This window comes from Suncus etruscus, chromosome 1 (genome assembly GCF_024139225.1).
Source record: "Suncus etruscus isolate mSunEtr1 chromosome 1, mSunEtr1.pri.cur, whole genome shotgun sequence".
Classification (NCBI taxonomy): Eukaryota; Metazoa; Chordata; class Mammalia; order Eulipotyphla; family Soricidae; genus Suncus; species Suncus etruscus.
The window spans coordinates 101969746-102113924 of NC_064848.1; the positions used below are offsets into that span (position 1 = coordinate 101969746).

Consider the following 144179-nt stretch of genomic DNA (forward strand, 5'->3'; position numbering starts at 1 on the left):
CCCAGAGACTATAATAGAGATGAGGCTGGAAGGACCAGCTCATGATGTGAAGCTCACCTCAAAGAGTGGTGAGTGCAGTTAGAGAGATGACTACACTGACAACTATCATGACAATGAGTGAGAGTAGAATGACTATCTCTAATACAGGAAGTTGGTGGGGAAAGGGGGAGATGGGGAGGCATTGGTGGTGGAATATTGCACTGGTGAAGTGGGGGTCTTCTTTTTATGACTGAAACCCAATTACAATCATGCTTGTAGTCATGGTACTTAAAGAAGATATTATTTTTAAAAATATAGAACCCAATATAAAAAGTAACTGGAAAATATGGTTTTCTTTGGGCTAGAGCGATAGCTCAGTGGTAGGGCATTTTCCTTCCATTCAGCCTATCTAGGATGAATTTTGGTTTGATCGCCTGGCTTCCCATATAGCCCCCGAGCCAGGAGCAATTTCTGAGCACAGAGCCAGGAGTAACTCCTGAGCATCACAGGGTGTGGCCCAAAATGCAATAAATAAATAAATAAAGGTTTGTTTTCTTTTTCAGAATTAAATGTTGGGCTGGAGATATAGCACAGTGGTAGGGCATTTGCCTTGCATGCAGCCGACCTGAGAAGGACCAGTTTGATTCCAGGCATCCCATATGTTCTTCCAGCCTTCGAGGGGAAATTTCTTAGTGCAGAGCCAGGAGTAACCATCTGAGTACTGCTTGATGTGGCCCAAAAGCCAATAAATAAATAAATAAATAAATAAAGTTTCAAAATGAAATGTTAAGAGGTATTATATAGGCCATACATATTAGCACAATAACATTTTAAACAGTGAGTGATGAGTAGGGGAGATTGCCGAAGTAGAAGAGCACACACTTAGCATATATGTCCTAAGTGTAATACCTAGTACCATATGACTTTCCCAGAAGACTGCAATATCATGGGCTTGGTGCTCCTCGAAAACACTGCAGATGTCCTGCTGGCCCCAATCACTGCATACTAGCAGTGGTGTCTCTTAAAACAAACAAACACATGAGGCAGGAGAGATAGCATGGAGGTAAGGTGTTTGCCTTTCATGCAAAAGGTCATCGGTTCTAATACCGGTGTCCCATATAATCCCCCGTAACTGCTAGGAGCAATTTCTGAGCATGAGACCAGGAGTAATCTCTGAGCACTGCCGGGTGTGACCCAAAAACCACAAAAATTAACAAACAAACAAACAAACAAACACAAGTGAAAACATAAGCTCAGAAAAACTAAAACTTTAGTGTAGGGTACCTATCTAAGACCCACCCATTTCTGGGTGGGGTCTTGGGAACTGGATACTTTACCTGCAAGACCCGGCCCATTCCTGGGAGGGGTCTTGGAATAGGTAGATAAACCCGGAAGCCAGGGGATTAAGGGTCTTTGGCTTTTGGCCCTGCTGGGCGCTCTGAGGAAGATGGCTGAAAGAGTTTAGACGCAGGGTAGCCTGGAATGGCTGAATGCTTAAAAGGTTATGAGATAGGCCACACACACGTGGTGGCTAGGGCCTAAATAAAGATGATTCTTCCTGAAGCCTGCCTGTGAGTGAGTGATTTCGCGTTTCACCTGGGCCTGGAACTCGCTGGTTCATGGGGCTGCTGAGCCACGTGGCCTGGAATGGCATCCATCACCATCCAGCTCCATCCATAATTATGTAATACAACACTTTAGGAAGGCAACATGTCAGTAGTTGAAGAGATGAAGGTGTGCTTTCATGATGAAAGTGTTAACAATATGTATATTTGAAAAAATGTGTAAAGGACAGAGAAAAGGATAGATGGTGTTAGTGCTGAGGTTGATCATGTGCAAAGCATGAACCCTATGTGCTGTATTTCTCTCCAAACTAGAGGCAAAAATTCTAAGGTTTAATTATCTCTCCACCCCACAAGTAAGGTATAGAATATTTATTCTTTGTGGGGAGAGGATTGAGCTATACCCTCTTGTGCTCAGGGCTTACCCCTGGCTCTGTGTTCAGGAATTACTTCTTGTGGTACTTAATGGACTATTTGTAGTGCCAGGGATCAAACCAAGGCCAGTGGGCACAAGGTAAGAGCCTTAATATTTGTACCGTATCTCCAGCACTAGAATATTTATTTCTTTACTCCCAACTCTCTGTTATACTACACTGTATCTTATGAGTTTTCTTGGCAATAGAAAGCCCTGTGGGTATAGGCTTGTAATTATTTCAGAAGGTGTAGTAGAGTGAGGGATATGTAGTGAAAAGATAGAACAAATGAAGTATTTTTTATTTTCAAGAATGAATTCTTTGGTGAGGTGAGAAAAATCATTTTTAGTCTGGGAAGCACTTGCAGTGCTCTGCTACATTACTGCCACAGTCCCTGTAATGCACAGACAAAATGAGAATACACAATTCCCTCTAATCAGGATGGACATCTAGAAATGTTCTATGTGTTCTGTTTACATTATATGGGTCCCTTTGAACTGCCTCACCTGACTTGGTAGACAACTCATTTCTAGACTTAGATTGCTTAATTTTCAGAAGTTAGGCAAATTAGGTATAAATGATTAAAATGAATTTACACAAAGGTCAACTAAGAGTTATCTGAGGAGTATTTTCATCGATATATTTAGTAGAGAATTCTCTTATGCAGCTATCTTTGTTGTGTATGAAATATGCGATTCCATATCATACTTTTCAAGAAAATACAAGTGTCTGAAAAGATGCTTTTCACCACATGGTGGATGATGAATTTTATGAATGAATTTATGAACTATAAATTTGATGCTTCTATTTATTGACACAAAAGCTTTTTTTTTAGTTTTTCGGCCACACCCCCTAGCCAGGAATGCCGGAGGATCAAATTGAGGTCTGTCCTAGGTTATCGTGTGCAAGACAGACACCTTATTGCTTGCACCACCACTCCAGCCCTGATACAAAATATTTTTAAGAAAAAAATTAATCAAGCACTAAAAGATGAAAGTAGAGACTCTTAATAACAGCTTTTGTCTTGAGAAATAAAAAGCTGACAACTTTAAATTCATTGGTAAAACTCAAATGGCTTGTAGGTAAATGAAAGAAAAGTCTGTGGTGATTTGTGAGCGCAGAGCCATGAATAACTCCTGAGTGCTTCAGGGTTTGCTTCCCCAAAATAAATAAAAGTCTGGAACCACTAAAATAAAGAAACCTTAGAATTTAAGGATAGTCTGTGATATTAGTATCTACATTGCACTGTATAAACCTCTAGTCAACATCTTATTCTTGCTTTATTAAGGTAAATTTGTATATAAAATACTGAGAATGCCTTAAATGTTTCTTGTATCTCTTTTGGGTTCTGACACTTGAGTACACAAAGCCATTTAAATTCCAGGGCTATCATTTTCCTGAAATGAGAATGAGACTATAACATTTCTGAAAAAAAAAATTAATGTTATGTGTATGTGTGTGGGGTGGGGTGGGGCTCCAAGTGATGCTCAGGGGGTCCCTGAACTCCACCAGAAATTCTCTACCAATTAGGCCAGTGTTCAGTGCTAGGGTCCAAGGATGTCCTGTGGTTCTGGATACCTAGACTACTAGTTCTGAGGATACCAGTGTATCCTCAGTGTATCTAGTATCTGATGATACTCAGTGAACCATATGATGACAGAAACTAAATGTACCCTAACTGTTCCAGGGTCCATAATGAATCTTTTCCATCACATGCTTTTAGGACAGTCCAAGATTCCAGAGCAGATAATTATAACTCAACTAGCCTGGGATGAGGTTAATACAATAAAAGCGTGCCTGGGGACTGGAAACTGGTTCTGTCATTACAGTCATGTTTTTTCAACCTTTAATAAGCCTCAGTATTCTCTGACACCTAAGATTGCTGCTCTCTAAGCTCCATCATCACTACCTACTTTCAAGAGCTTTACATGTCACCCCAAAATAGGGCACATTGTGGCAATGCTGCTTGCTTATAGGAAAAAAACAGGGGAAATGAAGCTATTTGGGGACAGAGAGATAGCAAAGGGGTTAAGGAATTTGCCTCACATACAGTCAAACCTAGCATGCTTCCCTGAGCACAACAGGTGTGACCCAATCCTCCCACACACACACACACACACACAAAAGAGATTGGGGAATTAAGTTGATTATGTGTATACATGTGTATTAGCTACTCTTTTTTGGCACATCAACTCCTATAATAAACTTCCTTTTGTATTTCTCTTCTTCTCACTTTTCTACCAGCTGCTCAGGTTGATTACCTAATTTTTTCCTCATTCTTTTCACTTTTTATAGTAATTAAAATGATTCCTGATACCCAATCTATAACAAGTTATACACAAAGGGAACCTAGCAGTCCACAGAGCAAAGTGGGGAGGTATGGAATGCAGGCTGGGAGCAGGGGTGGAGGGAGAATAACACTGGTGGTGGGAATGGCCCTGATTCATTGTCACTATGTACCTTCAATATTACTGTGAAAGATTTGTAATTCACTTTGATCACAATAAACATTATTTTATAAAAATAAAATAGGAGTTTTGCTATATATGTAAAATTTATGATATTTAGGGAATAGATTTATCAGATAAGAAAAAAAATGATTCATAGCTGCAGTTTCACCTTAAGTTCCAGTGTTATCTTAGTTGGTAAACTGAAACAGTTACTCTGGTGAGGAAATTTGATATTCTGATTAACATTGGGTGCTTAATATTGAGGTTAATTTCTAGCATCCAAAGTACTTTGAGTCTTACTTTGTGTTCATAAAATTAATTCTTTCTATGTTTTTTTATAGAAGACTATCAGTAATTAACTAAAAGGGTGGAAAGGTACACTAACAACTATAGAGTATTTGTTTCGTGTCTAGCGCTATACTAAATGAAGATTCAAATCAAAAGTCAATTCTGCAATTTTATATGCAGCTGACCTCACTTGGATCCCTGACACCACAGACTTTCCCAAGCACTGAATTATGGGGATAGACTAAAAAAAAAGTTTATCTACTTGCACCAATTTCCAACCACATATTCACATAGATATCTGAAGTCATCACAGTTTTTTAAAAATATAAACCCCAAAGTTCAGAGTAAAGTTTCTAAAACAAGGGAAACTGGTCACTTTCTAAATATTTTGCCAAAAAAGAAAAAGCAAATTATCACAGAAAATCATTAGCACTAAAAGGACTAAGTGTGCATTTTGGTGTTACCAATATTATAAGCAAAAATATGGGGCTGGAGTGGTAGCACAGCAGTAGAGTGTTTGCCTTGCAAGAGGCTGACCCAGGATGGATACAGGTTCGATCCACGGCACCCCATATGGTCCTCTGAGCCAGGAGTGATTTCTGAGCACAGAGCCAGGAGTAACCCCTGAGCACTGCCAGGTGTGCCCCCCCCAAAAAAAAAGTAAATTGAACTACAAAGTCCACTGTGTTTGTATTAATTTGCAAAGCATGTGATGACAATATAAAAGTCTGGGTAGTTTAAACTTAATAAAAAACTAAATTTTTCATGCTTATGGAGGATGCATGTCTAAATAGTAGGATTAACTTGAGACCTTGCTCTTTGGCTTCGAAATAGCTATGTCTTGCTCTATCCTCGAATGGTTATTTCTCTGTTTACAACAACCTTTTATCTCTCTGTGTCCTGATCTCATCTCGATCTCATTCTCAACCCTCTCAATAGTCACATTCTGAGGTACTAGAAATTAGGGATTCAACATGTGAATGTACAAAAATAAATTCTATATGTATTGTAAGGAGAACTATATTTTACTGAAGTACTTCGAGAACAGGTATTAGTATATATAAGAGGACATGAATCTACAATAACTCAAAACATAGACTTAGTTAAAAACTCAACTGGGGGATGTAGTGGTGGCACAAGTGGTAAGGTGTCTGCCTTGCCCATACTAGCCTAGGACAGATCACGGTTTGATCCCTTGGTGCCCCATATGAGCTCCCAAGCCAGGAGCGATTTCTGAGCACATAGCTGGGAGTAACCCCTGAATGTCACCGGGTGTGGTCCAAAAACCAAAACAAATTTTTTTTCTGGGAAATGTTAAGTCTGAGTTCATCATTTCAGTCTGATATATTATGGTACTCATTAAAGTTATGAAATATGCTCTATGTAACATTTTTTATTCCTGAAGCAAACTGTTACTTGGAATCTCTATCAGTGAGCAGGAGTTATTCAATACTTTTACATTAGTGAGTCATTATGTGATTTTTCTTGACTAATAGAACTATGCAAAAGTACCACAAAAGAATCCTAAATTTCATGTTGTAACTGGCCTTTCACCTACTAACTTTATGCTTAGATGGCCCACTTTCAGTTCAGAGAAGTCCTGAAACGACTGACAACAATTGGTTGAGCAACTGTTTGCAGGTCTGAAAGCATTTAGGACATTTAGTCTATGCTAGTTTGGCAAAAAGGTGATGGGAATCTTAAGAAAATCAGAGCCCTCTTAGAAATGATTTAGTATTCATTAATCTCAGAACTGCTTAAGTTTTTAAAAATGTTTTTATTATATTATGTCATTATTAAAATCATTTAATCATAAAAACTCACTAAAATATACTAAGACTCCATATTTCCTTAACATTCATTTTTTTTAGTTAGAGAACTGGGAGCCATTCCAGAGGTTGCTCATAGTTCAGGAATCACTCTTGTGGTGCTCAGGGAAGCATATCAGGGATTAACCCAGGTCAGTTGTGTACACAGCAAATGCCCTATCCACTATACAATCTCTTTGGACCTCCTCCCAGTATTTCCATTCTGAAGAATTATGGTAATATGTTCACACTTCCTTAGACATAACCATAAATAAATTCCTTTAATCTCATTAATTATATTTTAAATTGAAAAATTTAATCTGATTATTTTAAGACCTATTTTTAAAAAAATCTTTTAAATTTAACCTTTCTGCCAGACTACTAAAAGAAAGGGTAGCTTTCAGTACACACATTTTTGTCACCCTATCAATTTTTATTTAAAGCTCTCATAAAATTACATAACTGAGAACTGTATTCATAAAATACAAATGCCACAGTTATTGGCATATATGCTTTAAAAACAATCGATATACGGGTAATGAGAAGAGTCTGGTTTTTCAAAAAAATTTAGGTGAAAGGTTACATAGATAACTAACTCAGCAGGCATTGCATAAGAGAGTCAAGGTTCAATTTCCATCATGGCACTGGTTCCCTGAGCATGGCCAGGAGAGATCCCTAAACTCCAAGTTGAAAGTAGCCCTTAGGGACTGTCAAATATTTCTCCAAAAAAGAGAGACTTAAAGATAAAAAGAGAAAAAGACACATGGTCCTTGGAGGAGTTTCTGGTCTTTATGAAGCTCTGGTTTAGTTAGCCAAAGAGAGAAACAGCATTTAACAGCAAGGCAAAGATAAAGAAGAATGAGATAAAGAAGATAAAGAAGATATGATATAAAGAAGAATGAGAAGATAATGTGTGGGAAGGTGTGTGAGAAGAAAGCATGAACAATGTAAACAAGAGTGAAAGGAATCTGCTGGCTGAGAAACTTCATGTTCTTAAAAATTTCTCCTTGAGGTCCACTATACCACTTTCCTGTGTTCTTCCTTTGAATACTTGCAGCAACACCCCCTGTTCGGTTTTTCTTTTTGGTGAATACTTGTCCCTCTCTCTCCTTACTGACAGTGAGTAAGGAGACATTGAACTGCCACTTAAATCATATACTCACCTCAGAGACTTACTCCAAGCCCTTCCCCAAAGTCTCTTGTTCCACACCAAAGCCAGAGCTGAATCTGATCAAGTAACTCCCATGGAAAGTAAAACTGCTTCTCCAGTGATGCCAAGATCACGCTCAGAATTTGGCTTGGAGCTTTTTCTGGTAGGGTTGCTCAAGAGGTGTGGGACAAGCAGTGTCTCTAAATAAACCTGAGTTTATCATGGCAGAGGTGTGTGTGTGTGTGTGTGTGTGTGTGTGTGTGTGTGTGTGTGTGTGTGTGTAACTTCTGCTCTATTACTTTATTGAGGTCTCTAACTATCTTCACTCTTTTGGCCTCAGCTGTATCAGCTGTATCTGTAGCTCTCTTCTACTTACTAAGCCTGTTCTACTTGTGTTTTATAGTCAAATTAAATATTGCTCCTTGAACTAAAGCAATAGTATAGCAGGTATGGCATTTTCCCTACATGTGGCTGATCCTGGTTCTATCCCTGACACCATATATGGTCCCCAGGGCCCACCAGGAGTGATTACTGAACAGAGAGCTATGAGTAAGCCCTGAAAATCACCAGGCATGGTCCCAAAACAAATAAAATATTCTGCCTCTAAAGTGACTATTCTAGTTTGTCTCCATTCCCTCTTTTTCGTCTTTTACTGCCTTCAAAGACTAAAATAAATAAATACCACTTCTTTGGGAGTCCAAAGACAGTCACTTCAGTACTTTCCTATTACTAAATTTCCACATACTTAATTACCATCAATGAGGTTGCTAGCTTTAATTCAGAACTCAAGGTTATATTTAAATTTTGGATTAAAAAATTCAGTATAGGGGCTGGGCGGTGGCGCTGGAGGTAAGGTGCCTGCCTTACCTGCGCTAGCCTAGGACGGACCGCGGTTAGATCCCCCGGCGTCCCATATGGTCCCCCAAGAAGCCAGGAGCAACTTCTGAGCGCATAGCCAGGAGTAACCCCTGAGCGTCACAGGGTGTGGCCCAAAAACCAAAAAAAAAAAAAAAAAAAAAATTCAGTATAAGAGTTGCAACATGAGGGCCCGGAGAGATAGCACAGCTGTGTTTGCCTTGCAAGCAGCCGATCCAGGACCAAAGGTGGTTGGTTCGAATCCCGGTGTCCCATATGGTCCCCCGTGCCTGCCAGGAGCTATTTCTGAGCAGACAGCCAGGAGTCACACCTGAGCACTGCCAGGTGTGGCCCAAAAACCATAAAAAAAAAAAAAAAAGTTGCAACATGAGCCACATCTGCAACCCCTTAATTTGCTTTTGTTTGTTTGTTTGTTTGTTTGTTTTTGGGCCACATCCGGTGGCACTCAGGGGTGCCTGGCTCTGAGCTCAGAAATTGCTCCTGGCTCGGGGGACTATATGGGATGCCGGAGATCAAACTCACATCCGTCCTGGGTCAACTGTGTGCAAGGCAAACGCCCTACCACTGCTACCGCTCTGTCTCATAACCTGCCTTCTTAAACCAAGAATCTTTTCAGAATAAAAGCGCTTACTAAAATATTTCAACCCCAACTGTGAAGTATTTTCTAAAACCAGACAAAAGTACAGAATTGACAAACTTTGACGCGAGCACTAGTACGGAATGTAACAAACATGAACTAGGGAAAATGACAATTCATGGTTGGGAAAATGGGGTGGAGGCTGTAGTACTTAGTATGTTTTTAAAAGGTCAGAGTTATGATTAGAATTAGTACTACATCCACAGCATCTTACACCCAGAACAAGCCTCTGAACTAAGTACAAACTAAACTAAGGATTCTCCAGGTGCTTTTCTCTGGTAGAGTACTGAAATTCTGAGGTTGGCCAAAAAAAAAAAAAAAAAAAAAAAAAGAGAGGCGGGGTGGGGACAGAGGGAGGGGGCATGGGTGGTGGAAAGGTTGCACTGGTGAAGGGGGGTTCTATTTATGACTGAAACCCAACTACAATCACACTTGTAATCATGGTGCTTAAATAAAGATTTTATTTAAAAATAAAAGAAATGGCGAGAGAGAGAGAGAGAGAGAGAGAGAGAGAGAGAGAGAGAGAGAGAAAGAGAGAGAGAGAGAGAAGTAAATGCCTGACTCAGAGGCCTGGGAACACTGTGGCAGGAAATGTGCAGTGGTGGAGGGTGGTGTACATTCTAGGACTCAAATTCAACCATGAACAATTTTGTAAACACAGTGCTTAAATAAAGTCATTAATTTTTTTAAAGTGCCCTGTATGCTGTTTTATCTCTCTGGACCATTGGATTTGTTTGTTTGCTTGTTTAGACAATTAAGCCTTTCCTGGACACAACTTGTTTTCCTGTCTTAGTGGCCACACACTTCTTCAGAAGTTCATGATACAAATCACACTCCATTCTTCAGGAACATCTTTAAAGCTTAATTGTATCCTCCACGTGCTCCCTAGGGGTATTTGGAAGACCACCCTTGGCGGTAGAACAGTGAGAACCACACTGACATCCAGTGGACTTGGCCCTCTGAGAGCTTCTGATTTCCTTGAAGATTCTCGAAGGTAGGAATGGTGATAAATACTCGGCCAGCATATGGGGTGTCTTGATTCTGACCATCATCAATTCATTCGCAGTGCAGAAGCTTCTTTGATATAGTTTCATTTGTTAATCTTTGGTTTTCCTTGGAGTTGAATCCTTGAAGATGTTTCTAGTTTCAGTGTGATGGAGTGTTCTACCTCTATGCATTTTCCTTGATATAAATTAAAGGTCTGTTGTGAAGGCTTTTACCCCATTTTGATCTGACATTTGTTAATTTATTAGAAAATAGTCTCATTAAACAAAGGTTTAATATCCAAGGGTTATAAAACAGTGGTAGAACTTTAAAACAAAAGAAATCCAACAAATTTTATCAAAGATGGGAGATAAATAAACAAAAATGTCTTCAAAGAAGACATACAGATTGCCACAGGTATATGAGAAAAATGTTCTATATCATTATCAAGGAAACAAAATCACAATGAGATATCATCTTACACCAGTAAGATTGGTACACATCAAAGAACAAAAACAGCTTGTATAGATGTTGCAAAAAGAACCTTGATTTACTCATGAAATGTCAACTGGTTCAGCCTTTTAGGAAGACAATATGAATACTTCATAAAAAGACAAATTGAGTTTTCATATGACCCAGCAATTTCAATTCTTGTCTTATACCTTCTGGTCCAAAAAAATCTATTCAGAAAAAGCTTTTGCACCCCAATGATCATTGTAGCACTGTTCACATTAGCAAGTATTTTGGGGGAAAACAAGAAGAAATGACTGGGTAAAGAAATGATGGTCCATATACAAAATGGAACATTACACTGCTGTAAAAACAGATGAAATCATGCAATGTGATGCTACAAAAATAAATCTGAAGAGTACCAACTATTTAGTCAGAAGGAGAGGGTGAGACAAAGAATCATCTCTCTCATGTGTGGATATAAAAAAAGAAAACAAAAACAAAAAGAAACAAAGTAAGTGCTAACAAATGTCCAAAAGCTGAGAACTAATCTTCAGCAGGAAGCTTACTATATGTGGGAGGGAATGAGGAAGATTAAGATAGAAGGACACTGGGGCAAAGGTAGATAGAAGTGAACACTCAGGAAGTCAGTTGTGCTGGATTGTATTATACATGAAGACCTAGGATTGTATTATAAGTCACACTGTATATATTTTATTTAAAAATTTTTTTAAAATTTAAAATTTAAAAGAATGGGATAAGCCTCTTAGTCCCAAATATATCTCTGCCAGCACTAACTGGAGCTTTTAAGGATAAGCAATCACAAGCTGTGTGACATAAAACTGTGAAAGGTAGAAACCTGTGCTTTACGTTCATCCTCATCAGCAAATTCCTTCTCCTTCGATGGAGAGAACACTTTTCTATGCAAATCAACTGTGTCCTTTTTCCTCTGTTCACTTTCCAGCTGAGGGAGGGACCTGATGATTGTTTGCTTTTATCTTGGACCAAGTCAATTTTGGGTACTTGGTTTCTAGAAGCAGAAGATTAGTGTTTGATTGAGAACATAGCAGAAGGAGTGGATGGAGAGAAGTGCTCTTCTCTGAATACAGTCTTTGTATAGCTTATGAAGGCTGTACATTGGGCATTCTTCTCCTAGAGAAAAAAATATTGGGAGATACATATGCCACATAACTGGATGAATCATTTGTGTCTTTAGTCAGCTGTCTGGCCATCTGCCTACAATAGGACTTTTCCTCCATTGAACCACCTGACAAGGGGTTCATACTGTAAAGATCCATCTCTCAGCAGTCCTTTCATTGTAAGTTCTTTTGCGGCTTTCTTAGCACTTTTACATATTTGTTTACTTTTACTACAGTACTCTAGATATTTATTATACAGTTTATTTATTTATTAATATAGTTTTTCTATTGTTTGATTATATAGTCCTGAAGGGAAGATAAATTTCCCTAGTCTCACTTTTGAAGAAAGTTCCTACCAATAACCAGGCCAGCTCCACAGAGAAGTAAACCAACCTGAGAAAACCTGAGAAAAATTATGGCTACACCAGCAACATAGCAATATAGGTGATTGAAAACTGGCCATCTTGGGAGAAGAGGAAAAGCCAAGCCTTTGCCCCGCTAAAGCAATGCTGCTGTATCCATCACCCATAATCATTAATTTGCCTATGGACCTGCTTCAACACTCTACTCTATTACTCTCTGCAGAGGCACCAATCTGACCAAACTCCAAGTATTTGAGCTGATATCACCAGGTTCTTTTTAGAAGTGAGTGCAAGCACCCTCCCCCCTCCATAACCATATTTATAAAAGACTCGATGTCTTCAATAATGGTTTGAATTCTTGAACCTTGTTGCCACATTCATGGCCACACAATAATTTCATTTGTTTAATACTGTCATCCCCGTAGGGACACACCAGTTTAGATGCCAATGTGCAGCTGAAGTCACCTAATGTACAGAAACAAGTGAAGTAATATAATGGTCAATTAGTAAGAAGAGCTTACTAAAACTTCTGACAATGATTTAATAACCACATCAAAAACACAATAATTTTCACAAATTTTCTTGCCATTGTATTTCTTTTCTTTTTTTCTTTTGTTTTTTGTTTTGGGCCACACCTGTTTGATGCTCAGGGGTTACTCCTGGCTAGGCACTCAGGAATTGCCCCTGGCTTGGGGGGACCATATAGGATGCCGGGGGGGATCGAACCATGGTCTTTCATTGGCTAGCGCTTGCAAGACAGACACCTTACCTCTAGCGCCACCTCGCCGGCCCCTTGTTATTGCATTTCTTTATTTTTCCCTCACCTCCTCTTTCTTCTTTTTTTTTTTTCAACAAATTTGCTCTCACTTATCTGAAAACAAATACATTATTATCAACAATGTTAACAATGCGATACATGCTCTTTTAATAAAATAAATTAAATAAAAAAGAAAGTTCTTAGCATCCCTGTCAGTCCTAGTTTTCTCATTATGTACTAAAAATATTAAAAAATATAAAACAGGGGCCAGAGCAGTGGCGCAAGTGGTAGGACATTTGCCTTGCACGTGCTATTCTAGGACGGACCACAGTTGGATCCCCTGGAGTAGGACAGACCACGGTTGGATCCCTCAGTGTCCCATATGATCTCTCAAGCCAGGAGCAGTTTCTGAGCGCATAGATAGGAGCAACCCCTGAGCGTCACTGGGTGTGTCCCCAAAAACATAAGTAAATAAATAAATAAATAAATAAACAAGTTTTTTAATATAATTTTTATTTTGATCATAGTGGCTTACATATTGTTGACAATAATATTTTAGGTAAATATTTACATAAAATCAGGGGGGATTCCCATCACCAAATTGTCCTCCCTACACCTCCGTTTTTGTCCTATTTCCCATATCCTCTTCCCTCACCCCCAGGGCTGCTAGAATATGTGCTCCCCTATGTACCTAACCTACTACATAGTAGTCATGCACCTGTTTGGTCTTGGTGCCTCCTTTATTTTCCCCCTCTAATTGGAAGGCAGGACTAGCTAGTTCAAGTTGTGTGGTTTTGTTTGAAGAAGAGAAAAGTAATAAACTGGGGTAAAAGTCTAATACTCTGAAAGTGGGCGGAATCCTTCTAGAGGCTCTCATCATCGATTTGAGAGATGAAGGAGAAAAAGAAGATGAAACACTCCACCAGTACAAAAAGAAGTGTCAAATATCCAGGGAGGACTCCAACAATAACGATAAGCACCACAAAAACAAAACAAAACAAAAACAAAAACAAAAAACAAAAACAAAAAACCGCCATGGTCTTGAGATAAGAAACATGGCATAGCACATAAAGAAAGAAAAGAAAAGAAGAGAAAAAAATAGGTATAACTGGGGACAACAGCTTCAATAACCACACCCAAATAGAGAAATTGACCAAAAATAGATAGGTAAATACAAATAATAATAATAATAAATGAAGATAAAAAATAATATATTAAAATAAACAATGTTTTGTGCTGTTTGCTTTTTTGTTTTTTCCCTCCTGCCCTGGCACAGTAAATATTGGGGTCATTCAAAAAGGAATTCACTTGGCCTAAGAGATATGGGGTTTCACCACCCTTGAAGTATATTGTCATGGGATTATCTATAGACTCTGTTCAGGATCATTTACTCTCCCGGTGGTGCTTTCGTGTTGTTTGGAAGACTTCTACTCCGTCCTGGGAGATAAAAATCAGACCTCTGTATCTAGAGATCTCAGTATCTGCACAGGTCCAGGAGTGGGACTTTTGATGAAGTCAGTCTTTGTGGTTCTAGAGGTTCTGTTCCCTCAGTGTCATTTTAATCCATCTTCTGTGGTTGGTGGTCTTGGTCTTTGCACTGTACCTAGGATGGCACCTTATATAAAACAAGTAAGCTTGAATACTTCATAAAATTGTAATTCCTGAGCCTAAGCATGCACACATGAATTGCCAATGAAGACAGTACGTGATGTTACACAATGAATAAGCCCAATTTCCTCTGGGTTATTATGTTATAAAAATATGCCACTGTGCACAGCCATTGTTTCACATTTAGTCACAGTAATTAGTATTCCGTTGTAGATTTAAAGACATAGATTCCCTGAAGAGGGAGGTCAGAGCACTCCAGCAACCGCTGGCTGTGGGCAACGGCACCTAGTGGCATACAGGAGTACTACATGTGCGCTGGGTCCATTTGAAGCCACAGACTTTAAATGGATGTGAGAGCCTTGGAGCAAAAGACAAAACTGTCCAAGTTCAGATCATCTAATTGTGCTAAAGGTATGTAAGAATTTGTTATTAATGGGAGATAAAGCGGCGGTACAAGCAGTAGGGCGTTTGCCTTGCACGCGCGGACTTATGGCTGACCGCGGTTGGATCCCCCGGCGTCCCATATGGTCCTCCAAGCCAGGAGCGATTTCTAAGCACATAGCCAGGAGTAACCCCTGAGTGTTACTGGGTGTGACCCCAAAACAAAAACAAACAACAAAAAAAGAATTTTTATTAAGAAGTTAGTCATATACACTCTATTATGAATTATTCATAGCCATTGGCCATTAACAGACTGGCAAATAGACACACAGACACACTCCACACACAATACACACTTCATTTAAAGTACACATCATTAGGGTTGAAGCAATAGTATAGTGCATGTGGTTAACCCCGGTTCGATACTCAGCATCCTATAAAGTCCCCTGAGCACCGCAAGAAGTGATTCCTGCGTGTAGAGGCAGGTGTAAACCATGAGCATTACAAGGTGTGGCCTAAAAATCAAATCAATAAATAAATGAAGGACACATCACCAAGAATAGTGTGAAGTATTAGCTTGACCTTCCACTCTCTAACCCAATTCAGAAAAACCCTTGGGGACTACACACTCAATAGGGCTTTGCAACACTGGCCATTCCAGAGTTCCTGGGCAAACCAGAAGTTAACAATAAATAGTTGATGTACACTGAGGCAACAAAATAGGCAATAGGCCCAAAACAATAGGGCTTATAATTCCTGTGGAGAAACACAGTACATGGAAAATTTTGCCTATTGGTTTATTAGTACCACTATTAACAATAACCCCCAAGAAAGCTGAAAGATAAAAATAATAAAAGTGAGACTCTGGAACTCTATGAAATCTGAGTCTACAAGGCTTCAAGGATAATGCTGGAGAATCAATTCCACAGCTTCCTGCTAACTTCTGTCAAGTTGCTAAAAAAGACTGGTGTTTCTTTGCTTGATCACCTCAAATTTCCCCTTCATGTTCATATGACATACTTCAGTACATATGTCTCCCCTATGCTGTCTAAACATTTCTCGGTGTGTATATGTGGAGAGTAGAAAATTCCCAAGAAATGCTTGGGGAACTTAACAATACTCTGATATCTGTGCTGGATGCTTCAACACAACAGCCCAAAGATGCCACAGTGCCTGAGTTGCACAATCCTGGGGGCAGGGACATACTGCTGGTAATCAGGGACTTCTACATTATATCTAATAACACTTAAAGAAGTATAAGGACTGAAAGCAGTGCCTAGTAAATGAAAAGCCTGTGAGCTCTCTTACTGGTCCCGACTTGATGATGTTTTATTTGTTTGCTTTTTAGGATTTCCCAGAGGTCCACTCATCTCCAGATAACCTGACTTTAATCATGATATCTGCCATGAGCTTATATTTAAATCATATCATATTATGTTTCTCATTCTTTTATAGAGTTAATTTATTAAATTATGTGCCATGCACTGTGTTGAGGCTGGGAATTCATGGTTTCTTATATATGCAAGTAAAAACTATTTTCATAATCACAGATTACCATATATGACTTCCATCTTTTCACATATGTATACATATATATATAAATTATATATATAAATTAACTCTATGAAAGAATGACAAACATAATAAAGATTATAAATTCTGAAAAAAATAAATCATATCATATTGAAGTAGTGGACAGTGCTCGCTTCGGCAGCACATATACTAAAATTAGAACAATACAGAGAATATTAGCATGGCCCCTGCGCAAGGATGACACGCAAATTCGTGAAGCGTTCCATATTTTTTAAAAAATAAAAAAAAAGAAGTAGTGGACAGTCTGGACATCAAAATATAAATGTGAGGGAGACAGAATTTAATCTCCAGCAGCTCACATCCCTTGATTCATCATCTTCTCACATACAAAACACAATTACTTTCCCCTGTATCCCCCAAAGTTAACCCAATCCCAAGTCCAAAAGTCTCATGTAAAAGAATTATTGATAAGGTGAAGGGTATGGTGAACAGCCTACCTAGTCCACCCTAAAACCAAACAAGTATCCTTAATAAATAGGATGAAGAGCAAGTGTAGAGTATTCCCATTCGAAGCATCAGAAGTTGAAACATTGCATTTACCAATCTCTGTTTCTAGTATTCAATTTGTATCTGGAAAATTTCAAGTAAAGACTCTATTCTTCCAGCAATCTGCTTCAGTCAAAAACATCCTTTTTAGCTCTGCTATGAAGATAAAAATGGGCATCACTCTATAAAAACAAAAGCTATTTTTTTTTGGTTAAGCATGAAATACTTTGAAATTCAGTATTATTGTGCCTCTCCCTCTCCCACTATGTGCACATCAGCACACTCATAAATATATGTACACATCAAACATTACTACCCACGTACTTCTTATAATACAGCATTGACTTATGAACTAGATATACCCTACAAACTAGGAAAAAGTATTAGCTAACCACTCATTAACAAAGGGTGAATATTCAAGTTAGGTATAGAACTATAAAACTTAACAGGAAAAATAAACAACTGTAACAAAAATGAAAAAAGATGAATAAACATTTCCTTAAGGAAGACAGATGGCCTATAGTTATATCAAAAATCGTTAAAATATATAATTTACTTTATTTAAAGAGTATGTATCATATAGTTAATAATATTTTTTCTAGTAAGTGGGAATAAAATTATTAAAGAAGAAAAAATATTCTTTTTTTGTTTTGTTTTGGTTTTTTGGGCCACACCCATTTGATATTCAGGGGTTACTCCTGGCTATGCACTCAGAAATCGCTCCTGGCTTGGGGGTCCATATGGACCATGGTCCTACGCTAGTGCTTGCAAGGCAGACACCTTACCTCTAGCGCCACCTTCCCGGCCCCAAAAAAATATTCTTTATCACCTGCCAGGGACAGGCATTTCATTTATTTGGTTGGTTGGTTTGGGGCAACACCAGAGGTACTCTGGTCATAGTTCTGGTTCTGCAACATCTGGTGATGTTGGGAGGGGAACCAAATGATGGCAGAGATTATACCCACCTAGGCCGCATGCAAAACAAGCTGCAATATCTCTTGGGTCCCAGAAAATGATATTTAAAACAATGAGGCATTGCTTCACTCCAGAGAGACAGGCAAACACACAAAAAGGATAGAAACCACTAGTGTAGGTTGTGTGTGGGGAGAAAAGGAACTCCAATTCACTGCACCTAAGTCAACCTTTTTGGAAATTAATATGGATGTTTACCAATAGAATAAAAATTGAGCATCCATATAGCCCCCAAATTCTACTCTTGGCATCTACCCCAACAGTCCAAGAACTATTTCCAAAAGACATCAGTACACCCATATTCACTACAATGCTATTCAAAATATCCAAGATTTGAAAATAAGCCTACAGCTTAAGAAGAGATGACCAAAGAAACTATATATAACAAGATATATATAGATATATATACATATATCTATATATACCAAGTATATAAAAAAATGTAACACAGAAGGCTCAACTAGCACCAAATACAACTCATTAAATCTTTTGACATGATTTTAGTAATACCATGGAAAGATATAACAATTATTTCAAACTAATCCTTGTTGAACAAAGATTTGATAATTCCATTTACCTCTGTGTTCTAATAAACAATATGAAGTAAATTTGATTGTCCCTGCATGGAGGTAGACCATGGTGCTGGGTGGAAAATGGGGAACACTGGTGAAGGTAGGCCACATTGGTGATGGGACTGATGATTGAATATTTAATGCCTAAAATTACTATATAATGAACAGCGTGGTAAGTCATAGTGTTATAAAAATATTAGGAAAAAGAAATTAAAAAATAAATGTATTGCCACTTTATAAGATTTGATCAATTTTTTCCTCAGTTTCCAATAACAGTATGTTTGTTTTTGCTTAAAATTCATTCGAATTACTTTTAATTTGCCTTGTTTGGGAGACATACAGAATGCTGAGGGCTCATCCAAATACTGCTGGGGAATGAATTAGTCTGTAAATTATAAATAGCGGCAGAAAACTAAAGGCCAAGGAAGAAGCTCATGGTACAGGAAAAACCTTTCATGTGTGAGGTTCTGAGTTCAACCCTTGTTACTGGGGTCAAAAGGAATAGACTAGAACTAATTTTTGTGCTTTATTATTAAAATGAAACAAAATATTGCATCTTTGAAACATACATTTTCAACAGGTTTTTTTGCATTTTGTGTAATTCTAAAGATGATCCTAGGAAGTAGATTTGAAAGTGAATCCCCAGCATGTTTGTTCAGAATAAGGATTATGTGAGTGGCACAATGAGTCTTTTGAGCACTGCTAAATCAGGAAAACAAGGTATCATTGATCCTTCAAATCAGTTGTTGAGGTATAATTCCAGGGTGTTTTGCTAGGTCTCTCATTGCCCAATTGCTACAGTTAAGTAGTTGACTATTTAACTGAGAATAAAGGAAGTTAAATAGAGAGAAGGAAGTTAGTCAAAATAATGAAGGCCATCAGGTAGGCCTATAATAGAAAGGAAATGAGAATTAGAATCTTAACCTCACTTCCTTGGTTACAGACTCCAACAAACTTAGAACTGTGGTAAACAGAAACAAGCATTCTATCTGCTCACTTGGACAAAGACAATCAAGAGACAAAGATGTTTTCATCTTGCTCTCCAGTTGTTAAAGGCTCTGAGCATAACAGTGAAAGACCTGAAAGACCAGTGAAAGACCTGATGATTCAAATATGCAACTCATGAGTGAACAAGATTGATGCCATGAGATGTTTGGTAGGAGAGACCCAGATTTAATGGCAAGAGTCCAAGGACAGATCAGAGCTGGCTAGCTGTGATACCACCTAAAGTGCCCTACTGAAATAACCTAGAATGTGTGTGAGTATAATTTTGTGTGCAAACATGAGAAATTGGGGACAGGGAAAGGGTGTGTGGAAGAGAGTTGATGAGATGATGAGGGTAGATATTGTAGGGTCAGCCCAACTGGTTAATAGGAGGTATTGAATATTCGAAGCCAGGTGTGTCTGTCATGGTCACATCCCAGGTCTCAGGTGGCAGAAAGAGGAAGAGTTAAGGGCTAGGTTTAAACTCATGGACCCAGATGTCATATGAGCCATGAGCTTTAATTTCTGAAGTGGTATCCCTAGGTGGCACATGCTGGCCCTCCTTGTTGGGTGACTGGCAAGTTTTGAAGAGCTCCACTCAGCAGATCTTTGAGGAGCTTCTGAAGGGTTTTCCACTTCTCTGACAAGTTGTGGGTGATCTAGACCAATAATTAAGTCCAGTGTGGGCCTAAGGTTAGTGAGAGAGCACATGGTCTCTATCCCTGGAGCAGACCGTGGCAGGAGAGGCCAAGAACACAAACTCAGATCCTCTCTGGGAGTCCAAACATGGCTTTTAACCAGAAAAGTCTGATCAACCAAGCAAGAAACCAGGATTTCAACTTCTGCGATAGCTATATGAGGAGAAAATGTTTCTATAGTCATAGAAATGGCAGAAGAATCTGCTACCCTTTTCCTTTTCACTTTATCAGAATTCTTGGTGTTTGCTTCTTTAGTTGTTCCAATTGCCAATCCTCAATCCTTAGAGTCATCGATAGTTTCCTTGAATTGTTACAAATTTTCAAATTAAATAGGATGGTTGATTGTTGGAGTAACCAGTTTTCATTCTATTCAGGATAATTCTTCTTTGTTTATGTTTGTCACTTATAGAGTAGAAATATCTCTGGATTTGCCCCTTACCACTACCTGTTCTCCACCCAAGGGATGGTAGTGGTCTTTCTCTTCCTACAAAACACCTAGGGGCTCAGGGAGAAGCTGTTTGCATTTTCGGTTTCCATTGTCTATCTGAACTGCTGGAATCTTTTGCTAGGGAGTGGAAAGATTGTGGTATTTTCCTGAACCTGTCTTTTTCTCTTCAGTCTTGCGTGGATTATTTCCTGTGTTGGCATTTGCTTCCAGACCTGATGCTCCCCAATCCCCCAGGACTGGGGCACGAACCTTCTGCTTCAGTTTATAGAGAAAGGGATGAAATTGAGCTACACTATAAATACAATTAGTTATCACCTGGAGCATTACAGTCTAGGGCAAGAAGTCAGCATATATGGGAAGGTGGCTTTACTTATACAAATGATTTTCAGTTAGGTTGTCTTTGGTTACATTGATCTCACAAAGTGCTTTAATCTATACTGATGATACAGGCAATATCATAGCATAGACTATTTGGTGACCTTTACACACGGAAATACAGACTGGCTGATGCCTCCCGGCCAGCTACCAGATCTTCTTTTTGTAGAGCTGTGGGGACACCACTAACACCACTGTTAGGAAACAGTTCACTCTACAACACATCTCCACTGATGAAACAGTTCATTCTCCATCACCTAGAGAACTGAACCCTAAGTCATGATTTTTGGCCCATAAATAGTTTCAAGCTATAATTCTAAAATGAGAATAATTCCTAGCTTTAATTCCTAGGTAGGGTGAGGCCTCCACAGCAAGAATGCTAGACAACCAAAGAGAACAGAAATGGTCTGGAAAATGGATGAAGATGGGGAGACAAGAGTGGCAGCTCAGATCTGAGCTCTTGGTTCCTGAGTAGAGGCACAGCAGTCTGTCTGAGCTGGACATCTGCACACATAAGGGAGAGATGGTACTGATGTCCCATAAAGTGTCATGTTTTCAGGGCTGGAGAGATAGCATGGAGGTAAGGCGTTTGCCTTTCAAGCAGGACAGTGGTTCAAATCCCGGCATCCCATATGTTCCCCTGTGCCTGCTAGGTGCGATTTCTGAGCATAGAGCCAGGAGTAACCCCTGAGCGCTGCCGGGTGTGACCCAAAAACAAAAAACAAACAAAAAAAGTGACAGTTGGGGCTGTAGACCTGCCACTGTGGCAGCAGTTTATGTGGCACTGACTTGGTGCTTCCTCACCAAATCCACATGAGGAGGGGGGAACAGGAAAGCAAGCACTTGTATGGGCGAAGGTCCCTTCTGGTGAAGGCTCTGTGATGAACACATCCCAGAGGGTATGGGTGTGTTATATTTCCTATATGCTGCCTCCATGTACCCAGTTTCTGGGGCTCAGTCTGGCAATCTGGCCTGGCTTCTAACATGTTTTCAGCTAGGCTGAGCCCTTTGGCCCCTTTTGAAATATAGCATGAAGGGTGAGCACAAAAGGCGACTAAAAGTCTCATCAATCCACAAACTGGTGGATCAAAAAAAATCTGGAATAGTTCCGTTTTGGTTTTAGGGCCAGAATGATCTAAAGATTATATTGCCTGCATCTGAGAACAGAGGATGGGTGCTGTGGATCAAGGAAGAGCAGTAAGTTCATCCTTTCTCAATTCTTGGATTCTATTTTGGTCAATGATTGGATGATGTTCATCTATATTGAGGATGGCGAGATCTTCCTTACTTTGGCTACTTAAGCTAATGCTCATTTCTTCTCCAAACACTCTCTCAGAGAAACACAAAGATATTTTAACCAACTACCAGGGCATCCCTTAACTTAGTGGATGCATGAAAGTAACCACAATGGACACAAAAGCCCCTAAGGTGTTGGGACAAAGGGAAGGAAAAAAACAACAAAACAGGGTTACTCTTAAAGGAATGACCCATGAGCAACTCTATCTTAATCACACTAAGGTTTGGGCACCAGACTGGACTATAAATCCTAAGACTATACCTCATACCAAAAAAAAACACTAGTTAATCCTAAAAGGGGTTAATTAACTAGCATTTCAGCACTGTCCTCTTTGTAGGCAAGGTTTGGCAAACAGTAACTCTACTGGCAAAGGGCAGGAAGTAATAATAGTTGGGAGATGGCTGGCCTGGCTTGTGCAGAAATGTTAGGATTTAATGCTATGATATCTATAGATTCTTTCCTAAATCATTCTTGCAAAGGGTCTTTTTTTCAAGTAAGGCCAGGGACACAAGCTTAGGGTGGACAATATCTTTTGGGAGTCCACAGTTCACTGGACACAGAATACACTATTGGAGGGAGAAGCTATTTTTATTAGATATTAGATTTATTAGATAGTTATCCTATTTCTCTTTTGGGGGCTAAAGTGAGAAAACACCATGTGAGGTGTTGTAGATAAGATCTTTCCTTTGTGTCTGAGAGTTAATACCTTTTCCATAAATAGAGGCACAGTAACAGATGTCTGCTTCACTGTAGGGATTTCAAGGAACACAGCCAAAGAGAATGTGCTAATATTTTCACTCAGAAGAATATAAATGACTTTTAAGAAAAAATGTGGTAAGATATTAAATGAACATATTGCCAGAGAATTTTTCTTAATAAATCAATTCTTTAATTGAACATGATAGTTACAAAGTTGTTAAAGGTGTAGTCATACAATGTACAATATCCTTTAGCAGTGCACATTTCCCTCCACCAACATCCCTTTTCCCTCCCGCCCTTCCCCAACCTCTCCCATGTCTGTCTCTGTGGCACTTTTCTTAGTGAATTATTTTATCTTGGTTATCTTATTCTTTTCTTCTCAATTTTAATGGCTCATTGGCACATTATATTCAGGTATATAATATATGTTCTGGTATTTGCACATATTGTTAAATGATCGTTTGTCAATAGGGTAAGTTTACATCTGTCACCATGCATATCTCAAGATTTTCTTTGTATGGAGTTGTTTTAGAATAAACTTCCCAAATGTACTTTCCTAGACAATAAATATCTTTTATAATGTTTGATAGATTTACTTGAAAATCTATCAGAAATAAGAATAAAATATTAACTATTTTATTCTAAATGGTTTTAAAGTTTTTAGTGCCCATAGGCTGAAGAGATAACTTGATGAGATGAGTGCTTTGCACTTCATGGTCCTTTTAAACACAAGTGACCTCTTGAGCAAAAACTCCTCGGTCCTCAGCAAAGAGTTGGGAGTAGCCTCTAAAAACTGCGGACAAAAACCAAACAAAAATAAAATGTTCACTTCTTAGCAGCTTTAAAACTTAAAAAAGTCCCATAATTAACCAGTCAGAATACCACTTACTTCCCCAGACATTTATCAATTTGAACTTGATTTTTAAATAAATTACTTTATTTAAAAAATAAATAAAAATTTATTTTTATTATTTTACTATTCAAAAATATAGTGAAACTATTATTGGATTGGAATGGTAGCACAGTGGACAGCATGTTTGTCTTGTATACTGCAGACCTGGGTGTGATACCTGGCATCTCATAAGGTTCCCAAATCTGACAGGAATGATTTCTGAGTGCAAAACCAGGAGTAATCCAGGAACATTGCTGGGTGAGGCAAAAAAAAAAAAAAAAAAGACCATGTATCACATAGTTGATCATAATACATTTGTTCCAAAGTGGGAGTGAAATTATTAAAAAGAAAAACAATATAGAAACAAAAATTTGTGAAAATTATTGTATCTTGCAATAAGGTCATTAAGCATTTGTCAGGTTTACTAAGTGCTTGTTCTTAGTTGAATATTGTTACTTCTTTTGGTTCTGAACAATATATGGTTTCAAATGTGGCATCTCAATTGGTGTGTTCCAAACGGGATGACAGCATTCAAAATTTTGGAGTTGTCATGCCTGTTGCCCCATTTGTGGGGTCCCATTTGCTCCTTTGTTGAGTATTTGTGTATCCTGCACTGTTGTTGATATTATGGCTTTTGTGGGACATATTTTTGCTGCCAGGCCCTCCAGAAGAATAAGTCAGGAGGGAGGGTGCCTGCTCTCACTCCAAAAATGTTCTAGTTACGTCAGCCCAAATACTGGCAAAACCTGGAGTTTCCGTCAGAATGTTGTCTCTACACAAAGCCATAGTTGAGTGGTGATGCTGGGTGATTGATAAAGGGGTGATAGTGGCTGGTGGGTGCAGCTGACATGGTCTCTTGGCAGGTCAAGAACAGCCTCTAATCCCCAGACTGACAGATTTCAGCTGTGTAGCCAGTGTACCCATAATTGGTTTACTTCTCTTTTGAAAATAGATTGAATCTATGAAGTTGCCTAAATGCAGACATGGTGACTTAGTTTTGAGAGAGGGACTGGGAAGGTATGAGGAGGGATGGTGGCAAGTGGTTTTGGCTCTGAACTTGGATTTCTAAGCAATTAGTTATCTCTCTCTCTGACTTAAAAAATATAGTGAGACTATTAAAAAAAAAGTATGATTATCCCCATTGGTGTTATTCAAACAACGATCTACAGTATATGTAGAATAGGCGGTAGCCTCCAGCAAGGCTGCCAGGTTTGAGCTTGAGTGGATGCTGTGCTATGCTTATAGCACTATAAATACCTAAAGATCACACAGAAAATACCATGGTGAAAAAGATCTTAACAGCTTTACCCTTTAAACATGCTCCCAAAAGGCCTAAGATATCCAATGTCATTTTATATAAATGCTGTAACTTGGGGCCAAAAAAGAATATAGAGGGTAAGACGCTTTGCACATCTTCAGTTCAATCCCCAGCATAGCAAATAGTTCCCTAAGCATTGCACCATTGGGTTAACCTTTATCCCAATGCCCCAAAGCTGTAACTATAATGCAACTGTGAAATACAGTCATACTTAGTTTTGTGTGTGTATGTGTGTGTGTTTGTGTGTGTACTATCAAACCAGTGCCTCAGACTGTGAATATTAACTATAACCTCAATTATTTCTAGCACCTATATTTACATTTTCCCTTTCCCACCTTAAACTTTGGGTCTTCCTCACTTAAGGCTAAAGGCATAAGATTGTAGACATAAATGTTAAAAATGGTATCCATTCCATCACTCATTTCACAATTAGGAAATGGAAACAAAGCAATATAAGTGAACATCAAATAATTAGTAGCTAAGCAAGAAACTAGACCACACACAGCTAAACACCTGCATTTATTTTTTAGGTGGTGGTAGTAACATCCCTGGCTTTGTTCTCAGTGATTAATCTAGGTGTACTTGTGAGACCAGGCTTGAGATGCTAGGGATCAAATCCACTTTAGCTGCACCCAAGGCCAGTACATTACCTGCTGTACTTGTTCTGGCCCAAAAGTGAATACATTTTAAGTAATTTACTCCTAATCATCATCAGGAATATTCTAGATCATAAAAAAATGGTGGCAAAAATAATAGTCTAAATGCCATTTTCACCATTTCTCTCTAAGCTTGCTTAAGAAACATATTATAGTAAACTAAAGAATTCTTTGCCTTGTCTCTCAATATTTTCAAAACTTGAAAAGCAGGTTTAAAAATTAGTACACAAAATTCAAAAACCAGAAATTAATAATTTTAGTAAACTGCTTAAAAGACTATCTACTTATTTAAGAAACTGACTTTAATAAGCTTATTTGTTAATTTCACACTTTCAAACTGATGTTCCAGCTGTGGTTAATAAACCATTATTTTAGATTTTATTACTTTGTATTCATTGTGGCTCTTTCCAGGGAATAGTAATGGTATAAAAAATAAGCTTTATCTTATATGTGTCTTGTATAATTCTCACAACTTTATGGGGTAATTTTTATTTATTTTGGGGAGGGTGCAAATTCTGTAAGTTTATAAGATTTGCTCTACAATCCATAGTTCTCTACTCATCAGCCTTTCTTAAAAATGGGAAACCCTAAATAAGGCCTATTGTTTAACATAAATCAGTGCTAATGTTGGGGGACTTGATTATTATTTAAGATGTTAACTCTGGGGAAAGCTGGGTATGTACTTGGTTTCTATTACAACTTCTCTGTAAATCTAAAAGTAGCAAAAATTTCAAATAGATTCTCTAATTATCCTCAGAACTTACTAGTATTTTCAGATCTGGAAAGGTGGAATAGAACCTTCCTTTTTTTCAGCTGGGAATACTGTTGCTCAAATTGACTTAGCAAAAGTCAAAACAGAGACTTTAGTACTGAGCTAGTTTTTTCACAATGCCTTTCTATTTAGAATAAAAAGGGCAGTAGCCTTCTATTAAAAGTGTTTTTTTAGTCATGCCTCCTCTTGGAATTTCATTCAGATTGATGTAAACAATCTGATGCAAAGTTTCAATTCATTTATCAGTGAATTAACTTTTGTATCATCTACTCCTTCCTAAATCCAGCCCTTCCTAAACCCAGCTACTTGACCTAATTTTCTACACTAAGAAAGATTACCTTAGGAACTGTGGATAATTACTTTAGCTCTACAATACATCAACCAACCCTTCAGTAGTGAATTTGACTTTCCCCTGTAATTTAGTTCTTTATTTGGTGGGTGGGAGGAATGTGCCACATCCGGCAGTGCTCTGGGGTTACTCCTGGCTCTGTGCGCAGAAATCTCTCCTGGCTGACAAATGCCTTATCCGCTATTGTTCTGCCCTGCAATTTAGTTCTTTTTTTGAGGGAGGGGCAAGTATGGTTTTTGGGTCACACCCGGTGGCGCTCAGGGTTTACTCCTGAGCTCAGAAATCACTCCTGGAAGGCTGGGGGACCATATGGCATGCCGGGAATCAAACCAGGGTCTGTCCATTTTGGCCGCATGAAAGGCAAACACCCTGTGTTATCATTCTGGCCCCTACTTTAGTTTTTATTTCTATCTGATCATTGGTTCTTTACTCACTTTCTCTGGAGCCCTAGGTTAGTACCTGAAAATGATTGCCTTGGCTAGTAAAGATCATATGATGTCCCTGTTGATACCAAGCATATATTATTAAAAGAGAATATATGTTAGGGGCCGGAGAGATAGCATGGAGGCAAGGCGTCATCATCATCAGTTCAAATCCCGGCGTCCCATATGGTCCCCCATGCCTGCCAGGAGCAATTTCTGAGCACGGAGCCAGGAAAAATCCCTGAGCACTGCCGGGTGTGACCCAAAAACCACACACACACACACACAATATATATATATTTAAAAAAAAGCATATATATTAAAAAAGAAAAATGTGCAGATGTATTATTGCCAGTTTTTCTATCTTCTCAAAAGCACCAAAATCACATTAAAAATATTAGCTTTCTAGTCTTGGCTCATATACATAGATACTATATACAATTATTTTTTACATCTGTTCTACTTTATATTTAGTTTTCCTCTTTAACATTAATTTTTTTTTTTTTCGGTTTTTGGGTCACACCTGGTGACGCTCAGGGGTTACTCCTGGCTTTGCACTCAGAAATTGCTCCTGGCTTGGGGAACCATATGGGATGCCAGGGGATTGCACTGAGTCTCATCCTAGGTTAGCACATGCAAGGCAAATGCCTTACTGCTTGCTCTGGTCATCCTCAACATTAAATTTTATGGGTAATTTTCAGTTTTATAATATAAGCCAGCTAAAGTCTTATATTTTATTTTTATTTGGAAAGCCACACCCTTCAGTTCACAGGTTACTACTGTGTCCACTTTCAAATTATTCTGGCTGGACTTGTGGAACCATGTGAGTTGCTGGGGATCAAATCTGAGCCAGCCGCATGTAAGGCAAATGCCCTACCTACCTTCCTATTGCTCTGATCCTTTCATATTTATTTCAGTAGATGCATAATATGCAAAATGTGTAGTGTTAGCTGTGCATCAGGTGTTTGAAATATGTTTTTGGGTAACACATCTGATGGTGTTCAGAAGTCATTCCTGGCTCTGTGCTCAGGAGACCACATGTGATGGCACGATTTGAACAAGGGCTATGGCTGCAGTAACATGCTAGGAAAGGACATTAGCCTATCTCTCTGGTACTGAAACATTTATTTATATATACACACATACTCACATATATTTTGGCTTTGGGGCCACACCTAGTGGTCTTAGGGCTTAGAGGTCAGGAATCACTCCAGGAAATGCTCAGGGAACCATATGAGGTGTTGGGGATAGAACCCAGGTTGGACAAGTGCAAAGTAAACACTCTACCACTGTACTATCACACTGGCTCCAGAAATCAGAAATCTACTCTTAAAAATAATTCATACCTGGGGTTGGAGTGGTAGCATGGAGGTAAGGCATTTGCCTTGCATGCAAAAGGTTGGTGGTTCAAATCCTGGCATCCCATATGGTCTGAGCCTGCCAGGAATGATTTCTGAATGTAGAGCCAGGAGTAACCCCTGAGCACTGCCCGGTGTGATCCAAAAGCCAAAAAAAAAAAAAAAAAAAAAAATCCGCATCGATTTCTACAAAGAAAATATTACCTTGCTCATTTCAACAAAGTTAAAAGTGAAGCTCAGTGCTCGCTTCGGCAGCACATACTAAAATTGGAACGATATAGAGAAGATTAGCATGGTCCCTGTGCAAGGATGATAGGCAAATTCGTGAAGCGTTCCATACTTAAAAAAAAGTTAAAAACTTGCCCAAAGTCATGCTATTTAGAGAGAGGAAAATCCAGGCTGCACAGCATAGTCTGTAAATTTCAAAGTCTCTGCTATCAATTTGTTAGATAACAGAATGAAGTATTATAGTGGAATTTTAGGCCAGATTTTTAACTCCATATTCTGCCCATAAAACAGTGGCTATATACTTAGTTGCATACCAAAATCATCTGAAAGGTTAAAAAAATATTGCGGCCTGAGACTTATATCAGTGATCTGACATAACTGGTTTGGTGTATAGTCCTGGCATCAGTGCCTTGAAAAAAATCCTCAAACATTTAATCAGAATTGAGAGCTAATAAAAGTTGCTCTTTAAGAGTTTTGTGGAAGAACAAATATGACACAAAGCTTAATAATGCCAGAAGTAGATGAATTCCTTAAATTTCAAAAATAGCTTCCTTCACATGTCTCCTGAGGAATTATGGAACTCCATTCATATAGTTTGGTAGAGATATAAAATGGAAGCCATTGATAGGAGTTTCCCTTCAAAAGCCTGTAGAAAAGAAAGAAAAAGTCAAAGAAATAAGCCTTACATATTCAAGGAATATGTGGTGAGAGAGCTGTAATAAAAAGCTATTTCCAGGAACTGGAGCAACAGCAGAGTGGGTCAGGCCTTGTACATTGGCAACCTAAACTTGATCCCTGGCATCCCATATGGCCCCCCAAGCACTCCCAGGATTAATTTCTCAATGCAGAGTTGGAGTAACCCCTGGACATCACTAGGTATGACCCAAAAAATTAAAAAAAAATTAAAGCTATTTCCAGGATTTTAAAATGTTAAGTGCTGCCAAGAGGCCATGTAGGAAAAGGCCTGAAATCTGTGTTGAGGATTCCATAGTAAGTCCTCCTGGGAACCTTCACAAGTGTTTTATCACTGGGATTGAACCAGGGATGTCTGTAAGTGGAACACAGCCCCTGAGCACTACTTCAGAGGCCTTCCTACCATCCCCTCCAATGTATCAATGTTTTCAGTCCCAAGTATGGGAAATGTCCACATAAGAATAAAATGACTCACACAATTGGCTCTGATTCAATGAATGTTGAATCACACCCCCCTCACTTCTATCAAGAACACAGACACACACACACACACACACACACACACACTTTAGAGGCCTTCCTACCATCCCCTCCAATGTATCAATGTTTTCAGTCCCAAGTATGGGAAATGTCCACATAAAAAAAAGTGACTTATACAATTGGCTCTCATTCAATGAATGTGAATCACACCCCCCTCACTTCTATCAAGAACACACACACACACACACACACACACTTCTTCTATCAAGAAGCCTAGACTCAGACCCCCATCACTTCTATCAAGAACACACACACATACACACACACACACACACACTTCCTCTATCAAGAAGCCCAGACTCAGACCCCCCTCACTTCTATCAAGAACACACACACACACACACACACACACACACACACACACTTCTTCTATCAAGAAGCCCAGACTCAGACCCCCTCTGTTCTATCAAGAACACACACACACACACACACACACACACACACACACACACACTTCTTCTATCAAGAAGCCCAGAGATGGGGCCGGGCGGTGGCACAAGAGGTAAGGTGCCTGCCTTGCCAGCGCTAGCCTTGGACGGACCGCGGTTCGATCCCCCGGTGTCCCATATGGTCCCCCCAAGCCAGGAGCGACTTCTGAGCGCATAGCCAGGAGTAACCCCTGAGCAGCAAACGGGTGTGGCCCAAAAACCAAAAAAAAAAAAAAAAAAAAAAAAGAAGCCCAGAGATGAGCAGCTCTCTCAAGAAGCAATTATTGGCTTCTTTGGAATACCCTTCATGGTTATATGATAGCAACATCTCCAAATATCATACTTTCACAACAATATTTAGGTTAGCTCTCTTTATGTACCTTTCTTCTTTAGGCAGAAAACATTCTTGAAACCCATAAAACTTACCTAAATACTCACTGGCTCCAACACTCATACTTCCTCCCCAGTTACCAGGGTGTCTCAAGAGTGTGAACAGCTGGCACTTTGCCTTTAGACTGGGAGACAGACTGAAATTGAGAGATCAGAGAAAGATGGCTACATAGGCAATCAATCAAATTTCCACAGAGAGTAAGCTATATGGCAAGAATGTGCTAGGCTGAGGGCGGACATGGACTTAACATGAACTTTCTGCTTGTTTGTTTTATCATGGGTGAAACTATTTAAAAGCTCTTCATAAACAAAATATAATCATAAGTGAGTTGCTGTGCAATGGGATGCAATACATCACAAATTGGTAGGTATCTGTCATTCTAAAGGACAAAATGCAAGATGATGGACGTAGATAAATATGTTGGTTGGAGGAATCACGGGAACTCTCATTTGAAGGCTTCTGTCTTGTCCCAAAGGGTGGTTGTATAATCTGCAGAGTAAAGGAGTGTTGCTCAGGTAACATAGTTTCAATATGGTTTTAAACATAGCACTAAAGCTGGTTTATCTCTATTTAAATTACTCATACTAGGTATGTTTAAAATAGACACTTGGCTGCAGTGTTGAGAAAGAAAAGGAAATAACATCTCAGGGGACTTTATAGGTGTTATCAAACAATGGAATTGAAATATTGAAATTTAATTAATTAATTAAATTAATTAAATTGAAAATAATCTTTTTTTATTTTTTTATTTAAACACCTTGATTACATACATGATTGTGTTTGGGTTTCAGTCATGTAAAGAACACCACCCATCACCAGTGCAACATTCCCATCACCAATGTCCCAAATCTCCCTCCTCCCCACCCGACCCCCGCCTGTACTCTAGACAGGCTTTCCATTTCCCTCATACATTCTCATTATTAGGACAGTTCAAAATGTAGTTATTTCTCTAACTAAACTCATCACTCTGTGGTGAGCTTCCTGAGGTGAGCTGGAACTTCCAGCTCTTTTCTCTTTTGTGTCTGAAAATTATTACTGCAAGAATGTCTTTCATTTTTCTTAAAACTCATAGATGAGTGAGACCATTCTGCGTTTTTCTCTCTCTCTCTCTGACTTATTTCACTCAGCATAATAGATTCCATGTACATCCATGTATAGGAAAATTTCATGACTTCCTCTCTCCTGACAGCTGCATAATATTCCATTGTGTATATGTACCACAGTTTCTTTAGCCATTCGTCTGTGGAAGGGCATCTTGGTTGTTTCCAGAGTCCTGCTATGGTAAATAGTGCTGCAATGAATATAGGTGTAAGGAAGGGATTTTTGTATTGTATTTTTGTGTTCCTAGGGTATATTCCTAGGAGTGGTATGGTATAGCTGGATTGTATGGGAGCTCGATTTCCAGTTTTTGGAGGAATCTCCATATTGCTTTCCAGTTAAAGGAAAAAACAGAGGGACAGACACAGATTAGATCCAGCAGTAAGTAAAGTGACCAAAGGACCAGAGGCATGAAAGTGATCACTAGTATATATAACTTGTGTGAGGGTATATAAAGATTGGAGTACAGGACTTACCATATGGCTTGTCTAGTTGCAAATAAATCACAATTCACAATTATAGGAATGCACAAAGTCCAGAACATTGAATTGAAATGAGTTGTTAATATACAATAAAGACAATCAAGGTCTATATGAAAGCTCATTTTGGAGGCCATCTATAATATTAGATTCTCTATAAATTGCAGCCTAATTTTCAAAAAAAAATTATGATTCAGTATATCTGGGATAAGGAATATTGCTCTCTGGCTAATAAATTACCGGGTGATACCAATGCTTGTAATCTGGAATCTCCAATTTGAGTGTTAAGAATCCTATTCTGAGTTGGAAGGCTTGGATGATCCCACTATGATTTCCATGAGCACTCTTTAAAAAAAAAAAAAATAGCCTCCCGCTCCCTTAGTTGTCACTGTTGCTGTGGTGCATGACTGGCTGTGATACTCATCCAGGCTTTAGTTAAGTCAAGTCAGAATCACATATTAGTGTCAAGCTTACAGAAAGTTGTACTCCTTTAACTGTAGGGGAGTTCTGGTATTGGGAGGGCTGTCTATATTATTAGATTCTTTATCAACTGTGGCCCAATTTGAAAAAAAAAATTAATTCAGCAGGTTTGATATATAGAGCTTGAATGAGAGAATTCTAAGAACTGGAGGCCAGGACACTTCCTTCTGGTGTTCATATGAACTTGGTTGTGGTGTGGTTGTAAAATACTGTGGCTCAAGCCATCATAGAAGTGCCAAGCTCAACATGTCGCATTATCAGGATAGTGCTCAGAGAAGGTGGCAGCACTGGACCATCAGGAAGTGAACTCTCTCATGCTGGCAAGGTAGGAGTTTTAAGCCACTGAGTCACAGACTTTTTCCTATTTAAAATACTGTTCTATTCTACTCTACTGAAGAGGGTAGTCTTTAGAAAGACATAGATTTAACTCATTGGCTTCTTGGGAGTTGAGGATTCAGTATTTAATCGGACTGAGACAATCAAATTTACTTCTGAGAACTGCAAGTGAAAAGAGCTAATAAACAAAACAACAACCCTGGGTTTCCCAAAAACCCAGGGTCTGAGGAGATGGCTCAGGGATTCTGGGTGCCCAGATCAAGCACTGGTAGCTCCAGTACTGGTGGGTCTGAGCACCACCAGGTCCTAGCATGAAACCATCCAAGCTAGTTGGCTGAAATATTGCCAGGAAGTGTGCCATGGGCCTCTGAACACAGTTCCTGTCCCCCAAAGAAAAACAATCTGGCACACAATTCTAGATACTCAAGCTGTGAAGTCCATTTCCCCTGAGGGTAGCACCAAAACAGTAAAACTATACAGAAATTGAAAGATGAGAGAATAAGAATCTCGATGCAGCTAGATTAAAAAAACAACAACAAAAACACAGAAAACAGATGACACAAGGTAAATAAGTAATAGGGCCAGAGCAACAGTACAACAGGTAGGATGCTTGCCATGTATGTGGCTGATCGGAGTTTGATCCCCAGCCCTCCAGAGCTCTGCCAGGAGCCCTCCCATTAGTTCAAAGCCAGGACTATACATGGAACACCAAAGGTGGTGACCCTCAATACAAACCTGACCCGGCAGCCTTCTTCCTCAAATCCTGCCTCCACAAACACACAGGTGGCAATCTGGCCCGGCTTCTGGACGGCGAAGATGCTCGGTAGCATCTCTAGCAGGCCAAGTGTGGTCCAAAGTCAAAAAGCATTGCATCACCGAGTACGCACTACCTCCCACCTTTGGCACAAACGACAGGAGATCTCTATCATAGGATAATACCGGATAAAAACACACACACAGAATTGTAATGACCCCGTTCCGTCTTAGTTTTGCAGACTGGGGCATTTCACGCAGGTTAACAGCCTTGGAAGACATTTCCAGCATAAAGCAGCGACAACCTTCAGAATGCTCCTTCGCCCCGGTGGCACGAGCCGACGCCACTTACTAGAAAGCTGGCACCGCGCCTCCGGGTCGCTAAAGGCAATGAACGAACCCTCAGCGCCAGAAATGAAGCCTGGCAGCCAACGCGGCCCCGGGGACCCGCAGCCTCCGACGTAAAGCACGCCGGGCCGGCCGAGCCGCTTTGCGACAGAGGCTGCGGGTCCCGGAGGTGGCTCCGGAGAGGGAGGCCACCCCACAGCGAGCCAGCTCTCCGCTCGTTCAGGAAAGAAAGTGTCTTTCCCCTCCTCCTCCTCCTCCATTCCTCCGCGTCTTCCAAGGGCCCAAAGTCCGGACGCCGCAGCCCGGCGAGAGCGGGCGTAGCTTCCGGGACGGGAATCCCGGGGAAGGGGAGGGCGACCCCGACGACACGACACGACACGACACTCGGTCGCGAGCTGGGCGGGCTGCCGGGCGCGGGGGGCGTGTCCTCGGGAGCGAGGCCAATCAGCAGCCAGCGGGGGCGGGACTTCTGCTGAGACGAGACCGCGGATTGGCTCCCGGCGGCGGCGGCTCCGGCGGAGAGCGCGCGGCGAGCCCTGCGGCTGCTCCGCCGAGGCGGCCGCGGCGCGCGGGTCCGGGCTGGCTGCTTCTGCCGGAGGGGGTTGGGGCGCGCTGAGCTCGGCCGCTTCCCTGGAGCCGGGGCTCGGGGAAGGGGAGCTGCGGGGTTCGGCGGGGCTGAGGTGGAGAGGGGTGCAGAAGGGCTTGTGGTGACTTGTAGGAAAACTTTTCCCGAAGTGCTCCCCGTGGAAAAACTGAGTTTGCGGGAGATGATCGTCTGAAGGAAGGCGCGAACGACTGGCTGTGCGGGGCGTGTGCGGAGATTTGGGGCCCCCGAGGGCTGCGAATCCCCTGCAGGGCCGGGTCGGGCCGAGATTTTGCCTTGCGAGCTGCCGAGCTGAGCCGAGGCGCCGAGACTGGGGGGAGTCGCTGCGGTGCGGCGCCGGCGAAGGCGTCCCCGGGGGACTCGGCCCGCGGGTTGGTGGCCTTTCACTTCCTGCGGCTGCTCCCCGGCATGAGGGGAGGCGGGCTGGGGCGGAGCGGCCTGCTGCCCCGGCTCTGAGAGCCCCCGCGCCCCCCAGCGCTCCCCGCTTCCGCCCCCGACCGCCCCGGAGCGACCCCGGAAAGCGCGGGCTTTCGGGCCAGGAGCGCGCCCTGAAGGAGCGACGGACGCTGCGGGAGGCGATGCGGGCCGGCCGCTGAGCGACTGGGGGCACGCCAGGGAACCCCAAAATGGAGGACTTCGCGCCCCGGACTTACGGCACCAGTGGCCTGGATAACAGACCTCTTTTCGGGGAGACCTCGGCCAAGGTGAGGCAGGAGAGTGAGCGGGGCGCCCCGGCGCATGGATGGATGGATGGATGGGTGCCCGGCCGGGCGGGCTAGGGTCCGGGGTGCCGGTGTGAGGCGCCCCCCTTCTCCCGCCGGACGCCCTCCCCTGCTGGACTCTCGGCTTCGCTCTCAAGTGTTTGCCCTGCCTGCCGCTGGCTTCCGTCTTCGGGGCAGGTCTTGGCCGGGAGCCTTCCAGGATGGGGGACGATGGGGAGGGAACGAGTTGAAAGTTCGAGGCAGTTGGGGGCCCCTGTGTGGCGTGCGCGGGCCCCCCTTGGGGAGGAGCGCGGGGCGCGGAGCCTGGATGCAGGTGGACTTCGGAGGCGGCCCCCCAAGAGCCGGAGAGGCGCTGACGCTCTCCGTTTCCCAGTTGCCGTGGGGCCGTGAAGAGGGTGTGAAATGCGCTGCTTTGATGGCACTCCATGCCCGGCAGGGATCAAAGGGATTTCTTGGGGAGCTATGGAGCTGTAATCCACTTTTTCTAAGGCTGTTAAGAAGTCCAGAGTCTTTACCGAGCTTCGTCATGTGATGTCCGGGAGCCAGCAGTCAAGAGCTGTTTTCCTGTCCTCAGCATTAACTTTCTGAGTAGTTTGGGCAAGATTGGCCAGTTTCTTTCTCTTTCTTTCTTTCTTTCTCTCTCTCTCTCTCTCTCTCTCTCTCTCTCTCTCTCTCTCTCTCTCTCTCTCTCCCTCTCTCCTTTCTTTCTTTCTCTCTCTCCTTTCTTTCTCTCTCTCTCCTTTCTCTCTCTCTCTCCCTCCCTCCCTCCCTCTCTCTCTCTCCCTCCCTCCCTCTCTCTCTCTCTCTCCTCTCTCTCTCTCTCTCTCTCTCTCTCTTTCTTTCTTTTTCTTTTTCTTTTTCTTTTCTTAGGAAGTGGTTTCCCAGATCTCTGACCCCTGACTTTTAGCCTTTTAAGAAGGCCTCAAAAAGGAGCCCTGAACTTGCACTTCCTCAGCTCTGGCAGGGGCCCCTTTTGCAGAGAAGGGGAACTTGTACTCCTGGCAGCCTGGGACATAGCTCAAACTTGAAGGGCTGTCCGCCTGATACAGGACTAAGGCTTTACGTTTTAAACTCTGTGTGGATTGTGCTCTTTTCAGTGTCTTACTGTTTTGAGCTGGCTCTCTAAGAAGATGCATCTTTCCCCCCCACCCCCCACCCCGGTTTTGTACATTTCCAGCCTACAGTGCTCTTGTTTTTTGAAGGGGGCTGCAGATGTATGTACCAGGGATCCTCAAACATTTTAAACGGGACCAGTTCACTGTCCCTGATCTGAACAAGTTCCTGTTCAGACTGCGCATATCTTATTTTGAAGTTAAAAAAAAAATAAAGGAACAAATACAGAATTTAAATTGAGGAACAAGTAAAGTTAAATCAACAAACTTATCAGTATTTCAGTGGGAACTGTGGGCCTGCTTTTGGTGGGCTGAAGTTTGAGGACCCCTACCCCAGACTGAGAGAAGTAGTGAGGGCACACATCCCACACATGCACACTATGGGCTGGCCCTGGACCAGGCAGCTAAGCAGGACAGGCAGCTGCAAAAACACCCTTCTGGTGGGATAAATGTCCTGCGGGCAGCAGTTTGGGGATCCTTGTCTAGGCTCTGGGGGAGGGAAGCCCCAGAAAGCCAGGGTGGTTCCTTGGGATCTTAGAGAGAGTGGAAGCAGCTTGCTACCTGCTGGAGTTAGTTTTGATTTTCCAGCTGCCTGCCACTACAGCTAAGAGGTTCAGTATATTTCTCTCAGTGCTTTGATTGGAGTGATGCAAACTTGTAGTCTCCTTTAAGCCCATAGATTCTGAAAACGGGTAGGTGATTTATTGAACCTGGTTTCTATTATCACTTAGAAAGAGCTTGGGCTGGGTCTATGAATGTAAATTTCCTGTTTATGATCTTTTGGAAACTGAAGAACTACTATTTAATTGATTTATTGATTATCTGGGTGGAGGGCTTGTTCCATACTTTTGTGATGTTCAGGGTTTACTCGTAGCTCTGTGTTGAGGGATCACTCCAGTGGTGGACTCCAGGGACCTTATGGGCTGCTGGGAATTAACCTTGCTCAACCACCTGCAAGGCAAACTCCCTATCTATCTATACCTGTACATCTCTCTAGTCCCAGATCCTGGCCCCAGATTTCTATGTTAAATGAACCTGTTGATTGCATACTTGTGGCTTCCTTTATTCCTGGCATTACTAAAGAACTTTAGTCCTTTAAAAGTTCAGAATAATTTGTATATAATTTCATATCTCTCAAAATTGCCCTTTTAGCCCTGTCCTGTGGATGAACAAGATGATGATTAAAAGAGTAATGGACCTTGGGAGAGGTATCTCAGAAGGCAGGAGTGTATGCTTTTGCACACCTGAGCACCTCTTGGTAAAACCTAAAAGAGAAAGATTTGTGGTAGTACAGAGAAAAGGAAACCTCTGGTCTGAGGATGGGAGAAAAATCCCCAAGATCTGAAGGAGCATCTGTGTTTTTTGTTTTTTTTTTTAAAGCAAATAAAAAAAACCAGTTTGCCATTGAGCATGTTCCTTTGCTGGCTGGGAAAATGGACTTACAACTCTATTATGCAGGGTAGTTAGTAGTAATGACCTACCACAGCTGAAGAGAAGATCTTCAGAGAAGAAAACCCACCTCCTATTATGTTCTGATGAGTTTTTCTGGGCATTTATTAATATTAATTATCTCAGAACAACCATGAATAATTCCTGTCAATTTATAGTATATAACAGATCAGAGCTTTGAGTGCTGTCCCTAATTTTAAAGCAGAAATGGCTAGGCCTACGAATGCAGTCTGGAGGGTAGTTTGGTTTCTTTAAGGCAGATATATCACCCTCCCTCTCTTGTTTGACCATTTGTTCCTTTGTAAGATGGACTTTGTTCCTGTCACATAGCTCAGAAAGCTGAACCTTCAAGCAGGCTACTTGTTGAGTCACAAAGTTTTCCTCTGGTAATGTTTTATGAGTTGATTGTAAATGATGGGTTCTGCACTGCACTAGACCTTCACATATCTACTATGGCCCTTTCACAGGATTTGGGCAGAGTGGTTTGTCCAAAGTCATGGAGTGAAGAAGGATACTAGAGTATACGCTACAACCATACAGGTATAATCCAGGGGGTCGTGGTTACACCCTCAGGGGCAACTGCTGAAAGAATTCTGTGTTACCTTTATTTGGCACACAGTGATTTCAATTCCCAAACCCAAGGTGTTTTTTGATCTTCAGTGTCTTCATGAAGCAAAGTATGAATGAAGGTTAAATAAATACCTAAGGGATAATAGATGAAAAGAGAGTCCTATTTATTAGAAAACTATAAAATTGTATATTGCTATGGAGAACCGGCTGTTTTAATTATCCCAAACAATGTTGTCAGGCCTTTATTTTTTGAAACCTGTTTCCAACTTCTGTGTTATAATGCATCTTATTCAGGTGATAAACAAATAGGTACTATGATAAAATGATGTCCCTTTTCCTTCTCTCTCTTTTTTTTCCCCCCACACCAGGTAAGGCTCTATGGACAATATGTACTACTGGGGATCAGACTCAGGTCAGCAGTGTAAAGGGCCCTACATGCTGTACTATCTTTCTGGTTGAATAACTTAGTTTTGTAAACCTGTGTTATTATAGTTTAACAATTCTAAAGCAGCATTGTCCTCTAGAAACTTTCAGGACCATTGTCACATAGAAATATTTTAGCAGCATATATAACATGTGATATTATTATTTTTTGGGGGGGCACACCCAACAGTGCTCAGAAATCGCTCCTGGCAGGCTCAGGGGACCATCTGAGATGCCAGGATTCAAACTACAGTTTGTCCTGGATCATCTGCGTGCAAGGCAAAAGCCCTACCATTGTGCTATCTCTCTGGCCCACGTGATACTATTTTTATTTCATTTAAATCCATATATTCATAATATAATCCATTTACTCAGTAACCATAATGTTGTCATGGAGTTATATGATCTACATAAAAAGTAGAGGTGTTTTTATGTTCTTTTTTTGGACTGAATATTGGAAATCTCATGTGTTTGGTGTTTTGTTGTTGTTTGTTTGCTTTTTTACTTAAGCCTGTCTCAGTTTGAGCTTTCACAGTCAGGTCTACACTTAGCTTTGTCCTATAGTAAAGCAAGTGAATTATGAGTTCTAGTGGTTTCAGTCTTATGTGGGAAATATTTTTCTTTCCTGTGGAACTTCTCAGAACCTCTAATATACTATTTTTCTCCAAGACACTAGTTGGAGAGAGTGGGTAAATAGTACTTTCTGAACTAGTTTGGAAGCTAGCATTTTTATTCTAGGCATAGTTTCTAGGCTCCCAAAATTCACGAACCAGGATTTTACAAAACGTCCTTGGAGAAATATCTAGCAATCCCCAACCCTGCATGTTCCCTCCCCACTGGTATAAGCTTAAGGCAGTTCCTCTTTCCTGTTGTGAGTTGAAAGCTGTTTCAGGGCAGTACACAAATGGACCATCTTATTGATGGGTAATGGAAGGACACTGAGTTATCCTTGGGACTTGAGAGTCAGTCTAGATTTCCTGATTTGTTTGCTGGCTGTGGAATCATTTGAAGTGATCTTTAGCTAGTGTGTACTGGTGAATCTGGGAGAGAGTCAGTGGTTGTCCATGTGAGAAAGCAAAATGGACAAGGAGAAATGTGGCGTTTGGTGATGTGGTGTTAATTCATTTTTAAATCTTAACCTACCAGAAAACTGGTTTTTATTACAAGAAAAGCTGGTAGTAATTCCTGTCCTTTTATTCCTGTTTGGATGTGATATAAGAAGAGTGAGTAACTTTGGAGTACGGGTACACATACTAAGTTTAGCAGATAATGGGATATCATTGTAGGAAGTGACTATAGGGTCCAGACTAAGGATCCAGAATCTTAGATCTTTGGTTCCAAAAGCAAAAAATATAGATATGGGGCCAGATATGTAGTTTAGCAGTAGAGTGCTTGTTTATACGAGTAAGTCCCTAGGTTTTGTCCTCTGGTGTTGCATAAACGAACAAAACACACCAAAACCAAAGAAAGTATGAAAAGCGTTGTCTTTTTAAAAATTAATTACTTTAAACACTGGTTACAGATTGTTAATAATTTTTTTTCACAGTTGCAAAATTTTCATATTTGAATTTCAGTCATATAATGTACAACACCCTTTACATTTCCTCCCTTCTACCCTTTGTCTGCCTCTAGGGCACACATTTTCCTTTTTTCTCCGCCCACTTTTTTTTTTTTAATGCTTTTAGACACTGCTGCTGAAGGGGTATCATGCCTATCACTTTATCTCCTTTCAGCACCCAGATCTTGACCAGAGTGATCATTTCTGACTATTGTGTTAGCACTCCCTTCTCTGCCCTAACTGTGCTTCCCTTCTATTTGTGGCAAGCTTCCTACAGTGGACTGGTCCTCTAGCCCTCATCTCTGTTGTCTCTGGATTACTATTATCAAATTACTTTACTTTTCTTAATATTCAACAAATGAATGTGATCATTCTATGTCCATCCCTTTCCCTTTGACTTGTTTCATTCAGTATAATACTCTATATCTACTTATGAATAAGCAAATTCCATGACTTCAATTTTCCTAACAGTTGCATAGTATTACATTGTGTAGACATGCTACAGTTTTGGGCACTTGTGTTGTATCCAGATTCTCACTATTGTGAATTGTGCTGAGATGAACATAGAAGAGCATACGGCTCTTCTGCATTGTGTTTGGGCTCTCCTAGGAGTGGTATTGCTGGATCACAATGGAAGCTCAATTTCTAGTTTTTGAGGAATGGCCATATTGTTTTCCAAAAAAGCTAGAGCAGTTAACATTCCCACCAGCAGTGAATGAGAGTCCCTTTCTCCCCTGCAATCCCACCAGCACAGGTGGTTCTTTTTCTTTGTGATATGTACATGTCTCTGTGGTGTGAGATGGTATCTTGTTGTTTTGATTAGCATCTCCCTGAAGATTAAAGAAAGTATTTTTTCTATATCTTCCCCTTTATTTCCCCCTCTCCCTCAGAGAAAGTGAAAGCAAGTAAACAAGAAAACCAATGAAAAACATTTTTTTTTAAATGATGTGTAGTCCAATGTAAACATTTCAATTTTGGAGATTTTGGCTTCTGCAAACAGTAGGTTGAAACTAGAGTGTTATTTCATGCTTTCGTTTTTTTGAGTGGGTGGTGGCATAGAGGTTTGTTGCTTGATGGAGAGCAAAGCTGTGGCTGAGATTGTTGTGTGCCTAAGCTGTTCCCTACCTTGCCACAGCCCAAAAGGCTCTCATGTGAAAATGCAGGCTCTTGCTGCTGGATAGAATTTCTGGGTGAATCTGAGTCACATCACCTATCCCCCTTAGAAAACAGCAGGTAGTTCAGAGGTAGGACTTTGTTCTTGCACATTCTTCAGCCTTCAAAGTTACTTTCAGGTTGCCATGTCTTGTGCTGGATGATAGAGTCTGTGACATTTTTCTTCTCTACTCTGAAAGATCATTGCTTTCTGGGGGCTGGGCTCAGGCCTTTGCATCTTTGGAGTGTCCAGTGCACAGGGAAGGCTGGTATCCTCTTGTCTCACCCATACTCCAGGCATGCTCAATCTAGGCTCTTGCTTTTTCAGACACTTTTCAGCTGGTCTTGTTAAAGTTGTTTCTCTTTTTTGTAGCACCTCTCAAAGTTTCCAAATACCTGAACACTGAACACCTGAACACTGCTGTCTTAATTCCTGTTTAGAATTTTTCTTATAGACCAGCCTATACCTATGCTTCCTCCCTATGAGGCTGGCAGTAAAAGATGTCCCTTGGCTTTTTTTTTTTTTTTTTTTTTTTTGAGTTTTGGGTCATACCCGGCAGCGCTCAGGGGTTCCTCCTGGCCCTATGCTCAGAAATCGCCCCTGGCAAGCTCTGGGGACCATATGGGATGCCGGGATTCCTTCCAACCACCATCCTTCTACATACTAGGCAAATGCCTTACTGCTGTGCTATCTCTCCGGTACCCCGACCCTTGGCTTTTTTGGCTTCCCTAGAGTTTAGGTTTCTTGAGTATATAGGACCCATGACCTCATTTCTCTATTCTAGCCTTTCTGGTAATAAGCAGTTTTTTTCCCCAAAGCTCAATATTATGTGTTGTAGTTTTAAGTACTGTGAGAGTTTCATATTAACAAAAAGTAACCTACATTTGTGGGTCATCTTGAACCAAGAGTAGCAGGTGGGAGCTGATGTTCAGGATGGGATCCTGCAGACCTAGATAAGAGGGGTACTTGAGATTTCTGGGCAGTTAAGTTACCCCTTGCTCTGGATGACCAAAAGGAGGCTGTTGTAAATAGACAATACTGTTTGTTGTTTTTTTTTTTAATTCTGTGATTCAGGCCTGGCTTCTACATGCTAATAGTCTGCTGAGTTTACTTCTCTTTAGAAGTGTTCTTGCATGTCTCTGCAATATATTAGTCAGGTGTAAGTACTGTGTTATTTGCTGAGCTGCCATAAAGATGTGGCTTGATGAAACTGAATGCCCTTCAGGGAGTGTCAATGTTTTTGCAGTGGAGGTTTCCCAAGAAATTGGGGTCCAGATGTGGAGCCCTCTCAATTCCTATTTATCTCTGAAGACCTAATTTCTCAGTGGTCAGCTATCCTATTAGATATGGTAGGAATCACATCAACGCCATATTAGGAATCATTTACTGATGTGCCTCCCTCCAAAATGTCACTGTTGTAGGGGCTTGATTGTTCTTTTTTTCAATCACTACAACAGTCACACGTATTCAAATACAGATTGTAAGTTAAATGATTTTTCCAAGGCCATAGGCATATGGTAGAATAGATCGAGTTAACTCTGTTAAGAATTCTGGCCTCACTTATATGACTGACCCTCCTGGCACTGCATATGGATCCCAGACAATGGAGCTAGGAATAGCCTGAGGAACTTAAATAGTAACTTCCCAAATCCAACACCCACCCCCAAAATAGTGTCCCATTCTGAAGGAACAATTTTTAAAACTTTTCCTATGATAAATGGTGGTTTTACTTGGAAAATCTTGTTTCCAGTGCATGTATCTATCTGAAGTATATGGTAGTATAGTTCTACAAAAATTATTTGTGGCAGCCAGACTGACAGCACAGTGGGTAGGACATTTACCTTGGATTTGGCTTATCCAGATTCAATTCCTGGTATCCCATATGGTCCCCCAGGCCTGGTAGGAGTAATTTCTGAGTGCAGAGCTCAGAAAATACTTCAAAATGTGAATCTGAGGACTAAACTCAAGAGTACAGGTATTAAGGCTGACCTGTTAAAATCCTGCACTTTATGGTTCCCAAAAGCACTGCTCAGTATGATCCAGATACAACCCCAACATTTGCGAATGTATAAAATAAGGGAACATTAAAAATGTTTATTCATTTCCTCTCAAGTAGTATGGGTGTATCTGTGTTCTCAAAGCCCTTTCACATGCATCCCCTGCATCTGGCATGGTCAGAGTCCTGTGTTTCCTTGGGAATTCCGTCAGGCAGTACCTATGGTCAGAGCTCACGATTTATTATAGTCAGCATGGTATCCCTTTATTTCCCCCCATGAATGCTATCTTGGATTCCAGCAAGAGCAGTCTCCTTAAACAAGACCTACAGTTCTGGAGGAACCAGGGAAAATTCTCTTCCTACCAGAGATTTCTTGCTTCACAAAGCACAGACCTCCGAGTATTGTATCCTCTCAGTATGTTTATTCCTAGAGGACTATGTCTTGAGCTATGCACTGAGCCACTTCCAGAGCTTTCCTATAAAAAAGTTTTCCCCTTGTGGATTGGAAATAGAAAAAGAGAAGTCATTTCTGAGAAGTAGCCTTTTATTTATGGTTCCAGAACACTTGCATTTGAGAAATGCTGAACTTTGGCTGCTAAGTTAGAGGATGTAGCTCTAGGGTCTGAATCACTTTGTAAATTAACAATGGTAGGGAGTGGTGGTGCTATTGGACATTTCCTTTGAATGGACTGGACTGTCTTTCTTCATGCATTCTCATATTGTCCACAGTGACCTGAATACTTGGCTGGAAAGGTCAGGACTCAATATAAAATGGGATCAAACCTTTTAAGACAAAGTGCCAGGAACTTTAAAGAAAGGGAATTAAAAAGCCTTTGAATCTTAGACCTAGAAGCAAGAATAAGATTTTATTTTTGTGCTACAGTAGGTGGAAGTCAGGGCTACTCTTGGGGAATCACTTCTGATGGCACTGGGGATTGAACCTGGGTCTCCAGCATGCCAAGTATGAGCTCCAGTCTACTGAGCTCTGATCTTACTAGGATTTGGGGGGGGGGGGGGTGTTGGGCCACATCTAGTGACTCACAGGGGTTACTCCTGACTATGCACTCAGAAATCGCTCCTGGCTTGGTCCATCCTAGGTTAGCGCGTGCAAGGCAGGGGCTGGAGTGGTGGCACAAGCGATAGGGCATTTGCCTTGCACGTGCTAATCCAAGACAGACCACATTTCAATCCCCGGTGTCCCATATGGCCCCTAAGCCAGGAGCGGGTTTTGAGCGCATAGCCAGGAGTAACTCCTGAGCGCTACCAGGTGTGCCTCCCACCAAAAAAAAAAAATTTTTTTTTGATAGGCAGAGAAGAATCAGTAATCACAAACATAGAGAGGTGGGGGCAAGAGAGTTCAGATAGTGGTGAGGGAACTTGAGAGGAATAATGGAGGAAAGACTGGGTTGGATTCAAAAATACTTGTTCTAAGTAGCATGACTTTCCTCAGGAGACTTGGGGGGGGGGAGGTGAAGGAGAGTGAGGGAGGGAAAGAGGGTGTGCGTGTGTGTCTGTGTGAGAGCGCTTTGTTAGTGCCTAATGCCATTCAACACCTACCATATTTCAGAAGAAGTCCTGTGCTGGATAGTTTATCTTTTTATCAGGGTGCATATAATTATCACAGAGAAGATAGAGAGGTCTTAAATTCTTCCTTATTCATCCATCTTCTGTTTTAATTAAATAATCCTGACCTGTTGTCCCTGTTTCTAGAGACCCATTTTTGGCCACACCTGCTGGTGCTCATGGTTTACTCCTGATTGTGCTCAGAGATTAGATCTAGTGGGCTCAGGGCTGCTTCATATAGGATACCAGAGATAGAACCCAGGCCTGCTATATGCTAAGTAAGCTCCATACCCATCATTGTATTCTCTCTCTGGCCTTACTCTCCCTGCTTTGAGACCACTTCTATCACAAGGTTATTGCACTTGTGTCTCATTCCTTTTTCTTAAAAAGATACCTGCTTTCTCAGTCACATCTTCAGGGAGAATTCCTTGAACTTACCACTTACAACCATCCCCCAATTTCATCCCTGATCATCCTTCTTTATCCTACCTTATCATCTTCCTAACAGTTAAAGAGGGGAGAATGAATATGTTGTAGCAGGATAAATGAAATACTATTCTTATAGTGTAAAAATCTGGGATCTTGGTAGCCAAGATGAACTCTATAAGAGAGAATATACAGGCTGAGACTTAATAGAGAATGGGTGCAGAATTGGCAGAGAAGTCCATTGCTCTTGAGATTTCGTTATCCTAGAAGGAATGAGCTAGGAGGAGTTGCTACACTTTTTCTCTGCATCTGTGTTTTTTTTTTTGGGGGGGGGCTTGTTTTTATAAGGATATTTTTATAATGATTATAAATAGACTTCAAAATTAGAATCCAGGAACCGGTGTTGATTTCAGATCACTTTCTGGAGAGTGTGATAATCATCCCAATAAAAGGCATGGAAATACAATGAAGGACACCTCACTATTAATTTTTAATTAATAAAAGGAGCTTTAAATTTTAACTTAGAGATGAATTATTCACATCTAATACATGCTGCATTGTTGTTGGCAGAGATATGACCAGTGCTACTACCCACTGGTATGATAACATCTTTGTACAGGCAGAAGTTTCCGTAAGTACATGACTGCTTTGCCTCTTATTTGGGAAGGTATATGTGAGAGGATTGCACAACTCTGCATTGGGCTAGCTTTCAGCCATAGAGTAAGGCCCCAAAATCTAATAGAAAGCAAAGAAAACATATCTCATAAACTAGTATTAGTAGAATGTTTTTCAGTTGCTGGTTTGTATATTATAGGTCAAAATACTGCAGGTATAGAGAAAAGGACAAATAGGTAAACTCATGATATCATTGAGATAGTGCTAAAATAATTTATGAGGTGATTCATTTAGAACCTTCTTACAATACCTTGTATTCAGTATATATGTTTGGGTATTTTTTTAATATATAAAAACTTCATTTAAGCACCATGATTGCAAGCATGACTGTAGTTGGGTTTCAGTCATAAACAACACCCCCCTTCACCAGTGCAACATTCCCACCACCAATGCTCCCCCCTTCCTTTCCATCTCTTGCCTGTATGAGACAGGCATTTACTTTTCTTACTCATCAAGATTGTCATAATAGTGTAGTTATTTCTCTAACTGCACAGTGCATTACCCTTTGTGATGAGCTTTATATTGTGAGCCAGTTCTTCTGGCCCCCTATTGCCTCGGGATTATTACAATAATGTCCTTAATTTTTCTTAAAACCCATAGATCAGTGAGACTATTCTGTGTCTCTCCCTCTGACTTATTTCACTCAGCATGATAGATTCCATGTACATCCATGTATAGGAAAATTTCATGACTTCATCTCTCCTGTCGGCTGTATAATATTCCATTGTGTATATGTACAACATTTTCTTTAGCCTTTCAAAGGGCATCTTGCTTGTTTCCAGAGTCTGGTTATTGTAAATAGTGCTGCAATGAATATAGATGTTAGGGAGGGATTTTTGACTTGTATTTTTGTATTCTTAGGCTATATCCATAGGAGTGGCATAGATGGATCATATGGGAACTCAATTTCCAGCTTTTTGAGGAATCTCCATATTGTTTTCCATAAAGGCTGTCTGACTAGATGGCATTCCCACCAGCAGTGAGAGTTCCTTTCTCTCCACATCCCCACCAGCACTGATTGTTCTTGGTCCTTGTGATGTGTTAGGGTATTCGTACTTGTACACACAGATGCACTTATTAATGGGTCTCTTGTTGCTATTTGTCTTTGGGAAGCATAGCCTAATTTCCTGCCCTATCCTCTCCAGGTAAGGATCAAGTCTGCTTCTAATCTGTTCTGCTTCCTGAGTGTGAAAATAAGCAGTAATGCAGGTCTAAGCTCTGGAAAGAAGCAACTTTAGTCAATATAAGTCAATATAAAACTGGGAAAGTAATTGCTAGTTTCTGTGAGAAATTAATTACTGAATTAATAGATTGCATACATATGGAAATTACCTTAAATGCAGCATTTTTTCCTTCCTCTATCTAGATCTGATTTGGAATATGTTCATTCTAGGAGTTACCTTTGAAATGCTAAGCAGCTATTTAATTATTCTTTGTTGATCCTTTATCTTTGTAAATCTGGAACTAGAGTAGCTGCTAAAGTTCTTATAAACAACCTCTGGGTCCAGGAAAAGATTTATACTGTATGACTGGAACTTAGCGATATTTAGAATGAAGTAACCGACTAAACATATCAGCAGTGTGTTCTTAATTTTAAGTATGCTCACAGAATATCTGCTGGCATTAAATGATATATTCTGGTTTAGTAATAGGTCTTGGCCAGGCTGTAGTTCAGGGTTTCTTACACTCCTAGCTATGGAGTACACTCTGAGACCAGACTAAAACTGGAAATAGTTTAAAAAACAGCATATGGGTGTGGTCTTCCAAGGTTACTGGCTATTTCTTTAGGCCTGGATTTATGGTCACTTTGATATGGCTGGAAGTCAAGGACTAGCCTTGACTTGGAGGAATAACTCTAAGAAATAGTTTTACTATATCCTAAATAGTCTTTACATTTTGGGAACACCAACAAGAACCACAGCATTATAACAATAACTGAAAATCATTAAAATAACTTAGAATTCTATTCAGGGCAGGCATGAAAATAAGTCTTTAAAGTGTACACTTACATTAGCTTGATGAAAACTGTGCTTGTATGGATAAATTTAACAATCTGGAAAAAAATCTGAGGAAATATTTGTTCCTAAACAATCTACTTTAGTGCTTTGCTGTTTTGAGGTAGCATTTGCCGCTTGATGATATTTAAGTTGTATTACAATGAGTACAAATGGAACCTACTGTTGACATTGAATCCTATCACGATTTATTGGTGTTGATAGAAAGTGTTCCCATTTTTGAGTGTTTTGCCCTCTGTAACATAGTCTTAATTCCTCTATCACTGGAAGTTTTAGAAGAGTTCTTAGAAGAATAGCTCATTATTGGTCACTTCCCTGTTATTTTTTTCCTGTTTGATCCCAGGTAGCAACTTGGTGTTTTGTTTGGTAGTGATTGTTCTTGACTACCTCTCACCTGAACAACTTCTTTATTGATTGACAGCTGATAGGATACAAGGAAACTTTAGCAAATCCTGGATTTGCAAAGATTGGAGCAGATGATATTGACTTGAATTTGGTTGAATTCTTCTCACCAAAGAGAAACAATGGTGATCCTATAGAAATCTGTTAGTTATTAATAGCAACTTTATGTTAAACACATTTTGTCTAGACTGGCAACAAGTTATTAAAGATCATTTAGCTTCCTAATAAGTTATAATTATTATAACTTATTATAATATTATAATTTCACATTCCTATGTAGACTTCCTCTTATCCAAGTGATATGTGTTGTCAAAGCTCCAAGTTTAGTAAAGGTGTGAGTGAAGTTAGTTTCCTTTGAATAGGTCTGGCCAGTCTTGGTTTTGTCCTTAAATTGATGAGACACAGAACAGAGTACGTGGCTTTCCTTTCACTCTTCATTCCTACCATTGCCTACTTAACTCATAACTTCTTTGAAATCTTACAATTTGGAATTGAGTATTTAAGTTCTTTGCTTGTTCCTATTCACATTATGCATCTCTGAGTTTGTTTCTTGACTACTCATAGTTATTTTTCTCTTCAGAGATAAACAGAAGTCTTAAAAGCAATATTATTTGAAAAATAATTTTTGATTTTTTAAAAAATAAACTTAATCTGATATCTCCAAATTAGGTCATTAAAACCATGTTATCTTAACGTGTAAATAATACTTGCACGTTATTTCAAATTATCTCTGGAGTTAGTGAATGGAGGGGGATGGAAATGACAGAATGGTTCAGTGAGAATGTCTTAACTTTTAAATTAGAAAATCACCGGATTAAGTCTGAGATTGCTTCTAGATTACCATCTGTGTTTCAAGGTGCTCTGACATCACCTACCTCATTTTTGATTCTTCTTCCCAAAACACTGGGCTGCTTATGATAGTGCCTTTGTCCCTTTGTTTCTGCTCATACTGTTACTTACACATGCTAGCCCCTAAATTCAGACCTTCCCTATCTTAAATTGTAATCAAAAACAATATCCTGTTCCTTTAGAAACCTCCAGATCTAGTTGTTCCTGTCTTCCCAAACTTTCTACTCTGGCATTCCATTTTATTTTGCTTTGTCTGTTGGTTTTATGTATGTATAAAGCTCAAAGGGGGTAGAATCTTGATTTCTACATTCCAAATCACCCCATTATGTAACGCTGTACTTTTCTGAAAGTGCCAAGGATCCATCACATGGCTCAGAAACTCTCTTTTCTTTCAGGATCGAATCATCAATTTAGTTGTTGGCGGCTTTACATCCTTATTGATTCTTGTAAGTATCTTTATTATGTGTCTCATCTAGACGTTAGCCAAAGTTTGGAAAACTTGTAGTATAGTGATTATTTAAAAACAAATGAACAAAAATAAAAGTTAAAGGAGCCAGTATATATGAAGCATTTGAATCCAACTTTACTGTCACATGAAGCCAGTTGGTAACTGGAGTAGCTGCATTGATTTCCACCCATATCCTTCAACTTCACTTGACTATATGAAATAGTTTAAGTCAGATAACTTATTTGTTTCTAGTAAATTTCTAAATATCAATGACTGCTAGCAACTCCTTTCTGTTATAACCTACCATTTCTGTTAATACTGTAAGTTAATTGTGTTTCAGTTGCAGGTTATTTTGATTAGAGATTATAATAAAATAGATTCCTATTTTCACAATAGGTAGTATTATCTGAGAATAATTCTGTGGCACATTTTCATTATATTTAAGTCATTTTAGTAGAGTTTGAATCTATGATTTCCTAGAAGAGCCTGTCTTTTTCCAGTATAGTCATTTCGATTGCTTTTATTTTTGTTTTAGGGCTATATTTAGGGGCTTAATCCTAGCTCTGTACTTTGAGGTCACTCTGGTGGTGCGCCTTAAGTATCTGAATCCATGCATGGGTTGGCTGCAAAGCAAGAGCCTTAACCTTTGTATTATATTTCTGACTCAAGACAGTGCTCCAGGGTCACTCCTGGTAGGACCATATGGGTTCCTGGGTCAGATGTACGTAAGGCAAATGCCTTATTGCTGTTATCACTCTGGCCCTCAATTTTTAACTTGCTAACAAGTTATTTTTGAGGTTTTATTGTTTAATGTTCTTTTAATTTGATAAAATCTAGAAATTTAATTGCTGTTTTGTATTTTGTTTTGCCTCTTTATATTTTATTGAAACATTCAATAAGGAATGTTTGAATGTTTAACTTCGTGATAGAAATACTTTATATTCTGAAAAATTTTTATAACACATTGCCTAGCCTCCAGACTAATCAGGTCCTGGAATTATGTAATTTCTCTTTATGCAGGTAACGCTCATCAGTGCTTTTGTTTTCCCTCAACTACCTCCAAAACCACTGAATATATTTTTTGCTGTCTGCATCTCTTTGAGCAGTATTACTGCCTGCATACTTGTGAGTACTATTTAGAATTTAAAATGGATTATTCGAGGGCTGAGGATAGTATTCTCTAGGGCAGAATTCTTAACTGCGGGCCTATAGATGGTATTCTCAATTATAGCTTTTTTTTAATGGGTCTGTTTTCTTATTTTCCCCTCCAAAATTCCAAAAGTTTGTCCTACAGATTTGATTGATAAATCTCTTCCTTCAAGGGACCTACATGTAAAGCTTAAAAGTTAGGTAATGACTTGTTTATCTACTTTAATCTATACTTGTCAGAATAGTTATTTTTGTTTTGCTTCTGGGTCAAAACCTACCCAGCAGTGCTCAAAGGCTGCTCCTAACTTTTCCCAGTGCTCTGCTTGGGGTTGAAGCTGGTGAGCAAGTGGTGCTGGGTATGGATCCTGGCCTCAGGTATGCAAGATATGCCCTCCACCTCTGTTTAGTTTTCATAAGAGTCAAGGCAAGGGCCCAGAGAGACAGCACAGCGGCGTTTGCCTTACAAGCAGCCGATCCAGGACCAAAGGTGGTTGGTTCAAATTCCGGTGTCCCATATGGTCCCCTGTGCCTACCAGGAGCTATTTCTGAGCAGACAGCCAGGAGTAACCCCTGAGCACTGCCGGGTGTGGCCCCAAAACAAAAACAAAACAAAGTCAAGGCAAACATAATGTTCCAACACCATTTCCACCACTAGAGCCAGCTTTTCTCCACAAAACAATATTGCTAGGTCCATGTCTCCCAGTGCCTGCCTCTCTAGCTAGCACTTTTTTAGGTTTGGATCCTATGCTTGGTGATAGCTCTTTAGTTAACTAGTGTTGAATCCTTATCGAGTTACAATTAAAATGGGGGACAAATCTGGTGCAGGTGGTGCTGGACTCTGACCTGAGAAACAGATCCATCACATTTTGGGAGGCTTAGAAACAAAAATATCAGAAATGTTCTCCACTACCCGTATCTTATTCAATAGCTCCTGCCTAAAACCAGAACTAGGCTAACAACAGTGATTTAGTTTAATGAACTATATATGTCTTATAAACCCTATTTTGTATTTATAATGCATTTCTGAATCATTATATGATTTTTTTGATATGGTGGCTGGAAATGAACCTGGCCTTATGCAAAGACACTTCTCATCATGGGGAAAAGTATGTTAGTGAAATTAAATTGGTCAGAGCAGAAAAAGAATGAGTTTTCTGATATGCAGTGGCTGTTACTTAAACCTTTATTTAATTTTTCTTGTAGATCTACTGGTATCGACAAGGAGACTTAGAACCGAAATTTAGAAATCTCATTTACTATATCTTATTTTCTATTATCATGTTATGTATATGTGCAAACCTATATTTCCATGATGTGGGAAAGTGAAGCTGCCAAGGAGAAATACTTACCAAGTTTCTTCAGATTTGTATTTTAAGGACTGAATAAGAGCTGGGTAAGGTATGCTGAACAACTCTCCTGCAGATGTCTACTACATGATTTTCATGTTAATTGTAAATTTAAATTCCCTCTTTCAGGGGGAGCTACTCTATAGATCACTTTGCTTTTTCTTTAAGGAGCTGATACTGCATTTAAAACATACCAACAGCACAAGCAAATTTCCACTTTTGAAATGAAAAATTTTTTATAATGTAACTGCATGGCGAGAGGCTATTTAACAATCTTGCATTTTAAGACAAATAATCTTTTATTTCTGTTAAACTGAATATACAATTATTGTTCCCTAGGCAACCAACTTTTGCTTATAACTACAATTTCACATTAACAAAACACGGACGGTGAAAAGACAACTTTGATTGTGAATTCTAATTACAATAATAAATAAAATAATTTATACAAGTTTTTTTCTTTTCCTCTGTGAGTTTTCTATAGGGTGATACTCATTAAAGCCCTAAAGGCTGGTTTTGGCTTAACCTTTTCTGGTACAGGAATGATTGATTTGGTTTTTCCTTTTCTTTTCCCATTTCACAAGTAAATTGCTTTTATAATTGCCTGGGAGGGAGAAGTTATATTGAACCCCCACTGCTAAATGCGCTAAATGAACAACAAATTCTTATGCCCTTTTAAACTATTTTCTGTATAATTTCTGTAGCAAAACATGTAAAAAAAGTGATAATGACATATAATAGGCACCAAAACCTCCTTTCCATATAGTTTCATTTTACTTCAAAGTGCTAACTTTGTAAACTGATGACATTGGGTTCTGAGGAGGTGAAAACTCTTAGTTTCTGGTGAGTTGTTACCACTCTCATTCATATTCCCTTTAAAAGTGATAATTAAAAAAATAACAATAAAACCACCTGTAGTGATGTAACTTTTAATGCTTTTTTCTTTACATAGCCTAAATGTACTCCCACTGCCTGCAATGGGTAAACCAAAAATAATTCACACAATCACTCAAATCTCTGTACTAGTCAAATCTCAAACTATGACCTTTTGGAGAGGTCACTTGGTTAAGTTCTAGACTGTGACCTTGTTGATGTGACTTCTGATCTAGAGAGCCATGTCGAATCTTCAGAGATGAATATTTCTGCTTTTAAACAAAGTTATTAAGATAATGGTGATTTTAAACTTTCAGTAGCCAAAGTGAATTAAATTTAAATTCCCTGCTGACAAGTAACATCAATCACAGGGATCTATTTATGCAGTTAAGACCCTCATATTTCACTCAGCTACACACCATAATAGTTGCTATACATTAAAGATTAAAAGTCATAGCAGCAACAATGTATAGGCCTTGCTTTTGCAATGTAGCTATTTAAAAGCCAAGGGAATGATTTAAATTAAGCCTCTTGGAGGTTGCTCCTATTTCTTTGGAGATGAAAAATAACAATTTGCCTGAACTGTTTCAAAGACTAAATTTAATGACAGTTTACCAAGTCCTCAACATCCTTTGAGTCTTCTGAAACAGGGCTGCACAAAGATGATCCAATTACATTTGACTCTTCTCGATGATGCTGGAGTATGGGATCTGTAATGGGTTAAGTTTTAGATTAATCTTAACAGTGTATAGAGTCTCTACATACACTCAAGAATTAAAAATAAACTGCCAAAGTGAAAAATACAAAATAATTAATACATCTACATTGTTGGAGCAATAAAGAGGAAATTAAAATTAAATATGACTTTTAGACACATAGAAAAGTTTTTTACAGTACCTGTTAGTGTTGTCAAAGGCAAGACAGACTCAGCATCTATAACATCAGAGGCCTGGATAAATCCATGAGGTGAAGGAACAATAAGGATGGTTTCATCATCAATTGCCTGATCAACTTGTTCTTCTATGGTGGGAGATGTTAAGTCCTAAGTAACAATAATTAAAAATTGAGCTTGTCTCATTTTTATTGAGATCCCAACATTTAAAAGGACTTTACTTCTAAACATCCAATTAGAACATAAACACAAAAGCTGTGGATGAAAAGCCTCAAAAATAACTGCATGAAATGTTAACAAAAATGGAACTTAAAAGGGCCAAGAGATGAGCGCGCATACAATTTGTGTGAGGTCTGGGTTTGATCCTCATCACTGCAAAACAAAACTTGAAAGAACAAACTCACTTAAAGGTTGACACCTTTAACAGTCGACAGAAAGCCGTTAATTTAAAATGAAATTCCTAATGCTCTATTACTAGCTTAAGTCCATAATTTCCTAATGTTCCCTTAGTAACAACCCTCCCATCAAGTCCAGCACACATTTTTCAATCTCCTGAATGTGTGGGGAGGTTTTAGTAAAAAACATAGTAAGACAAGAGTACTGATTCTTGTGCAAGGTGAGGAATTTCACTTTTGCCTTCATAAAAAACCAGTGAAACTGTGAATCTGGCTCTGTAATGACAATGAGTTCTTTGAGGTGGAAAATTCTTAGCTTTCACATCCCAGGCATCTTATCTTTAGGGCACCAGGTTTGATCCTAGATTACCACCCTTCTGTATACTCCATCAAAGCAGAGTGTATTTCTTACTTCTTACTATAGTTTTGGGGCTCGAGGCAAGACCCCATTGGTTGGTTGGCTGGTACCTTAAATGCAACTTACCTCAGTAACATAAGCATGAGCTAAATGAGAGGGTGATTCTTCTTGTTTAAGGTCGGTAACAGATATTTCTTCTGTTCTGACCATAACACTATTCATCAGTTCTGTGCTGTTTTGGTCACTGAATTTGGATATATGAGCATCATTAAATGATGACTCAACAGTCATTCTAGGCTGATGAATTTCATCGGGGAAAGTGTCTGCTTCTAGGGCATCTGGAGGCTCAGGAAAATCAGATGAGTGAATATCACTATCTATTGTCAGTTCCGCTTGGGAGATAGAAGAAGTGATGTCCTCTGTTGCAACGGTCTGAATGATGACTCTTGGTGTGTGACACTGTACTGTGACATTTTCACTTGTGTTCAGTAAATGTTCAGGCTACAAAATGTCAGAAACAACAAATCAGTGGCAAAAGGGAAAAATCACCTCCAAATAGAAATTACAGGCAAAGAGAGGACATACTGTTTGTTCCTTCCATACCTCTTAACTCTCAAACTAGTGTTTTTAACCACTACATTTCTTAGAATCCCTGTTCTCATCTCTTTGTCACCCATCTAATCCCTTTGCCATCTGTAACATATAAGGTAACAGGATAAAAGCTACACCTCAGTGAAGGCAGACTGATGGTGAGAAACTTTGCTTTTGGAACAATAACCTTAAGGCATAATTGTTCAACATTTATATTTAACATGAATTAATCCTGGTCCCTAACATGTATTCATATACTTAAAAATGATTAAAAATCTTATTTCCTCACCTCCCCCAAGATATAGCTACCTGAAGGCATGCAGGCTCTATCATAGCATTAAAAATTGGGGGGGGGGGGAATCTTTTATCTCTGGTGACAGTTTATAATTCAGAGGGAAAAAAGCAATATAACGTGACATACGGATAAAGCATGAACGATGATCTGTTCAGGAGATGCAGGAGCAGCAGCTGTCAGAGTTACTGTAGGACTAGCGGTCAGAGTTAGGGGAAGACCTTGGCTTGAGCTTGTTTGAAGTAGGTAGGTACCTGGAGTACCAGTGGGCTGTAAGTGGAAAGACTAAAGAAAAAAGAAAAAAGAAAATCAGCATGTGCACAATAGATAACCAAACTATTAGTGCTTGTCTGTAGTCTTTATATCCAAAACAATAACTAATTTAACTGTCAGACTCCTATCATGAAGGTACAACAAGCTATAAATAAAATAGACATTATTTTTCTGGTTTATTTCGATGGTCTTTTTGCATCACACCTGGCATTCTTCAGGGTTATTCCTGGCTCTGCACTTATCAATCTTAGCAACCATGTGGGTTGCTGGGGATCAAATGTGCAAAGCAAATGCCCTATCTGCTATACTATCTTTCCTACCCCAGACTTATTCTTGACTATCATTACTCAGTGGAAGTTCAGGGGCAAGTCCTTTATTTTTTCTTCATTCCTGTGTATGTTAAGTCTAATCCATGTCTCTCAACCTTTTCCTATTAATGGCCTCATTCTGATCCTATTTCCTTTCTGTGACCCTGTCCTACTGCCTGACCTATTCTTGTACCAAGATTTCCCATCCTTGTATGATATTTCTACCTTTGACCTTCTTGGAATATCTTGCAGCCTAAAGTGAAGGTAGTCTGGAGTCTGGGCCCCTGGAGAAAAGTTGGTCTAATCTAGACTAATTGTTTTGGAGGAATTAAGATGATCTCATAAATGATTGTTTCCATTGCAGTTAACCAACACAGAATTGTTTTTAAATTAAGTTTTTAAAATAGCCTCATATTTTGATATAAGGTATTATAGCAGTTTAGGCAGCTTTTAATAGTTTCATAACTCAAGCCCACCAGGACTGATCCTTGAGTAGAGTCCTTAGTATCACTGGATGTGCACCTTCCTATCCCCCCTCAATGTTTAACTTTAAGGGAAATGTTTAGAAATAGCAATAGGGAGTGTTCTACTACAGTTATAATTATTTTAAATCCAGTTAAAATGTGTGGAAGCTGGGATGTAAAACCACTTGATTTTTTTTACAACCCTAATACACTTTTAACTACCAAATGCTTCATATAATTTGAATTCAACTTATCCTAACCAAAAGTGTACTTGTAATTGGTGATGATTAGTCATATAGCTGTTCTTCGACATGGTCTTATGGACATCTGTATGATCAGATAGTAAATGTTTTGCACATATTTTTTTTATTGCTTTGGGGGCATTCTTAGGACTTTTCTAGCAGTCCTTAGTCCTTAGGGGTCCATATGGGATGCTAAAGTTTAAATCCAGGGCAGCTGCTTGGAAGGCAAGCGATTTATTCATATGCATCAGTTATACACAATTGATATAAACAGGCTGATGCACTACTGTTATCCTTTATTAAATCAGGATGGGGTTGAAGATGACGCTGAAGGGCTGGAATATATATGCCTGGCATTTGCTAGGCCATGAACTGATTCCTAGCTAAAGTACTGTACTGATCAGCCCACAGAGAATTTCTGGGAGGGACCCCAGAGCACCCTCATCCACAAGGAAAAATTAATGAGGACATTTCTAAATGATTGTGACCCTGTAAGTAAACACGTGCATAAGTAACCATTTAAATATTGGCCAGGAGTGGCAAAGAGATCAACGTGTATACAAATGTATACACAAAGGTATACTACAAAGTTAGAAAAATTTTCAACCAAGAAAAAAAAATCTTTTGCTATGTTAGTCATCCTTGCAATACCTGACTTTAAAGGGAAATAGTACTTACATTCTTTCTAGCACAAAAACTTAAGATATAATTCAAATAAAATGTATTTTTCTTAATAAAAACCCGAGTTCTAGATTGGTCTGTTGTTGAAGCAGGGTAAGATAAGAAACTTTAAACTGGTTCTTACCTTCTCTCTAAACTCCTTTTGCCTAGGCAACTGTAACTTTTTCTTGACATGCTCATTTTTGACATTTCAAGTAAATCAAAGTCATACACTAGTAGACATTTTGCATCTAATTACATGGATTCAAAATTTTTTCTTTTCACTGGTAAATAGATGTTTCCAGGGCCAAGAGTAATATGCCTTACATGCAGCTGATCTTGGTTTGATCATCAGCACTGGGGTATGCCCCAACAAGTATATCATTTTTATGGTTATAGAACATCTTATTTAGAATGTAGAACATTAATGTTCATATTTAGAATGTAAAACATTTTACTTATCATGAACTGAGGTGTGGCTTGCTATTATATTCATATGCAATTTTTAAATTTTATTACTTTTATTTATAGTAATATGGGGGGAGAAGGTAAAGACACATCTCAGGTTGAGACAAAATACTGCATGTATGGATTTGTAAATGTGGATATACTTTTTCATTTCTCAAAGAGACAAATGAGATTAGAATTAGTGGGACACATTTCATTTCCGTCAACTGGATTCTTCCCGATGCTATATACCCAATGGCTAACTTGGTTTTAAATGAACCAATTCCTGCCAAATAACTTATGATTATGGCTGTCCCAAGTACTAGTTGTTTTTGGTGATATGTAATTCAACTGACAAATTGTTAATTACATCTTATTAGCACTGAATAAAAAAGCATAAACAGTTTTATGTAGAAATGAAGAAAAGGATAAAATTATGAAGTGGAATTCAGTTTACTGTTGTCTTCTAAACTTCTGGCTTCATCTTGAACACAACTGCATGAAATGCAAATCATCTTACAACTTTTTTTTTGTGTGTGTGTGTGTTTTTTTGTTTGTTTTTGGCTATACCCGGCGGTGCTCAGGGATTACTCCTGACTATACACCCAGAAATCACTCCTGGCTTGGGGGACCATATGGGACGCGGGGTGATCGAACCGCGGTCTGTTCTAGGCTAGCGCGCGCAAGGCAGATGCCTTACAGTTAGCGCTAGCGCCACCGCTCCAGCCCCAACGTCTAACATTTTTGTTTCATTTGCTTAGAACGTTTCTAAAACGGATACTGATCTTGTGCATAAAAAGGGCCAATATTTGTTTTGTGAAGTGCTTGCTACTCACTGGAAGAATCTCAAACGTCTGTAGTGTTCCACTGTTTAGTGTTATTGTTTCTGAGTCAACAGCAGCAGCAGGGGAGGAGTCTGTTGAAGCTATGGTAAGAACGAGAATAAAGTATTTAGATGGAAATTCCTCTTCATTATAATTTGCCAGGATTCTTATAAAAAATTTGCCAGATTTGTCTGGAATAGCATAGATCATGGTCTGTTAATGTATGTATGACTCAGCCAAAAAGTGTAATCAGAACAGTATTGTTTATAATTTGCTTATATGCTTTAAAATTTTTTTTTAAATATTTTAAAATAAAATTTAGTGTTATTGATCACCATGAAATGAGTTATTCATTGAGTTTCAGGTGTAGTGTCCCAACACTAATCCCTTCACTAATGTCAACATAGCTCCAGCACTATTTCGTTTCCCCCCACACAAACACCCCAACACAGGCACATTTTAAAATATTTTTTTCTACTAGGCATGTTGGTTTACTATGTGCTGTTACTGATCATGTATCATGAATATCGTTTAACTTCCTTTCAGTTTGTTTATATACTTTTTACAGCTGCTTCTGCATCCTAGTGCATAAATGAATCTGATAAAGTTGTGTCTGGTAAAGCCTGATACTGATTATAATAAATAAGAGGAATTCAAAGGCTAAAGATGAATTCTTTTGCATATTCTACTAAACAAAAATAAATGCTAAAATAAGAGTCCCAAAATACAAGATTTTAGTTTTAGAGACATCACTTTCTAGCCTGGGCAAATTACATCTTTTAAACTCAAAACCAATATTAAAAGATTTCATATGGGATCAGAGCCATAGAACAGCAGGTAGGTTTGCCTTACAATGTGGGCAAAATGGGTTCGATCCCCAGCATTCCATAAGCATCCTTAGCGGGACCAGGAGTGATCACTGAGCACAGAACTAGGAATAAGCCCTGAGTCTGACCTTCAAATTTCATCTGTCTTTGACAGCCATTCTGAGAATCAAAAACGTGATGTGAACACACTACTGTTGATTCAGAAAGCCACATCTGAAAACCTTAAGTAGCAATATCAAAGATAAAATAGTTTAAACTTAATCTTTCTATAAAAGACTGAGGATAAATTTAGAAATAAATTTTAATGTATACTAAAGGTAATGAGAGCTTTACAAAGAAAAAGACTGATCCCTATTATTTGATAAATATTCTCTGATTCTTAAGATTATACTTAAGGAATCTGAAGTGATTCTAAAATAACGTAAGCAAGGATAAGCATACTATTGTAATAAAACTCCAGGCTAAGAATGATTAAGGAATAAAACAATACTCCACAGATCTATAGGACTGTAAAGTATAAAATATTTTTATTTCTGTACAGGCTAGCCCTAAAGTTTGCCAATTCCTGATATTATATAAAGGAGGAGAATGCATATGGCTTTTATGTATGATTTAGAATACGTAGGTATACTATTTGTTTGCTGTCTTCTTAATAAGTGATGTCAATTTAATCGCCAAGGAAATAGCTAACAATTTTTATGCACAATCAATTTATAGGAATAGCTGTCAATATTTATGGTGGCCTTGTAACTTGAATTGTTTTGTTGTTTACCCATAAAATAAAAACAAAGCAGAAGCAAAAAAGAATTCTTAATACTTTATTCTACTGTACAAAGTTAAAGCAAATAAATTTAATAGGCATGTCTAGTATGTATGTCTTAAGTATATACTAGAGAGCCAGATATATGTAAATATATATATATATATATATATATATACTTAATTATATACTAATATGTGGTCTGTGATTCTGAACAAGGTTACAGGATACATATGAAAATATTATGTATATTTTTCATAACTGGAAGACATTTAGTATTTTGTAGGTAAGACCAACTGTGCATGTGGAGCACCCTTCATCATTAGGCACAATTTGAAAACAAATAATTGTCACACTGATTAAGAATAATACAGAGAACAACCCTCGACAAAAAGTGAAGGAAAAGTAAGCAAACACTAACAATTGCATTCTTTTCTTCCATTCAATAATGAATGGGAAATGAACCAAAATATTAGCTTGACTTTTAACTCTGAACTATTTCTCTTCCCTGCAACAATAGTTGTATTCTCAAAATCTCAATTAATAATAAAACCACCAGGCAAAGGTAAAACTGCTAAGCATAATTCCCATAGGCAAATCGTTCCTTTCTCCTAAAGAATTCTATACTTTTGGCGAACTATTGATGTAACTGCTGCCAAGTGAATTTCCTTGCTGCATCTATATTTCAAGGTAGTTTTCTACTGATCATTATTTATTCTAATACCTAGAAAATTGGTTTGTAATAACTCAATATGCTATGAATTATTTCTGCCACAATTTAACCTTTGTGTAAATCCTAAGCTAATAAGATACCCAAGAGATTTACCAATGTAGATATAGACCAGAATACTATATAAAGTGTATGTAACAGTTAACAAGGAGCTTTGAAGTTCAAACACTTACAGACATGTGTTATCTGGACTGGAATCTGCAAGGCTGCCATGGGACTTGGAGCGATGGATGTACTGTCGTCTAAGTGGGCAACTCTTATCTGAACATGCTGTACACTGGAATTGGAATTACTGTTTGGAACTCCAGATCCTGATTTACTCTCCAATAGCGCTGGGTTGTTTTTTTGATTCTCATGTAACTGTTTAAGACCTTTTATTAAGACTGAAGGGAGATGGGTAGACAAAAAGAACATTGATTCTCCGACAGATCGATCACCATCTAAGCAGCAAGGGAGGTGGGGGTAAGGAGGGAAAGTATTTGGAATAAATAATTGTTTACTAGATACCAGAACTTACTAAAATGACAATAAAAACAGCCATTTATTTTATCCCTCTCTGGAATTTTGAAGGAAACCAGATAAAAAAAATTGAATACCAGTATCCTAATATAAATGCCACAAATTAAAAATAATCAGTAGGAAATAGAAGCGCTTTTTTCATGCCTAGGGCTCATCATAACTTTTAAAATTATTTTAGAAATATAATGTTGCTTTCATTTTTAAGTAAAGTAGAGACCAGGGGGAAAGTTTATAAGCCTGGGACCCATGCTTTGCATATAATTTAATCCTTAGGCCTTGTTGCCCATCCAGCAGCAAAGACTGTGTTCCTGTGACCTATGAACATCACTAGTGTTGCAATGTGAATGTTAACATGCAGGGCAAACTATTTGACCTGGTTGAAATGTTGCAAGGAAGAGTCCTGGACTCCATAGAATTACTTGAAGAACAACTCGAATAAGTGAATAAATGAATTCTCTTATCCTAGGCCTCAAAGGTATTTGACTATTTTAGTCACTGCAAAAGCATGTGATCTTTTCCAATTGTAGTATGAAAATATCCTGAGTTCTTGTGAAGTCAACTTTGAATGTGCCTTCCTTCATCAGTCATTTTAAGTAGTCATACAATCAGGTGTGGTTCATGTTTTATGTTAGTGTGCATTCATCCCTCAGGTCTTACCATTAGCTTTATAAATTTATAACAACAATATTTAATGCATTAAAAATTGCATTTATATCAAACAAAGTTCTCAGCATTTAATTCTAATTTGGCAAAATGAAAAGTTGAACACTTCACTAAAAAAAGGAATTTGAGGAGCTGGAGCGATAGCGTGTTTGCCTTGCATGAGGCTGACCCAGGATGGACCTGAGTTCTATCCTTGGCATCCTATCTCCCAAGCTAGGAGCGATTCCTTAGCACTTAGCCAGGAGTAACCCCTGAGAGTCACCGGTATGGCCCAAAAAAACAAACAAAAAAAGGAATTTTCGGGGCTGGAGAGATAGCATGGAGGTAGGATGTTTGCCTTGCATGCAGAAGGGCGGTGGTTTGAATCCAGGCATCCCATATGGTCCCCTGAGCCTGACAGGAGCGATTTCTGAGTGTAGAGCCAAAAGTAACCCCTGAGATCTGCTGGATGTGACTCTCCCCCCAAAAAGAGAAAAATATTTGTGCATGTATTCTATATGGTAGGAATATATGTATGTACATATCATAAATATGTGGCTTTTCCTTTTTTGGTTTTTGGGCCACACCTGGCAGTGCTGAGCATAGAGCCAGAAGTAATCCCTGAGCGCTGCCAGATGTGACCCAAAAACCAAAAAAAAAAAAAAAGAAAGAAAGAAATTTGATTACCTAGTACAACTAAGTGGAGGAGTGCTATGCTGAATATAAAATAAGTATATTGTGACTAACCTCTCTAAACAATTTACAATTACAAAAAAAAATTAGAAATCATAAACCTTTTCTATTAAATAAGATTAGTATTTTATAAGTCCTAGATACATAAGACCATGTATTTATATCATATTTATGATATATATACCACATCATTATATTTACGATTTGTGTAAAATTGATTAAACTTTATTAGGATTATAGAGAAACTATACATATAAACTTTGCTACAATTCTCGGCTTTAAAAATCTTCTGGGGAATTATGGAAGGTATTTCCTTGTGACCTATATGCTCTTGTGATGGAAATGTGCAAAATGTATGCACTACGTGCTTGGCTTTGAGAATTACAAAATACATCAAATGCTTCTGAAGAAAAAAATGACCAAAGAAAAATGGCGGGGGTTGATGTCAATACCTACTATGCTTATCTCTCTAACGGAAACGAAGAATTTTTAATTTATATACCTGAGGAGCAACACTGGGTAAAGTAAGGGCAGTAAAGAAGGAATTATTACCAGGGAATGAAACATCCTTATGATTTGCAATTTGCCTTTTGATAGTCCACCATTTACTTCGAAGCCATTGGGGTGAACGGACGCTACTCCATCCCTCTGCTAAGAGATCCCAGTTAATGTCATTTTCATCAGCAACTTCAAGCTCTGCAATTCTGCAAGTTTCAAAATAAACATGTTAGATATTAATTTCTCTGTAAGTGTCCTCCGCTTAAGACACATGATGGTAGCAACAATAAAGAAAATAGCATGTCACATCATTGAGATAGGAAGTTGCATGGAAAAGAATTCCAAGGATTGCAAATGTGCTTTTAAAGCTAATGTTATGAAGTAAAACTAGCAAAAGCCTTTTTGTTAACTAGAAGAGTGAACCATATAGAACCAAAAGAAGTACAAAGATCAAAAGTACTGCAAAGAAAGGGAGTGACAGTAATAGAAAACACAAAACAAAACATGGCTTACTGATAGTGGTATTCTGCCATGGTTCATAGTATATTATATAATATTGGAGTTTTTCCATTTATAAGATAAAGGTGTTTGTAAAATTCTTACTGAAATCTATTTTTAAAATACTCCAATGGTAAAATTACTAAAAAGAAAAGTACTTTATCAGAAACCCAATGTCCCAACCAACAAACTAGCACAGCTGCATGTACTAGGGTTTGTTTGCTTTCCAGTATTTTACTATCATCACAATTTAGATTTTCAGTTGAGAATAGCCTTAATGACAGGTTCTATTGCTTATCATATCTTAAATGTTTCTTCCTGAATTTTTGTGTAATACGACTGAAATTTCAAAATTAAACTACTTAAAAAAAACAAATTCGGGCCCGGAGAGATAGCACAGTGGCGTTTGCCTTGCAAGCAGCTGATCCAGGACCAAAGGTGGTTGGTTCGAATCCTGGTGTCCCATATGGTCCCCCGTGCCTGCCAGGAGCTATTTCTGAGCAGACAGCCAGGAGTAACCCCTGAGCACTGCCGGGTGTGACCCAAAAACCAAAAAAAAAAAAAAAAAAAAAAAAAAACAAATTCATGTTCAAGTCATTTTTGGATGTGTATGAACTGGCTCACTCTGAAGGTGGGTAAATGTTAGATAGGGCCCCTTTCTTGAATTCTTAGCATAGTAGCCAAAGATAGAAGGGCATGGAGACTGAGCAGCCCTTTTGACATTAACATGGTTTCCCTAAGCTAGGTAGGGCTGAGGCACATGGGTGGGACAGTGGAAAAGCTACACTGCCGCTGCCTGTGCCATACCTGTTCTGTGGATAGAGTGGACTTCAGTCTCCATGCCTTCAATCTGGTACTCTGCCAGAGCACTAACTTCACTGAAAAGGAACAAACAAAAGAGAAAAAAAGAAAACCACTCAATATGAAATACTTAGAATTTTAAACAGTGACTCATGAGTGGGAAGAATGTGTTTCAGTTACTAGGCATCAAGGAAATTCAAAGAGGAAAATCAAGACATAGCAATTGAACTTTTGTTATCAAAAGACTGAAGACACAAACCTGAGGATGAGGTTGATCTCATCTTCCTTGGTCCACTCAGTACCTCCACTCTGTTTCCAGTTCAGATAGTTGAGCCATTTAGAACGACACTGCTTTTCTGAGCGGGTACCCACTCGTTCTGCCACAGCTGCCCAGGACACACCCTGTGTGACTATGTCACCTGGTTCAGTGCTTGTTAATTCGTGAACCACCTCTGCAAGTCTTTTTTCTTCTTCTTCTGTCCACTTCCCTGAAAGAAGGAAATGATCCAAACTACTACAGCTACAAATGAGCTTCAATCTTTATTTCTAAGGGAGAAAAGCAGTACTGCTAAATTCCTGAATGATCCCCTCTGATGAAAAGATATTTGATTTTCTATTTAAAACAGTTGGACTTCGGGCCCCAGAGATAGCACAGCGGCGTTTGCCTTGCAAGCAGCCGATCCAGGACCAAAGGTGGTTGGTTCGAATCCCAGTGTCCCATATGGTCCCCCGTGCCTGCCAGGAGCTATTTCTGAGCAGACAGCCAGGAGTAACCCCTGAGCATCGCCAGGTGTGGCCCAAAAACCAAAAACCAAAACAACAACAACAACAACAACAAAAAACAGTTGGACTTCTAAGACAGTAGGTTACTTAAAACAAAGTAGAGGGGCCCGGAGAGATAGCACAGCGGCGTTTGCCTTGCAAGCAGCCGATCCAGGACCAAAGGTGGTTGGTTTGAATCCCGGTGTCCCATATGGTCCCCCGTGCCTGCCAGGAGCTATTTCTGAGCAGACAGCCAGGAATAACCCCTGAGCAATGCCGGGTGTGACCCAAAAACAAAAAAACAAAAACAAAAACAAAGTAGAGTCCTAATGATACCAATGGAGAAATTACCCAAAATATAACTAGGAAATGATGTACTTATTAATATGTTATACTAAGTTTTACATGGGAGGGAGGAGCTTCATCAATGAATGAATGGCTTGATGGGTTTAAAAACTCATTTAGTTAGCTTTTTTGGAGGGGGTGGAGGGTAGGGTACAGGGGCAGCAGCACCTGGCACCGCTCAGGAGTCATTCTTGGTAGTGTTTGGACAATGATATGCAGTACTGAGGACTGAACCATGGTTAGTTAGTTCATGGAAGGCAAACCTTGTACTAACTTTTACACTCCACCTTTTTTTCCCCTTAACTCTACTTTTCTGAAGAAGTATAGAGGAACTTTTTAATACAAATAAATGAGGGAAAAGTATAATATCACCTACGGCAGGGGTCTCAAACTCAATTTACCTGGGGGCTGCAGGAGGCAAAGTCGGGGTGATCCTTGAGTGCAAAGTCAGTAGTAAGCCTTGAACATTGGGGGGTGTGACCCAAACAACTAAAACAAAAAAAGATTCCTCTAGGGCAGGGCCACAAAATGTTGTACGGAGAGCCGCAAACGGCCGCGAGTTTGAGATCCCTGATCTATGGTCTCCTACACATTTTAGTTAATAAGAACCAAATAAGGGGCCTTGCATGTGGCCAATCCAGGGGGGACCCTGATTCGAATCCTGACATTCCATATGGTCCCCCGAGCCTGCCAGGAGCAACTTCTGAGTGCAGAGCCCGAAGTAACCCGAGTGCCACTGCGTGTGACCCCAGAATCTAAATAAATAAATAAACCCCAAACAAATCAGTTTTATACCATCTCATTTCCCAAATTACCAAAATTCAGGCTGAGATGGACTATCAGTAAAATGCCACATTTATGCATACATTTTGTTTCTGGGCCACCCAGCTATGTTGTGCTCAAATGGCTCTGTGCTATGGAATCACTCTAGACCATATGAAGTACTGTGGGGTTAAAAAATGCAGAATGGCTATATGCAAGGCAAAAAAGGTCTACCCATTGTATACATGCCCCTGATGCATGTATTTATTTGAAGTTTTCTTTTTTTTTTTTTTTTGGTTTTTGGGCCACACCCGGTGACGCTCAGGGCTTACTCCTGGCTATGCGCTCAGAAGTCGCTCCTGGCTTGGGGGACCATATGGGACGCCGGGGGATCGAACCGCGGTCCGTCCTAGGCTAGCGCAGGCAAGGCAGGCACCTTACCTCCAGCGCCACCGCCTGGCCCCCTATTTGAAGTTTTCTTAATCTTTCTGCTAGAGAGTAGAAAAGCAATGGAAATAAACCTTTATAAAAAGGTTTCACTTCTATTTCCATTTTATTACAAGCCACTAAAAGCAGAAAATTTCATAAAGGTGATGTCCAGCCTTAGGGATCATTTACTCTAAAAATATTTATGGGGGGCCCGAAGAGATAGCACAGTGGCGTTTGCCTTGCAAGCAGCCGATCCAGGACCTAAAGTGGTTGGTTTGAATCCCGGTGTCCCATATGGTCCCCCGTGCCTGCCAGGAGCTATTTCTGAGCAGACAGCCAGGAGTAACCCCTGAGCACTGCCGGGTGTGATCCAAAACCCCCCCCCCCAAAAAAAAAATTTATGGGATGAAACACGAGAATAGAGATCAGAAATAATACAATCAATCCCTCATACTATTAACCAGGGACTGGCGTACCATTTTTCCTAATGTTCTTTTATTTATATAGCATCTTTTATGAACGTAGGCATTCCATCCTAAATCTAAAACTATAGTAGCAAATGTAGATAAATTTATGTTCTCACTGAACTGTTGGGAATGGTTCGAGCAGAATAGTTATGCAGAAAATATTTGTGCATGTATGTGAATTTTAACTTGATAACTTTCATTTTGGTTTTTTTTTTTTTTTGGCCAAACCCATTGGTGCTTGGGGGTTACTACTTCTGGCTTTGAGCTCAGAAATTAGCCCTGAAAGGCATGGGGAGAGGGGCTGGGGATCAAACCTGGGATAGTTGAACATACACCATAGAGACCATTTTTTTTTTGTTTGTTTGTTTTTGGGCCACACACGGCGGTGCTCAGGGGTTACTCCTGGCTGGCTGCTCACAAATAGCTCCTGGCAGGCACGGGGGACCATATGGGACACCTGGATTCAAACCAACCACCTTAGGTTCTGGATCAGCTGCTTGCAAGGCAAACACCACTGTGGTATCTCTCCAGGCCCCGTAGAGACCATGTGTACTGTGATTTTATCTATTCTAAACTCTTCCATTTTACATAGGAAACTTTCAGAAAGGGTAAGTGACAATGACAAGCACTAAAAGGTGAAATTAATCATAAAGATAGGCCTAATGCTATCACTAATTAGTACACCAGTAAATGTTAATTAAGAGTTAAACTGGCTTGACCTGGCAAGTTAAATACTAGTCACAATTTTCTTCCTATGGAAAAATAGTTTGAAATACAGAAAACACATTCAAACTCTTTATTATTTTTTTTTTTTTGGTGGTTTTTGGGTCACACCTGGCAGTGCTCAGGGGTTATTTCTGGCTCCAGGCTCAGAAATTGCTCCTGGCAGGCACAGGGGACCATATGGGGCGCCGGGATTCGAACTGATGACCTCCTGCATGAAAGGCAAATGCCTTACATCCATGCTATCTCTCCGGCCCCACATTCAAACTCTTAATACATGGCTTCTTCCTAATTTGGAAATGCCTGGAACTAATGTTTTCATCAACATCAGTTTGTGAACTATTATAAATCTAAATTCAATAGTTACATGGGCTTAATTTCAAATTACTTCATATATATATGCATATGTATTCATATCCGAACTGAGAAACGTCCAATTAGAATGGAATACTTTACCAATAATAATTTGTTACAAAATGAAAATATGCCTATCTGTGTGAACAAAGTTATGTTAATGCACAGAATCTAAGTTACAAACTATTTAATCTATTAAATTGAATGACAACAACAGGAAATCTGTACTAAAATCAATCATAGATTTCTTTCAAGAACAAAAGATAAAATAGTATCTGAAGAAACATGAGAACTCAAAATATGACCAAAAGTTGCAACCACTGCATTCACAGTACCTGTGTTGCAAGTATCCTTCATCAGTCTGCAACGATCTTTGACGGAAGATGCACTTCTTCCTAGTGCCGCCCCTATTGTTGCCCAGTCATTGCCATGCTTTATCCGGAGCCTAAAACAAGAGTCTGCCAATCAGCATTTGGTTCAACTGTTTTCTCCCTTTTAATTTCATCATTTATTCTTCATTCTTCTTCTTCCCATTTGACTGGTTTGGAAGTTGTGGGCAGCAATACTTTGAGAGCCAAAGTTTGAAAGTGTGGCCTTTTTTGGGGGTCCACAGTTGTCTGTGGGTGAAAAAAAAACAGGCAGCAATTGCCTTTTTCCTGGGTCAGAGAAGAAATAAGTAACTTGGATATGTGTTCAAAAAGACCAAATTTCCCCTCAGGTTACTGATACAATCTCCCAGGCAAATCCCAGAATTTTCCCTTTTGAGTATTCCTAATAAATTCTTCTCAGTTATCTGAAAAAGTTTCATTGGTTCTTATTATAAACATCAACTTTCATTTTCTTTTTGTGATCCAAACAACCAAATTATTAACCTATACTTTATGAAAGCCCTAACATAACGAAGCAAAAAATTTCCTGCAAAACAGCCTTTATAAAGTATAGTCATTAACACAAAATAGTGTAACATTTGGAAGTCTTCATTCAGACCAAGTCATGTAGCACAACCTGGATTTCATGGTATTTTAAATACCCCAAATTTAAGTCTTTACACCACAAAATATGGCTATTTCATTTCTCATAAAGCTTCTATTTAGTCATTTAAGAATGCACATCCTTTTGTGCTTGGTACCAGGAATAATTGAAATTATAGGCATGGCTACTCTTGTGCAGGTATAGATCTTTTCCAATGGTGAGCATTGCTTATTAACAGCAGGATTGAATCATACCAGTCTACAAAAAAATCATCAATTTTCAAAGCATAATTTAAAAACAAAACCATAAAAAAAAAACCTATCAGAATGAAAAAACAAAAACTTACTCCTTCAGCTTTTCAATTTCATCAGGTGTGTACCTACAAATTGAAAAAAATATATCAGTTAAGACAAAGAATGCCAAAATATTTTAAACTGATTTCAAAGTAATTCTTAAAATTACTGTTTCTGGTATTTTTTTCCTGGATTAAAAACAACTATTTTTAGATCTAATAAAATTGAGTACTGTACACTTTTCCCTATGTAAATTCAAAATTTCAAACATCTTTTAACCACTTAATTCTTGCTTAAGGACTTCTAATATAGCTATTTTGAAATAATTATGAATATTGGAAACCAGAGCTAAAGTACAAAAAATTCTCACATAGCACAGAAGTTCTTCCTTTTGACTTGCATGGATAAACAGCTAACATAGTCTTATTTCCGATACACAGGAACATTCTTTTTTTTTTACTTTTTTTTGGGGGGGAGGTGGGTCACACCCAGCAGCGCTCAGTGGTAACTCCTGGCTCTGCGCTCAGAAATCGCTCCTGGCAGGCTCGGGGGACTGTATGAGACACCGGGATTCAAACCACCATCCTTCTGCATGCAAGGCAAACGCCTTACCTCCAGGCTATCTCTCCGGCCCCTTAATAAAAAAATATTTAGTACAGTCAGTGTAATATTCATTCTTTAAAATTGTAAACTACACTATTGCTACTTAAAATTCCTAAAGAGAAATTTTAAAATATCAACAATAGACACTGAAGTATGATGCTTTCTTATAAATGATACCTCTAACAGGAATCCATGCATTGGTTCTAGAAATATATTTCCATTCTGATTTAAATTTAAAATGTCACCAACGTGGGACCAAAGATAGCACAGCAGTAGGGTGTTTGCCTTGCATGCGGCTGACCCTGGATGGATCCTGGTTCGATACCCAGCATCCCCTATAGTCCCCCGAAGGAGCCAGAAGAGATTTTTGAGCGCAGAGCCAGAGTAAACCCTGAGCGAGCGCTACCAGTTATAGCCAACCCGACCCCCACCCAATGTCAGCCATGTATGAAATCATATATTATAAAAGAGAAAAATATTACAAAATAATTTTATACTTTAAAGTTCTTTTTATACTTCCCACATCTTTATTGACACCTTTGAGATTTATTAGTACAACAAAGTAGATTTTGATATATGAAGATAGCACAGCGGTAGGGCGTTTGCCTTGCTATGCAGATGGACGGTGGTTCAAATCCCGGCATCCCATATGGTCCCCCAAGCCTGCCAGGGGTGGTTTTTGAGTGCAGAGTCAGGGTAACCCCTGGGCGCTACTGGAAGTGATTCAAAAACCAAAGACCAAAAAAAAAAAAAAAAAAAAAAAAAATTCAATATTCATATTGACTCAACTATATTCAGAACCTGGTTGGTCAGGGAGAACAACAAAAGTATAAACAAAGTTCATTAAGTCACTCATAGCTGCTCTAACTAAAGTTCTGATAAGTCTTAGAAAATGAGTTTCCAGGGCCATAGAAACAGGACAGTAGATACAGTGTTTGCTTTGTATGCAGTGGGCCTGCGTTCGATCCCGGCATCCCATATGCTCCCTGAGACAGTCATAATTCTTAGGCACAGAGCCAAGAAGAACCTGAGTTCCCCCCAGATATGTCCACCCCAAAAGATAGTTCCTTAAAAATTTCTAACTATACAAAGATATGCAGTATAAGTTTTCATACTTTCCCACATGATTTCTGTCATCATACATGCGAAGAACTCTTCTATAAACTGCAAACAAAGGCCGGTTCAGACCCCAGGCGATAGTCCTGTAGAAATCTTTTCTTTCATCTTTTGACATCTCAAAGATGATTTCTGTAGCATCTTTTATTCCACGTGCCTAAAATAATTACATTTCTTTAACTTAGAGATTTCTGACAAAATATTCGCAGACGTATTATGCCTTTTAATAATTTTTAAATTAAATATTAGTGCTAAGAAATCAAATATCAACTTAAAAATGCTATGAGATAAATATTTCAAAAATGTGCTATTCAATAAAGTCCAGTTTTATCAATCTTTTTCATTTGTAAGAACTTAAAATCTAAAAACAGTAGAAAGAAAGAAGAAAATCAGAAGGACTAAACTAATGGAATCAAAACTAAAAGAATAAAATTTTCAGCAGTGGTTTCTGGAAAAAATCTATTAAGGGTAATGAAATACGAAAAGATAAACTTATGGCAAAAACTAATTTTTGAAAAAGACAATATATTAGAAATAAAAAGTGGATTTTAATAGTAAGGTTGGAAATTAATGTGATTATAAAAATTTGATGGCAACAAATTAAAAAGCTTACACAGTACAATTAACTCTTGATTAAGCCAACCCATTCAAACAATAAATTTAAAATAATCTAATACATTCAAGAACATTTAATTAGCTGCTAATTTTCTTTCACAAAACACCTGGCCCCAGATGAATTTACAGTAAATCCTAGCATCAATTAAGATGTATCATATATTAGAAATCATGATCTAAAATAAAAATCAGGGGCTAGAGAAATAGTACAGCAGGTAGGGTGTCAGCTTTGCATGATGTCAAACTAGATTTCATCCCTAGCATCATATATGGTACACAGCAAGCCTGCAGGATTAATCCCAGATCAGAGAGCTGTGTGGCCCCAAAACAAAAACAGAATTAAGAAAATGATCTTTCCCAAAATCAGTATTTTTAACACTTCCTATTTTTGTCAATCATATCAATATTGTTTCAGTCACCCAAATTAAAAATTCTAGTTAATTCAGCTCCTTATTCTTTCTCAAGCCACCAACCTGTCTTATATTTTATTTGCTTTTATCTCCTCTTTCTCTGCCAGTTCTATTTTCTACCACTATAGTTTCAAGTTGTTACTATTTCCAGATTAATTTATATATAAATAAATTATATATAATTTATATATTAAGAGCTAAAATTTTAATACAAACTCGGAAAGGTCCTGGTAATTATCTACTCTCTACAGCAGTAGTCCTCAAACTACGGCCCATGGGCCACATATTATATTTGTTCCTGTTTTGTTTTTTCATTTCAAAGTTGGGTATATTGCAGTGTACATAGGAATTTGTTCATAATTTTTATTTTTACTATAGTTCAACTCTCCAATGGTCAGAGGGACAGTTAACTGGCCCCTGTTTAAAAAGTTTGAGGACCCCTGTTGTATAGAGAGACAAGCGACAAACTTCTTATTCACAAAACCTAGTATTTTTACTGCCCTATTTGCCTTTCTAAACCCCCTTATATATTTATTGCTTTTAAACAAGTGTAATACTCAGCAATACGCATGAACCTGGAGCCATTCTCAGCAAAGAGGAACTGGTACCATGCTTGGAAAATACCAAGCTATACCCACTGGTGCTTGAAGGAAGAGAGGGGTATATGCAATCTGAGGTGAGGATTGAACTGAGGATCTCCCATATCAGGAATTTTATCTATCTCATTTTATGTTTAAACAGAAAGGTTTTAGAGAATAGAAAACTGACGGACTCATTTTACACTGGGTGCATGCAAGGCAAGAATACCTAAAAGTAATCTCTCCCTAGCCCTTGGGCTCATTTTTTAGCGGTCTTTTTCTTTTTGGACCATACCTAGCAGAGCTGGGGAATCAAATCCAAGTCAGCCACATTAAGGCAAGCACCTTACCTGGTGTACTATCGTTCTCTGGCCTTTAAAAATTAGTTCGGTGGAAAGAATCTTTATACTTTATCACTATAAAAATGCATTCTTTTTCTTTCTTTTTGGGCCATACCTAGTGACACACAGGGGTTAGTTACTCCTGGCTTGGGACACCAGAGGATCAAATCGCGGTCCGTCCTAGGTTAGTGCGTGCATGGCAAACACCCTACCGCTTGTTCAGGCTTGGGGGGACTGTATGAAACACCAGGGGACTAAACGGTAGTCTGTCCTAGGTTAGTGTGTGCAAGGCAAATGCCCTACTGCTTGTGCCACTGCTCCGGCCCCTGAAAATGCATTCCTTATAAAAAAAAAAAAGAATGAATGCAGATACACTAAATTCATGAAGATTAAAATCACATGAATATCCACTTAGACCACAATTGTGTTATACCAGAAATCTTTAAGAAAGAAAAAGAGCAAAACAAAGCCTTCCATCATCAGTAGAGACTGAACAAGCCACCGAGTATTATTGGATTAATAAGAGAATCAAAGAAGAAATAAAAAGTTTCCTGGAGGGGCCGGGCGGTGGCGCTGGAGGTAAGGTGCCTGCCTTGCCTGCTAGCCTAGGACGGACCGCGGTTCGATCCCCCGGCGTCCCAGCTAGCCTAGGATGGACCGCGGTTCGATCCCCCGGCGTCCCATATGGTCCCCCAAGAAGCCAGGAGCAACTTCTGAGCGCATAGCCAGGAGTAACCCCTGAGCGTCACAGGGTGTGGCCCAAAAACCAAAAACCAAAAAAAAAAAAGTTTCCTGGAAACAGTGAGAATGAAGACAAAACATATGGGACAGTGCTAAAGCTGTACTAAAAGGGACATTCATATCAATATAGGCTTACATCAGGAAACAAGAAATTACACAGTGTAAAAATATAAGGACATCTTAAGAAATGTGAAACAAAACAATGGAATCCAAGGTCAATTCCAAGGTCAAAGAAGGAAATAAGTAAAATAGAAGCAAAAGTACAAAGATCAGTAACAGTAAAAGTTCTATGAAAAAGAATCAGGATTAACAAACTTAGTTATGGTCATAAAAAAAAAAAAGAGAGAAAAAAATCTTAATAGAATCAGAAATGGGATGTTAAATCCATTCAAAGAAACTAAACTTTAGCTTTAGAAACTAAACTTACTTGGCCTACTGATCATGCCTCTTTCAGAGAAAACCACCAAATAATAAAAACAGCTGCTCCCTGTCACATCCCACTCAGGAGGGGCACACACCAGAAGGAGTAGTGCTCTCCTGAAAAGGAATTATTTGCCAAAAAGGCCCGCTTAGAGCAGTCAAAATCACTTGACCCTTCGCGTGGATTGTTTGACTATAATTCCAAACATGACTGTAACTATCTCTCTTTATTTTTAACCTATATTAGAAATTAGGCCTTAGTAATTTCTTTCTAACAAAGAAGGACAGTACAAATCCCGCCAAAAGTCTCCCACAAAACAGCTCCCTGTAATTTTTGCTACTTTGGCGCCAAGATCAGGTTTTTCCCAAAACTTAGCTCATAGTAAAACAATTTTCAGTTTTCCCCCCAAAACTCTATAACATTTCTCTCTCTTCCCACTTCCCTGAAAATTACCTGTTTCCCCCTGCTTACCCAAAACAAAGCAAACCCAACAGAAACTGCCTTTTCACCTTCAGTATCGGTTCTTTAATATGCTAATTTTAGCCAGGGTCCTTCATTCTTTCCCCATTTTCTTTGATGTCAAAAATTTACACCCTGCATTCCAAACCTCAAACTTTAAAAGCAGCCAGCTCAAAAAGTAAATTTGTCTTCGTCTTTCTAGATGCGAGTCCCCATGCATTCTGTGTGGTCTCATTCATTTTTACAATATTGTTCCGTCTTTCGCCATTCCGTGTACCCACTCTCTCCCCGTGGGGTATTCCCGAGCTCCACGAAGAATCTGTTGCAGGCTGCAACAGAATTGGCTCACAGCAGCTCCCTATTTTCCCCCAATCTACTTTATTTAAGCAAGCAGAAAGTGGTCACCAATTGCAAAAGAGGTTATTATTACCCACTACAGGGGGAAGAGGAAAGAGGAATAAGTCACTCTGAAACATAATATGAATATACTGAACATTTACTATGGGCTTCCTGAAAAGAGAGCGTGGCTATAAGATTCTGACAGGGTATTAATATTTTTATTTCAATCTTAGCTAAAGCAGTAAAGCTATTTGTTTTGTTTTGGGGCCACACCTGGCAGTGTTCAGGAGTTACTCCTGGCAGGCTCAGGACCAAATGGAATGCCAGGGTTTGAACCTGGGCCTGTCAGTAAAGCTATTTGAACTAATAATTTAAAATTGTATTACCATGCATCTTAGAATTACTAATGAAAAACTTTAGCTATATATTATAAACATTACTAAAATGCTCCCTGTTAATACATGTTTTGATTAATTTTGAATGTAGAAATGAGAAATTATAGAAGCAAAGTAAAAGTGTCATTAGATACCTTCAGATAGCGTTCAATATTGCTCATCAAAATATCAATTTCTTCCTTGGACCACATTCCTTGCTTCCATTTATGTCCTTTAAAAAGAAATCAGTAATTTTACAAAATATGTTATTCCCCGACAGCAAACAAAAACAATTTGCTTTATGATCAAATTGATCTTCAGGCATAAAATGCAGTAATTTAATTTCTGATTGATATGTAATCTAAATATACATGTAAACTTACTTTCATAACCTCCAGGTATTTTTCTCTTTTGCTGCTGTTGGTGTCATACCCAGTAGTGCTCAGGGCTTACTTTTGGCTCTGCACATAGAGATCAATCCTGGCCAGGCTTGAAGGACCAGATGGACTTCCCAGGGAGTGAACCTGGGTCAGCTGCATACACATCCTTACCACTGTACTATCACGATCACTCCGGACTCTATAACCTCTAGTTTTTATTTATTTCTTGGGTGCTCAATGTTTACTCCTGGCTCTGTGCTAGTGATTACTTCTGGTGGAACTCAAAGAACCTGATGGAGTGCCAGAGTGAAAACAAATTAACAATCTACAATGCAGGTGCCCTATTTTCTATACTATTACTGACTCTAATCTTTAGTTTTAAGGAATATTTTTGACCCTATTAAACTTAAGAAAAAGATTAAAAAAAAATTGTTACTCTTTTTACCCTTTCATCAATATAGGGCTGCCAAAAAGATTTCTAAATATTTAAGAAGCCAGGTCTGGGGCTGGAGGAGCACAGCAGTAGGGCATTTGCCATCTATGCGGCCAACCCGAGACAGCCTAGGTTCGAGTCCCAGCATCCCATATGGTCTTCTGAGCATGTTAGGAGCAATTTGTGAGTGCACAGCCAGGAGTAATCCCTGAGTGCCACCAGGTGTGACCCGGACAATCCCGAAAAAAAGCCACTTCACCTTCAGAACTTTTAAAAGTTTTCTCTAATGAAAAAATAACTGTTATGGACAAAAGCAAATGTACAAAAAATTTCTGGGTTGACTGAACATATATTACAATTCGGGGGTCCTCAAACTTTTTAAACAGGGGGCCAGTTCACTGACCCTCAGACCATTGGAGGGTCTGACTATAGTAAAAACAAAACTTATGAACGAATTCTTATGCACACTGCATATATCTTATTTTGCAATGAAGAAACAAAACAGATACAAATACAATATGTGGCCCGCGGGCCATAGTTTGAGGACCACTGTTTACATGAATATAGCTAATTGATATTAACTTTGTCTTGGCTGAAAACAATTATGATCAATTGTGTCAACAATACTATAGCTTTTAATGTTAAAGGAGTTGCATAAATTTGTGGCTTTGGATTGTTTTGTGTACTGCTAAGAAATATAATGTACTACAATCTGGGGGCTCGAGGGACAAAGTAAATGTGCATGTATTTTGTTTTATTTTTCTTAAATTATTTTTGGCAGAAAATTCAAAATTAAGGTGTCAGCAAGAGGATTTCTTTGAGAATTCTGTTTATGGATGATTGCCTTCCCACTGTAACTTCATCTTGTCCTTTCTTTGCATCTTTGTCTTCAATAAAATTTAAAAAAACAAACAAAAAACAATTTACTTGCCTATGCTCCCCTTCTATTCTCAGCAGAGTGGATTTACAAACAATTCCTAGATTCCTAGCAATTCATAAGAGCATTGTAGCATTATAAAAACTGTTAGTTGAAACTTTTAAGCCACTTCAAATTCTTGAAAGATTAACACTTTAGAAAGGTTTGACTTTCAACTCAATTGCACTACTCATGACTGCAGTGTTTAATGACATCAGTGCCTTAAACAAAAAATTAGGAAAGAATCTACTTCATATCAGGAAAAAGATTATTTAAAAAATCAAATACTAGGGCCAGCGAGATAGCATGGAGGTAAGGTGTTTGCCTTCCATGCAGAAGGACAGTGGTTCGAATCCTGGTATCCCATATGGTCCCCTGTGCCTGCCAGGGGCGATTTCTGAGCATAGAGCCAGGAGTAACCCTTGAGCGTGCCGGGTGTGACCCAAAAAACAAATAAACAAACAACAAAATCAAATACTGGTTTCATGGTCTTTTTTAGAGACATCTTTCAATTGAAGAGCATAATTATAGCCACTCAGAGTTAAAGTTGCATTCAAAATCATGATGACTGCATCCATTTTTTAGCTTTATTTTTTCCCAACTAGATGCTAAAATTCACATTATATCTTACCTTTATTAGTTAGCGAATCCTTATCTTCTTTAGTTGTAAACCAGGCTTGACTAACTGCTGAAACCTCCTCATTACCCAAAGGGGATATTTCATCTAGTTGCTCATTCTCAAGAAACTTAAATAAAAATAAAATAAAGAAAACAGCAGTTTAATTTAATACCAACCTGATTTATCCATTTATAATTAATATGCATTAGCTACAGTAAAAATTTATTCATTAATAGAAATATTTTCTTGCCTTTTTATTCTGTAATGTGAAACAAATTTATAATTTTAAAAAATGTGTTTATAGGGGCTAAAGTGATAGCACAGCAAGCACAGCATTTGCTTTGCATGCAGCTGACCCAAGTTTGATTCCAGGCATCCCATATGGTCCCCTGAGCCTACCAGGAGTTATTTCGGAGTGCAGAGCCAGAAATAACCCTGAGCATCACGTATGTAGCCCATAAACAAACAAAACAAGTGTTTATTTGTAAAATGTGACCATCACCAATCAAGAAACTGTACCAATAGTTTGAATTTTACAGACTATTAGGTTTCAAGGGATATTCTATCAAATATTTAAATCAACAAAAAATATCTAAAACCATGTACACATGAGTTCCTACAATGAAACAGAATTATTAGGTTAAGTGTTATGCTTGTTAATGTACTGACACATAATCTGCTGCTTAAATAGATATCTATTTAATGTATTATAATCTTTTGCTCAATTGAAAGGATTAACAGGCCAAATCAAAAGGCACTGCAAAGTCATGGGCTGCTCAATGTCTTCTTACAACTTAGTTTAGTTAACCCCAAGAGCTGATTTCTACCCACCAAAAGTACTTTTTAGAAGAACTATGTACAAAAAAAAGATTATTGTATTTAAAGTAGTCTTTTCTGAGAAAACTGAAGCTTAAAAACATTATCTTTACTGTATCTTACCTTAACATTCAACCTTGAAAGGAAGACAAACAAAATGCTTTCAGTATACAATGTATCTATCTAAATATATATTATTTGAGGGCGTGTCTAAATCTTAATTTAGGTGATCCAGCGACCACTTCCAATGATATCTGGTTAACCAGCAGTTGGTCATTGCTGGGGAACAAGGATACAGGCGCTGTGAAGATCAGCAATGCTGATACTACCAATAAAACACCTAGAGGTGGTTGAGGGGATCAAAATCAGGTTCTTAATAAAGCAAGATATGTACCCATGACCACTTAAGACTTAGCCTTGTCTACAATATATTTAGGCAACTATCAGGTATTTTCAATACTTACATTCCTTATCTAATGAATTCTGAACAGAACTGTGTTTTAAGAGAGTTGGAGATTTAAAAAAAAAAGCAAAGATAATTATCAACATATGTACTAACCAAAATCAGGCATAGATCCATCAAAGGACGGCCAAAATATATGCTTAGTAATCTCTCTGCATTCAATCAACTATGTGGAAATAAGTATAATAAAAACAAGACTATTTCTTGAATAAGTAGAAAATTAACTCCTAATCTGAGGAGGCAGTGAAACAAAATTCATTCAGAAAGAGAAAACCTGTCAGTAGGTAACTAAAGCGTAAGGAGAGCAAAAATTAAGTTTCATGCTTATGGCTAGTGAGAATGAGTATCTGTGCATTTGTGAAACTTCATTTATTGAATCCATGGATAAAAAGCTACAAGTCACAAGAACAAAGTGAAATGTCTGGTTTGGGAGGGGCCACACAAGTAGCACATGCTCAGGCCTTACTGGCTCTGCGCTTAGGGATCACTACTGGGGTGGATGGGGACGACATACGGGGATCCAGAAATAGAGCCTAGGTTGGCTGTGTGAAAGACAAGGGCCCTACGCACAGTACAATTATTTTGGTCCTCCAAATTATTTGTTTCTGGGCTACACCCACGGTGCTTGGGTTACTCCTGCTTCTGTACTCAGAAATCGCTCCTGGTAGGTTCAGGGGACAAAATGGGGTGTTGAGAATCAAACCCAGTCCTCCATCCTGGGTCAGCAGCGTGCAAGGCAAATGCCTTATTGCTGTGCTATCACTCTGGCCCCTAAGTTAGGTATTTTAAAGGGTATTTATCTAGCCTTTTAATCAAAGAATTTAAAGTATTTTCATTAATTTTGGCAGAAGTTGTAGGACATTTAAAAGATCTTTATATAACAAAAGTTTTGACCTGATACTCTCCAATCTTATCTTGTGAAAAAATGCATATAAATAGCAAAAGAAATGGTACTCTCATAGCTACATCTGTTATAATTTAAATTCACTTGAGGGTCCAGAGTGGTGACACAGCTGTAGGGCATTTGCCTTGCACGTGGTTGACCTAGGACAGAATGCAGTTCTATCCCTGGCGTCCCATTTGGTCCCCAAGTCAGAATCAATTTCTGAGCACACAGCCAGGAGTAACCCTAGTGTCACTGGGTATGACCCAAAAAACAAACAAACAAAAATTTACTTGAAAGAACTAATTTCCATTCAGTGGATTAGAGAATACATGCAACCTTTCTTTTTTTTTTTTTTTTTTTAAAAACATTTCATGTTTTATTTACTTTTAAAGGATATTTTTTTTTTTTTACTTTTTTTTAAAGGATATTTTCTTTCTTTTTTTTTTTTTTGGTTTTTGGGCCACACCCATTTGATGCTCAGGGGTTACTCCTGGCTATGCGCTCAGAAGTCGCTCCTGGCTTGGGGGACCATATGGGACACCGGGGGATCGAACCGCGGTCCGTCCTAGGCTAGTGCTGGCAAGGCAGACACCTTACCTTTAGCGCCACCGCCCGGCCCACATGCAACCTTTCTTGATCCACCCACCCACCCACCCATCCATCCATAGCTTGTGAGTAAAATAGCTAAAAAAGTTTTATGTACCAATCAATTTTTACTAGTAATACCAAACAAAGTTATTTAACAGCTCAATGTTATGAAGAATGCATATATATCATGTGGCAACAAAAAAGAACCAATCTCAAAAGGAATAATTTAAAATTCTGTCTTTGCGGGCCCAGAGAGACAGCACAGCGGCGTTTGCCTTGCAAGCAGTCGATCCAGGACCAAAGGTGGTTGGTTCGAATCCCGGTGTCCCATATGGTCCACCGTGCCTGCCAGGAGCTATTTCTGAACAGACAGCCAGGAGTAACCCCTGAGCACTGGCGGGTGTGGCCCAAAAACCAAAAATAAATAAATAAATAAATAAATAAATAAATAAATAAATAAATATTCTGTCTTTGCTTATAAATCACACTGTTATTGGGAAATGAATGAAGCCATGTATTAAGTTTTGTGGTTGTTACATTATTAAATATGGCCTCATGATTTCGGGGTATGGGATTGGGCCACACCTGGCGGCACTCAGGTGTTACTCCTGGCTCTGCACTCAGAAATCACTCCTGGCAGGCTTGAGGATTCGAACCACTGCCCTTTCCGGGTGGGCGATGTACACCAGCCTCATGATTTTTATTGCCTAAGTTATATGCAGAAAAAAATCTTATAATTAAGTAAAAAGTTACTATACCTGAATCTGTGTCACAGTTCCCTCTGTAATTTCATCATCTGCCACCTCAGTGGTTGCGGTCATGGTCACCTCAAAGCTCTGATCATTTTCTGAAACTTTAAGAAAAAAAGTCTGAATCCCAAAATGATGGCAGCCTAATTATTTTTTTAAATACATGAAAATATTCTAATTTTTAAAAAAAATTTTTGGCTGTATCTAGCACCACTCAGGGACTACTCATGACTCTGCACTCAGAAATTATTCCTAACAAATAAACAAAAAGAAATTATTCCTGGCAGTCTCGGGGGCCATATGGAATGCCAGGGATGGAATCAGGGTCAGCTGCATGAAAGTAATTTAGTGAAAAGTAATTAGAAAAATTTAAAGAGAAAATCTGAGTAAGCTTGTAAAGGTATAGAACTGTGTTTCATTCTAAAAAAGAGGCTGGCCTGGAGTGATAGTACAGAGGATAGGTTATTTGTCTTGCAAGTGGCAGACCTAAGTTTAATCCCTAGTATCCCATATGGTACCCAGAGCCTGCTAGGAGTGACTTCTGAACACAAAGCCCCGTTCTCATCATCATCAAACAAGACATCATCAGCTTTGTGTGGCTGTCATAATTAAATAGCATTTCATATTATTAGCTAAACAACTTAGAAATATGTTATAGCTGGTGTTTGCCAGTCTTTTAAAAATTATTTTTAGGGGCTATAGACAGAGCTCAATGAATGAATGAATGCTAATGAATACTTTGCTCTGGGTTGGAGTCAGGGTTCATATCACAGATCTGCATATCAGAGTACCACAGGGTGTGTGATCTATATAACACATATATAGTTTTCCTTCTGATTTATTTTCTATAATTCACTTAATTCCTTCCATTTTGCTGCAAAAGGTCAATTTTTCCCTCTCTTTGTTAGTATAAAGTATTGTGTGTATGTAAGTATGTCCCATAATCTATTGTTGGGTATTTAAGTTTTTATAACTGAGTCATTACAAAGAATCCTGCAATTTATACTGTAGTGCACAGAAGTCTGAGTTACAAATTTCACATTCTTTAGATAGATACCCAGAATATTATGGTATAATATTGTACTTTATTTTTAAAATTGAGGTATCTGGCAATGTTTCAATTGCAAATTAAAAAATCTCAAATTGTAATATTATAGTTATTTTATCTTTGAAATTTTAGTTATCTGGCAGTGTTACTATCTTAGTGCTTTAGGGACATGTATTGCTGGGGCCGAAAACCAGATCTTTTGTAATGCACTTCCAGGCCTTTGAGCTGCTTACATGGCCCTAATTTTAGTTTTTTAAAGTTCTATTATGGTTCCCAAAATGCTTGCCCCAATCTATATTCTCACTTCGTGTAAGAGAGTTCCTTTTTTTGTCCTTCACTTTTGCCAGCACTTTTTGATGTATGTCATACTCACAAATATGGGATATCTTACTGTTGTTTATATTACACATGTTCATAGGAATATGAGGATGAACATTTTCCATTTGTTTATGTGCCAGGTCTATCACCTTTGGTAAAATACCTATTTGGATAATCTGACCATTTTTAATTTGTTGAGTTGCCTGATGTCTAACTAAACTCAGCTGTATAATAAGCAACAAGTATCTTCCATTCATATAGGGTTTTTTTCCTTGTATTGCTGATATTCTCTTCTATGTGCAAAAACATTTTATATTAATAGTCCCAACTGTTTTTCTCTTTATTTTCCAGTGGTTGCAGGTAAATTCCAAAAGTGTTACCAACATTAATATAATAATAATATTCATCACAGAGATGTTACAGCTTTGAGTCTTAAGTTTAAGCCATCAATCTATTTTGAATTTACTTTTGGTATATAAAGATTTGATTTCATTCTTTTTCATTTAGTTGCTCGGTTCTCTAGCACAAAATATAGGAAAGAATTCTCTTTCTGTATTATACAGTCATGGCCTCTTTGTCACAAATTAAATATTGATATATTTATATTTGGGATCCACTATATTCCACTGATCTGCATACCTATTAATACTATTTGAACAATCATTAGTTTGAAGTTGGGTAACATGATGCCATTTTTTCTCCTTGTTTTACTTTTGCTATTTGGTTCAAAATAATTTTGGTACTTTTGCTTTATTTCCTTTAAAAATTTGCTGTTAACTACATTGTTTTTGTTAAGATGGTCATTTTAACTATATTAAAGTCTTTCTATACATAATCATGGATAACTTGCTTTTCATTTCTTTGTGTTCTATTTAATGGTATTCAATAGTGTCTTAATATTTTGTTCGTTAGCTTTTGGTATGGGATTACACCTATTGTACTCAGGGCTTAAACCTGGCGGACTCAGGACTGGCGCAACAGGGATCAAACCTAAGCCAGGCATGTGCAAGGCAAGCAATCTACCTGCTGCACTAAAGTTCCAGCCTTGACCGCTTTTTCTTTTTGCTCATTATTTGCGTTCTGAATATTAACTTTTCATTCTCCTACTTTACTGTTATCATTTATTATCAACAGCATTTTAGTGGACTAAGATATACAAGCATTGCATTTGCAGATAACTCACTTCTCATCTGATTCGTTTTATGCCTTCATGTTGTATAATTGCTCTCTAAGACTTCTCAAACTAAAGTTTAATTAAGGAATAAGCGTGAACTATCTTATTCTGTTTCTTAATTTAATGAAAAAATTCAGCTTTTTAACCATAAAGCTGAATTTTAAGTATATGAATTTCTTTTTGGTGTGTCTTTCCCAACAGTACTCAAGACTTATTCCTTGTTCTGTACTCAGGGATTATTCCTGGTTGTTGTGTGGTATCTAGTTCTAAACTAGGATTAGTTCAATGGGCAAGACAAGGGCCTTCACCCCTGTCTCCAGATGCCAGTACAGGGGTGACAAACAAGTTTGACACAAAGAGCCAAAAATTTAAACTGTGAAATTCCAAGAGCCACACCACGCAGTGACCTGCCAAAACAGGCAAACACTCACACAAAAGCATATAATTTTAACAATAATATATTAAACACATACTGCATTTTGCCATTTTGAGTGAGGGTAAAATCCTGCAGTGATGGTGAGGGTGTGCTGCGTCCTCCACACTAAGAACTAACAGCAAGATGTGACACAACATGTGACACAGGGGTCCCCCCACTTGCTGGCCCATGCAGTTGTTTTCGAGGGATGGGAGACGGGATGACGCAGCCTGGGGGCGGGACTACGTGCTCGGAGATCTCTCCTCAGAAGCAGAACAAAATCCAAACTTGGCAAAGAGCCACAGTATACAAAATAGTGATAAGAAGCAAAGAGCCGCATTCATTTTGGCCGTGAGCCGCATGTCGCGTGTTCGCCACCCCTGCGCCAGTATATGACATTTATTGTAGTATGATATGCTGTTTTATAATTTTTCTTATAAATGTTGACTACTGTCAACAGTTTCCTATGCAACTATACTGATAATGATCATCCTTTCTTTTGCTGAGAATATTCATTTGAAAACGTTGAACATTCTTTGCATCCCTTGAATAAATTCCACCTAGTCATAGTATCTGACCCTTTTCAATTATTGTTTAATTTCACTTACTGGTATTTTGTTAAGCATTTTTACATTTATGTTCATCACATAGTGATCTATAATTTTCACTTTGTGTGATATCCATGTCTGGTTTTGGAATAAGAGTAATAATAGCCTCATAAAATGTAACTGAAAATAGTAGAGTATTAGAATTAAACTACTAGGGGCTAGTCAAGAGTATAAGTTAGGACCCTTACATGCAGCTGACCCAATTTGATTCATCACCAGTACATAAGGTCTTCCATACAGGGCCAGACTGAACCCAGAGAGAAGCAGGGTATGGTCCAAAACCAAAACCACCCCAAAAAACAAGAGGGCAAACTAAATCAGACAAGACTAGTAATGCCTGAGTATAATCTTATAAAAATGAATTGACTACTCTATGCCTTGGCTTTTCACTTATAAAAGAGAAACAATAGTAATAATATAAAATATGCTTTTTCAATAAGGGCATATGCTTCTAGGGGGAGAAAGTTAAAAACTATTCTGTTTATTTAAAAAAAAAGCAAAGCGATACATATAATACATTAAAAGTTATTATCTATGGCATTCAAATTTCATTGGGAGAACAAAGTCAATAGAAAAATGTCTAAAAGGGGCTGGAGAGATAGCATGGAGGTAAGGTGTTTGCCTTTCATGCAGAAAGTCAGTGGTTCAAATCCCAGCATCCCATATGGTCCCCAGTGCCTGCCAGGGGCGACTTCTGAGCATAGAGCCAGGAGTAACCCCTGAGCGCTGCCGGGTGTGACCCAAAAACCAAAAGAAAAATGTCTAAAAGGCACCTTGTGGACAGAGGACAGTAATAATAAAAAAGATTAAAAAGATTAGACATATGCAGAAGAATTTAGAATTTGCTTGGTACATAAATAAGCACTTATAAGGATTCTTCTGGCCCGGAGCGATAGCACAGCGGCATTTGCCTTGCAAGCAGCCGATCCAGGACCAAAGGTGGTTGGTTCGAATCCGGTGTCCCATATGGTCCCCCGTGCCTGCCAGGAGCTATTTCTGAGCAAACAGCCAGGAGTAACCCCTGAGCACCGCCGGGTGTGGCCCAAAAACTAAAAGCAAAACAAAACAAAGAGGATTCTTCTGATTTAATAGAAAGAAAAACAATGGACCTAACCCTGTTTTGAAATGCCAGCTCAACTTCTGAAGAGCTGAAAATTGCTCAAAATTTATTTCAAAAGGGATATCTATATAAGTGATAGACAACTTACGTGGAAGTGCAACAACTGATATGCAAGGAGTAGAATCATCAATATTCTGGTCATCCTCAGAAGACAAACAGAGTCTTTTATGTGGTGGTTCGGTACTATCTTCAGAGTCTATTTCATCAGTTTCTAACAAAAATAAAAACAACTTCAAATCTCCAAATAAAGAAAAAACAAATCTTCAATAAACAATCTTACTGATCTGCTTAGTTTAATTAAATCCAATCTTGTAATCAATATTCTAAGGGACACTGGCTTGCTTTCCTATATCTAGTGCAGTTCTTGGTTTCTATTCTTATGACAAGGAATTATGAGAAACTTCACTTCTACACTATTAATTGCCTGGCTTCCCAAATACTTCATATATAGAGATAAGTACTCATTATTTAATTCATTCACAAATATTTATCTAATGTCTGTGTTGGAAATGCTAAAAACGCACCAAGTACACAATGAAAGACATAATTAATAATAAAAACCAAAGATTATAGACTATTTAAAATTAGTGTAATAAGAGATATAAAAAATGGAACAAATAAATTTTTATACTAGCAGAGTAAAAAGACCTTGATTTAAATCATAGATGAAGGTTTCCTGAAGAGGTCTTTAAGTTCAATGATAAACAGAAAGAAACTAAAAGAAAATAGTTGCTAGCATAGGAATATGTATAGTGAAGCCAAGATGTAAATGTTAAAGGCATATTAGGAAAATAGAAATCAACATGAAAGCTGTGATGTAGCTTAAACAGCTAGAGCTCAGGTTTTGCACTCAAAAGTTTGATATCGAGCATTATGCGCATGTGGTCTCCCAGTATGCATGGAATGACCCCCCTTCATTGCTTAGCGAGTCAGGTGAGGCCAAAAATCTAAACAAATAGAACAAAATAAAACACTGTGAACTGCTACAACATAGATATGTTAAATATAGAAAGCGAATGAGGCTGAAAGAAAAACTGAAATGATATGTTGTCTATATGGTCCCCCATAAGAATTAAATTCCATCCTAAAAGCCTTAAGATTTATTAACAATCATCTTAAAGCTTTCGTGTATCATGACCAATGCTTTCAATAGTTTGAAAGATAAATTAAAAGGTACAAAATTATTAAAATTCAATCATAGCTATCCAGGTGAGAAATGAACAATTTGAACAAGAGGGCCTGGTTACACAGAGGAAACAACGGACTCAAGTAACAATATGTCGACAATGGGTAGGTGGTGCTGGAGGTATGGTGTCTGCCTTGCAAGCGCTAGCCAAGGAAGGACCGCGGTTCGATCCCCCGGCGTCCCATATGGTCCCCCCAAGCCAGGGGCGATTTCTGAGCACATAGCCAGGAGTAACCCCTGAGCGTCAAACGGGTGTGGCCCAAAAAAAAAAAAAAAAAAAAAACAAACAAACAAAGAAAAACAATATGTCGACAATTTTTCATGCTACAAGATACAATGAATATGAAATATAAATGCATTACTACTCATTTGTATAATATGGAATACCAAATAATGAAATCAACTGGGAAAGAAAAGAGGTTTGTGAATTTTTTAGAATTGTTTAAGACATGTGAAATGTAAAATATCTGTGAGAAAAACACAGAAAACTAAAATAAAGATAAGAAATTTAGTCATTCTGATGGGTAAGTATCTCAGTTAAACCACCAGTCTTAAGAAAGTAATCTGGGGATTTTATTGGATAAACAGAGATGACAGAATGAAGGCTGAGTAATGAACTAGAACCAAAATAAACAAGCAAAGAACTAGCAAAATTGTATCAAAGATGGAATCTGAATTCAATTACAGGTGACAATGCTAACTCTTACTGAAATAATCAAGCAAAATTCTCTAACGGTTTAAAAAATAGTTGATCTTATTCACAGTGGGAAGGATCACTTTATTTTATACGATCTATTACATTGTTGGTATTAAATGTTATCGGAGAAAATGTATTAGTTATTCCACCTTAATTTTGGAGACTCAAATATGCCTAGTCAATTTATAAATGTTCAAAAGTATAGTTATTTTAATAACAAACGTAACGAAAATTAACAATATGAGCTGATTTACGATCCAAAGATGGCTTCTTTTCAGCTGTCCTAAAAACTTTTTATTTGGATAAAGATCAAAGGTGAATGAAATCCTTAAATTAAAAAGATGCACAATTTTTTAAGTTCTCCTACCATTCTGAGGACAGTGAAGAATGAGGTTCCCGTCTGTATCCTGAGTCAAAGTCACTGAGTTCACAGTTTCTACTGTTACTGTGTCAGAATCCTCTTCAACTGTGCTCATACTCAAATCTGTACAATCACATACTTGCCATTACGATTAAAAAAAAAATCACTTCTAAATAGGAAAATCAAGTAATCCCCAAGAACATCCTCCTTTTTAGCCCTCCAAAAAGCAAAACATTAATCCCCAGACTTGGGTAACTAATACTCTGTGTAAAATCGCAATGATAACTTTGATTTTAAAACATTTTTGTTTATATTCACTATTCAAAGTTAGATGCATCAATCTACAGGAATCAGAATTATGATTAATTAAAAATACTGAGTCTTCCCCCCAAAAGTTACTAGACTGCTTTGCAACCTTCCCTAATTAAAAATACTGAGTCTTCGCCCCAAAAGTTACTAGACTGCTTTGCAACCTTCCCTTTTCCCAAATATATCTGCTTTACTTTCCCCCCAAAAACAAAATTCCCATGGCAGTAACTTTTCAAAAAGAGTGACCATATATACTGAAAAGAAACTAATCTAGATTGTCTATTACATTAGCAAATCTACTTTCAGTGGGTTTTTTTTTGGGGGGGAATAATTACAGGGACTGCAAAGCATTGCTCAGTTCACTAGTACAGGCCAGCTTAGGAGCCCAGGTGGTAATCAGGAATAAAAGTCAGGGCCTTCAACGTGCCACTAAAACTAACTAACCAACTCTGGTTACTGGGGATGAGGGATATGGCAATTCAGACTAATTTGCCTTACTATTTTTTTTTTTTTTTTTTGGTTTTTGGGCCACACCCAGCGGTGCTCAGGGGTTACTCCTGGCTGTCTGCTCAGAAATAGCTCCTGGCAGGCAAGGGGGGCCATATGGGACACAGGGATTCAAACCAACCACCTTTGGTCCTGGATCGGCTGCTTGCAAGGCAAACGCCACTGTGCTATCTCTCCAGGCCCGCCTTACTATGTTTTTAATAGTTAACAACATATCTATCTATCCTTGACTAAACTGATTTTGGGGGGGGGGGGCGGCACACCTGGATGCAGGGGATCTAACCTGATCAAGCATGTGCTAGGCAAGTGCCCTATCTGCTGCACCGAACTCTTTTCTAATTGAAGGTAAACCTTTAGAAGTAGAGAACCGGTTAGTTGCTTTTAAAGTATTCTCACCTACTATTATTTTCCTCTAGTTCAGAAAGACTGACCAAACTTAACACCCATTAGTAACTGGCACGAAAAAAAATGTACCATAATTGATAGTCTGGCTATAGTCATTAGGTCACTATTATATTATTCACTGAAGTTCTGTTTCAATACTCAACTTTAGAGTCTTATTCATATACATATATGGATTTCTCAACTAATGGAATACATACAGCCTTGATATGATTAATCACTCAAATATTTATTTGGCTTTATATATAATTTTCTCACAAAGATATCATTATACAAATCCATTTTCCTTTGAGAGAGAAAATTCTACCAACACTTACATGGTTAAAAACAGTGTTCTTAAACCCAATTTTTTTTTAAACTCAACAAATTTGATTACATAAATTACTATTTTAAAAGGACATAATTTGAAGCCTGGGTTGTAGCTCAGTGTTAGAATGCACTGGCCCTGGACATGATAGCCAATACAGCAAAATAAATAAATACATAAATACATACATACATAAATAAATAAAAAAGACATCACTGATTTCACAGTGCTAATGTGCCATTCTCAAAGATAGATAGTAGTATGGTCTAATTTGGCTAAAATCTGAAGACTTACCTAGAAAACAGGTGGATCAGCTACTGCCCTTCCCACAGAAACAGATCGCCTTCCCTTAATCACCAGCATCACTTTCATGTTATCCAGACTGTTTTTCCTCCATGTGCCTACCTCTGTGATACTCTGAAAAAAAAAAAAAAATCAGAAGTATTACTAATAAGGCTTTCTAAGAATAAACAATTGCGCTCTAACAGTACACTGAATAACACTCTAGCTTTTAAATCTTTGTGGTTTCTCAACTAGAAAAGAGAACAAACCAGTTATTCTTTGAAATAGATCTTTTGGAAATCAACTTCTAAAATTTATCTTTTAATGAAGGAAGAAATGATATTAGACCCTACAACAAAATTTATATATAAGCACTATCCACTATCCTTCATCAGGTAAACACTCCTGAAAAAAAAGTTAACTATGTTAGTTATCACCATTAAGTAAAGTGACATGTGTCAACATAGTACAATAAATATTATCAGTAATGTATTGATTATAATAAGTTATATTATAATATATAAAATAAATATAAATTTATATTATATTATAATAACTTACCAATACCTCTCTTCCTAAATATGTATATTTCAAACCAGATATATTTCAAACCATTTATTTTTCTTTTTTTTTTTCTTTTTGGTTTTTGGGCCACACCCGGTAACACTCAGGGGTTACTCCTGGCTATGCGCTCAGAAGTTGCTCCTGGCTTGGGGGACCATATGGGACACCGGGGGATCGAACCGCGGTCCGTCCAAGGCTAGCGCAGGCAAGGCAGGCGCACCTTACCTTTAGCGCCACCGCCCGGCCCCAAACCATTTATTTTTCTACAAAAAACATTTGACTTGCAGTTGGCTGACCCAAGTTTAATTCCAGTTAGCACTGCACATAGTATCTACTGCAAGCCCCACCAGTAGTGTTCCATAAGTAAAAATGGTCCTCTGCACCAAAATAAGTTAAAAAAAGAGAGAGAAAATATTGTACAGTATAGGTGGAATACCCCAACCAAAGCTTGTTGGAAAGAAGAAAATAATTGATTGGGCCAGAAAGAGTTAATTACAAGCAAGTTCTTTAAATCAGGGTAACTGTTTTTTTTTTTTTTTAAAGTAACTCACACTAGAGCTTCTGCTGTTTCATGAGCATAGTCCTATCAACAAATGTGTATCAAATGCCTATTATATGTCAAAGATTCCCTAGGTACAGGGATAAAGTGGTCATACTCATCAGTTCTGAGAGGAAGATGATTTGAGCTCAATTTGAGCTCAATTTTCAATGGAACATGCAGTACCAGGGGATTAAACCCCAGGCTCCTGCTCTTAAAGCATACACTTCAGCAACCACTGAATTATCTTCTGGATCCCACTCCTTTTTTTGGGGGGGAGGGGCAAATCCAGTGGCACTCAGGGGTTACTCCTGACAGGGTGGGGACCATATGGGATGCCCTGAGATCGAATCTGGGTCGGCCACGTGCAAGGCAAACGCCCTACCCAATATGCTATGGCTCGCTACGTATGTTTCCAATTCACTTTCCAACTAGTCTGATCTGATTTTATTTCTAATTTAATAAGTAACACATTTTGATTCAAATTCAAAAGATAAAAGTGGTTGTACCTAAAGTTCTATTTCTGCCTCACATTGTCTTTCCCCAAGCTTTTCACCTTGGAGATAAATACTACGCCATCTTTTATCTTTTATAGCCTTTTCTGCAACTAACTTGTAAGTGAGCATTTTATAGTACTAACAATTGTCCCACATATTTTTATTAGATACACAGCACCTACATTCTAACCACTAACTACTACTAAACAGTGTCTTTATAGACAATTTGTTCATAATGGATTGGCTTTAAGATTGGAAAAATGATTACTTCCACTAAAATGTTACATAAATGTTATGCATTTATTGCTTAAGTTTTTTTTTTTTTTGGTTTTTGGGTCATTCGGTGACGCTCAGGGGTTACTCCTGGCTTGGGGGACTATATGGAACACAGTGGGATCGAACCACAATCTGTCATAGGCTAGGGCGTGAAAGGCAGATGCTTTACCTCTAGCGCCACCACTCTGGCCCCTCACTATGCATTTTATACTGAACACATTCTGCACATTAAAATCTTGGGTATATATATTTTATGGGTAAAAATGTTCTTAAACTAAAAATATGAAACGATTAGAAGCATATCAATTCATCGGATACACTCATTTGTGGAGAAATGTTATACATGATGCCTTAAGAAAATTGACTTCTAACAAATTACACCTTTTAATATAGATAAGCTTCTATACATAGAGTGAGACTCTTCCTATTTCTAACATCTCGATGCCTTTGCAATGTACAGAAGTATTTTTAATATAGATCTAAGAACATTAAAAAAACTTTACAGATTCTCAACATTTAATGTGTGTGCAACTATCTTAGACACTTGTTTCATGTTAGTTTATTTTTACAGGTGTAAAGCAGTCCATTATAAAGCCTGCCTGGCATACAAATTTACTGCGACATTAAAATTAGAGCTTGTAGATACTTAAGAGATAAATGGGAAAAGAAAGAAAAACAGTTTATGGAGGACTAATGTCATTGATTTAAACCCCAGTAATATCTAACCTTAGAAGCACACTCTTCTCTCCTATTATCTTGGATAGAAAGGAAATAACCTATCAAATTACTGTAAAAACAAAAAAGGGCCCTGGTTGGGGCTCAGGAAGATCACAATCCCAGCCAAGAGACCCGAATTTGATCCAGGCACTGGGTTACAAAGAAAAAGAACGAAAATTTTAACAATTTGAGAACACGTATCTTCTCTAAAAGAAGTCTCTACCAGACATCATTTCCTATACATACTGCATTTCAAAACTTAAATCCTAACTCCAAAATGTTATGTTTCCCTTTAAACGTAGAAAAACCTGAGCACTCCAGAAGGAAAAAATATTTCTGTAGCAAATATTATTATTCATTTGACTTCTGAGGTATGGACATAAAAGTTCTAAGAGGGCACTATCTAATAACTACTATTACCTGAATAATCAGGGCTCCCTCATTTTGCTCAAGGTAACTAATTTGACAGCGATTCTCCATCATTTCCTCTACAAATCTATATTGCCTGAGCCTATCAACTAAAATAGACAGACAAAAAAATAACCAAAGAAATCGCTGGTGTATAAAAGTCAGGATCCAGGCCGTTAAAATGATAAAACCATTACAAAATATCAAAACATAAAATGGGGCATTTCTTCAAAACTGAAACAATTTCTTTTCACCTAGAAAAGCTGGTTTTCTCCCTGGTTACCAGAAGGTTACCAGAAGGGAAAGGGAGGGTCTGGGGAAGGGGGGGGAAGATGGGAGAGGACCCAATTCTCTGAGAAGTGTACGACACTTAGGGTGCTTATCTTATACGCAGCCAACCTAGAGCCCCTGCACCATATTGTTGGCCAGGAGTGATCCCTGGGCACGGAGCGAGAAAGGTAGAGAAAAATCCCCAAAACCGATTCTCACTCAGACCATTTCAACACAATAGTTATTTGAATGACTTCCCTCAAATTTCCAATAAAGATATCTAATAAAAATTTTCCACACCATTACAATCCCTGTGCATCAACACTCGAGAGCTCTTTCACAATTCAGTGATGCTACAGTCTTCGGAATTCTTAAAAAAGAAAATCTATTTTTTCAACTAAATAATTCTCAACGATTGTCTGAAACACGGTCTTGTTTTTTGTTTTTGTTTGTTTTTTAAAGCCGGTTCACTGAAAGCATCAGAAAAGGTGAGGAATTCTGAAAGAAAACAAAACTTAAGGGAGAGCAATTAAGGGCTGCTTAGAAAACCCTTAACCTCAACGGTGAAGTCTTTTCTCGGAAAAGTAACGCTAAGTCTAATCACCAAAGATCAAAAAGAAACAAACAAACAAAAAACCCCAAAAGCCCCGAAATCTTTCTCTGAGAGAGGGGACACAGGGGCGAGAGAAGAGAGCCATCCTCCTGCAGGTCAGCTCGGCCGAACCAACCGCACGCGCACCCTCCGTCCCCTTGAGGAGACGGCTGGCAGACACACTCCGTCTCCAAAGACGACCAGAAGGGATCCGGGCTCAGATCCCGGGGAGCTATCGTCCCGCTCCCATCCACACCGGTCGTTCCACGCGCAGAGACCCCAGCGCCTCCTGCAGCCCAGAGTGCGGCCGCTTCTTCCCCGCACAGCTCACCTCCGCGGGAGACTCGGCTGCCGGCCGCCCAGCGCGGCCCCCGGTGCTCGCGGTCCAAAGGAGGCGCCGCCTGCTGCCGAACTTGCCGGGACGGTGCTCGGCCCCCGGACCCACAGTCCCCGCCCGGGCTCCTCGGCGACTCGACCCGCCGAGCGCTGCGGGAGGCGGAGGGCGGCGCGCAGGGGGCGAGTCCCGAAGGCAGCGAGGTTGCGAAGAGCCAGAAACAAAACCCCAAAAGCGAAAAACCAGGGGGGCCGAGACCCGCCCAACTCTCCCCCCACGACGGAAAGCCAGGCTACGCGCAGAAAAGGCAACAAAGTAAATCGCTGAAGAACGCCCGAAGGAAGCGAGCGAGGGAGCGCGGGAGGCCCCCTCCGCGCCGCGCCAGGTCCGACTCCTTGGCCCACCCCACCCCCAGGGGTCCCGGCGCCATTGAGCTCCTCCGGAGCCGCCGCCATTTTCCGCCCCCGCCGGATCGCGGCCGGGCCGGGCGACTCGCTCGCTGCCCAGTCCCCGCCGCAGGCCCGGCCCGAGCGTGCGGGCCCCGCGGCGAGCGCGTCCCCAAGGCCCGGCTCCGCCCGCGGCGCCCTGCAGCCGACTCCCAGCGCCGGCCGGCCGGCGGGAGCAGTCGAGGCGGCCGGGGGGGCCGGGCCGAGCGGGCGGGCGCCGCTGGGCGGAGCGGCCCTGGCGGCGGTTGGGACCTGAAGGTTCCATCGCACTTACTTCCTGTTTTGGGTCCGGGCACTTGGGAAGAACCAGGATGGAGGCTCCGCAAAATACCAGGATGGAGGAAGCGGCCGCGGGCGAGAGTGGCTGCGGCTGGTGTGAGCGAGCGCGACGAGCCACCGGAAGCGGAGCTACGGCCGCGCCCCGCCCCCGGCCCCCGCGCGCCCCCTCGCTCCCGCCTCTCCCGGGGGGCGGGCCTGCGCGCGCTGTCGTCACTTCCGGTCGCCGCCCCGCGCGCGAAAAGTGGCCGTTTCTGGGGAGCTTTCAGCTGTGTCTGTGGTAACAGTTACTGACAAGACGTTGCATTTTCCTCCTGCCAGGTGCTCCACTCCCGCTGCTGTTGTTACAGAGAAGGTCTTAATCCTTTGGCGCAGGTGTGAATTTCGGATTCAGAGGACACAGGAGAAACAATATTCTTTTTTTTTTTTACCCCGGAGTTCAAAGCAAGGAAGAACTGCAAAAGCTGTTTGTGAGTGCAGAGAAACCAAGCAGTTGGATTTCTGGCTTTTAGCAACGTCTTTGCCATGTTTGCTTACATCGGAGCGTGCAATGTTAATTCTTGCTCCATGTGAGAAACTAGGAAGGTGCTAGTTAGAGAAGATCACAGTACTCAAGCCCTGCGCTGGACCCGGTGTTCAATCATTGCTGAATCATGATCAAAGGGATTTTGTGTGTGTGTGTGTGTGTGTGTGTGTGTGTGTGTGTGTGTGTGTGTGTGTATTTTTTTTTGAGCAGTTCCAAGGTTTTGAAAACTGGCAAGTTGAATGATTTGAACTCACATCGAATTTCAACGCTCATTTTATACTTTATAGATCCAGCCTTACTGACAGTCCTTTTGGGCGACACTCGTGATGCTCAAAAACTGGTGATCCTTGATATGGAGGACATTATGCAGAGCTTGGGGTGGAACTCTAGTGGTGGTTGGTGTGGTGGTGATATCTCTCTGGCACTGTTCTGTTTTTACTCACTACAGTGAAACACTACAGTGTCACATTCCTTGAAAAGGTCTAATCGTACGTAGCTATCAAAGATTTGGGAACTCAAGCATTAGGTCACCTACTTTGTAAGTGTAAGGCCCCGAATAAGTAATGAATGTGGCAAGTATTTGTCCCTTTGTTATATTAACAGTTACAGATATTTTTTGCAATTTGGTTTTCCTTAACTCTTGACTTCACTTACAAATATGCTTACAAGTATATCTGAAACACCAGAAGTAAACTGCAGATTGTTCCAGGTGTAGAAAGATGCTTGCTTAGATTTTTAAGCCAACCCTGTATAGGATGAAATAGTGCAGGAAAGGGGAGCAAATTGAAGATTGCAATAAGTGTAGCAAAAACGGTGATTTTAGGCCAACCCTATATGGTTATCAAAAGTAGTATGCTATTCATTAAGGGTAACTTGTCTTTGGCCATTTGTTGATCCCTTGCTGAATTTCTTTATATTCCCAAACATTATAGTATCATTCTGTATCTATTTCTTTCCTTTTTTACTGACTTCTCTCAGCATGACGCCCTCTAGTTCCAGGTAGCTAAAAATTGCATGATTTCATCTTTTCTTTTAGCCTTTGTGTGTTTATGTCACAATTCCTTGATCCAGTCATTTGGTCACTGAGGTTATTTACAATCATTAGATATGTGTTACGGCTTCAATAAACACTTAGGCTAAAATGCTTTTCCAAAATAGTGTTTTTGGGCTCTTGAGGTAGATGCCAAGTAGTAACAATGCTGTGTTGCTTGGAAGTTCAATTGTTAGATCTTTGAGAACTGTCCATATTGTTTACCAAACAAGCTACAGCAATCTACTTTTCCACTAGCAGTGGATACGTGTTCCTTTTTTTCCACATCCGTGCAACATGGCTTTTTTTTTCTAAGTCTGTAGCTATCTCACTAGTGTGAAGGCATGTCTGATAGTTTTTATTGAGACCAATGTGAATTACAAGTCTTTCACAATTGTATTCAGTTACTTAGAGACAGTGAATTAGGGCTATTCCCACCCCCTGTGTTGACCTCCCTCCACATAGTTCTCAGCATGCATCTCATACCTCTGTCCTTATACCCCTAGATTGCTACTGGAACAGGTCCATTTTGTGTATAGCTTGTTATAGTCTGGGTCTCTTGATTCTACTGTTGTTGACATTGGTTTGAGTATATAGGGCTGACTTTTTTATTTCCACTCTGTGTTCCTGAAACTGCTTTGCCCCTGGGTCCCATCCACTTTTTTCTTTCCTTTTTTCAGTTTTTAGAATGATATAGAAATAATTTATTGTTTTTATTTATTTTTCCTGCAAAGTGGTGAAAAATTGTTGCTTCATGTATCTACTAGCCATCTATATGTCTTTTTCGTAAAGTGAAATATTTTATTGGGAAGGTACAGAGGAAAGAGAAGGAAAGGATAAGAAAGGGAGAAAATAGTGAGTTCAAGAGACTACATGAGCTTCTCAAAAGATGGATTGTGCCCTGTATATGACCTAGCATGAAAGGAGAAAAGTCCACATCTCAAGAGGGAAGATGCAGGTGATATGTACATGCAGGTACCATGTGGATGGGCCCAAGGAGCATATGTGCCTATCTGTATGTCTTTAGGTGTGAAACTAGAATAAAAACAGACTCTCAGACAAAAGTATTGAATTGAGAACCCAGAGAGAGACTCTTAGGTAGATGGACAGCTAATCTTTGACAAAGGAGCTGGATGTAAGAGAAGCAAGGAAGAGTCTTCCACAAATGGTGTTAGGAAAACTGACTTCTCCATTTGGGGGTCATTGGTGGTGGGAATGTTGCCCTGGTGAAGGGGAATGTTCTCTTTATGACTGAAACACAATTACAAACATGTTTGTAACCATGGTGCTTAAAGATATTACCAAAAAAAAAAAGAAAGAAAAGACATGAAGGCTAAATAATAGTACAAAGGGTTAGGCCATTGCCTTGAATGAGTTTATCTGATTAGAGTTTGATCCTTGGCATCCCATATGTTCCCTGAGCTCACCAGTAGTGTTCCCTGAGTGCAGAGTCAAGAGTAAACCCTGAGAATTACTTGGTGTGCCCCAAGAAAAACAAAACAAAATAAAAAAGAAATGATGGAATTTGCTTCCCCTCCCCCCATCCTGCCAGGTTCCTCTTTATCCTTCCCGCCATCAAAATGTGTTTATGCTCCCATTGGTTAAAATTGTTGTATTTGTACAAAAAAAAAAAAAATGAAGATGCAGAAATATAAAAAAAAAAAAAAAAGAAATGATGGCTAAAGTATAAAGACACTCCATAGGCTGAGAGACAATATTTGCCCACTGCTCCTCTGATAAAGGAGTCAAGGGGCTGGAGTGATAGTACAGGTGGTAGATCATTTGCCTTGCACGTGAATAACCAGTTTCAATCCTTGGCACCTCATATGGTCCACTGAGCCTTCCCAGAATCATTCTTGAGTACATTCTTGAGTAAACCCTGAGTACCACTAAATCACAAAAATAAACTAACCAAAAAGCAAAACCCAAGATACATAAAAGTATTTATAAAACTTAACAACCACCATTTTTAACAAAATGGGAGATGCAATGAACAAAACATTCCCTAAGGATATTTTCACATTCTTAACATGTAATCTAGCAGTTGTTCCCTACTATCTACCCAAATAAATTGAAAACCTGTGGCTACACAAAGACCCAAAGATATTTATAGTCATCTTGTTCTTTATTGGCAGAAAGTATATGTCCTTTTGTAGGTAAACAGTACAATGGATATATCCTCCACTAAAAAGAAACAAGCTGTATAGCCAAGAAAAGACATATTCCTTAAGTGCATATTACTAAATGAAAGAAAAATCTGAAATGACTACATGTATATTTCCTATTATATGGTATTCTAGAATGAACAAAACAGTACTCCCCCCCATTTTTTTTCAGGGCTTTAGGTCAGGTGTCCATATATAATTCTATTATCAAACCAGGGTTGGCCACATACAAAGCAGGTGTCTTACTCATTGTCTCTCCAGTCCTTGCTTTAAATCTTAAACTAATTTTGTTACTTAAAATGAGAGAAAAGCATGAAATAGCTAAATGCATCTTTGATGTATTTAAATACACCTTGGATTATATGAGCCAACAATTTTTAGTGCTTATGTGACAAGTGCTTTATATTAAACTCATTTAATGTTCTTATGTGCAAAATACAACAAGTGATTATAAGAAGTGAAAACACTTTAGATAGGCTTTTAAGAGAAGTGGAATATTTTGTTTTTCCACATAGCCAATAATTATAGTCAGAATTGAAGCATCAGATCCAGGACCTATGCTCTGAATATTCACCAAATATTCCTTGGCACTTCTCTTTTTAATAATGAAAACAATTTACTATCCAGTTTTCAGATTTTTTATTGATCTGGAAGATGTACATTTGACAGGTTTTCAAATATGAATAGCTGAAGTAATATTGCATCTATATTATTAATTTTATCATTACTAATCTTATTACTGAAATTTTTTTTTTTTTTTTGTTTTTTGGGTCACACTCAGCAGCACTCAGGGGTTACTCCTGGCTCTATGCTCAGAAATCACTCCTGGCAGACTCGGGGACCATATGGGATGCCGGGATTCGAACCAATGACCTTCTGCATGAAAGGCAAACGCCTTACCTCCATGCTATCTCTCCGGCCCCCTTATTACTGAAATTTTTTATTAATTACTAGCAAACTATTTAGTAGAATTCTTAGGATTTACTGTGGTATAACATGTATCATTGAATTGTCTTGGTGCTAGGTCTTCACACATGAAAATTTGCACTCTACTGCTGAGCTACATCCCAAGCCCCATGATACTTGAGTAAAAGTTTAAGCATACCAAGGAAGGAAGATATTTTATGGTTTTGAATATGAATCTTGATTTTGCTGCTAGTAGGTATGGCATTTCAAATCTCTGAGTTTTATTTGTCTTTATAAAAATAAGAATAATAAAATGTACCCCCCAAATTAAGTAGGTGACATCTTTTGCACAAAGCCTGACATGTGTAGTAAGCACTTAAAATTAGAAACTAATAACCCCCAACCAGGAAAGCAATTAAACTAAAGCAGTTCTAATGAAATAATAATTATGTAGGTAAAATTGTGAACAATAACATTTATGAGGAAGTGACTTCTAATTAAGCTCATTTTTCATAGTTGTTTTATATAGAGTTGTTTTCAGTAAGACAGAAGATAAGGAGAACTAAATTAGTCTGGATTATTATTCTTTTCAGAATCTTAAGTGAGGTTGTACTCAGCAGTTTCCTTAAAATATGAAATTTATTCTCATAATTCTTCCCTTTTGGTGTAAATTTCATAACTACTTTTTCTTTTTTTTTTTGGTGGGGGGGTCACACCCAGCAGTGCTCAGGGGTTACTCCTGAGCTCTACGCTCATCTCTAGCCAGTACTTCCATGCATTTCATTAGTGATTGGCGGTTGATGAAAATTTCTTTTTTATGAAAGTTTGATAATGTACAATTTTTTTAAATATTCCTGGCAGGCTTGGGATATCATCTGGGATGCTGAGATTTGAACCACCTTCCCACTGCGTCTAAGGCAAAAATGCCTTACCACTGTGCTATCTCTCCGGCCCCTCATAACTACTTTTTTATGAAATCACTTGACTCTTGAGGAAGACAATTGGTTTTTTTTTGATATTTATTTATTACATATTTTTAAGTAAATCTGCCATGACAAAACTTGCATTTTCAGGACAGTATTAAAATTGAATTATCAGTGTAAAACCACTACTAACAGTTTAAATCCTAGAGCAACATCCTGCATATATATTTTTGCATATATATTTTGAGGTTATACCTACTCTTAATATATTAGAAATGTGTGTGGTCTTTAATATTCTAGGTTTTACTTAATTAAGAATTAAATATTTTATAAGAAAATAATAAAAATTTCTATCCCAAATGGAAGCTATAAAATATTTTAATAGACTAGTTCTATTAATGTTACTTGCTACATTTGCTAGTTATTTTCCAACTTTATTGGAAAAAAATAAAAAGCATAATTCTGTTGGATCATTTATAATATTTTCATGAGTTCCTCTTTTTGTTTGTTTTCTTTTTTCTTTTTGTTTTTGGACCACATCTGGTGATGCTCAGGGATTACTCCTGGCTATGTGCTCAGAAATCGCTCCTAGCTTGGGGGATCATAGACGCTGGGGGATTGAACCACTGTCTGTCCTAGGTTAGTATGTTCAAGGCAGATGCCCTGCCGCTTGCGCCACTGCTCTGACCCTTCTTTTTTGTTTGTTTTTGTACACATTCAGTGATATTCAGCAGTTACTCCTGACAGTGCACTCGGAGAACTGAGCCTGAGTCTGACACATACAGGGCAAGTGCCTTATCTGCTGTACTATCTCTAGCGCCAATACGTCCATGCATTTCCTTAGTGATTGGCAGTTGATGAAAATTTCTTTTTTATGAAAATATTATAATGTAATTTTTTTAAATACTTAGGGGAAGTCTGTTTTTCTCTCATGCTGTATTGTGTGAATCAGAAAAGATAGTTTTGTAGGAAAGAACTTTTGTTCAAAGTGGAAAAGTTACTGAGTATCTAGTTTTCTGTACAATTTCTGAGTCTTATTGATAATTACTGATCGGTATTGATCAGAAGGGCTTCCAGAAATTATGGAAGGGAAATGAACAAACTATCCCTCATTAGACCCAGGTACCAAGCCCTTTGAAAGTCCTTGTCTGGCTCAGTTCCTCCTCAGTTCATTTCTCTGTGTCTTTGTCACTGTATAAACTTTCTCCAATCTCTATTCTTTGTCAGTGTCTGATCTCCACATTCTCTTAATTCCTCAGTCTTGTTCAATTCCTCTCTATGCTGTCTTTCCATCCTTTTCTTTCTCAGTAATCTTTAAATAGAATATTAGCAAAAATGTATTCCAACTTCAACTAGGACTAGACAGCTAAAACTTAAGAAACTCAACTAAAATAAAAAAATTATTTTGGTTACCAAATAAAAGTTTTTTAATAGGGAAACCATATATTAATAACCCAAATAAGACTACCAAGTCTTAAGAAGAATATTAATTGGGTATTTAAAAATATTTTTTCTCTAGGGAATTCAGAGCTAGGTTTTTTTTTTTCCTTGAGAAGTACTTTGACCAGAATAGAACAGTGAAAATTCTTGCAGTGGAGAATAAGAGGTGGGAGGGCATTTGTTCAGCTAGTGGAACAAGTGTATTTGTAGAAAGCAAATGACCTACATAGAGTTTATCAAATAGTGAAAACAAAGCACTGATTAATGGTAAGCTCAGTCTCCCACAGACAATTGAGTTTAATTTATTCTTTATAAAGCTGGAACTTTGCACATGCCCAGATATGTCTGAACCTTCTGCCATATCTGCTTAGATTTGAAGCATGAGTTCACTAGTAGACACTTAAGAGTTAGCTGAAATTAAGAATTAGTATCTTAATTCAGAGACTGGCAATTGTTACAGATTACAGAAAAGAACTTGGGTAACTCTGGAATAAACCAAGAAAATAATACTTTTTGTTTGTTTGTTTTGTTTTTTTGGGCCATACCTGGTGACGCTCTCAGGGGTTACTCCTGGCTATGCGCTCAGAAATCGCTCCTGGCATGGGGGACCATATGGGACACCGGGATTCAAACCACCACCTGTCCTGGATCAACTGCGTGCAAGGCAAATGCCTCACTGCTGTGCTATTGCTCTGCCCCCCCCCCATAATACTTTTTATCTTAACTTTAATAAGTTGTTTTAACACAATATGTATTTGGTGCTATGATAAACATTATTGCCCTAATCACTCATTCATCTAGATATAGGTTTTCAAAACGGAAGCGTTGGATTTTTAACCAGCAGGTGTCCCTATTGTTCACCAAGTTTTTATTTGTTTTTAAATCTCAGAGTATATACAAATGTGCTTGAATTTTGTGGTGACAAGATATGGTAGACAAAGGGCAATCTCAACAGTAATAAAGTCAAAGTAATATGCTTTGAAATGCAAATATAAAAAGCCCTCTCATATTTAAAGACTTGTTATTGTTTGATTTTATTGTGTGTACAGTTATTTCTTGCCATGAGCAATAAAATGAAAAACAAAGAACCTGAGTAATATTCATCACTTCAGGAATTTGCATGTTTGTGATAAACTCATAAGTCACCAGCAGACTTGGTGTATATTTTGTTCCTACCACTATTTTAGGCCCAGGGAATGTGGTAGAATTCAAGAGACTTGGGGTTGATCTCAATGAATTTTAGTTAAGTAATTCAATTATATAGGCTTTTTTTTTAGCATACCTATACAAAACTCATGCCTAAAGTACTAATAAGCTAAATAACTTAAACAATAAATTTGCATATAATTAACAATTTAACGGAGAATTAAGACAAAATATCGGGGCTGAAGATACTACTTTTACTCAACTAATAAAGCAAGACCAATTGTAGTTGTTAACTAGGGTTGTTCAGGTAATAATTATATTTTAGATAATATTGAGACATAATTTACTTACTATATTGATGTTTATATTAAAAATAGCTAACTGGTGATTTAGTTCTGAAGAAATGTCCTTTTATTTTAAACTGAGTTTTAAATGGTAGTTCAATTGCTGCTAGATGTGGAAATAATATTATAAGTTCCATCAAGCTTTTAGTTTCTCTGAAACTCCTTCCAATTATCTGATTTTATTTCATGTTCTAGAAAAAATATATAGCTTCTTCCTGAGGAGTCCTCTTCTTGGGTTCACCCTTAATATACATACCACAGGTGAATATGAGCACATGTAAGCTATCTTTCATGATCTGGAATTGTTAGAATGTAAATTTAAACATGCTAGCAAACTGTCTTATAAATTTATATTGTTGGGCTGGAGCGATAGCACAGTGGTAGGGCGTTTGTCTTTCATGCGGCTGACCCAGGATGGATATGGGTTCAATCCCTGCCATCCCATATGGTCCTGCAAGCCAGAAGTGATTTCTGAGCTAATAGCCAGGAGTAACCCCTGAGTGTCACCGGGTATGGCCCAAAAACCAAAAAAAAAAAAAAAATTTAGCCGCCCAAACAAGCCGCCTGCGCGAGCACCCCTGGCCCGCCCCCACCGGCTTCCTTCTGCCTCCCACAGGTAGGGAAGCCCCGCCCAAACACGCTGACCACGTGAATATAGCTTAACACAACTTATAGGTATAGCCAGCTCATACCTAACACCGAAATTTCTTAAATAATCAAGAGCCCATAAAATTGGAAACAAAAGGTGGGCACTCGGAGACCTCCATGCCCACCAGTCTGCATGCCTCTCCCTAGAGTGAGTGCAGTGCCCAGAGGCCGCTCCACCTGGGGGCATAGGGACCCCCGCGTCCATGACTCCCCCCACGCCAGTGCCCAGGGTGAGTGCATTCCCCTGGGACCCTTCCACGTGGGTGCTCGGAGACCTCCACACACGCCAGTGTGCACAGAGACCCCATTACCCGCCGCCTCACTTTCCGGGCCCCAGAGATCACCCCACCCGACCCGAGCTTAAACAGACGAGGGCAGTTCCTTAGTACTTAGCCGGCCAGAGTCACCTGCACCACTGGGACAGGCTGGGACCAATAGACTGGGTGAGCTTGGGCCTGCCAACTGGACCTTTGGGTAACCTAGAGCAACTTGCCCCCTGAGCCCCAGAGTGGTCCCAAGACCCCCCAAGGGCTGAGGGCAGCTACCGGGTGGGCTTGGCTGGGGGAATTTCTTCTGTGGAAACTCGGAGGGGGCGGAACTTCGTTGACTCCCAGAGAGGGGAGGGAACAGAGAGCTAGGCTCAACAGTGCCCGCAACCATTGTGGCCAGGAGCAGAACTGCACCGGCTGACAGGAATAAAGAGAAGGAAATTGACCAGACCCACTGAAGGAAGGCTGACTTCCAGGTAGTAGGGGGGGAGAAAGAGCTAGACTCAACAGTGCCCTCCACCATTGTGACCAGAAGTGGACCAGCACTAGCTGACAACAAAAGGGCAAAGCAACGAATCAGGCCATCTAAAAAGCACAGGAGGAGCCAAATCTCAGCAAGCTCACCCAACAGTCCCCCCTAGAACCACCCTCAGGGAAGGGACCCTTCCCACACCACAGGGGATAAAACAGGCTGAAATTAGGAGGCACAGAAATCCAAAGCATACCAATAAACGCAAAGAAATATGGGAAAATCAAGGAGAACCCTAACATCTGAAAATACGGAGACAAACCCTAACAAGTTTCCAAGTCCTCCAAAATGCACAAATCTGTGGGAAGGCGACCTAAAAGCAGCAGTGAGGATGGAAATGCAACAATTGATAAAAAGAAATTAAAGAAACATTAGCTACCGAGTACAAGAAATCTATGGATGAATGAATCACCCTAATTAAAGACGAAATGTTAAAGAACATGAGAGACTCCATACAAAAAGAAATGAAGGAATTAAAAGACAAAGTAACAAGCCTTACAAGCAGAAACACAGAGTTGGAGAAACACATTGAAGAACTCGAAGGAAAACTGCAAACAAAAAATGATCAAGAAACCAACAAAGAAATAAAAGGCAAAGCACTGGAAGGAAAAGTCCAGTATCTAATGAACAAGGACAAAAGAAACAATCTAAGAATTGTGGGTATACCAGAAGGGGAGGAAATAGGGAAAGGGGAAAAACAAGTAGTCAGAGAGATAATAGCAGAGAACTTCCCCACCCTCTGGAAAGAAACTTCAATGCTAATCCAGGAAGTGAAAGAGTCCCTAATAAAATAGACCCTAATAAACTAACACCAAGACATATAGTAATCCAAATGGCAAAAAAAAAAAAAAAAAAGAGAAAGAGGAACTCCTTAAAGCAATAAGAGAGAAAAAAAAAACCTCAAGTACAAAGGAAAGGACATAAGAATCAAACCAGATCTCCCATTCGAAATAATTCAAGCAAGAAGACAGTGGAATGACATATTTAAACAACTGAATGAAAGAAATTTCCAACCTAGGGTCCAATATCCAGCAAAACTATCATTCATATGGGAGGATAGACTAAAAACATTCTCAAACAAGAACGAACTTGAACTATTTGTGCCAGCAAAACCAATCCTAAATGACCTGCTTAGAGATGAATTACACAATCCAAAACCCCGATTGTAACAAAAACCACCCGACACAACACAACTGCACAACAGTCCTCTCTCTCAATAATCTCCCTAAATGTTAATGGACTACACTCCAATTAAAAGACACATAGTAGAGAACTGGATTAGGAAAAATAAACCGGACTTCTGCTATCTGCAAGAAACACACAACTACAGGATAAGCACAGGCTTAGAATAAAAGGATGAAAAGTAATTATTCAGGCCAATGGAAAACAAAAAAGAGCAGGGACAGCCATTCTTATATCAGACCAAATTGCATTCAACCTCAAGAAAGTGATCAGAGACAAAGAGGGTCACTACTTACTGATCACGGGAACATTAGATCAAGAAACACTAACCCTGGTCAATATCTATGCACCTAATGTAGAGTCAGCAAAATATGTGAGGCAACTGCTCGTAAACCTGGAGAAACACATGAAGGGAAATGTGATAATAGTAGGGGACCTCAATACTCCACTATCACCACTGGACAGATCCACCAAACAGAAAAATAGCAAAGAAATGAGTTCTAAATGAAAAATTAGAAGATTTGGGGCTAATAGACTTATATAGAGCCCTCCATCCCCAGAAAGCAGAATACACATTCTTCTCAAGCCCACATGGAACCTTCTCCAGAATAGACCATGTCTTAGGATACAAAGCCAACCTATATAAGACCAGAAATGTAAGGATCATTAGAAGTACCCTTTCAGATCACTATGCAACAGAGGTCAAAATTGACGTCAAGAAGAAGCAATGGAGAAAAACTAATTCCTGGAGATTAAACAACATGCTGCTCAACAACAGCTGTATCAAAGAACAACTCAAGGAAGAAATAAAAAGATTCCTTGAGACAAATGACAATGAAGAGACAACATGTCAAAATTTGTGGGACACAGCAAAAGCAGTAATTAGGGGGAAACTCGTAGCAATACAGGCCTATGTCAAGAAACAGGAAAATAGCAAAACCAACAGTTTAAAAGATCACCTCAAAGAATTGGAACAACAGCAACAGAGAAATCCAACCACAACCAGAAGGCAAGAAATAATAAAAACCAGAGCAGAAATAAACAACATAGAAACTAAGAAAACAATATAAAAAAATCAATGAGACCAGGAGTTGGTTTCTCGAAAAAATAAACAAGATAGACAAACCGCTGGCAAAACTCACCAAAAAAAAGAGGGAAAACACCCAAATCAGTAGGATCACAAATGAAAGGGGAGAGATTACAACAGAACCCCAAGAAATACAACATATCATGAGATCATATTATTAACAACTATATTTGATAAAAGAGGCAAGAACCTGAAATGGAACAAAGGAAGTCTATTCAACAAATGGTGTTGGTACAATTGGAAAACCACATGTACGAAAATGAAGATTGACCCATACCTCACCCCTTATACAAAAGTCAACTCAAAATGGATCAAAGACCTTGAAATCAGACCCGAATCTATAAAGTTTATTGAGAATAAAATAGGCAGAACACTCGAAGACCTATATATCAAAAAGGTCTTTGAGAATGGAGCACCAATGGCAAGAACGTTAGCAGCAAATATAAACAAATGGGACTACATCAAACTAAAAACCTTCTGCATGGCGAAAGAAACCCTACTTAATGCAAGAAGACAGTTAACAGAATGGGAAAAAAATCTTTTCACTCGACATATCAGATAAAGGGCTGATATCTAGAACATACAAAGCACTCAGAAAGCTGAGCCCCCCAAAACCAAATAAAGCCATAAAAAAATGGGGAGATGAATAGACACTTCTCTGAGGAAGACAAAAGGATGGCTAACAAACACATGAAAACATGCACACCTTCACTCATCATCAGGGAGATCCAAATCAAGACAACAATGAGATACCACCTTACACCAGTGAGGATGGCTCACATAAAAAATAATGGAAACAACCTTTGTTGGTGGGGATGCAGTATGAAAGGAACTCTCATCCACTGCTGGTGGGAATGCCCCCTAGTCCAACACCTATGGAGAAAAGTCTGGAGAGTGCTCAAAGAACTCAGAATTGAGCTGCCATTTGACCCAGCAATTGCCCTCCTAGGCATATACCCCCAAGTTGGAAGGATATTCATCCCAAAATACATATGCACCCCACTATTTACCGCAGCACTCAGTATAATAGCCAAATCTTGGAACCAACCTCGATGTCCAACAACAGATGAATGGATCATTAAGATGTGGTACATATACACAATAGAATATTACATGGCAGTCAGAAATGATACAATCACAGACTTTGCAGCAACGTGGATGGACCTAGATCATGTTATGTTAAACGAAGTAAGTCAGAAGACAAAAAATAAACACAGAATGGTAGCACTATTCTGAAGCACCTAGAACATATATTTTATCCACAACTAATACCTAACAATCAAATAACAGGGTTTAACAGGGTAGAAACTCCGAGCACTGTAATAGTCAACATATACTTGGGAGCAGTGTCCAAAATACATGAAAAAGGAACAACGCAAACTCTTGACTACACAGTATACCACAAAGAAAACAGCAACAACAGAGACAGCAGCATAGAGAGAACAGGTATGTAATCAGACTTCTACAACAAAGGCCCACAATAATCCCTTAGAGATCGTATACAGGAACACAAGTATAGAACACCACGGGAAATCACTGACTGCAATGGAAACATACCATAACACTATGTTTTAATGCCTTTATCTTACTATATTTTAAATAACCTCTCAGCTTTTCTGTCCACAGGCACCCTTGGATACAAAGGGCGGACAAACTAAGATGGCAACTCGGGATACTACACGAGATACCATACCTTGCTTGCACTACGAGATGGCCGCGAGAAAAATCTTTTAACATACACTTTATCTCTAGGTTATACCTTCTTTTAGGAATTGAAGCACGTGACCAGTCAGACCACTGAAGCAGTAACTGCGACGTACAGACTTAAACTACAGGCTCTATTCATCGAACACAATCAACCAATCCAGCATTCCCTTGCTATTCTCTCCTCTCTTCTCACTACTTTCTTCTTTTTTTTTCTTCATTTTTCTCTTTTCTATTCTTCTCTTTACTTTTTTTCCCTTTCTCTTCTCCCTTTCTTTCTAAAGTATTTTTTCTTTTCTCTCCCTTCATACCCCTCTCATATACCTTCCCCTTTCTCCCCTCCGGAAATCTAACTATCCCTTCACCCCTCAATCCCATCCAGATCTCCCACCATATTAAAACTCTTCACCCTCAGCCCTTAATCTATTAGGCATCAAGATCGACCTCCTACCCAACGAACCAGTCCAGCACCCAAGTGAGGGGACACCCAGTCAAACCCACACCTAGTCTCCTGCAAGAAAAGACAGCCAACTCCCCTGCGGACTCATGCTGCGAGGCCCTCCGTACCAACTCCCCCTAACGTGGACTGTTTCTTGAAACCGGGCCTAGGTCCAAAAGTATCCCCAATACAAGAACTCTTCCAAGACCTCCCTACCACAAATTTTTACCAAACTGAAGAAGGCCAGGGGGTGTGATAGAAAGATGCCTGGGAACCCACACACCACAAGAAAAACCCAAAAGGCAATGGGAAAAATTGTACTTCCAACATAGGCATAAAACCTGTAATACACCACATCTTTACCGGCTTTCCCCCAAATGTAAGGTAGTTTTTTGCACCACTTTGGTCCTTTAAAAGCTTCGCTAACTCATTTTATTTCTTTTTCTTTTATTTATTTATTTTTTAATTTATTTTTTCAAATGCCTGTCCTACATATACATTTGTGAGCATATACATTTTCATTCCCTTTCTTTTTTTATTTATTTTTATTTTATTTTATTTTATTTCATTTTTTATTTTTTTTATTTTTTATCGTTTTTGGGTATGTGACCTGTTTCTGTTATCCCCTCTGTCCACCCCCAAATACACCGACAATATAATGTAGCACCATTTCTCCCTGCAAAGGCACACTAAATAAAGGGGAAATCTTACATATAAAAAAGAGCTCTTATCTAATAGAGATAGGAACTCACAGTTGTTAATAATACAGGGATATCTCCTACCTGGAAAATATGTCATGTGGAATCAACTTAGACCTCAGGTGATTAGATACCATTCAACCAGCCTTGAACCCTGGATCCCAGACATAGAAACGGCACAGCTCTTCACAACAGCTGCAGGAAACAAATCCCATCCGGGACAGCCTTAATACTGCGGGGTCAACAACAAGGGCCAGCTCTAACATGATATCCTGACAACGAGGAAAATGTGAACAACTTGACCTTAGAGCAGATTAGCCTACCTTACCAGCTAACGACAAGACAAAACCAGAAGACTTGGCACCCTTTGGTAGGTCCAAAAGCCAAGATCGCGATTTACAGATGACTGGCTGATAGAACCACGACCAGACTGTACACATCTTGGGACCAATAAAAAAGCCCTAGTTTAGGGTTTGAACTATGACCTGCACAATAAGCATGATCCCAGACCCAAAGGTCCTGCAGAGAGAATTGTAACGGAATGGGGCTTCTGGAAGCACAAAGAAAGACGCTAACCTAGGTGCCATCCCAGGCTCAGTGCAAAGCCCAAGATCACCAACCACAGAAGATGGATTAAAATGACACTGAGGTAACAGAACCTCTAGAATCACAAAGACTGACTTCATCATAAATCCCATCTCAGGATCTGTGCAGATACTGAGACCTCTAAACACAGAGCTCTGATTGTATCACCCTGGACAGAGCGGAAGTCTACCAACCACAAAAACGCCACCGGGAGAGTAAATGATCCTGAGCAAAGTCTAGAGTTGATCCCATGACAGTATACTCCAAGGACGGAGAAACCCCATATTTTTTAGGCCAAGTGAATTCCTTTTCAAATGACCTCAATATTTACTGTGCCAGGGCAGGAGGGAAAAAACAAAAATACAAAAAGCACCAAAACCTTGGTTATTTATATATATATTTTTTTTACCTTCATTTATCATTATTATTATTTTTATTTACCTATCTATTTTGGTCGATTTCTCTCTTTGGGTGTGATTATTGAAATTGTTGTCCCCAGTTATACTTATTTTTTCTCTTCCTCTCTTTTCTTTCGTTACGTGCTATGCCATGTTTCTTATTTCAAGACCATGGTGTGTTTCTTGTTTGTGTGCTTGTTTTTGTTGGTTTTTTGTTTTTTTGTGGTGCTTATCGATATAGCTGGAGTCCTCAATGGATGTTTGACACTTCTTTTGGTACTGGTGGAGTGTTTCACCTTCTCTTTCTCCTTCACCTCCCAAATCGATGATGAGAGCCACTAGAAGGATTCCACCCATTTTCGGGGTATTAGACTCTTACCCCAATTTATTACTTTTTTCTTTTTCAGGCAAAACCACGTAACTTGAAATAGCTGGTCTTGCCTCCAGTTAGAGGGGGAAATAAGGGAGGCCTCAAGACCAAACAGGTGCAAGACTACTAAGTAATAGGTTAGATACAGAGGGGACCATATATTCTAGCCACCCTGGGGGTGAGGGAAGAAGAAATGGGAGGGAAGACAAAAACGGACGGGTAGGGAGAACAATTCGGTGATGGATGGGAATCCCTCCTGATTTTATGTAAATATGTACCTAAAATATTATTGTCAACAATATGTAAGCCACTATGATCAAAATAAAATTATAATAAAAAAAAATCAAATAACAGGGTTTAACAGGGTAGAAACTCCAAACACTGTAATAGTCAACAAATTCTCGGGAGCTGTGCCCAAAATACTTGAAAAAGGAACAACGCAAACTCTTGACTACACATTATACCACAAGGAAAACAACAACACCAGAAACAGCAGCATAGAGAGAACAGGTATGTAATCAGCCTTCCACAACAAAGGCCCACAATAATCTCTTAGAGATCGTATACAGGAACACAGGTAAAGAGCACCACAGGAAATCACTGTCTCCAATGGAAACATCCCATAACACTATGTTTTAATGCCTTTATCTTACTATATTTAAAATAACCTCTCAGCTTTTATGTCCACAGGCGTCCTTGGAGACAAATGGCGGACAAACTAAGACGGCAGCTTGGGATACCACATGAGATACCATACCTAGCTTGCACTACGAGATGCCCCGAGAAAACTCTTTAACATACACTTTATCTCTAGGTTATACCTTCTTTTAGGAATTGAAGCACGTGACCAGTCAGACCACCGAAGCAGTAACTGAGACGTACAGACTTAAACTACAGGCTCTATTCTTCGAACACATTCAAGCAAACTAGCATTCCCTTGCTATTCTCTCTTCTCACTACTTTCTTCTTTTTTTTTCTTTTCTATTCTTCTCTTTACTTTTTTCCTCTTCTCTTCTCCCTTTCTTTCTAATGTATTTTCTCTTTTCTCCCTTCCTACCCCTTCCATATACCTTCCCCTTTCCCCCCTTTGGAAATCCAACTATCCCTTCACCCCTCAATCCCATCCAGACCTCCCGCCATATTAAAACTCTCCACCCTCAGTCCTTAATCTATTAGGCATCAAGATTGACCTCCTACTCCAACGAATCAGTACCCAGTACCCAGGCGAGGGGACACCCAGTCAAACCCACACCTCATCTCCTGCAAGAAAAGGCAGCCAACTCCCCTGCGGATTCATGCTGCGCGGCCCTCCCTACCAACTCCCCCTAACGTGGACAGTTACTTGAAACCAGACTTAGGTCCAAAAGTATCCCCAATGCAAGAACTCTTCCAAGACCTCCCTGCCGCAAATCTTTTGCCAATCTGAAGATGATCAGGGGATGTGATGGAAAGATGCCTGGGAACCCACACACCACAAGAAAAACCCAAAAGACAATGGGAAAACCTGTACTTCCAACATAAGCATAAGACCTGTAATACACCACCTCTTTACCTGCTTTTCCCCAAATGTAAGATAGTCTTTTGCATAACTTTGGTCCTTTAAATACTTTGCTAACTCATTTTTTTAAAGAAATGTCTGCCCTACATATACATATGTAAGCACATACATTTTTATTCCCTATTTTTTATTTTTTTTATTTTTTGGGGGTATGTAATCTGTTTCTGTTTTCCCCTTTACCACCCCCAAATGCACTGACAATATATATATATATATATATATATATATATATATATATATATATATATAAAATGTAGCACCATTTCCCCCTGCAAAGGCACACTAAAAAAGGGGAAATCTTACATATAAAAAAAAGAGCTCTTATCTACTAGAGATAGGAACTCATAGTTGTTTACAATACAGGGATATCTCCTACCTTGAAAATAGGTCATGTGGAATCAAGTTAGACCTCAGGTGATTAGATACCATCCGTCCAGCCTTGAACCCTGGATCCCAGACATAGAAATGGCACAGTTCTTCACAACTGCTGCAGGAAACAAATCCCATCTGGGACAGCCTTTATACTGCGGGGTCACCAACAAGTGCCAGCTCTAATATGATATCCTGACAACAGGAAAATGGGAACAACTTGACCTAAGTGCAGGTTATCCTACCTTACCAGCTAACGACAAGACAAAATCAGAAGACTTGTCACCCTGTGGTAGGTAGGTCCAAACGCCAAGATTGCGAGTTACAGATTACTGGCTGCTAGAACCATGACCAGACTGTATACAGCCTGGGACCAATGAAAAAGCCCTAGCCTAGGGTTTGAACTACGACCTGCACAATAAACATGATCCCCAGTTCCAAAGGTCTGGCAGAGACCATTGTAACGGAATGGGGCTTCTGGAAGCACAAAGAAAGACGCTATCCTAGGTGCCATCCTAGGTTCAGTGCAAAGACCAAGATCACCAACCACAGAAGATGGATTAAAATGACACTGAGTGAACAGAACTTCTAGAACCACAAAGACTGACTTCATCATAATTTATGTCCCACCTCTGGATCTGTGCAGATACTGAGATCCCTAGACACAGAGGCCTGATTGTATCACCCAGGACAGAGCAGAAGTCTTCCAAACACCACAAAAGCACCACCGGGAGAGTAAATGATCCTGAACAGAGTCTATAGTTAATCCCATGACAATATACTCTGAGGACGGAGAAACCCCATATCTCTTAGGCCAAATGAATTCCTTTTCGAATGACCCCAATTTTTACTGTGCCAGCGCAGGAGGGAAAAACAAAACAAAACAAAACATTGTTTATTTTTTATATATTATTTTATCTTCATTTATTATTTTTTTATTTACCTATCTATTTTTGGTCAATTTCTCTGTTTGGGTGTGATTATTGAAGTTGTTGTCCCCAGTTATACTTATTCTTTCTCTTCCTTTCTGTTCTTTCTTTATGTGCTATGCCAAGTTTCTTATATCAAGACCATGGCGTTTTGTTTGTTTGTTTGTTTGATTGTTTTTGTGGTGCTTATCATTATTGTTGGAGTCCTCACTGGATATTTGACACTTCTTTTTGTACTGGTGGAGTGTTTCACCTTTCTCTCTGTCTCTCAAACCGATGATGAGAGCCTCTAGAAGAATTCCGCTTATTTTCGGCATATTAGACTTTTACCCCAGTTTATTACTTTTCTCTCCTTCAAACAAAACCACGTAACTTGAACTAGCTAGACCTGCTCCCCAGTTAGAGGGGGAAACAAGGGAGGCACCAGGACCAAACAGGTGCAAGACTACTAAGTAGTAGGCTAGATACAGAGGGGACCACATTTTCTAGCAATCCTGGGGGTGAGGGAAGAGGATAGGGGAGGTAGGACAAAAACGGAGGTGTAGGGAGGACAATTTGGTGATGGGAATCCCCCCTGATTTTATGTAAATATGTACCTAAAATATTATTGTCAACAATATGTAAGCCACTATGATCAAAATAAAAATTATATCAAAAAATTTATGTTGTCAAACTAGCTTTTAATAGCTACTTAATTTAAGAATTTATACACTTTTAAATATAACCTTAAATTCTAGATCATGATAACTTTATAATGCATGTAATACATATCTTTGAAGACATGTAATAAATAATTTTGGGGAAATTGGGAATAACAGGATAAGGAAAAAATAGTTTTTATGTACTACTGTTTAGATATGAGAATAATATTACATATATTTACACTTTTATAGTCATAGCCATTATAATTATATTATATTAACATTAACGTACCTAGGATAAGGAAAATATGACTAATTCCTGTATCACTCTTTTGATAATTCATAGTTTTATCAGATGTTTACATTTATGCTGTACTTTGCTTTGTCATTAATTCATCTTAGATACCAAGACAAGACTTTCATAGTCATTGTCCTTAAGTCTTTTTGAAAGACTTTTGATTGAAAAGCTCATTTTTGGGGGTTGGAGTGATAGCATGGAGGTAAGGCGTTTGCCTTGCATGCAGAAGGTTGGTGGTTCAAATCCCAGCATTCCATATGGTCCCCTGAGCCTGCCAGGAGCGATTTCTGAGTTTAGAGCCAGGAGTAACCCCTGAGCACTGCCGGGTGTGACCAAAAAGCCAAAAAAAAAAAAAATTCTTAACATGATGCTGCATTTTTTTTCTTCTGCCAATATGTTGTGGAAATTTTCTCTATGTGGAATTTTTTTTTTAATTTTTCCCCCAGAGTTGGAGATTGAGCCCAGGTCTTCCACATGCAAGGCATGTACTCTACCACTGAGCTACATCTCTCACCCCCAATCTATAATTTTTTCATCTGTTTTATCAATTTAATTTTTGACAGACTTTATTGATCAAGCCTGGAGAATACTTGGAATACAGTTTAACACATCATATATATATAGATATATATTATATATATAATCTCGCTGTACCCACTGTGAAAATGCTAGTTCCTTCACTCTGTATCTACCTATTCCCTATTCCTCCCACCCACTTTCTGGTAGCCAGCACATTTTTTACAAAGTTTAATTGTTATGGTTACACTTTGTTAGTTTGCTTTGATTATATATAGTTTAAATATGAGTGAAACCATTGGCAGTTTTTTTTTTCATTTTCTGACTTATTTCATTTAATGTAATTACCTTAAGTTTCTTTCATGTTGCTGCCAAAGGCACAATTTTATAATGCCTAATGGCAGAGTAGTGTTCCATTGTGTATTTGTATACACACACATACACTTAAGCACATACACATACTGCTTAAGTCATTCATTGATGGGCATTTAGGTTGACGTTTTGGATGTTATTAATAATGCTGCTAGGAATATAGAAGTGAGCACATCCTTTCACATTGATGTCTTCATATCATTCAGATACAGTTGTAGGTAATGATTGGTATTCTTGGATCATATGATAGTTACAAAAAGATTCTCCATATCCATTTTCCACAAAGGTTCCACTCCTAGAAGCAACAGTATGCAAGTTTACTTTTTTCAATACCATCTCCATCTCTTGTTTCCAGTCTTTTTGATATATTCTTTATTCTGACGTGTTAATATTTTATTGTGGTTTCTATTAATGCTTCCCTAATGATTAGTCGTGTCAAATGTCAATCATTTTTTATATGTGTTTGAAGTGTCTAAGTCTTTACACATTGTCTACTCAGGCATTTAAACATATTGAACATTTTTCAAATCTTTGAAGTATCTAGGTTTTTAATTCATACTTTTATTAGTCTATATTTTTGTTGCTGAGTTGTATGATTTTAAAAAACATTGAATATCAATGTCATTTACATATGAGGTATAAATAACTTCTTGCAATTTGTAAACTGCTTGTGTGTTCACAAATGTGGGTTTTTTTTTGTTGTTAAACTTTATTTTTGTTTTGTTTTATTTTGTTTTGTTTTGGGCCACACCTGGCAGCACTCAGGTTACTTCTGGCTCTGCACTCAGAAATTGCTCCTGGCAGGCTCAGGGGACTATAGGGATGCCGGGAATCAAACATGCATCTGTCCTAGGTTGGCTGCATAAAAGGCAAATAAATGCCTTACTATTATGCTATCACTCGGCCCCTAAATTTTGTTTAAATGCTGCTTCATATTGAACCCAGGGCCAACATAAATTTTGAAGCCTGTCCTTTATCACTGAGCTTTCTCTCTCTCTCTCTCCCCCCACCTCTCTCTCTCTCTCTCTCTCTCTCTCTCTCTCTCTCTCTCTCTCTCTCTCTCTCTCTCTCTCTCTCTCCCACACACACACACACCCAGTGACACTCAGGGATTATTCCTAGCTCTCTCTCTCTCTCTCTTTCTCTCTCTCTCTCTCTCTTCCCCCCCTCCTTCTCTCTCTCTCTCCCCCCCCCACACACACAGTGACACTCAGGGATTATTCCTAGCTCTCTCTCTCTCTCTCTCTCTCTCTCTCTCTCTCTCTCTCTCTCTCTCTCTCTCTCTCTCTCTCTCTCTCTCTCCCTCCCTCCCTCCCTCCCTCCCCCCACACCCAGTGACACTCAGGGGTTACTCCTAGCTCTGCGCTCAAAAATTACTCCTGGCTTGTGGGACCATATGGGACGCTGGGGACTCGAACCTGGGTCCATCCTAGGTAGCATGTATAAGGCAAATGCCCTACTGTTGTGACACCACTCTGGTCCCATGAGCTACTTTCTTAGCAAGAATATTCTTGCTTATGAAATTATGTCACATTTTATAGACTCTCCTTTGCTGATTTACAATTGCAGACCAAGATTTGGAAAGATACATGATACTACATTGTCTCATACATAATGATATAAATAGCTGTTATTTGAAAAGGTCATAATAAATATAGTACTCTATAAACAATTTGTGTCTTGCAATAGCTAAAACATAAATAAACCAGAAAGTCTTTTATTTTAGGTTTTTTCTATCCATCTTTTACCACAAATACATTTTGATACAATAGTAAGTTGAATGAAGTACTAATATCTATATTTTTAGGATGGTAACAACAATAAAGTTTTCCTACACCTGCCATATTCACTTTGTGGTAGAAATAAATATTTTATTTTTCTCAAAAAAATTTTTTTTGGTTTTTGGGTCACACCCAGCAGCGCTCAGGGATTACTCCTGGCACTGTGCTCAGAAATAGCTCCTAGCAAGCTTGGGGGACCATATGAGATGCCAGGATTCAAACCGGGTCTGCCCTGTGTAGGCCATGTGCAAGGCAAATGCCTTACCTCTGTGCTATCACTTCGACCCCTATTTTCCTCAAAATTTACATAGAAATTAAAATAATATAATTCTGTTATTGTTAAAAATTAACAAATAATAGGGGTTGGAGCTGGGTGTGGCCCAAAAACCAAAATAAATTAATAAAGATAACAAATAAAAAAGGGTAAAAATACTAAAAATTAGTTTTTGTTTTAATAATAAAATAATACTAATAGAAGATAATAAAAGGAATATTCAATCCCAGAAAAAAATCATAAGAGTCACAGGTCATATACTATTGTTTTATTAAGACATGGATGCCATTCCTTAGTGACAAACCTTCAGAGTGCTCTTCAGATCCCATTGAAAAAAAATTTTAATTTATTTTTTGGATTTGGGGCCACACCTGACAATGCTCAAGGGTTAGTCCTGATTCTGTGCTCAGTAATTAATCCTGGTGGTGCTTAGGGGATCATATGGGATACTAAAGATTGAACCCAGTTCTACTGCGTACAAACCACCCTACATGCTATATTTTGCTCTCATGATTCTCTTAAGATCTCATTTTTAATCTAATTTTAAATGAACTTTATAGAGACTTCAGAAAAATTTTTCTATAGTTCCTGACTTGTAAAGATAAAACTATGAATTAAATATCTTATACATTTATGACTTTTAAAATGCTATCCCATATGTATGTCTATGCCTTTTTCTGAAGTGTATAGAAAAATTATCAAAGAAGTTTCTTCTATTGGTGGGAAAAAATGCTACAAAATTATCAAAGCAGCCTCTATTGGTAAAAAAAAATTGGTACAAAAGTATAGGGAGGAGTAGCAACTAAGTAATAGCTCAAAAACATACTAAAGGTATATTTACAATTAATTTTTATTGTAATTATTTATAGTTATATATGATAGATAATGGAATTTGAGATATGGGATGGATAATTTAAACTGTAATTCCACTTGTTTGGAAATTACTTTTCTTTTCTTTTCTTTTTTTTTTTTTTTTTTTGGTTTTTGGGCCACATCCGGCTGTGTTCAGGTGTTACTCCTGGCTGTCTGCTCAGAAATAGCTCCTGGCAGGCACGGGGGACTATATGGGACACCGGGATTCAAACCAACCACCTTTGGTCCTGAATCAGCTGCTTGCAAGGCAAACGCTGCTGTGCTATCTCTCCGGGCCCGGAAATTACTTTTCTTTTTAATTTGTTTTTGTTTTTGTAACACACCTGGCAGCACTCAAGGGTTTACTCATGGCTCTGAGTTCAGAAATTACTCCTGCCAGACTCAGGAAACCTTATGGGATTCTGGAGATTGAACCCAGGTCAGCTGCATGCAAAGCAGCTCCACAACTTGGGGATTGTCCTTGTATCCATTTCCTGGGATTATATGTTGCCACGTATTGAATCCTGGCTTTATATAATCTTTATTGGCTTTATTGGATCTGACTTTTCAGTCAGAAACTTCAGCCCTTAGATCTCCTCAGTCACTTTCATTTATTTATTTATTCCATTTACATTTTATTTTGTTTCATATTTTGGACCACATCTGGCAGTGCTCAGGGATTTTTTCTAGCATGGTCCTGTGGTGGTAGGAATGGGTAGTTTTAGACTGCTTCTGGTAGTGTTCAGGAGACCATGCATGTCAGGGATGGAAACAGGGCCCACAGCATTCAAATCTTGGCCACTGGGGATGGAGTAATATCACAGTGAAAAGGGCACTTGTCTTGCTCATGACCAATCCAGGTTCAATCCTTGGCATCCTATATGGCCTCTAAGCCTACAAGGAGTACTACAAGAAGTGTGATTCCTGAGTGCAGACCAGGAGTAACTCCTAAGCACCTCTGGATGTGTCCCCCCAAAATCAACAACAACAACTTGTACACTAGCTCTTTGAGCTGTTTCTCAACTCAGATCTGAGGAGTATTCTCAGGAGACAAATAAAGACATTGCAGATTATAGGGATGCTAATGTGTGCTAAAAACCTTGAAGTAGACTTTTTCAATGGGGAAATAAGACAAGTTTTATGTATCTAGAATTCAGGTATATTAAGCCTCTCCCAGATGATGAGGGTATTAAAAAGATGAATGCTTTAAATTTTGTGTCAGAAGCCAAATATAATCATTTTATATTATCTTTAAAATATTTTAAAATATGATTGCATTAGCATTTGCAAGTCAGTATGTGCAGAAAAGAATTTTTGTCTGAGTGTAATATATATTCCCATATTTGTTATATATAAATAATGTTAAATATCTATGGACATTATCTAACTTCTTCATGTCACTAATTAGTAACAGAGAGGTTGCCTGAACAAGCAGGAAACTGAATGCCTCAAAGAGAAGCACAATGTTTCTATATTTCATAGTTGGCCAGATATTTCCAGCTTTTTTCCCTATAGCTTGCATAGGAAACATAAGACTAAATTGTGCAGTGAGAAACGGCCTTCTTATGTTTCCTGATTAGTATCTGAGAAATCACTTTCAATGGAAAAAATAACCAAAGCTAATTCCTGATGACTTAGTTTATATCCTGATGACGGTTGGTTTATGTCTCTTTGGTTCTAAATAAATTTTCTTCATGACAGCTATTACTGGTGATGAAGCCTATTCAGCAATGAATTATTTTGTAATCATGCATGTTGTTATCTGTCAAAAGTATGCTGTTGTCCATCTGCTGCTCTTTTTCGCTAGCATTATAAAACAGTGTTCATGTGGAAACTGGTCATTTCATTCTGTTTCCTTTACAGATGTCTCAGAGTCAACACACAGAATGTGAGATGAAATTTAGGCTAAATTATTAAAATCTGTGATGGTTACATTTAGCCTACATTTTAGTTAAGTAAATGATTCATACTTCATGTCTATTTAAAGTAGCTAAAGCTAACACTATGCTAAGCCAAACCAAAAGCTCCTTCATATTGCTAACTTTATAGTTGCTATAAAAGTAGCATAATTAGGAATTTTGTATTAATTAAAATTATTTTCAACTTAATCTTTGGCCTAGCACCAGTTTGCATGGGAATTCTCATCCTAAAAATGTAGAAGCTCGGGGCCGAAGCAATAGCGCAGTGGTACGGTGTATGCCTTGCACGTGGCTGACCCAGGACAGACCTCAATTCTATCCCCAGCATCCCATTTGGTGCCCCAAGCCAGGAGTGATTTCTGAGTGTACAACAAGGAGTAAACCCTGAGCATCACTGGTGTGACCCAAAAACAAACAAAAGTGTAGATAGAAGCTTTATAGGAGAGTTCAAGGCTTCAAAGATGAGTTATAGCCTTATAGCTATAAGGCTTGTTACCTATTTTTCTCCATAGTTTTCCTCTTTTATCTCAGGCACACGGTATTTCTCTTCTTGTACTTAACATTTTAGTGCACAAATATACTTAGTATTAGTCAACATGTTATCATAGGTAAGCTCTTGGAAACTTAATCTTCCTATATCTGTTCTTCCTAATAGAATGTTTGAGTGTTAGATAAAATCACAATCATAACCTGCTTTGCAGCCAGACAATTAGTTATTAATTTAACAAATATGATATAAAAACTTTTTTATGAAAGGAATAATCCTCTCCTTTTTTCTCTTTCCCTCTTTTTTAGTTGGAATATGGATGAGATAATAATGAGTCATTTTGAACAATGCAGATAAGGCATCAAGAATATTAGTGTGGCAAGATAGATTAACAGGATGAATTTCCTATTTCTTTGGCTAATTACTCACTGGATGTTTCATGAAGAGAAGCAACTTTCCTCCTTAATATATTTATATTTTGAGTGACTATTTCTACAGCTGAGGGGTCATTCTAACTCACCAGGGCTTTAACAGTTTTCACTTTCCACACCAGGGCATTTCTGAAAATATTGTGTTCATTCTACGAAAAACTCTGGCAAACTAAGTTTTCTTCCTCTCTTATTAGGCATAAACTAAATTTTCTGTATAATGGAATGATGAGTGACATTTCTTTTGTGGTGACATTTTCTTAAGTTGAGATGTGAGAATAAAAGCACTGCAAGCAGAGAGAAATATAGTAAGTAAATATTCAAGAAAGTGCAAAGTGTTTCTATGGTGAAAGAACAAGTCATGCAATGTTGATGAAAAATAGGAGAATTCTGGTAAGCCAAGTTAGAAATATGATGTGGGTGAGTTAAGGTAATGGTAGAGTAACTTTTGCTTCTTTGTTTTATAATAGACACATATTATTTAGAGTTTTAAAATTATTTGTATTTGTTAGAGAGATAATACAGGACTTAGGGTGGTTGCTTGTTTATGGTAGACTGATTAGATTCCTCTATTGTATATGGTTCCCCAGACACTTCCAGGAGTAATTCCTGAGCACAGAGCTAGGAGTAATTACCAAGTACTTCCAGGTACTAATTCAATACACCTCTCCAAATAAATGAAATGATTGTTAGTTCATTACCTAATGTATTGATCATTGGAACTTGTAGGAGTTGGTTGATTTTTCTGTTTTCTGTTGTTTTACTTATGCATCTGAAGTCAGCTTGGAAGATGAACTGGGATTGGGAATGCCTCACTTGTCTAGTTTATAAATTGATGACCATTCAATATGACTTATTTTTTTTTCCATATTGTCCTTTAGGTTCTAAGTCTTAGGCCTATTCAAATGACAACAGTATTTTAGAAATAACAAAAGTTAGCAAGTCTCAATGTTTAAGTACTTCTTATGCCTGCTTATTTCACATTATCAAGTCATTACGAAGCCCTGTATTAGTTGTAGAAAAGGCATCACCTCTCAATAGGAAGATTTGTAAATCTTCAGAGGTAATTAAGTTCTTGAGTACTAAGTTATATGAAATAATCCTGAAAAGAAATTTTCTTCATCAGAAATATAAAGAATTAGGGACCAGAGTGATGGCACAGCAGTAAGGCATTTGCTTTGCATACAGCTGACCCAGGAGAGACCACAGTTCGATCCCTTGGCATCCCATATGGCCCCCCAAGTCAGGAGCAATTTCTGAGCACATAGCCAGGAGTAACCAACCCCTGAGCATCACCGGGTGTGCCCCCCCCCAAAAAAAAAGAATTAAAAAAATGGCAATGCAGAGCTAGGAGTATGGCTAAGGAATGAAGTGTATGCTTTGTGAGCAGGAGACCTAGGTTTTATCCCCAGCAACACACACACACACACACACACACACACACACACAATAGAATTTGTAAGATTTTTGAATTGGTCACTCATTGGGTAATGAAATGTTTGGTGATGTTTATTTGCTAATAAAACAAAGTTTATTTTGATTCTTATGATACCATTTAGAGCACTATTAGAGAAAGTAGAAGTTGATAACCAGCAGAGAAGAATAGGAATACAATTATATCTTATGTATACATCTAAATATATTTTCAGACCCTATGGTTACCTTCATAATAAACTTTAATTCTAAAGTGTGCACTTCTTGGAACTGTCTATAAAATTTCAGAAACTGACAAAGTTTGATCAGCAGAGATACATAATTTATATCACAAAGTTGACTAAAAAAAACCCTGCCTTAAATTAAAATTCTTTATAGAGACATTATGTAACAAAACCTTCTCAATGAGTCCAGTGAAAAGAGAACTTAAGATGACATGGGTGGTGTCCATACATGCTGCTCTCCAGAACCATCTATTCTCTGGCATTCTGGATTCTAGGTGATAGGAGGCCAAATACATGATGAGAAAGGGTCCTTTATTATAAATTGGGAAGCCTCATGCTGAGGCAAGCACATCCCAAGAGACATAGAAAAGTGTATCTTGGGTTTGATTCACATTCCATTACTTTTTAGCAGAGGGAGGGAGATAAGAACATTATTTCATGACTGTTGAAGCATAATCACAGCCAGAAACCAATTCTGAAAGAAAGTATTGAATGATTCACGATCACAGCATATCTAGGTATTCAATCATACTAGGTATTCAAGGAACAAACTAAAAACAAAGAACTAGAAAAGTATCTTGAGTTGTTGCATTAAGCCCTTAGGATGGACTTGGATGGTGGATGGAGGCAGAGGCCTTTCTCTGCCATCCCAGGCCATGTGGCTCTATCCCCCATTAACCGTCAGGTCATCATCTTCAGGTGGTCAAGGCGGGTATTGAACTCACTCACAGGCAAGCTTCCAGAGAGATAACATCTTTATTCAGCCCTAGCCAACAGATGTGGCTGCTAACCATTTATGCATGCCATTCTTAGCTTGCCCTGCATCTTAATTCCTTTCAGCCATCTTCCCTCTGACCTCCATGCTGGCAAAAACCCAAAAGCCCCTAATCCCCTGGGTCAAAACCTTATCTAACCTTCCCAAGACCCCTCCCAGAAATGGGTGGGTCTCAGGTAGATACACCTAAGTCCAGGGTGGAGTCACAAAGAGTTACTGGAGGAAAAGTCCTCCACTCAGAGTTGCTCTGTAATATGTCAAGTACAGGATGTTCACATTGATTTTATAACTGCCTGCAAACGAGCATTTTTATTGATTTTATTTATTTATTTTACTGGAACAGGCAGTACTTTGGCTTCTTTTCTGAAATTCCACATCAGACATGACACTTTGAAATAGAAGTAGCCATGAGAATCATGCTTGACTTACTGGATTCATTAACTGGAGAAAAGAATGAAATGCATTCACTTGTCTAGTGTGAACTCCTTTCTGAGAGGTGAACTCTCTTCTGGAAAGTCCAATGTGGAGCAAGTGGCTAATCATCCTGAAGTGGTCAGTTAAAGAACTGTGCAAAAACCCAATTTCCTGAGTACATCTAACCTAGTGGATGGTCTAGCTTGGGAAAGCTATCAGAATGTATTTGGGATTTTTTCTTTTAAATACTAAAGATTTTTGTTTATCAAAAACTTCAAACTTTAAAATCCATTTTTAGGATAATTTTTTGATTTATAAAAATTTGGAAAAGATGGCACTGAGTTTTTATATACAATATGTTTAAGCTGTTATGTGCTCTTAGGCTGTTCTTAGTTGTGAATTTCTTTCCTTATTTTTGATGACCTTGACTGTCTTGAGAAGTATTAGTGAAAAATTTTATAGGATGTTCTTTTTTTTTTGTTTTGTTTTTTGGGTCACACCCGGTGGCACTCTGGCTCTGCGCTCAAAAGCCGCTCCTGGCAGCTAGTAGGCTCAGGGACCATATGGTGTACTGGGAATTGAACTGAAGTCAGTCTGGGATTGGCTGCAAAACAAACGCCCTACCACTGTGCTATTGCCTCGGTCCTTATAGGATGTTCCATTGGAATTTGGTATCTTACTCATGATTAAGTTTATAGAATTAAGTTTATAATTAAAGTTTATAGAATTGTTTATATAAAATTTATATAAAGTTGTTTATATAAAAAACTTTTATATATATATGTTTATAGAATTAAGTTTATAGAATTGGTGGAAGAAGGGCATAGAGGTAAAATTCCATGTCATCATTTATTCCCCTCTCCTCCTTCTGTAATGCTCTGGTTATCTTTGGAAAGAGAATAACGAGTAAGAATTATTCTCCCTTTTCTTGAGTGTGAAGTGTCTATATAATTATTTGAAATTATCCTATGTGGGAAAAGTACTTATTTTCTCTATTAAATTTTAGTGATTTAGTTTTACTTAAAATTTCTTTTATGTGATTGATTATAATCCTGTGGAGCTTTTGTTTGGTTGTTGAAGTTGTTTGAACTCTGTCCATGACTCCTCTATTTCTGTGATATGTCCCATCTTTCATAGACTGATGTAACCTCAAAAGTCAAGCTTCACAAGCTTAAGGATAACATGGCATATATAATAAGAAAGGCAAAAGGGGAATTATGCATGAGTGACTAACAGGTGATGGAAAACAAGAAGAAGCTAACCCCTTTCTTAATATGAATTTGAGAACATAAGAATTATCTCATTATGGTAGATTTCAAGGTTAGATATATCAGAGAAAAGACAGATTTTGAGTGTTAATATAATAAAAAGATACTAAAATGTTTTTGAGTGCTGAAGTTTTTTTTTTCAAACAGGTGATGTAAATTTAATGGAAAGAGCTATTAAGGTGGTAGAGGCTAGTCCAGAAAAAGGGAAGGTAAATAGATTTAGCTTCCTGAATCAAAAAGATTCACCTAAAATGGTACAAAATCTATTCTCAGACTAGGAATTTATTAGTTAAATAACTGAATAAAAGTAAGTATCTTCTTAAATAAAAAGTATCTTCTGACAGCGGTAGGGCATTTGCCTTGCATGCGGCCAATCTAGGATGGACCTTGGTTCAATCTTCTGGCGTCCCATGTGGTCCCTCAAGCCAGGAGTGATTTCTGAGTGCATATCCAGGAGTAGCCCCTGAACGTCACAGGGTGTGGCCCAAAAAGCAAAAAAAAAAAAATGTAGCTTCTGACAAATACAAAGTAGTAATGAATCATTCATTGTTTGCTTAAATAATTATTTCATACAAGAATGAAGACATATGCTGCTTGTTTGAGCTGTCAACACTTAAGCTGACAAAAAATGAAAACATAAAAATTAGAACAATGATCATATAGAGTACTGATAATAAAGTTTAAGCTGACAGTTCATTCACATGGGAAAGTGATAGCAAGAATAATTTTTCTATATGTGAAATAAAATTAGATAATGATATAGAGACTATGTCATTATATAATGGTTCTTGCTTTATTTCTTCTCTACTTTTATACTTTATATCCCCTAAACATTTTTGTATCTCACTTTGGCTTTTCTGTTTGATTGTTTTTGAGTCATACTTGGCAGTACTCAGGGATTACTCTTGGCTCTGTATTCATTGATCACTCTTGATGGGGCTTTGGAGACCATGTGGGGTACCAGGGATCCAACCCAAGTAAGCCACATGTAAGGCAAGCTATTTCCTAGTCCCTACTTTAGCTTTATACTTAGGGAGCTACTTCTGAGCAGACAGCCAGGAGTAACCCCTGAGCACTGCCGGGTGTGACCCAAAAACCAAAAAAAATAAAAATAAAAATAAAAAAAATAAAAGTTGGGTAGAAAATTCTGAAAACCTGGGGCCAGCGAGGTGGCACTAAAGGTAAGGTCTGCCTTGCAAGCCCTAGCCAAGGAAGGACCGCGGTTCGAACCCCCGGCATCCCATATGATCCCCCAAGCCAGGGGCAATTTCTGAGTGCTTAGCCAGGAGTAACCCCTGAGCATCAAACGGGTGTGGCCCGAAAAACCAAAAAAGAAAGTTCTGAAAAACTGACCTAGAGTTAAATTGAAACCAAAGGGGAAGACAGAGGTAGAACTGGTGTCTGACTTCAAATGATTGCTGGCATGTGAATGGACATCTATGGCTGTGGATGTGTTATAACATATATTGTTGCTGAAATGAGAAGCCATATTTTTTTCGAAAGTGAAAACAGATGTTAATTTGGAAGTCTTGAGAAAAAGGATAGAAAGACAGACAGACTCAGGCAGAGAAGGGAGAAACCACAGCTTACCTAAAAGAGGACAGAGTTGAGAAAGAGCCCCAGAACACATGCCAGAATCAAAGTAGAGAAATAGGGCCGAAGCTATAGCACAGTGGTAGGGTGTTTGCCTTTCACACAGCTGATCCAATATGGACCTTGGTTCGATTCCTGGTATAAATATGGTCCCCCCAAGCCAGGAGTGAATTCTGAGTGCATAGTCAGGAGTAACCCCTGAGCATCACTAGGTGTGGCCCCAAAACAAACAAACAACAAACAAAAAAAAAGTAGAGAAATAAGAAAGCACACATCTCCTCTCAAATGGGAAGATGTGGGTGACATATGCAAAGGCTAACTACACACATGAGCATTTCTTTGGTTAAAGTTGGCTATAAAGTGTTTCTCCCACATAGAAACATTGCTGGTCTGGTTGCCAGAATGAAAAACTGGAAACTGTTGATGGTTTTCCTTGATAATACTTTTCTGACTTTTGTTATTGGTGGATCTTTTCCTAGAGATGAGTTTGGGGAATGGGGACATAAGGATGTGCACCAGCCTTCTCTGGGACTGCAGTGGTGCCAGTTAAAGGTCACATCAGGCCTTAGTTCTTGCATCTACAAGGTGGGCCCTGATAGCCTTATGTCTATTTAGGTTTATTACTTTCCAAGAACTCAATGCCTTGGAGGATGTGGGTCCCCTTCCCTATATACTTATATGAGAAATCATACTCCTCAAGCTCTTATAACTTGTGAACTGATTTTGCCTCAATTTAGAAGGAAGTGAAGAAAAAAATATATCCTCCCTTTTTATCTCAGTGTCTGTACTACTTCTGGAAAAGTGGATTTAGATGACCTAAACCCACATGGATAAAAGATCTCCTTGTGCTTGCTTTGAACAGCACAATGAGGATAGAATCAGAAACTATATTCAAACTCAACTTTGAAAAGAGAAATATATGAAGTTTTTGAGATGAAAACTGAATAATTTTAAATGACCCAAAATAACATAACAGAATTGTCTTCTGAAGGGAAAAGCCTTTGTAAATCTGGGCTAGAATTTTACATCTGTTATTTAATGTCATCTTTGGTTACTTAAGCCTTTGGAAAAAAAAGTTAATTCATACAAGAAAGTTAATTTATTCATAGCATTCTGAAGTACATACAAATATCTTTTATTCAAAATAAAAGCAATTTTAAACTTATAAAAAAAGTTGCAGATGTGGTATAAGGAGCTTTTTCAATGACTTTTCCTTAGCTATTGTTGCTGTCATCATTTAACAGCGCCCAGGAAAATGCTTATGTATATCTATTACAGTGACACTTTCTTACATAACCATAATCAATAATTACTATTATCTAATTTTCTCAATATATTCTTTCCAAAGAATCTAGTTTACATTTACTTGTCATATGTCTCTGGTCTTTTTCAATATGGAAAAGTTCCATAGTCTTTCTTTAACTTTCATGACTGTCATTTATGAAGGCTACAATACATCTTTTGAAATTAAGACTATAGGTTAGGAATCTTTGGGGGGTGATGATGAAAAGGTTACTCTCTTTTTCCTTAGTAAGAGTACACTGACTGTTGATAATGAATTTTTTTTTGTTTTTTGTTTGTTTGTTGTTTTTTTTAGTTTTTGGGTCACACCCAGCGGTGCTCAGGGGTTACTCCTGACTGTCTGCTCAGAAATAGCTCCTGGCAGGCACAGGGGACCATATGGGACACCGGGATTCGAACCAACCACCTTTGGTCCTGGATCGGCTGCTTGCAAGGCAAACACCGCTGTGCCATCTCTCTGGGCCCTGATAATGAATTGTTAAAAGAATCATAGGACAAAATGGCAGCATCTCTAAAGAGAAAGAATCAGGTAATGTTGAACTGTTTGAATATATTTTTCAACTAAAGTAGAATACATTCGTCAAGTAATGTGAGGGCTTGACTGGCCCTGTCATTTCAGATTAAAATCATATGAGCAAAGATAGACTATGCCTAGGAACAAATGACATTGGCTCAAGACATGTGATTTTGGCTCAGAGACAGTCATAAAAGTAATACCTCTTATTCTAAGACTACAATCAACAAAAAAAGTTTTGAATGTAAGTTTGGATCTCATATGTTTCCTGTAAGTAAATAATGTGAAGGGGCACAGAGCTACCAAGTAATCACCCATGTCTTGCATGTAAAGACCGGAGTTTGATCATCCATGACACTCTGAACATATTTTTCTGAGAAAGGGCTTTCTCCAGTTTTTAATTTGTTTTGAGGATGCTTAGGGAACCATATGAAGTGCCAGGATAAAACAGCGTTGGCCATGTGCAAGGCAAGTACTTGTACTATCTTTGTTTCAGTATTTATAAAGAGGTTTAAAGTTAATGTGCTTAATTTCCCTTGAGTAAATATGTATAAATCTTTGACTTTTTCTCAGAGTATAAGTTAAAGGAAAGCCGACAGGATCCTTCATTTTAAATTAATTTATTTATTAAAGCTTATCAATTTAATTTACAAGAAGGGATTTCTATGCTAGGACAACACACCACAACCATTGCCAAATTCCAATACCCCTCATCACAGTCCATTGAACTGTTGTCAGAGTCTAAGGGTTTGTTTTCATTGGACAAAATGGACTTCTCTTTTTTCTTGCTTTGTTTCATACCACATATAAGTGAGAGCATCTGGCATTTGGTATAATTCTGACTTACTTTTTTTGTACAAGTAACTCCAGTTCTACTCAAGTTGTTGCAAAAGACAGTGTCACTTTTTCTTAAAACTAAGTAATAGTTCATTATTTATATACTCTACATCTTCAACTCATTTATTATTAGATATTTGTTGCTATATTTTTGGCTCTTTTAACTAGCAATGCTATGAACTTCAGTTTTCATGAATGAAACATAATTTCAAGATAATGTTTTTCTGTTCTTTGAATAGATAATTAAGAGTAGAATTGCTGGATTGCCTGGTAGTTCTATTTCAGGTTTTTCCAGAAATCTTCATATGGCTTTGCATAAAGACTAAATCAGTTTACATACTCCTGACAAAGAATAAGGGCAAGGAACCTATTTCTTTGAAGAAAATATAGCCATTCAAACAGAATAACAGTTTCTCCACTGTTTCCTTGATTGAATTACTTACCACTCTTCAAATATCATTAAATATGGCTTTGGTATAGTTGTATTATTTGCAACAAAACTAGTATGACACCTTTACTGAAAGAAAAATTTCAAAAAATCTTGAAGACGGGATAAGATTCAATGGTGGTATGGTTTCATCTTCAACACTGTAAAAAATATTTAAAAATAAAAGAAATTTTGTGAAGTTGATGCCCAGGAGAGGAATTGCAGGGTCATATGGAAGCTCTATACTTACTTTTTTTTTTTTTTTTTAAAAACAAGTCTCTAGGGCAGGAGAGATAGCACAGCGGCATTTGCCTTGCAAGCAGCCGATCCAGGACCAAAAAAAAGCTGGAGTGGCCATACTAATATCAGATAATGCAAACTTTATACTCAGGAAGGTTGTAAGGGACAAAGATGGACATTTTATATTAATCAAGGGGTACGTAGAGCAGGAAGAATTCACTCTCCTAAACATATATGCACCGAATGAGGGGCCAGCAAAATATTTAATACAACTGTTGACAAATCTGAAAAATAATATCAACAACAACACAATAATTGTGGGGGACCTTAACACGGCTTTGTCAACACTGGACAGGTCAACCAGACTGAAACCCAACAAGAATATACTAGACCTGAGGAGAGAAATGGAAGAAAGAGGCCTAGTGGATATATATAGGACACTCCATCCCCAGAAACCTGGATACACATTCTTCTCCAATGTACATGGGACATTCTCCAGGATAGACTACATGCTGGCACATAAAACATACCTCCATAATATCAAGAGGATAGAAATTTTGCAGACTACCTTCGCTGACCACAAGGCTCTGAAATTATTTGTGAATTCCAAAGGGACTCAGAAGAAACACTTTAACACCTGGAAGTTAAACAGCCTCATGCTCAATAACCAGTGGGTCCGAGATGAAATCAAGGAGGAAATAAAAAGGTTCCTGGAAACAAATGACAATAAAGACACAAACTCTCAGAACTTATGGGACACAGCAAAAGCAGTACTGAGAGGAAAATTTATAGCTTTGCAAGCACACATCAGGAAGGAAGAAGGAGCTTACCTGAGTAGCTTAATGACACAGCTAATAGAACTAGAAAATGCTCAACAAAAGGACCCAAGAATAGGAAGACAGAAGGAAATAACAAAGCTGAGAGCAGAAATCAACGAAGTGGAAACTCAAAAAACAATCTGAAAGATCAACGAAAGCAAAAGTTGGTTCTTTGAAAAAATAAACAAGATTGATAGACCACTGGCAAACCTAACAAAGAAAGAGAGAGAGAGAAACTTGATAACTCGTATCAGGAATGAAAAAGGAGAGATCACTACTGATATGACAGAGATTCAAAGGGTAATCAGAAACTACTTTGAAAAACTCTACGCCACTAAAAATGAGAACCTGGAAGAAATGGATAAATTCTTGGACTCTTATAATCTTCCACGGTTGAAGGAAGAGGATGTAGCATATCTAAACACCCCCATCACCATTGATGAAATTAAAACAGTAATCAAATGTCTGCCGAAAAACAAAAGCCCAGGTCCAGATGGATTCACTAATGAATTCTATCAAACTTTCCAAGAGGAACTACTGCCAATCTTGGCAAGACTATTTCATGAAATTGAACAAACAGAAACACTCCCAAATAGCTTTTATGAAGCCAACATCACCTTGATACCTAAACCAGACAGAGACGCTACCAAAAAAAAAAATTACAGACCAATATCACTGATGAATGCAGATGCAAAGATCCTCAACAAAATCCTGGCAAATAGGATTCAATGCCTCGTTAAGAAGATCATCCACTACGATCAAGTAGGTTTCATCCCAGGAATGCAAGGCTGGTTTAACATCCGTAAATCTATCAACATAATACACAACATCAATAACAAGAAAAATAAAAACCACATGATCATATCAATAGATGCAGAGAAAGCATTTGATAAGGTCCAACACCCATTCTTGATCAAAACTCTCAGCAAGATGGGAATGGAGGGAACCTTTCTCAATATAGTGAAGGCCATCTACCACAAGCCAGTGGCAAATATTATCCTCAATGGAGAAAAACTGAAAGCCTTCCCTCTAAATTCTGGCACAAGACAAGGCTGTCCTCTCTCACCACTCCTATTCAACATAGCACTGGAAGTACTTGCTATAGCGATTAGGCAAGAAAAGGATATCAAGGGAATCCAGATAGGAAAGGAAGAAGTCAAGCTCTCACTGTTTGCAGATGACATGATACTCTACTTAGAAAACCCTAAAGACTCTATCAAAAAGCTTCTAGAAACAATAGACTCATATAGCAAGGTGGCAGGCTACAAAATTAACACACAAAAATCAATGGCCTTTCTATATACCAATAGTAATAAGGATGAAATGGACATTAAGAAAACAACCCCATTCACAATAGTGCCACACAAACTCAAATATCTTGGAATCAACTTGACTAAATATGTGAAGGACCTATACAAAGAAAACTATAAAACTCTGCTCCAAGAAATAAGAGAGGACACACGGAAATGGAAACGCATACCCTGCTCATGGATTGGCAGGATTAACATCATCAAAATGTCAATACTCCCCAAGGCATTATACAGATTTAATGCCATCCCTCTAAAGATACCCATGACATTCTTCAAAGAAGTGGATCAGACACTTTTGAAATTCATTTGGAACAATAAACACCCTCGAATAGCTAAAGCAATCATTGGGAAAAAGAATATGGGAGGAATTACTTTTCCCAACTTTAAACTGTACTACAAAGCAACAGTTATCAAAACAGCATGGTATTGGAATAAGGATAGGTCCTCAGATCAGTGGAATAGGCTTGAATACTCAGAAAATGTTCCCCAGAGATACAACCATCTAATTTTTGATAAAGGAGCAGGAAATCCTAAATGGAGCAGGGAAAGCCTCTTCAACAAGTGGTGTTGGCACAATTGGATAGCCACTTGCAAAAAATTAAACTTAGACCCCCAGCTAACATCATGTACAAAGGTAAAATCCAAATGGATTAAAGACCTCGATATCAGCCCCAAAACCATAAGATATATAGAACAGCACATAGGCAAAACACTCCAGGACATTACAGGCATCTTCAAGGAGGAAACTGCACTCTCCAAGCAATTGAAAGCAGAGATTAACAGATGGGAATATATTAAGCTGAGAAGCTTCTGCACCTCAAAGGAAATAGTGCCCAGGATACAAGAGCCACCCACTGAATGGGAGAAACTATTCACCCAATACCCATCAGATAAGGGGCTAATCTCCAAAATATACAAGGCACTGACAGAACTCTACAAGAAAAAAACATCTAACCCCATCAAAAAATGGGGAGAAGAAATGAACAGACACTTTGACAAAGAAGAAATACACATGGCCAAAAGACACATGAAAAAATGTTCCACATCACTAATCATCAGGGAGATGCAAATCAAAACAACGATGAGATACCACCTCACACCCCAGAGAATGGCACACATCACAAAGAATGAGAATAAACAGTGTTGGCGGGGATGTGGAGAGAAAGGAACTCTTATCCACTGCTGGTGGGAATGCTGTCTAGTTCAACCTTTATGGAAAGCGATATGGAGATTCCTCCAAAAACTGGAAATCGAGCTCCCATACGATCCAGCTATACCACTCCTAGGAATATACCCTAGGAACACAAAAATACAATACAAAAACCCCTTCCTTACACCTATATTCATTGCAGCTCTATTTACCATAGCAAGACTCTGGAAACAACCAAGATGCCCTTCAACAGACGAATGGCTAAAGAAACTGTGGTACATATACACAATGGAATATTATGCAGCTGTCAGGAGAGATGAAGTCATGAAATTTTCCTATACATGGATGTACATGGAATCTATTATGCTGAGTGAAATAAGTCAGAGAGAGAGAGAAAAACGCAGAATGGTCTCACTCATCTATGGGTTTTAAGAAAAATGAAAGACACCCTTGTAATATTAATTTTCAGACACAAAAGAGAAAAGAGTTGGAAGTTCCAGCTCACCTCAGGAAGCTCACCACAAAGAGTGATGAGTTTAGTTAGAGAAATAACTACATTTTGAACTGTCCTAATATTGAGAATGTACGAGGGAAATGTAGAGCCTGTTTAGGGTACAGGCAGGGGTTGGGTGGGGAGGAGGGAGGTTTGGGACTTGGGTGATGGGAATGTTGCACTGGTGATGGGTGGTGTTCCTTTTATGACTGAAACCCAAACACAATCATGTATGTAATCAAGGTGTTTAAATAAAAAAAAATATGCAAAAAAAAAAAAAAAAAAAAACAAGTCTCTAGGGCCCGGAGAGATAGCACAGCGGCATTTGCCTTGCAAGCAGCCGATCCAGGACCAAAGGTGGTTGGTTCGAATCCCGGTGTCCCATATGGTCCCCCGTGCCTGCCAGGAGCTATTTCTGAGCAGACAGCCAGGAGTAACCCCAGAGCACTGCCGGGTGTGACCCAAAAACCAAAAAAAAAAAAAAAAAAAACCCAAAAAAGAACAAACAAAAAAACCAAGTCTCTATACTGTTCCAAAGATTTTGAAGCAGACAACTGTTTCCCCAGCAGTGAATTAGAGTTCCTTTTTTTGTATTTTGTTTTTGGGTTACACCTGGTGGTGCTCAGGGGCCACTTTGGCTCTGCCCTCAAAAATTGCTCCTGGGTGGCTCAGGGGACCAGATAGGATGCCAGGATTTGTATCTCCCCTGAATCTGCTGTGTGCAAGGGAAACATCCTACCACTGTGCTGTCTCTCAGGCCCCCATTATATCTCTCCAGTAATTATTATTTCTGACCATTGTTTCTGGTATAAAGTGATATCTCGTCATTTTGATTTAGGTTTCTCTAATAATAATAATGAATACTTTTTCATGTGCCCGTCAGCTATCATTATGTCTTCTTTAATAAAGAGCTTTTCATCTCCTTCCTAATTTTTTGTGGGGATTGGATTGTTTTTGAGCTTACCAAGACGCTTTCTGTATCTTGGAAATGCAATAATTGGTCCTCAATGAGTGAGGTATCTTTTTTTATTTTAGGCCTTGTTTATTTTGTATTGCAGAAACATTTTAGTTTGATATTGTCTCATTTGTTCAATTAATCTTTTGTTTTCTTTGCCTGGAAGTCATCTCTGAAGACTCTGAGATCAATATCCTGGTAAGTCTGTCCTATGTTGTCTTCAGTATATCTTACATATACATGTTTGATATAGAAGTATTTAATTCATTTTCAGTTAACATGTCTGTGTAGTATGATATAGGGTCTAATTTTCTTGTTTTGTTGTTCTCCTCTTCCTTCTCTTATCCTTTTTCTCCTTATCCATCTTCTTTGACTCCTTCTATTTCTTCTCTTCGCTTCTCTTCTCCTTCACTTCTTCCTCTTAATTCCTCCTCATTCTTTTCCTCTTCCTTCCATTCTCTTTTCTCTTTCTCCTCTTTTTCTTTTGCATGTGTTTATGCAGCTTATACAGCACCATTTGTTGAAACGTCTCTCTTTGTTTTCCTATTACATTTATTGATCATGTAATAGATGAGTTGTTTCGACATTTAAAATAGAAAAATGTTCATTCCAAAGGACAAATCCACACGTATGTTAATCACAGCATATATACAATAGCCAAGACTTGGAAACAACCCAGGTACCCAACAACAGATGAGAGAGTAAAGAAATTATGGCGTATATATACACAACTAACTATGTTACACTATGAGGCAAGATTAAATATAGAAGTTGTTGCAAGGTGAATGGATTTGGATACTATGTGAAGGGGGGAGTCAGAGAAAAGTCAAATATCAGATGTTCTCATTTGTAGAGTATGAACACACAAAGCAAGATTTTTTAGAAAATAACCAAAAACCCACAAATCTTGAGATATAATCAATAGAATGGTGAACTGAGGGTGCTTAGTAAGCTTAGAGAAGAGAGCTTGTGAGGTTCTTGCTGCTCTGGTGGTGTACAATTATAAAACTCAGTTCTGTTGTAACTTATTATACTGCAATAAAAGGAATGAATAAAAAAGAAAAGAAATTCAAATGTGGAAATCGTAAAAGATACATCTCTTTTATCATTCATGTTGAACTAAAACATATATAGTTGGCTTTATTATAGCCGTAATTCTGCTCCTGGCAGGTACATCCTGAAGTTTCTAGATAGATCAGTCTATTGAGGCCGCAGGGGGAAAAAAAGGTTTATTAAACAAAGCAGAGGGGAGAAATAAAATAAAACTGAATTGTTGATGACAGGTTGGTATATCTCTCACATGTGATGATTGCTAATGAAATTTACAATTGATCTATATTAAGGCTATACCATAATTAGTGATTTTACACGTTTTTTTGTTTGTTTCTTTTCATTTTGTTTTTTTTTTTTTGGAGGGGGCACACCCAGTGATGGTCAGGGGTTATTCCTGGCTATGCGCTCAGAAATTGCTCCTGGCTTGGGTGATGATATGGGACGCTGGAGGATTGAACCGCTGTCCATCCTAGGCTAGCATGCAAGACAGATGCCTTATGACTTGCACCATTGCTCCACCCCCCTGTGATTTTACATGTTTTTAAATATAGGCATAGAAGAAGCCATATGAAATTATTGGAGTAGTTCTGCTTGCATTTCAATCTGAATACTACTAACTTAATTTTAAAGAACTTCTGAGATTATTTTGACCTTTCATTTAGCTTATTATTCTTGAGATTTATGATACTTCCCTTTAAAGGAACCAAGGAAAATCTTTGTGAATAAAATGTTTGCTGAATAATGACTTTAAAACAGATAACCTATTTTTAACTATAAAAATGTTTTATTTTAATTCTTATTAAATATCTCTAACTTGAAATTTGTCTCTTCTAGATTCTAACTTATATTAACAGAGGCCAGGAGATGATTTCTGCTTAATAGAATAGAAGTCATTAACAATTTGGCTTGTTTCCATATTTTGGTCAACCTCTCAGGCCCTCCCTTATTCTATTTCCAGTATGTTCATATTTTTCCCAGAATAACTATGAAATCATGTAATTAGCCTCCAACTCAGCAATGCTTACACTGGGATTGGCGTTACATATAGAAAAACTGATCAACTTATTTTAAAGAAAATATTCTGAAGGAATTGGGTCTGTGTTCAAATACCAGGGAAGTCTTATCTATTAATACCATGTTTCTGTCATTATAGTATGAAAGGCTGCTGAAAACTCTTCCAGTTACTATATTCCTGTACCATGTTTATTCGCAGATGCAGCGAAATCACTTTCCCAGATTTCTGCACATGTTGTTTGATGTAACTGTCTTCGGATAAAAGTAGCTAGATACAGAAGGATCAAGAAAAGTCTAAAAAGCATTACATTTATCTGTTAGGAGGTAAGTTTATGTGGACAGCAGTAAATATGTGGACCTAGTAAATATTATGGAAAATGAGGCTTTTCTTTGAGATCTAATGTATAAAATCAATATGTATTAAATGGGTCAGACTTATTAAAAACTATTCAGGAAAAATAAGTCACCAATAACAGAAAGCCATAATGGTTAATTCATTGTAGATGAGTATGTTTGTGAATAGTGTACATAAAAAGTGAGTCATTAGGAACTGGATGTAATATGTAGGCTAAGATGCTTGACTTGCAGGTGACAAGCCTACTCTGGTTCAAATCCCAACACCATATATGGTCCCCTAAGCACTGGCAGAAGGTTACTGCTGAACATAGAACTAGGAATAGCCCATGAGCATTAATGGGTATGCCTCGTGTGCATGCCTCCTCCTATAAAATTTAAGTTAGTTTCTCATGTGAAAATGCAAATGGTCATTATATGTGTTCTATAATGGTAATATGAGATGAAGTGGAATGAAGTATGCAAAAAGCATTTAGTGCCTGCTCCATAATAAGTGCTTAGAGAGTATGAAGAATAAAAAAGGAAAAACGGTACACTAACTAAGATACATTTTCCTTCTTTTCTCACACAGACCAAGGTTTTCTCCCTTGGAACAATTCTAAGTGCTTTGTACGTTTTAATTTCTTTGATTTTAATTAAAGTACTTTTAATTAACTATAAGGTTAGTAACGTATATCCCATTTTGCAAATTAAAAAGGTGGCACTAAGAAGTTATTTCAGGGAGCCGGAGCCGTGGCACAGCAGCGGGGCATTTGCCTAGCGTGCTGCTGACCTAGGACAAACTGCGGTTCCATCCCCCAGCATCCTATATGGTCCCCCAAGCCAGGAGCGATTTCTGAGCACAGAGCCAGGAGTAACTTCTGAGTGTCACTGGGTATGCCCCCCCTAAAAAAAAAGTTATTTCAGAAGAACCACCAAGACTGCAGAGTTGGCAAGTGTGTGGATACCTGGCTTGAACCTGATTGTACCTCGGTCTATGTTCTTTTTTTAAAAAAAAAAAAACTTTTATTTATTTATTTAGGTTTTTGGGCCACACCTGGCTCAGGACTTACTCCTAACTCTGTGCTCAAGTTACTCCTGCACCCGGAGAGATAGCACAGCGGCATTTGCCTTGCAAGCAGCCGATCCAGGACCAAAGGTGGTTGGTTCGAATCCCGGTGTCCCATATGGTCCCCCGTGCCTGCCAGGAGCTATTTCTGAGCAGACAGCCAGGAGTAACCCCTGAGCACCGCTGGGTGTGGCCCAAAGACCAAAAAAAAAAAAAAAAAGTTACTCCTGGCAGGCTCAGGGGCATTTCATATGGAATGCCGGGGATCAAACTCTGGTCTGTCCCAGGTAGAGCATGTGCAAGGCAAATGTTTTACTGCTGTGCTATCAGTCTGGCTCCAATGTATGTTCTTAATCACTGTTCTATATATTGGCATCTATAGATATAAATGTACCCAGAGTTTCTTTTAAGGTTCTGATGGTTTCTACCCGGTCTTTCTTATCCCAAATCTAGCCATTTCATGGTTTTTAATTTGTGCTTATATAGTTAAGTATGCTTGCATAATAAGATTCACAAGAATTCACTACATTCTTTAATCTTTTTATATTTTTACATATATTTAGTGGTTGCAGTTCTCTTAACAGCTTTTAGATTTGGGATAGAGAGATAGTTCTGGAGGTAGGGCATTTGCCTTGCATGGCTTCGATCTGTGTTTAATCCTTGTACCCTTTATGGTTCCCTGAGTCTACCAGGAGTGACACTGAGTACAGAGACATGAGCACTACTGGGTGTAGCCCCAAAACAACAAACAAAAAACAAAGTCAAATAAAAAAGAACACTAAAAACAAACAAACATAAATAAGTACTGTTTATATTTTCTTGGTTTTTTGGTTATAGAATAATTTAAACGCTTTTTTAATGTTGGATTGTATTACTATACCTAGCAGTAGTTTTTTAGCTCTGTACAGGTGTCAATTCTAGTGGTGTTTGGGCTCCCACACAGGGTTAGGAAGCCAGTGGGAGTATGCTGTGTGCAAAGTAAGCACTTTACCACTGAACTGGTTCTTTGGTCTTAAGTCTGTATTTAATCCTAAACATTTCTCATATTATGAAAACCTGTAAAACTCCTCTAAAAATTGCAGATGTATTTATTGTTGTTTTAGCACAAAATGAATCTAGTTCAAACTCTAGGTTCAGCCTATAAATCCCCATATTCTTCTGTGGCAGCTCATAAATAGCTCATTGGCTATTTGGATTCCTTCTCTTATCTGTTCTGTGTACAAATCTGAAATGGGGGTAGGGTGGAGGTCTATTCTGTAGACCTATAGACCTTCTATAAAGCCTTTGTTATGTTGTTTTGGGTCTGTTTTGCACAAGGCACATCTTGGAGGCGAGACTAAGGCTTTGGTAGGCTCAAGCATATACATAGACAAAGAGAATTTCCTTCAGCAATGATTCTTCCAGTCTTTCAGGATCTCTTAGTCCAGTTTTTAAACTATACGCTGCTGGTAATTTTGTTTGTTTGTTTGTTTGTTTTTCCTTGACTTCCTTGACTGTTGCATAAAAACAAGAGAAATATAGGAGAAAGTATTGACCTGGATTTCCTCTATATATTTGGGGCAGAAAGCAGGTTCTTTCCCAGTGCACATAGCTGGAGAGTAGAACTTTCTTTTAGAGTATCTTCAGACAGTCCAGTGCCATTGCCATTGCTTTCACACTAAGGGTTGCTGTGGGAATGTCTGGGGAAGAGAGAAAGAAGGTAACCTCCACCCCCACCCCAGGTATCCTATGTTTTCAGCCATTCCCCTCTCCTGTTCTCTGGTTAGAAAGAGTAATTTCTTTAGATTTTCCTTTCTTCTACTTACTAAACAGTTCTAGGATTTGTCTGCTTTCAAGTCCAAGCAGGAATTCACTGTTGTACAGGCTTTTTTTTTCTTTACAGTTTATGTTTGTATCTTTTTCCTTTCACAGTATTACTATTTATTTTCAGAATCATCAGATATTTGCAATTTGTATTTTTGTGTCTTATTAAAGGAGCTTTTAGTTTTGTTTAAGGGCCACATCTGGTTGTGCTCAGGGCTTATTTTTGGAGGCACTCAGGGAAATCATGTAATACCAAGGATGGAACCAAAACATCATTTTGGTAAGCAAGAGCTTTAACCCCTGTACTGTCTCTCAGCCCAGGAATTTTTGTTTCCACTAGTACAGTTAGGAACAGTAGGTTACACCCTCTTACATGGAATAACAAACTACATTTATCTTTTCAATTGAGATATCTATTACTGTGTAATTAGATAGCTTCACTGTATACTATATTATCAGGATACTCACAATGTATTTTAAATACATTGCTACTGTTTATTAATTTTAACAAATGTCTATCTCTTGAAATATTTATTGAATATGTAAATATAGCCCAATTTCTACCCAAATATTTTGTTGTTTGTCATAGGAGACAGATATAAGCCAGTGTTGTAGTACAGAGTAAATACTATCATGGAGCTTGGATTGTTTTTCTACAACCCACAAATAGGGAACTATTTCTCTCAATGATTAACTTTTGGGCAACAGATCTCTCTCTCTCTCTCTCTCTCTTTAATCTTTCTTTTTTCATTGCCTTTTCCCCATTTCCCTCTCTACTATTTTCTTTGATATTGTGCAAAATAATAGGTTTTAAGGACAAACTAGTCTAAACAATGAAATATTTTAAAGTAAATTTCAGGAAAATTCTTACTTGAGAAAATCTCTAAATTGTATATATTTTGTGATATTTTCTGCCATTATTATCCTCTCATCTCAACTTTTTATTTCTATCTAAGAGTAGATTTTCTGAGTTGCACACTTCAAAAATACATACTTCTTTCAATCATTGAATCAATATCTAGCTAATTTTGAGTCCTATTTTAGTTTCTCTTTAGGAATCTAAACTATCATTTACTTTATTTATTTGTTACTGCTTAAGAAATTAGTCGTAAAATTTAATGACTAAAAATAACATTTACTGTCTGTTATTTCTGTGAATCAGGGCCAGAGCTCTTTACCCTGGATCTCTGTGAGGTTGCTGCTGTTAGGTGGGCTACACTCTTAACATTCTGCTGGGGAAAGGTCTATTTCTTCACATTTCACAATGCTACAGTTTACTCATGTGTTTGTTAGCAGTTCAGTTCTTGGAATGTTAGACTCATGGAATCTGTTCGCTGTTAGTCTCCTTATTTCTTATTATATTGACATTCAGTTACTTATTTATTTTTGTCTTTCAGGTCACACCCAGTGATGCGCAGGCATTACTCCTAGCTATGTAATCTGGAATTACTCCTCGCGGTGCTCAGTGGACTATATTAGCTGTTTGAAAAGCAAATGTCCTACCTGCTGTACCAGCTATCTCTCCAGTCCCTTCAGAGAGTTATTTTATTTCTTATTTTATTTATTTATTTATTAGTTTTTGGGCCACACCTTGCAGTGCTCAGGGGTTACTCCTGGCAGGCTTGGATAACTATATGAGGTGCTGGAAATAGAACCCGGGTCCATCCCTGGTCAGCCGCATGCAAGGCAAATAACCTACCACTGTGCTATTGCTCTGACTCCCAGAGAATTATTTTAAACATGGTAGTTGATTTACCTCATAGAAAGTATGTGAGATAAACCATAGAGAATTTTTAATCTTGGGATGGTTATTACTTTTGTCATATTTTGTTGGAAACAAGCTTCTAATGTCACATACAAGAGAAGAAAACTACATTTCTTAACTAAGATTAGTGCAGGTAATAGAGTAGAACTTCTCTGTTCTTAGTCTTTGGCCTTAGCACCTTTTCTTGATGGTTCAGAGCATCCTGAACACCATAGATATATATATTTTTGTCCCTTTGATTTTTTAAAGTTTTATTGAAACCATTGTGACTTCGTAGTTGGATTTCAGGCATACAGTAACAGTGAATTAGGACCATTTCCAACACCGGTGTTGACCTCCCTCCACCAAAGTTCCCAGTGTGCATCCTAAACCACAATCCTTAGCCCCCTGGCTTGCCAGGAAAACAGACTCTT

The 144179-nt window shown here is 38.6% G+C and overlaps 2 protein-coding genes and 2 non-coding genes across 6 annotated transcripts; 3 read left to right on the top strand and 1 right to left on the bottom strand.

Moving 5' to 3' along the window:
* The first annotated feature begins 16542 nt into the window (after nt 1–16542).
* On the top strand, nt 16543–16649 carry LOC125997027 (U6 spliceosomal RNA). Its single transcript, XR_007491621.1, has one exon. It is a non-coding gene; the product is annotated as a U6 spliceosomal RNA (small nuclear RNA).
* A 12327-nt stretch (nt 16650–28976) lies between these two features.
* On the top strand, nt 28977–29079 carry LOC126027618 (U6 spliceosomal RNA). Its single transcript, XR_007502294.1, has one exon. It is a non-coding gene; the product is annotated as a U6 spliceosomal RNA (small nuclear RNA).
* A 6643-nt stretch (nt 29080–35722) lies between these two features.
* Nucleotides 35723–53420, top strand: TMEM243 (transmembrane protein 243). The gene is made up of 4 exons (XM_049771060.1): nt 35723–35817; nt 50422–50472; nt 51495–51599; nt 52827–53420. The coding sequence occupies exons 1-4, from the start codon at nt 35740–35742 to the stop codon at nt 52947–52949; spliced, it is 357 nt and encodes a 118-aa protein (XP_049627017.1). The 5' UTR covers nt 35723–35739; the 3' UTR covers nt 52950–53420.
* Nucleotides 53421–54425: 1005 nt separating this feature from the next.
* DMTF1 (cyclin D binding myb like transcription factor 1) lies at nt 54426–96277 on the bottom strand. 3 transcript variants are annotated; one of them, XM_049771055.1, is made up of 18 exons: nt 96161–96277; nt 91257–91379; nt 89444–89560; nt 87282–87404; nt 82520–82614; nt 79021–79135; nt 76816–76892; nt 72382–72539; nt 70717–70749; nt 69734–69843; nt 65816–66044; nt 64312–64463; nt 62079–62345; nt 59601–59689; nt 56500–56655; nt 55614–55988; nt 54740–54884; nt 54426–54552 (listed from the first exon to the last, which is right to left on the bottom strand). In XM_049771055.1, exons 3-18 carry the CDS (start codon nt 89550–89552, stop codon nt 54443–54445), a joined length of 2343 nt encoding a protein of 780 aa, XP_049627012.1. In that variant the 5' UTR covers nt 89553–89560; nt 91257–91379; nt 96161–96277; the 3' UTR covers nt 54426–54442. The 3 variants fall into 3 exon arrangements, with proteins under 3 accessions (XP_049627012.1, XP_049627013.1, XP_049627014.1); XM_049771056.1 differs by lacking the exon at nt 96161–96277 and having other exon boundaries at nt 62079–62288; XM_049771057.1 differs by lacking the exons at nt 55614–55988; nt 96161–96277.
* Between the last annotated feature and the right edge of the window lie 47902 nt (nt 96278–144179).

Coding starts and splice junctions, on each gene's coding strand:
- TMEM243 (XM_049771060.1), top strand. CDS start 35,740: ATGGAGGACTTCGCGCCCCGGACTTACGGCACCAGTGGCCTGGATAAC. Junction 35,818..50,421: donor TCGGGGAGACCTCGGCCAAG/GTGAGGCAGGAG, acceptor CTTTTCTTTCAG/GATCGAATCATCAATTTAGT. Junction 50,473..51,494: donor TTACATCCTTATTGATTCTT/GTAAGTATCTTT, acceptor CTCTTTATGCAG/GTAACGCTCATCAGTGCTTT.
- DMTF1 (XM_049771055.1), bottom strand. CDS start 89,552: ATGAGCACAGTTGAAGAGGATTCTGACACAGTAACAGTAGAAACTGTG. Junction 79,136..82,519: donor GAACTGTGACACAGATTCAG/GTATAGTAACTT, acceptor TTTTTATTTAAG/TTTCTTGAGAATGAGCAACT. Junction 72,540..76,815: donor ATATTGAACGCTATCTGAAG/GTATCTAATGAC, acceptor TAATTATTTTAG/GCACGTGGAATAAAAGATGC.